The sequence below is a fragment of the Capra hircus genome, chromosome 6 (genome assembly GCF_001704415.2).
Source record: "Capra hircus breed San Clemente chromosome 6, ASM170441v1, whole genome shotgun sequence".
In the NCBI taxonomy this organism is placed as follows: Eukaryota; Metazoa; Chordata; class Mammalia; order Artiodactyla; family Bovidae; genus Capra; species Capra hircus.
Window position 1 is genome coordinate 70048365 of NC_030813.1, and position 119453 is coordinate 70167817.

At 38.0% G+C, this 119453-nt stretch overlaps 1 protein-coding gene across 1 annotated transcript; it reads right to left on the reverse strand.

Annotated features, from left to right (window-relative positions):
• Window positions 39618–97702, reverse strand: CHIC2 (cysteine rich hydrophobic domain 2). The gene is made up of 6 exons (XM_018049459.1): window positions 97191–97702; window positions 68098–68152; window positions 67797–67952; window positions 44962–45018; window positions 44736–44795; window positions 39618–41381 (listed from the first exon to the last, which is right to left on the reverse strand). The coding sequence occupies exons 1-6, from the start codon at window positions 97307–97309 to the stop codon at window positions 41331–41333; spliced, it is 498 nt and encodes a 165-aa protein (XP_017904948.1). The 5' UTR covers window positions 97310–97702; the 3' UTR covers window positions 39618–41330.

Consider the following 119453-nt stretch of genomic DNA (forward strand, 5'->3'; position numbering starts at 1 on the left):
CTTTTCCCTTGAGACCCCAAGAGTTTGAACCTCAGACCTTTCAATCCCTTGGCTGAAGCTATAAACCACAAATGTGCTTCATGATGAAAGGATGTGAGGGACTGTCTTTGGTCCTTGCCTCAGCAGATGGTTTGGGCTGTCTGCCCACGCTGGAGGGGAAAGAACAGGGGAGCAGCTCCCTCCACCACCTGGGAGTCATGAGGATTCATCAGCCTGGGCTTGCATCCTCAGCAGGCTTTCCGCAGCCCTCAGCCTGCCCCAGAGCGTGTGCCTCTCTCGCCTGCTTGCTGATGGCTCGCTCCCATAGCAAGTCTTCTAAGAAGATTGTCTGAGAAGTCTCCTTTGATTTGTTGCTATAACACAAAAAGCCCAGCTGCTCCCTGGGGAAACAGGGGAGCTAGCATGGCTCTAAAGTAACGGGTGAGACTAGGAGGGTGGCCACCCTTGGGACTGAACCCAGACCCAACAGGTATAGATTTCAGAGGATTTATCACAGCACAGATTGTCTTCTTTCTTTTTCTTTTAAAATTGTTTCTGCAAATATCTGCACTCTGTGTGTGTAGGGGCTTCGCAGGCGACTCAGACGATAAAGAATCTGCCTGCAGTGCAGGAGACCCAGGTTCGATCCCTGGGTCAGGAAGATCCCCTGGAGAAGGAAATGGCAATCCATTCCAGTATTTTTGCCTAGAGAATTCCATGGACAGAGGAGTCTGGTGGGTCACAATCCATGGGGTCGCAAAGAGTAGGACACAACTGAGCAACTAACACTTTCTTTTTCATTTTTTTGTTGTGTATGTGTGTGTGTTTGGGGGTTGGGGTTTTCTTTATTGTGGAAGAGAAAAGCTGAAGGAGAGTGCAGGAGGGTGAGTGGAGGTGATGGTGAAGCCAGGTGCTCAGCTGAGCAGGGAAGGGTAATTCCTGTCCTGGGGTATCTTACTCTTGACTAGCTTTGGTCCTTTTGGCCTTTTGGTCCAAAGGCCGGGGATGGGCTGGAAAGAAATTCAAAGAGGATTTCCAGCTTTATGAAAAAAGAGGAAAAGCAAAAATAGCATTCTGCATGAGTTTTGTGGCAGTTGTTACAGAGGCAGCCACATTCAGTGAAAGAGTGGCCTTGCCAAGCTCCTTCCTGGGGACTACACTAAGCATCAGCCGCCATAGCGCTGAACTGTGTCTGTGAGCAGCTGTGCTTCATTTCAGCTGATTTTGTGCATCTGCTACCAAGACATGTCCTCAGGTAATTGCTTCTTCACTTAAGGCCATTTCAGCTAAGAAAAGGTTTCATAGGAACCTCTACTTTCAGATAGGGAAAGCTGCATTTGATTTTTTTCACTCACTGCATTAGAAACACCTATCCAGGAGGAACTTGTTTTAGTTTATTAATATCACATGAAGGGCTTCCTTAGTGACTCAGCAGTAAAGTACCTGCCTGCCATGTAGGAGACCTGGGTTCGACCCCATGGTTGGGAAGACCCCCTGGAGAATGAAATGGTAACCCACTCTAGTATTCTTGCCTGGGAGATCACATGGCCAGAGATGCCTAGCAGGCCACAGTCAGCCCATGGGGTCACAGAGTCGGACACGACTTAGTGACCATACAACAACATCACATGAAAAATCTTCAAAAGTTAAACTTCACTTAATATAGATTTTAGAGATCACCATGGTTGTGTTCCCTGATCTGCCTGTAATGCAGAAGACCCCGGTTTGATTCCTGGGTCACGAAGATCCCCTGGAGAAGGGAACAGCTACCCACTCCAAATTCCACCTCTAGTCCATGGGGTCGCAAAGAGTCGGAAGCGACTGGGTGACTTTCACTTTCACTTTTTCATGGTTGTGTTATTGTCCTTGGTCTTTATCAAACATAATAAAATTATAGGAAGTCAAGGCACTTTATTCTAGGGCATTTTCTGTTGTGATGGAAGCATTCTGTAACTGTATTTTCCAGTACAGTAGCCACTAGCCACTTGTGACTACCAAACTCTTGAAATGGCACTGGTGCTACTGAGGAAATGAGTGTTCAATTTATTTAATTAGAATTATTTGGATGCTAAATTGGGGCATCCCCCGTGGCTTAGTGGTAAAGAATCCACCTGCAATGCAGGAGCTGCAGGAAATGCGGGTTCTATCCCTGGGTCAGGAAGATTTCCTGGAGGGGGACACGGCAACCCACTCCGGTATTCTTGCCTGGAGAATTCCATGGACAGAGGAGCCTTGCAGGCTACAGCCTATGGAGTCCCAAAGAGTCGGACACGACTGAAGCGACCTAGCACACACGCATGCTGATGCTAAATAATGTGGCCAGTAGCTGCTATATTGGACAGCACATTTCTAGAAAATTGAGGATGAATCATCATTTGCTCCTAGAGGAGTTATATATAGGAAAAACTTTGAAACCAGACTTTCTGGATTTGAACCCCAATTCCTTCCACTTACCAGCTGTGGGACTTTGCACACATCACTCAATCTCTCTGAGCCTATTTGCTCATCTGTATAATGAGGGTAGTAACAGTAATCTTTACTGTGTTGTTACAAGGATTCCATGAGTAAATACTTCTAAGAGGTGAATGCAAGAGGCAGGAGGAGAAAGGGATGACAGAGGATGAGATGGTTGGATGGCATCACTGACTCAATGAACATGAGTTTGAGCAAGCTCAGGGAGATGGTGAAGGACAGGGAAACCTGGTGTGTTGCAGTCCATTGGATTGCAAAGAGTCAGACACAACTGAGCAACTGGATAACAGTTGAACGAGTGCTAAAGCACATAGTAAGAGCTCAATCAATACTAGGTATACCATTCTTCCCTAAGAATACAAGTGGAAAGGGGAAAAGAAACTTGAGGAGGGGAGGAGACTAGAGTGCAGAACTTCTGAGTGAATAAAAGGGGGTGCTTATTCCCTCAGGAGAGACAGGTAGCTCAACAGTGCAAATAAACCACCTATGCTCAGCATGCTGAGACCTGCCCCCAGATAGAGGGGTGTCAGTAAAAAGTGTGGTCTGAAAAGTGAACTCCTTCAAGGGGTTATTAAATTCCTCTCTTTGCTCCTTCCCTGTGGAGGCCGCTCCAGCCCTCTGCCCAGCTTGAACCCCTCTTGGGGCTTGGCAAGACAAAGCCCTGCTCCATGCCTGCCCACAGCCCTGCGGCCTAGGCCTCTGAGCCCAGTGGGCTACATAGGCCTCCCAGGACTGCCAACAAACAGTGAGCACAGTGTTCCCAGCCCCCAGGGCAGCCTCTGTCCTGTGTCTGGGTTAAGGCTAATTCCAGTAAAGGGCAGGAAAGATGATGAATCTATGAAGTGGATTTCTCTTCCAAGGGGAAAACAGCCTGGATAATTGGAATAAAGTGCTCAGGCTGCTTAACAGTTTATGGATTCAATTGGACTGTTAGCCTTCCCGCCTACACATATACACTACACACAGAACACACACACACACACACACATAAAACCACGTGTCGAGAATTCTTGGAATGTGTTTCTCTGGTTATTGCCACCTCCTGAAGCAGCACTACAGGCGGAAAGATCAACTGATCTATGTCTCTCTAACTCCTTCACACGGACAGATGGTTGAATGAGCGACATAATTGAGTGAGTCCCTGAAAACATACTCTAAAACATGCATTCTCTGAACATTAACCTTCTACATTATGAATAGGATTTAAAACAGAGAATTAGCCTTGCGTCAGTGTGAATTATAAAGCCAAGAAATACCTCCTTGTTTTAGGAAAAGACACTATTACCAGCCTGGCCAAAAGGATGCTTGGGTTCAAGCTCCAACTCTGCCCTCTGACTTACAGACTCCACGTCCTTTTTCGTAAAGGACAGGAGAGATAACGGATGCCTCCAGGATGCCTCAAAACTCACACATCCTACACCACCGGGGGTCCCTGGGTGAGTCGTCAGGCACAGACCCTTACAGCCACAATTTTCCCAGCCAGGAGGCCAGTTTCTTGAGTGGCAGGATATCACTGCTCTTGCTGTTGCCTCCAGCTATGCCAGGGGCAGAATGGCAAAGTCCACAGCAGTTGTTAGGAAAGCCAACACTGTCTCTCCAGACAGGAGTTCCAGCTCCGATCACCTCGGTGGCTTTTGAGGAGGGATTTCCATTCATAAACTCCATTCAGAGGCTTTTTGGAAGCTTTCTATCCTGGTGCAATGAAGCAGGCTGCCTCTTTTTCCACTAAATGTCCAAAGGGAAATGACATTCACGAAGAATTTGGACAAACTTTTTTAGAAGAAAGTGTTAAAATTGCACCGATCCTTGTTACTTGAAGCATTTAAGAAGAAAACTGCAGGAAGTGGTAGATTCGGGACATAAAGGACATCATTTGCCTGCCTTATTATCTCATTTTTCAGTGGAGCTGACAGGACAGCTGCCTGTTATTACAGGGCACACCAGGAAGTGTTTAGCTGCCAAACAGAAAGGAAGGAGTGAGGGATTAGCAGTCCTGTTCATGCCACACAAATAGAATTCCTGCACCTGGTAGTCATGCAGTTAGGTTTATCATCTTCGTAGGCTATGTTACTTAAATCCCATTTACAAAGAAACAAAAACAACCCAAAAAGGCATCTTAATGTCATTGTAATTATGATCAGTGTTAGTAACCAATTTGCAGTTTTTAGCCTAGATTAAATTAATTGGTGGCAGTTTTCATTTAATTGCTCTAATCTTTTATTTGGTTTGAAGAGTGAATGTTGTAAATTCACTCTTCTGTGTTGCAAATCAAACGCATTCTTAAAAAATGAAAGATGGATAACAGTTTAATCCTCCGGAAGGCTGCTACCATTAATGATGTTGTGTAACAATAGCGATCTCTTTGCAAGGTGGCAAATCACCTAGAGAAGTGACATTGCAAATAGAGTCAATAATCTGCTTCTGTTTCACTTTCTAATGCCAGAGGTGGGGGTGGGGCAGGGGAGCCAGCTCTTTGAGCGGCCAGCACAGCAGAGGTCTTGAGCAAAGGGCCGGAGAGGTTGCTGATGGACACAGAGGCCCCACACGACCTGCTTGTTCCCACGAGAGTGAATTCAATTCCCTCATGACAAGCCCCAGGGAAGAATCTAGCAGGAAGAAAAAGTGAATCTCAGCTCCGTGAAAACCACCCTTTAGTATTCATGAATCTTTGAATTAATAAAAAAGCTAACCCCCCATGGAGGCTTGTTGCTTAAGATTAGGGTGGAAAATTGAGATGGTTAGGTTTTCATCTCTCTTTTGGCATTTCCTAGGGAAAGGCTACCGACTCCAGTACTCTGGCCTAGAGAATTCCATGGACTGTATAGTCCATGGGGTCGCAAGGAGTCGAGTCATAAATGACTGAGCGGCTTTCATTTTCACAGGGACTCTCTATGCCAGCCAATCCTTGATATAAAGAATGAGACCAAGCTTGACCCTGTAGGAACTCCTCACAGTCTGACAGCAGTCATCCTGCCGGGAAACCTCAGGAATGTTTAGGTTTTCAATGGAGTGCTAGCTCTCTAGCGGGGCAAGAGGCAGGGACATTCTGGGTGGAGGAAACCATGCAAAGGGCACACAAAGGAACTGAAGGGGGACCTGCTAGAAGTTGAATAGGATCAGTGCTTGGGGTGGCTACAGAGGAGTGGAGAGGGAGGTTAGAGAAGAGGACAGAGGGGCGTGGTCATGAAGAAGAGTAATATAGCATTAGTGATACAGTGTTTGTGAAATGTACTCCTACAGCATGAATTTTAAGGAAAAGAGGTTGAAGAGGGAAAAACTCTTAGGATATTCCAAGTAGGAGATGCTAAGGCTGCATATCAGAGTGCATGGGAGGAAGAAACCAGTCCCAGAGAGCTTTAAAGGTTTGGCAAGACACCTGTTAACAATTAATTAGACATAAGGAAGACAGGCTAGACTGTGTCCATGGGCTTATGGGTAAAGAATGTACCATGAATAAAGATGGGGGATTCAGTGGAAAAATGGATTAGGGAATGAATAAGGGAAAAGTTGATCAGTACTATTCAGGATCCTGAATGGTAGGATATCCATGTGGAGGTGTCTGGTCTAGAGATGTCTTCTGTAGAGAGTTTGAGCATTCAGGTACCATGACCTGGCTCAAAGGGAGCTCAGAAAATAGACTTGGTACTTACCGTTAGAGCTATTCTGTACTCACCTGAACAGAGACAGATACTGAATTCACTGGACTCAACATATAGTCAGTCAGGGACTCTGTGTGGTGAGACCAAATGTAGGCTGAACACCAGAGTAAAAGTACACCACTTGTCATGGGCTGGATGTTTGTGTCTCCTTAAACTTTATATGCTGAAGCCTAATTCCTATTGTAATGGTTGGAAATTTTGGGAGGTAACTAGGTCATGAATGTGGAGTGAGTGAGTCATGAGTATGGAGCCTTTATGAATTAGATGAGTGCCCTTATAAGAGACCTCAGACAGCTCTCTTGCCCCTTTGGCCATGTGAGGACACAGTGAGAAGACAGCGTCTATGAGCCAGGAAACGGGCTCTCACCAGACATCAAATCTGCCAATGTCTTTATCTTATATTTCCCAGCCTCCAGAGCTGAAAAATGTTTCTTGTTTGTTACCTAGTCTATGGTGTTCTTGTTAAAGCAGCCCAAATGGACTAAGACACCACTCTTAATGGATATAGAGGGACTTTCCTGGCTGTCCAATGATTAAGACTGTGCTTCCAATGCAGGGGATGTGGACTCTGATGCTGGGAGGGATTGGGGGCAGGAGGAGAAGGGGACGACAGAGGATGAGATGGCTGGATGGCATCACTGACTCGATGGACGCGAGTCTGAGTGAACTCCGGGAGATGGTGATGGACACGGAGGCCTGGTGTGCTGCGATTCATGGGGTCGCAAAGAGTCGGATACGACTGAGCAACTGAACTGAACTGAACTGAGGAGAGGATAGAGGTTGAGAGTGTTGAGACTATAAACAGAGACTTTTTTGTTTTTTTTTAAGATTGGGATAGGAAGGAAAGAAGCAACCCACAATGAGATGCCCATTAATGGGAGATTTTTTCTTTTTAATGGAGTAAACCAGAACCTACGTATGAGGTAGGTACAGGGTGGGAACCAGTCGAGAGAGGCTAGTCAGAGGGAATAGAGGGTGGTGAGTTAGAGATGCTCAAGTGAAGTTCTTGGCCTTGTACTCCGGGTACAAACTACTTTTCTCTATGTTCAAAGAAGCGGGGCTGGAGAGAGAGTAGCCAAAGCACTGGTTAATCACTCAAGCTGTGCTGCATTTGCTTCCGCTATCCTCTCTCTTGGTAGGGCTCCCCTTTGTCCCTCTGCCCCACTGACTCCAAAGCAGAATCCACATCTTTCAGGGCTCCCCTCCCAGGTCCCCCAGACACATACCAACTCCCTCTGTTCTGGTTTCCTTACCTGACCTTGACTTTTCATCTGTTCTCTTTTCATGGGCCAATGTGTTCTACCTTGTATTATTGAATTAGTATGTGTCCTCACTATTGGAGGTTTTGCTCTTTGAGGGGAGGGACTATATCTAATTTTTTAAAATATAAAATTATTTTCATTTTATCATTAATAAAATGTGTTGGAAAGATAAATATGCTATGATAAAAGTCAAACAAAAAATTGAATGATTTTTGCTAAACAAGGCAAATTATACAAATTTTTGAAGTATGTTTTCTTGATCAGTAAAGTGGGACTAATAATATTACCTACTTTTTAGTGTTGTTTCAATCATTTAACGAGTTAAGGTTCATACGGTGTTTACCACTAAGTAAGTGCTTTTCTTAGTAAGTGCTTATTCTTAGCCAACTACATAAACTCTGAGACCTAGTTTGGTTAAGTTCTATGATTCTTTCTCCACTACTGCAGGCAGACCTTTCCTATAAAATATGCACATATTTGATAATAAACTATAGCCATGAAGTTAAGAGTTAAACCTACACTTAAATTTTCAAATAGGGGAACTTCCCTGGTGATCCAGTGGTTAGGATTCTGTGCTTCCGCTATCAAGGGGTGGGTTTGATCCCTAGTTGGAGACATAAGATCCTACAGGCAACACAGCTCAGCCAAAAAAAGAAAAAGAAAATATATGTATGGGGGGAAAAGTCAGAACCCGAAGCAAACTGAGAAAACAACCCTTTCATATACTTCTCTGTAAATATTTCTACTGTAATTAGGGGCTATTCTAGTTCGTTCACTTGTTTACTATGCAGATACTTTTTGAACACCCAGGACGTGTGAACTGTTCCGAAAGAAGTCACAGGAAATACAGGATGAATAAAATGTAAGCTCTGCTCTGAGGTACTGTGGTGGAGGGGTAATAAATAAGTAAACACACATTATAGTGCTATGTGATATGAGGAGGTAACCAAGGAGAAGAGAACCTAGGGAAAGCTTCAGGAAGAAGGGGGCAAAGGGGCAACAACAACGATGATGAATTCTGCACCAAGCACATCAGCTTAGAAGCAAAAGCCTTCTGAGCTCACCTTTCACCGTATAGGATTAAAAGAACACATGCTGTGGCTCAGAAGCTAAAGAATGCCTACAATGCAGGAGACCTGGGTTCAATCCCTGGGTCAGGAAGATCCTCTGGAGAAGGGAATGGCAACCCATTCCAGCATTCTTGCCTGGAGGATCCCACGGACAGAGAAGCCTGGTGGGCTACGCTCCATGGGGTGGCAAAGAGTCGGACACGACTGAGCGTCTAACACTTTCACTTGCTGTTTTCAAGGGCTTCTTCCCTTCTTGGCTCCAATTCTTCCAGAGTGCGGAAAAGAATAGACCTCTCAACATCAAGCACCCAATGGGCCTTCAGCAGACCAGTTTCAAGGTGACTTCTGTTTACTAAGCCAGCTGTATTTATCAAGTCCTCAGGAGCAGAGCAATTTCTGTAGGAAGGGTGGAGGGCAAATCTTTTTTTCCGCTTCAAGTCTTCAGAGGAGCCAACAGAATCAAGGTCTCTAAGAAAGGTCTTTTGGGCAGTCCACGGAAGCCCAAGTCTTCCTTGAATTTGGATACCTAGCTGGCTCCCTGACATCACCATCAGCGGGGAGGCAGCCTTGTGCTCAAGGAAAATACACTCCTCAGGATGCCAAGCACCATTTTTTTGGGGGGGGGTGGGCTGCACCACACAGTACGTGGGATCTTAGTAACCCAACCAGGAATCAAACCCTCTTCCCCTGCAGTGAAAGTGCAGAGTCTTAACCACTGGGCTGCCAGGAAAGTCTCAAACATCACTTTTAAAACAGAAATTTCCAAACCATTTGCAATTTGTAATACAGATTTGAGTTCTGAGCTATTTGAGAAGGGAAAGTCAGCAAACTGTGATTCCAATCAGTGGCATGGGTCAGTGGACATTGTGGAAAAACTTCAGCTTTTGGTTCATTGGCAGGATTTTGTCTTCTGCTATCGTGGGTTTCTGGATGTGAGGTGGAAGGGACTGAGACCAGTGCTTTGTGGTGGCAGTCACTGCAAGAGAACCACAGGAGAGGCTGCTTGTGCAATCTGCTGGCAAGTTACCTACAGATGGTGTATGGGAATATTTTACTTGTGAGCCTGAAGGTTACAGCTTTGAGAGTCATAGTGCAGGAAGAGTGTCCCACACTTACCAAAAAACATGCCCTTGGCTTTAAAATGTCTAAACTTATCAGATACTGGTGACAATTTAACTTATTTATGTTAATATTAGTTTTTGGTACCCTTAATGGAAGTTTTAGAGCATACTGCAGACCATTTGCAGATTCCTTGTTTTCTTTTTTAATGGATATGAAATGTATTAAAGGAATAAAATTTAAATAATTCTAAAGCTGTTTTCCTTAAACCTAAAGTTCAATGTAGAAACCTTATTATTCTATTTATAAGCCAAGCAAATTTTAACCATCAGTTTCAAGAGGATTAAAGATCTGTCAACTAAAGCGGCAGGAATCAAATTCTCCTAAAGTCTCATTTAAATACTTAATTAATTAAATTCCATGAGAAATTTCAAGCTGCATTATATGTTTCATATAGTGGTGCTTTTTTAGCACTTCAAATACTTCTAAGCAAAATTTTCTCAAATACTTATATGACTCTAGAACAATATAACTAGAGTGATCTGCAGTTCTTTTAAACTAAAACGGTTCAGAACCTTAATCAAAAACTTTTTAAAGTCCTCTTTATATACATTTCACCTAAAAATTACAAGTTGCACTCTTTAATAGGACTGCAATTCTCTAACAGGTTAAATCCTCCCTTACAAATATTTGAAATACCAAACAACACACATCATCCTCAAGATTATGAAAATCTCTTCCTGAACTTACACAAAAATGCTAACTCTGTGGGTTTGATTTACTTCACTACCTATTTAACTCTAAATCTTAACCAGATTAAAAGCCCCATTAAGAAAACAATTACACCATCCCCAAACAAGCAGAGGTCACCACTCCAGTGGAATGAGTGTTCACACCGGCTGGAGGTTTGGGGCCAATGCATGAGATCTTATTGTGACAATGATGAACAATATAATGACCTGTTTTGAGGATGTTGGTCTCTCAGTTTCAAGGTACATCATTACCTAGTTTGTCTGCAATTCAGATCCTGCCCATTTGCTCACCATTTTTTGGCTAGAATAGTTTATTAATGCCTGATTCTTTTTTTTTCTGGCCATGCAGTTTGTGTTGTGCTGTGTGCACTTAGTAGTTCAGAACAAAAAAATGAAGTTCCTCAGTCGTGTCCAACTCTTTGCAACCCCACGGACAGTAGACCACCAGGCTCCTCTGTCCATGGGATTTCCCAGGCAAGAATACTGAAGTGGGTTGCCATTTCATCTTCCAGGGGATCTTCCTGACCCAGAGATTGAACCTACATCTCCTGCACTGGCAGGCAGGCAGATTCTTTACCACTAAGCCAGTGGAGAAGCTCCAATTCCCATTTATTATATGCTAATTACATGCCAATCACTACGACAATTTGTCTCACATAATATAATATTATGAAAAAGGTATCATTATTTATATTTTAAAGGAAGAGGGAATTGAGGTTCAGAAGTTAAGAATATGGCAGCTGGTCAGACAGTCTTTGAAGACATCCCACAGGCTGGTCTTCTGACCAACTTTTACTACAAGAATGTAGCAGAAGTGATTTCCAAGCTTGAACCTCAGGAAGTCTTTCAGCTTTTACTCTGGCCTTTTTGGAACACTGTGAACATGTGAACAAAATCAGGCTTGTCTCACTGGGGATGAGCAACTTCATGGAGAGAGAGGCCCAGTAATCTCAGTTGTTCCAGTCAAACAAGACACACGAAACCAATGAGACTGGGACCAGCCCCCTTCCAGCTCATCTGCCAACTGACTGCAGACATGGAAGTGAGCCCAGCCAGCACCACACGGGCCAGAGACGAGCCATCTCAGAGGAGCCCTGCCTAAATTGCCAGCACACAGATTCATTCATAAGTATATAGGTGCTGTTTTAAGCTACAAAAACATAGAGTGGTTTGCTATGCAACAACAGAGGACTAAGTCAGATTTGAATTCCAAGGATGTCCGATTTAAACCTCTTCTGAGCCCAAAGCCACAACCCTGCAAACCCTAACTTGATGCTCCATCACTGGTTTGGGGCCTACCTGTTCCTCTCCAAGTTCCAGCTCTAAGCCTCGTATAACACACAACACACAAGTCACTTCTGATTTTCCTCTGCCTCCTCCACCCACCCTTGAGCTGACTGCCTTACCTTCTTTCTCCTTGGTTCTAGTACCCCTTTCAGACTGCCCTTTCTGCTCTTCTTTGAGCTACCTTCTTGGTAATCTTTATGTGAGGTCCAAGCTCTGGCTCTCCTTTGACTCTCTAGGCCAGTGTTCAACTTTTAGTGAGTTTAAAAATCTTTGGAAGGTTTTGTTGAAAGGCAGATTCTGGTCCGGGTGGTCTAGGGTAGAACCTGAAAGGCGGCATTCCACATAAGCCCCCAGGGGGTGCTGATGTTCCTTGCCCAAGAATCACACTTTGAGTAGCAAGCTTTAGGCTAGTCTGTGAAGCAACTGTCCCCCGCTTCTCCATTCACATAAATAATGATCAGAGCTGATGTGGGTCATGGCTAGACTCTTCAGCCAAATAGGAAGCCTCAGCTGTGCACTTATCAATGACCTTTACTCCTGCACACAGAGAAATCTGAAGTCATGTACAGCTATAAACTCATCATGCTTAACCCAGTAGAAGTGAAAGTCGCTCAGTCATGTCTGACTCTCTGTGACTCCATAGACTGTAGCCTGCCAGGCTCCTCTGTCTATGGAATTCTCCAGGCAAGAATACTGGAGTGGGTTGCCATTCCCTTCTCCAGTGGATCTTCTGAACCCAGGGATCAAACCCGCGTCTCCTGCACTGCAGGCAAATTCTTTACCGTTTGAGCCACCAATGAAGCCCAGGAACAAGGTAAAAGAGAGTAAAGAATAAAAAATAAAAATTCCATTTTCAAGGCATTCATTCAGTACAAGTATTTACCAAGCACCTATGCCAAACACCGTATGACAGTAATTAGATAGGGAAACCCATCCTCTTTGGGGGACCTGGACTAACTAAACCAACCTAATTTTATAATGACATTTTCTTTCTCTAGTCATTAGAGTCTCTTTAATTAGTTGCAGCCTGTGGGCTTTAAATGTAATGCTGGCTGATGCAATTTTACTGTAATACAGCAATTTGAGTTTAGGTGCCAATGTTGTGTTTGAAATAAATGTATAAGTGTAGTTATCATTTATCTATCTGTATGGGTTGAAATGTTGTGTCTTTAAAAGTGTGTGGGCAGATCAACCCCTTTCTTAATAAGATCAGGGATGAACATAGGTGACTATGGAAATAAGGCCAGAGAGTTGTTTTGTTTGACCTGAGCTGCTTCAGTCTTTCTTTAGAAAGACCAGCCTCCCAGAAGAGGATGTCCTAGGGCTCCCTAGACAGACACCGCCACACGTTGTTTGGCAGAGGTACTTGGAAAATATTTGTTGTTGTATTATTCGTTGAATGCCTTGAAAATGAAATCTTTACCTTGTATCCCCTTTCCTTACCTATTGAGGCCTCCTAAGATGAATGCTGTCTTTCCCGTGACTAGATAAAGGACATCGTGTCCCTAGGGACCGGTCAGATATAAGGACAGCCCCGTCTTCCTCTGAGAGGGAGTGGTGAGGAACTGTAATTCTCCTCTCTCAACCTCCTTTCTTTTCCTTGAGGCCTCCAGAAGAGCTTAGTGGGATTAAATCTTGCTTTGGGTTACATGACGCTGGTTTTTAGTGCGAAGGCCTACTTCTGGAACTCTAAACTTAACCTTTAGTTAGCTTAAGACAGGTAAACCCTGAAGAAGCAAAGATGTGAGATGGACATGGTGAGAGATCAGAACAAGCACATGTACACTGAAGAGAGATGCTGTAATGGGGAACAGTCAGTGTCACCATGAAAGCACTCAGGAAGGACGTCCACCCCAGGCTTGGGAATAAGGGTGGGTGACAAACAGAAAAGACTGGCCTAAAGAGATGTCACCAAAGCTGGGTATTAAAGAAGGCAACAGTGAAGCTAAGCAAAAAGAAAGGGAAGGGTAGCAAAGCACCTGAAGGAGAAAAATGATTGTGTAAAAGCAGTTCAAACAAATCACTGAATCAAACTCAAATCCAAGTGTCAGTGCTATTGGGAATTTGGATAGAAACTCAGAGCACACTCTGGGCTGAAAATGGATTTGAGCAAGTCCCTGGGGCCTTTTTATTTTAAACTAGTTATATCTTATTTACAGAAAATATGATGGAAAATGCAACACATTCTATTTCTTAGTATTTGGAGTTTTGCTCCATTCTTTAGAATTGTGTTCACTTACAGAAAGTGAACTCCATATTGGAAAGCTTCCCTGGAGAATATGAGGTAATTGAACAAAGCTGCTGTACCTACAAAGAAAGGATTTGCTAAGATAATGAATAGAACCACCAAAGGCAGGCAATGTATTTAATACACTTCAAGGACACATTTTTTTTCCTCAGCATTTTATAAGCACACTATATGCAAATGATGCATTAAATTAAAAATCAGCCTCATTTAGTCATCAAAGCAAGTCAAGGCTTAACATCTACTGGGAAACAGTCATTATTAAAATAAACTTGAATTGAATTACATAATGCAGCATTTCATAAGTACTTTCATTAAAACTTTGTATGAATTCACCCTGACCTCCTAACTTACCTGACCTGTGAGGTTTCACCAAATTTGATAGATGTTCAAATGCCTGTGATTGATTTATATTGTTCTTAGCCTTGAAAATGCAAAAGAAAAGGTTCTAAACTCTTCTGATATTATCAGTTTAAGCAGGACTATAATAGTTTTTTGTTTGTTTTGCTGTGCTTTTGTTTTTCTTTCCCCCATACCACAAGGTATATGAGATCCTAGTTCCCCAACCAGGGATGGAACCCACGCACCCTACAGTGGAAGCACAGAGTCCTTGGGACTGCCAGGGAATCCCCAAGACTATAATAGTCACCCCAAGATTATAACAATCAAAATAAGCTCATTTATTAATATAAAATTTAGGCCAACCCTCTTTATTCAACTGTAAATAGTTTATGAGTAAAATTTTTAAAGCCCAGCAAAGGGTATCAATGGAACGTAAAATGTTGAGCTCAAAGCAGCTAAGAAATTTTTCAAAGTCCTCTTTTCATACAGAAATAACTAATATCTAGAGAGATAAAGTGATTGCCCATAATTCCTTAACTCTTAGTCTAAATGCCAGTACAGGTTCACCTTCTCTTGTCTGCAATTCTTAAACCTCAAAGGCTCTTAATTATTTATTTATTTTGGCTGTGCTGGGTCATTGTTGCACACAGCTTTCTCTAGTTGGGAAAAGTGGGAAGCTACTCTGTATTCGGTGCATGGGTTTCTCATTGTAGTGGCTTCTCTTGTTGTGGAGCATGGACTCTTAGAGCTTTATGGGTTCAGTAGTTGTGGCACACAGGCTTAGCTGCCCTGCGACATGTGGGATCTTCCTGAACCAGCAGGGATCCAAAGCATGTCCCCTGAATCAGCAGGCAGATTCTTAAGTACAGGAGCACCAGGGAAGTCCCCAAGACAAAAACTGTCTGCTTTTTAAGTTTAGTGCCAAAACTTATTGGATAGCAAAGTCTAGCCTAAGCCTACCTTTGGCTATGTATCCCACTTAATGTGGGATATTCATATATTCATATAATATTCATATATTTCACTGAAGAAATACAAGTGTACTTGATTATGGAAAGCTTTCCAAGACTTCATCCTACAATCTGAAGGACTGGATTATGAAACATATCTGGCCTCAAAGGTTCTGGACAGGTATTATGAACTCCAAACAATAGCTATTTATAATTGAGTATTTGATTTGTGCCGGATATTACCCTAAGATTTTAGATGCATTTTCAAAATCTTAATTGGACACATTCCATTCTGACCCTATGTGTTAGTCGCTCAGTCATGTCCGACTCTTTGTGGCCCCATGGACTGTAGCCCACCAGGCTCTTCTGTCCATGGGATTTTCCAGGCAAGAATCCTAGAGTGGGTTGCCATTTCCTTCTCCAGAGGATCTTCCTGACCCACAGATCGAACCCAGGTCTACCACATTGCAAGTAGATTCTTTACTATCTGAGCTACCAGGGTATCCACTGTACCACCACAGAAATCCCCATTCATTCATTTTTAGCACAGTCCTTACAAAGGAAGCATTTTCTGACCCTACCTCCTATTTTTTCCAGTTCATTCTTTCTAATAACCCTATTCCTCCAATCCCTCTAAATCATGGGGATTTCTAATCCCTTTGAAAGTCCTTCCTTCCTTTTACTTGGGGTCCTATCTACTCAGCATAAATTCTCTGGTCATTATCATGTTGTAATCACTCACTTCAGAACCCCTGAAATCTCTTACCCTCTTCTCACTTTGTCAAAGTTGCTTAGCAGAACTACCACCCTGGCAAAAGCCAGCTCTGTGTCTACCAGAACAGCTGAATATGCCTGCTGAAAGAATCAACTGTGCTGACTGGCCTCATTTCGAGCATGATTGTTAACCCATTAAGTGGGACCTCAGTGCTACCTGGCATTCATAATATGTTCCCCCAGTCCATTCACTCTCTGTTCTCCTGGAGGACAAGCTCATACTTTCCTCTCTCCCCTCTGTCTCAGCTGATTACTTTGCTTCCTTCTTCCCCAAGATGTTTGAGAATCAGAAAAAACCTCCACAGATTCCCACATCTACCCACCTACCAGCAGCTGCACCCAGGTTCTCTGCCTCTTTCCTTGTGCATCCACAGAGATGCAGTTACTGCTCCTTCTCCAAGCCACATTACCTTCTTTATTCTTTGCTTTCAAACATGCCTGGCATACTCCTGCTCTCTGGACTTTGTGCTGGCTTCCCGGTGCCTAGAACATTCTGCTTCTAGATACCCACATGGCTTACTCCCTCACCACTCTAATTTTTGCTCAACCATCACCCTCTCAAAGAGACCCACACTGTCTACCCTCCATAAAACTGCAAGCCACTCCCACCTTCCCATATCCCCCAACTCTGCCTTTGTAACTCTTACCCTGCACTACTATTCTCTTAGCACATACTTTAGTATGTTTATGGTTTTTGTTTGCCTCCCATTCCCATGCCCTTGCTAGACAATAAGCATCACAAAGTCAAAGATGTTTATTCTTGGGACTTCCCTGGAGGTTCAGTGGTTAAGACTCTTCCATTGCAGGGGGCATGGGTTTGATCCCTGGGGGCGGGGCGGGGGGGGGGGCGGGAATCTCAACATGCTGTGTGGCACAGCCAAAACATTTTTTTTTAATTGTTTGTTTATTCCAAACATATAGACTTACATCCACCACAAATAAACCACAGTCGACAGACTTTATTTTCTTGGGCTTCAAAATCACTGCAGACAGTGACTGCAGCCATGAAATTAAAAGACGCTTGCTCCTTGGAAGAAAAGCTATGACAAACCTAGAGAACGTATTAAAAAGCAGAGACATTACATTGCCAACAAAGGTCTCTATAGTCAAAGCTATGTTTTTTCCAGGAGTCATGTATGGATGTGAGAGTTGGACCATAAAGAAGGCTGAATGCTGAAGAATTGATGCTTTCCAACTGTGGTGATGGAAAAGACTCTTGAGAGTTCCTTGGACAGCAAGGAAGTCAATTCTAAAGGAAATCAACCCTGAATATTCATTAGAAGGGCTGATGCTGAAGCTGAAGCTCTAATACTTTGGCCACATGATGCAGAGAGCCAACTCATTGGAAAAGACCCTGATGTTGGGAAAGACTGAGAGCAGGAGAAGGGGATGACAGAGGATGAGATGGTTGGATGCCATCACCGACTCAACGGACATGAGTTTGAGCAAGCTCCAGGAGATGGTGAAGGACAGGGAAGCCTGGAGTGCTGCAGTCCATGGGGTTGCAAAGAGTTGGGCACGACTGAGCGACTGAACAACGCCACAGTATTGTACTATGTCCACTGGGATACATGACAGTTTTGTAGTTTTGATCTAAGATCAGATGCTACCCATTTACTTTCTTACTCCAGAAAGAAATAGGATGAAAGTCAGCCAATGGGACTGGTTTTCATTCATGTATCCACTCACTGATTCAATGTATATTTATTGAGCACCAACATTCTGAGACTATACTGAGTGAGGACTGTTTATTTGGATGCAGCCAGTAAGCCAAATTTCCTACTTGAACCCTAAGGAAAAAAAAATGCCCCCATCACTTTTGGAACTAAGCTCACAGAATAAAAGATGATCTTTTCCTTAATAGCACCAGAACTAAAGGCCCTCCCCTCAGCATAGGAAAAGACTCCTCCTGTCTTAGCCCCTGACCTGGGGCCTCTATTCCAAGGGAAGTGAAAGGCTAGTCTGCGGGGCCCAGGCTGAGTTATATGGCTGATGCCTTGCTTGTTCTGAATAGCCTGGGCTGGAATCTGGAAGGAATGTGTGTAGTGCTCAATATGAAGCTCAGTTTGGCTTCAGGGACCATTTTAATTAATTTAATTATCTCTAGAAGAAACACTCGAGCTGTTTAAGCCTCAACAATAGCTACTTGTTCTCGTTACTAATAGGCGCTGAATTGCATAGAGTTCTCTTGGTGAGCTGAGGACAATACACTACCAGATATTTAAGGCTGGCCCTGCCCTCTTGCTTCTTCTCCCCGTTCTCTTTTGCTCTCTCCTCACAATGTGCAGAGGCTTTCAGAGAAGAGGGATGCAGACCCTGCAACGAGTACAGGTCCGGAATCTACATAAATGCACTCCAGTGCTTCACTGCCTTCCCTGGCTCATCTTTGTCTTGCTTGTCAGTTGTGGATGAGTCATACTGCCTACTCCATAGGGTCCGTATTTCCAGGAAAACCAGTGCCATTCTTAGTGGCCCTTGTCGCTCCCCTAAAAGGAACAGGCGTCACCATTTTTCTATTACATTCTCCCCTGCCGCATTTTCTTGGACTGGTTCTTTGTTTGCAGGAACTCAAGGCCAATTTTTTTTTTTTTTTTTTTAAATAATGTATACCCTGCCTCATTGAAAAAAAAGTTTATCTGGCTCATTTGTTCTATTCCATTCTTTTAAAACTTGCAGTGCAAGGAAGTAAAGCAAATCAATAACCCCCCTACTTCATTCTCTAACAGCCAGCCATGCCCTACAAGCTTGTCACTAGAAAAGGATGTGGCAAGTTGGTGGGGGAGGTCCCTGTATCTTCCACATTCACTCTTCAGAGCTGTGTATTATCTTTCAACGTGCATCACTTCTTTGTAGAAAAGCCTTGATATTGTGGCCTTTTTTTCTTATTCCAATCAGAAGTGAGAATGTTTAAGGCCTTTCTGTGCCGTACTAATAAGCCCTCCTTCCTGAGCTTTGAGAGCTGATTCACCCTCAGCAGAGCCCTATACGGCCTCTGCTTTAGTGTCCCCCAGAACCCAGTGAACACTGGACACAGCACATTGCAGGAGCCTTAAAGGCAGTCACTACTGTAGACTGATTGACAACTGCAGTAATAAGTGCCACAGGGGCTGGATTTGCTAGAATAAAAGCAAAATTATGACCAGAGTATGCCAAATTAGTATCACATAATAGTAGGCAACCAGTGTTGGAAGAGACAGCTAAAACCCAGGCCACAGCCTAAACAGGTCCCATTCAGCTTTCTCTATCTTGAGCAAGCAGGACTTGGTCAGCAGTATTAACTTCACTATTCTTGAACTAAAGTGATAAGTAATATATTACTCAAGATTATTAAAAAAAAATTTTGTATACTCTTAATTTATGGGGAAATATCAGAAGCTGGATAAAAGTCTTATCTTCCACTGATACTTCAAGGAATAAAAATTTTGTTATTGTAATTAAAATTTCACAACTAATTGTTAGAATGTTTTTGTCTTTTTCCTTTTGAGATGACCCGTTCCCAACCTATTTGGCAAAAACTACCGCACTGTTTTGAATACATGGTAAAATTTAAAATCCTTTCAAAATCATTTGTTTGCAGACAACAGTCAAGTAGGTAGATCAAAAGCAAATGACCAATTTTTAAGGTGTCCCTAAAGTACCCTGGTACCATTTGTTTTGTACCCTAACAATACTGACTAGGAATGAAAACTGACCTTTTCCAGTCCTGTGGCCACTGCTGAGTTTTCCAAATTTGCTGACATATTGAGTGTAGTTTTCATTCCAATCCCAAAGAAGGGCAGTACCAAAAGAATGTTCAACGTTCCCGACAATTGCACTCATTTCACACGCTAGCAATGTATTGCTCAAAATCCTTCAGGCTAGGCTTCAGCAATACCTGAATCAAGAACTTCCAGATGTACAAGCTGGGTTTAGAAAAGGCAGAGGAAACAGATCAAATTGCCAACATCCATTGAATCAGAGAAAGCAAGGGAATTCCAGAAAAACATTTACTTCTGCTTCAGTAGATGTACGCTTAAGTCTTTGATGGTGTAGATCACAACAAACTGTGGAAAATTCTGAAAGAGACGGGAATACCAGACCACCTGACCTGCCTCCTGAGAAATCTGCATGCAGGTCAAGAAGCAACAGTTAGAACCGGACATGGAACAATGGATTGGTTCCAGATAGTGAAAGGAGTACATCAAGACTGTATATTGTCACCCTGCTTATTTAAATTCTCTGCAGAGTACATCATATGAAATGCCAGCCTGGATGAAGCACAACTGGAAATCAAGACTGTGAGAGAAATATCAACAATATAGATATCCAGATGCGAATAGGAACTAAAGAGCTTTTTGAGGGTGAAAGATGAAAGTGAAAAAGCTGGCTTAAAACTCATTCAAAAAACTAAGATCATGGCATCTGGTCCCATCACTTCATGGCAAAGAGGGGAAAAAATGGAAGCAGTGACAGATTTTATTTTCTTGGGCTTCAAAATCACTGCAGACGGTAACTGCAGCCATGAAATTAAAACATGCTTGCTCCTCAGAAGGCAAGCTATGACATAGACAGCATTTTAAAAAGCAAAGACATCACTTTGCAGACCAAGGTCTGTATAGTCAAAGCTATGGTTTTTCCAGCAGTCATGTATGGATATGAGAGTTGGACCATAAAGAAGGCTGAGTGCTGAAGAACTAATGCTTTCCAACTGTGGTGATGGAAAAGACTCTTGCGAGTTCCTTGGACAGCAAGATCAAATCAGTCAATTCTAAAGGAAATCAACCCTGACTATTCATTAGAATAGTCATTCATTGGAAGGGCTGATGCTGAAGCTGAAGCTCTAATACTTTGGCCACCTGATTCAAAGAGCTGACTCAATGGAAAAGACCCTGATGGTGGGAAAGACTGAGGGCAGGAGGAGATGGGGATGACAGAGGACTAGACGGTTAGATGGAATCACCAACTCAATGGACATGAGTTTGAGCAAACTCTGGGTAATGGTCAAAGACAGGAAAGCCTGGAGTGCTGCAGTCCATGGGGCTGCAGAGTCAGACACAACTGAGTGACTGAACAATATGGATAATTTACTGATGATCTTCTTCACTGATTTTTATTCAAAGATACTATGGTCCTTCTTTTCAGTGGTTGGTGTAGGTGAAAAAGAGTGACAAAGCTTCTCAAATTAAGAAATGAGGTAACGAAGCCATGAATACACAGAGCCATGGGAGAAACGAGGCATATTTTCCTACGGTCATTGTTGCGAGGCTGAAATTGGCTTTATATTAAAACAAACATGGTTATATATTTATTTATTCAACAAACATATTGAGTACTTTTGTGTCAGGCAATGCTCTTAACACTGGGCATATAGTGGTAAGAACCCAATTTATAGGGCTGATACCCTAATAAAAGGAATACCAAATGACAAAAATATGAATAAGATCAATGCAGACAGTGAAAAGCAGTCAAAATGATACATATAGTAGGACACTGACTGGGTGGAGATGGTAATTCAGATTGGGTGGCTGGGAAAGATTTCAACTGATGAAAGGATATTTGTGCTGAAACCTGAATGACAGTAGTTCGTCATTCCAGGCAGAGGCAACAATGAACCAGAGCCCAAAGGAGAACTACATTTTGTCTTTTCGAATAAGACCACTCAGCTGGATTGCAGTGGGTGAGACTGGCTGCTGAGTGGTAGCAATGTCAAAAGGTAAGGCAGGAGCCAGATTAGGAAGGAAACTAAATAGTTAAGAGTCCTCATAATAATTCAGATAAGAACTGACGTAAGATAATGAAAGCTGAGACACAAGTGAAAGCAAGGGATACAGAGAGAAATGTACTGAGGATGTATTTTTAAGGTAGAGTATGGGAAGTTGGGGAGATGAAGGAGAAAGGACAACTCCTGGGTTCTTGCCTTGAATATCTCTGTGAAAGGAGGTAACATACACTAAGGTTAAGAAGAATGAACAGTTTTCACAAGGGAGAAAACCCAGAAGTGTGAAATGCCCACTTGCTATTCAAAGAGAGAAATGTTAAGTTGGCATCTAGATATCTAAATTTATAGCTCAGTGGAAAGCCCAGAGCTGGTATTATAAATTTGCATGCATTAATAGATGGATTACATGAGACCGGGTAGAAAAAGAGAAGAGCTGAAATCAATTCCTAGACTTGGGCCCTGGAGCACTCCAACATTTAAGGATGACGAGTAGGAGCTGGAACCAATGGATGGAACAAGGAGCAAGAAACTGAGAAAACATGCTCTAAGCGAAGCCAAGAGGAGGTTTGTGAAGAGGATGCAGTGATCAATGGAGTAAATGTTTCAGAGTACTGACCTGCAAAGTGGAGGTGTTTGGTAATCTTGACAAAAGCAACTTTAGGGGAGTGGATAATCAAAACCTAGTTAGCATCAGTATAGGTAAGCTGAAATGTGAGGAAGCTTTTGAGAAGCCTTCTGTGAGGTCTGAGAAACATGGCAGGAGATATGAGGTCCAGGGAGGGTTTTGTTTATTAAAGTCATGTCTGACTCTTTGTGACCCTATGGACTGTAACCTACTAGGCTCCTCTGTCTATGGGATTCTCCAGGCAAGAATACTGGAGTGGGTTGCCATTTCTTCCTCCAGAGGATCTTCCTAACCCAGGGATTGAACCTGGGTCTCTTGCATTACAGGGAGATTCTCACTGCTAAGCCACTAAGGAAGCGTTATTTATTAAATAGAGAAGGCAAAGAGAATGTTAATATGCTAATGAAAAGATCCAGTAGTAAGTGAAGGCTGGTGTTGAACATTTGAAGTAGGAAGTGAAGATATGACAAATTTTGGAGAGTATATTTGTGAAGTATGTTCAGATCTTTGGGTAGTGGCTGTTTGACATTTGTGGTAATAAACTGAAAATGAAATTAGCACTGGTTATAGGTTTTTCTCCAGCCCCATTCAGTTCTCACATGCAAGCACAGAGTAGCAAGATAGCTGTGTTTAAAACAAGTTGAGACTCCAGCTGACTATTACAGAGGGACAGTAGCTGAAGGAGTTGATGTAATTACAAGGCAGCAATTGCTAATGATAGGCTTTGATAAATTCAATCCCCAGTGCAATACAAGATAAGTGTTTATTAAATGTTTGATGCATGACACAGGTCTGGAATCAAGATTTATCAGTTCCTAGAACAAGTTACTTATCTTTAGCTTAATTCAAAGTTTTCTTCGCAGAACAAAAATTAACCTTTATGTCCAGAATTTCCTTATAACTTTTATAATGCGCCTAACAGTACCTGGCATTGAGTAACCGCTCAGTGTATTTTAGTTTCAGTTCTGCTTCCCAAACAGAAGTTTTCTCTTCCTCCTTTAGTTATTCAACAACCATTTCTTCAACACTTACTGTGTGCCAGGCACTGCACTTAGTGCTAGCGATAAAACAAGACTAATAGGTATCATGGTATGTAACAGGACACAAATATTATACAAATAACTATACTTAGTAAATATTTAAGTTCAGTCTGAGAAACAATATAAAGGTTGACCAGTGCCAACTTATATAAAATGGAGACATTGGAATGGTTATATTTAAATTTTCAAACCTTTACGAAAATGTGCAAAGAATCTGTTGTTCGAGGTTTAACATTCTATCCTTTCTGCATATCAAAAATACTAGCTCAAAGTAAAAATCTCAAACATAAGAAAAATCTACTCACATAGAAAAGGAATACGATGCAGGCCAACAGAATAGGCCAAAAATGGACCAAACTATTTGAGAGGTGGCTTCAATATTATAATTATTTAGGGAATATTTTTTAAGCTTTAAATTTATAATAGGCATTATGCTAACTGATGATTAGGGAAAAGCGGCCTCTGGGAACTGACTTGTTACTATTATCTACGTCTTAGTGTTCTCTAGTGGAACATAAAATCTAGTCTCATAGAATATCAACATCAGATAAGGTCACTCTGACCATGATGAAGACAGACAAGCCTTTTTCATAATTTTGTATACGCATAATTTTTGTATATGCAAGTCACAGTGCAAAGCAAAAATACTAAGCATCCCCTTGCCCACTTAATACTAGGTGTCTGTGGCTTCTTTACCAGTTACAGTTTTAACTTCCCTTCCTTCTTCCCCCCTTCTAAACAAGATCCATTAAGATACCCAGTCATAAAATTATCCCACTTCCTGAGAGAATGCAATCCAGAGCAAACCCTTGCTTCCTTGGCCTCTTTCAAATCACTTAACATGAGCCTATATCTTAAAAGGCCTTTTCAGCACCCTCTGATTGAAACAGCTCTATGGAACCCCACCGTGTGTGCTCTACTTTCAACAGACAATAAACTCAATTCTGTTCAACTCCTCGTGTGTTCCTGGTAATCTTTGATTGGGTGGCATTGCCAACAGAATATATGTATTACATTATTTAATCCTCACAGCTATTTCTTAAAACAGGTGCTATTATAAACCTATTTTACAAATGAGAAAACAGGGACAAAACTGTTGATTAACATTTCCAAGGTCACACAGCCCAAAAGTGGCAGAGCTATAATTAGAGACCAGGTTTGACTCCAGAGATGCCTTTGTAATGTCCCAGATAATATTATATAATTATATATAGATAATAATTATCCAGAATTATTAGAAGGCTAGTCTTTCTGTTAAACAAACATCAAAACTGTTTTTCTACATCTCTGTTATTCCCTCTTACCTATCATTTGGTCTTACTGCTAAAACAGTGGGTTCTTAAAAATCCTCCAATAGTTTCAGGTTAAAATTTCAGCATGAAACACATGAACTTTCACCCTTTGCTGACCGTCTCTCTTGATGTTTCCCCATAATTCATTAATTTAAAAGATGATTACTATATACCAGATAATCTTTCCCTATTTTCCAGTCATGCAGAACCCATCTTTGAATGCAACATATTTATAACCCTCTCTGCCTTTGCACCTGTCCATTTTCAACCGATCCTTCAAAATCACCCTAACTATCTCCTCTGAGGACTTCATTGACCTTCTCACCCAACACAAAATTTACTGCTTCTTTGTAGCCCCACCATACCAACTAATTCCCTTGATTACTGGCACTTATACCACATTACGTTTATTCCTCCAGCCTCAACTCTTCAGTAGAGTGATGTGATTTCCTTTGATATCCTTTGCACTTGGCACAATGCCTGGGAACAGGCCAAGCTTAATACACATTCTCTAAATCCTTTCCTCACCAAACCAATTTAGAATATGGCTCTATTAAGAACAAGTCAAATGTCTCCAGTTTTGTTAGTAAAGTATTTTTAGCTCTTTTACCTGGTACTCAAAATTGACATTACTGATTTAGTAATCTGTGCATTGAGCTTTTCTGGTGGCTCAGATGGTAAAGAATCTGCCTGAAATGCAGGAGTCCTGGGTTCGATCCCCAGGTTGGAAAGATCCCCTGGAGAAGAAAATGGCAACCCACTACAGTATTCTTGCCTGGAAAATTCCATGGACAGAGGAGCCTGGAGGGCAACAGTCCATGGGATCACAAAGAGTTGGACATGACTGAGGATCTAACACTTACTTGCACTTTCATCTGTGCATTAGCCATGATGGTAGACAACTGGTGTTCAGACTATTTTCCTAAGATCTATTATGGAAAATATTAATGGGGCTATTTTTCTCACCCAGGAACAGCAGTGTTATCTCTTGGAAATAAACTTACTAATATACTTTTAAAGAAAGTTTTCATCTGCTGTTCCAGGCCACAGACTGTTAACACGATTTGAGGACATAGTTTAGTAACAAATCTCTTTCAAAACAATGGAAAATAAATACTAATAACAAAAATAAAACTAAATTCACAATAGAATGACTAATTTGTGAAAGCAAACTAAAGAGAATAGAAACTAGCCACTACTCGCTTTTTTACCTTCTTTTTTATCTTCTGAATTTTGAATTGATGCAAAGAAAAAAAACTGATAAAACTATTCTTTAAAGCTAAAGTTGTACCTATTAGAGGTAATGAAATAAAGTCATATAGACAGTGTAAAACAATTAAGAGGCAACTTATTTATCCACTCAAATGTGATGGATAATCCCATTAAGAAAAGTGTGTTAACAGTGTAGCTTTTAAAAGTAGATTTTAAAAGTTGAGCTGGATTCCTTTTTGTTTCAGGAAAAAAATATTACCATCATCTATTTTAAAATTATTAACAACAAAATGGGTCAAAAACATGCTTAAGTTAAGTAAAAGTCGCTCAGTCGTGTCTGACTCTTTGCAACCCCATGGACCAGTCTATGAAATTCTCCAGGGAAGAACATTGGAGTGGGTAGCCTTTCCCTTCTCCAGGGAATCTCCCAACCCAGGGATCAAATCCAGGTCTCCCGTATTGCAGGCAGATTCTTTACCAGCTGAACCACTACACCAGGGAAGCCTGAACATGCTTTAAGTGGCACTAAAATGACAATAAATTTAAAAATTTTAAATTTTTCCCTTTTGTTTTTTGAGATATCTTTGAAAAGCAATTCTGTAAGTAAATAGATTTGCTCTACGTTTGTTTGAAATATATTTGACATTCTCTTTATTTCTACAGGATTTGTTTTAAAAAAATTACATCTAGCAGTTTCAAAAAGTTCAATCTTAAACACTCTCTTGTTGAAGGAAGCAAAGTACCCTTTTTGTAAGAATAAATAAATAAAAATAAAAGTCTAATTTTGAAAGCTAAGCATTATTCCAAAGTAGGATCACCACCGACTTTCTATCTCTGGCCAATACTTAGAATTATTTAAAAACAAAAATCATTTTTCTTGTATTCTTTTTGTTTTAAGCTATGCAAACTTATCCCAAAAACATACTTTAACAAATTTTAACACACTATTTAAGAATCTAGGCTTCAACATTGCCAATTCCTGTACTTCATCTTCTTAATTAAAAACATTTTCCAGTTGATTTTGAATGGTTTAATAAATTTCATTTGTGATCTTGATATAAATTATTCCAAGAATGCAATTTTGATGAGTAAATCAGAGTAGTTCAATATGAGAAAAAAGGAGATAACCAAGAAATTGTTCATGTTTACCCTTTCATGGATGTATGGCATTTACGAATCACAGCACATTTGAAGCATAGTTATAAGGATTCCATACTGCTAGAAGACAGTGTAAAAAAGACAAATGTCAGAGTTCACTAAGCCTGCAATACCAATATTCTTGACTAATGGCTGCTTCCTTGAGAACTCCAAAACTAGGTATATTTCTGAGTGCTCCAAATATTTAAAAAGTGAAACACATTCATGAAAATATTAAACATTTTGTGATTTTAAAAGTACATTTTATAAAAAATATATCTAAAGCTGATTTTTCTTTAAGCTGCTAAGATTTTAAACTGCACATGAATAAGTTCTTAAATGAATGATTCTGGTTGAAGGGCTTTCAGTTACTAAAATTTTTTAGACATTGAAACTTTCTGCAGTTGAACAGTTAATACACTTTCAATTCAAGATACACTACGCTCAGAAAATATCTTCTTCAATCATGGCCTAGAGCCATAATGTCATTATTGATGCCAATAACTAAAAATAGGACCTTTCCTGTGGTTTCTTCAGGCACCTGCTTGTCAATTACCCTCAACTGGCAGCCTGCTGGACAGCCAGCTCCCTTGAGCAGAGTTCTTAGTTCCAACATTTCAACTCATTACAGAGTTAGTCACCATTTCCTCTATAACCCTTTCGAATACTTTGTAATTTCACGAAATTTCCCAAAGTACAACATATTTGAAAGAATAGCAAACTCAATTGAATTCTATCCTAGTCTAGTGAATTTCATCATCAAATATTGTATTTTCCTATTGTCATTCACTATCAAGACAGTTTATTGATTTCTCTCCATGTGGATGCAGAACTAGAATGGCAAGTCTGTGGAGAACTGGTGTACTACATAGCGGAGCAGTGATGCTCAGAGTACCCTTCATTATCCCTAAGCATTTACTACATAAGGGAACATTACATAGAGCTTATATGGATAGATCCATAAAGTATGATTCACTGAAATGAGTGTTACTAGTTACTACACATTACAATTAGCTTAAACTTTAAAATAAAAAGGGAAATTAATGGTAAGGGAACAGAATATAGTCAGCATTACATTATTCACCATTTGCTTAGAAAATGCAATGAGAACACACAAGCACACAAATGAGTATTTGTAGACCTGCCTTTGTAATTTAAAATGTTAATGAAATGTAAATTTTTTCTGTACAAAATTCATGAATGTTCATCTCTAAGCTGCATTGTGTCCAACCTTGTTGGAGTCCTTTTTATATTTTATTAGTACCCAAAGTCCCTCATTGTCCATTTCTCCTCCATCTCACCACCACCAAAGAAAATACTTTTGACAATCACAAATAGAATGGTGGCAGGAAAACATAAAATAATTTTAATTTCGAAAACAACACACCCCTTGCGTTTTCTTGTAACAAAATCAAGTTCTTAGGTTCCAACCTATTCATCATGAAGAGAATGTGTTTAATCTGATGTGAAGTTGGCTACCCAGCAAATCTAGTCAGGCTGTAGAATGTTTAACTCGGGGCCTGGTAGGCTGCCAGCCATTCTAAATGTTTTCACATGGACTAGCAATAAATAATTAAATGTTTAAGTCACAGTTTTCAGGCTGGACAGTAGATAGAGCTAGAATTTCACCACTTAGGGAGATAACAATTTGGGGTTGTTTTTCTTCAACAAATTGCCTTTAGGTGCTCTAGGTGACAGTCTTTCAGTTAGCCACAAAGAATAAATTTTGATAACATTTCTTGATTTCAAATGATAAATAGCTTTTAGGATTTTTTTCAAACTGCTAAATTTGCAAAAAGGAAGATTCTATTTATATTACAGCATTTACTGCAGGAAATCCCCCCCCCCCACACATAAGTCTTGTCACAAACAATCTGTGAGCATAGATAAATGACAAACTCCTTATGTCATTATAAGGTTAAAATGGGGAGGGACGATGTCATCATAACTGAGAAAAAATCTTTCAAAATAAACATGTTCTCCTTCCCTCTCCTCCCAATTCTAATGGGTGGGAGTGACAGGACAGCCAACTGAACTTGAAAAAACAAAAACAAAAAACTCCCCAGTTGATTCCAAGGTACATTGCCACTGGGGTTTCTTCCAGCTCTGAGATTCTTTTTTAAAATGGATGTGGGCTATATGGCTAAAGAGCAATACCAGTGCTGACAGAACTGGAAAAGAAGATAGTGCCCTCCTACACACACACTTTCTGCAAGGTTCTCCTGGTGCAGCCTAATTATTGACGGCTTTGATAGTATTTAAACACATACTATGTGTTCATAGAGCATCTAATTCATCTTTGCTCTAAGCAGTAGACAGAAGAAACATTGGTCAGGCAAGCTGGGCGGAATGATTGACTTGCTACCCTTGCATTCTTTTACAGAAATACCTTCCAGCAGGAATAGTATATTATAAACAGAAGACTATGAAGAACTGGTTTTTCAAAGTTCATAAACCTTAGAATATGTCTGATAAATTTGTCACATTTGGAAAATAACTTCATTAGTTTTTGTTACATGTTTGAGGTACAGAGTAAAACTATATTGCTTATGCTTTATGTATACAAATATAACACATTTGCCTATCTCTTCAGGTCAGTCTTTCTAAGCATAAGTTTAAAGTAATTTAACTCCATTTCCATAGATTAATCCCAATTTGGAGGAAAAAAGTTCTCAATACATAGTACAAAAGCACTGTGTTGTTTCACTACCTTTTACCTATAGTAAATTCTTTAAGATTATACCATGGAAGAATGGTATCACTAATACAGAAATCATTGAGAAATACAGCCAAAAATATCAGGCAGAATATATAAATTCATCCCTGTGTTTTTCAAGTTTAGTCTTTAAACTATAGTTAATTACTTTTAAAAGACTTTAAAAAAATTACAGGAAAAAGATGCCCCAGAAGAATAAGTAGACAAAGATCCTGGGACATAAGACAAAAATTCTTACTACATTTAGTGTGCAAACTGGAATTTTAACCATGAAACACAGTAGCTGACAAACATCTTCTGGGGAAAGAAACTACTGAGGAGACACCATTAATATAGGAAATAAGATTTCCTTTTCAGATGTTTACAGGAATTTTATATTTCCCACTTGTAGCAGAATGCCTCTTCAATTTATGCTTTTTGCCCAGATCATACATACAACATTAAAGGACTGATAATTTAGACTTTTATTCTGCTGAAGTAATCAGTAAATTATTTTGACAGAAACCATCATATTTCATCTCTAAATAACTCAAGCTTGTTCTTTTAATACTTAAGTTGCTTTCTTGGTGATCAGTTTATTTTCTCAGACTTATATAGCAATTTTTTTCATAGTTCCTAATATTATTATTCTTTGCATTTCTAATTTAAAATGTCTGAAAATTCTTCATGTTTTATCAGTGCAGAATTTGTGATTTGATTAAAAAACAAACACAACAAAACCATATGGGTTAACAACAGATTGTCTGAACAATATAAACCACTAAAAGGGTGTGACTGTGCCACAGAGGTATTCTTTGGAACCTTCAGACACCACGCTGTGAGTAAATCACTGATTCAAGACGTATCAAGTTGGATTCCCCTTCCATTCACAGCAGAACATTTGAGATTTTTTAATAAGAAGACCATCTCTGGAGTCCAGAATATGATACAAAGGAAGGAGCATATAACTAAACCCTTAATCTAGTTACCATCCTTCTCACCTGGAGACATACCAGCAGTACTTGAACATGCTAGTCCTCACAATCATCCACAAGGCACCCGTTAAGACAACTTAAACTCATAAGGCAGAGGATGTCTAGCCTCAGTCATACTCTAGGAAGGACTCAAAAAGAGATCCGAGGGTGAGAGAGAATCATCTCTTTGCCACTTCAGAAGAAGTGTCTCTCACTTTTTAAATGGCCCTGTATCAGTCGACAAGGTAATCTGCGGTATGCTAGCCTGGGCTCCAAAAAGTGGGTGGTCTTTGCAGAGGGAGGTGCTCACTCAGTCTACCTATGGCCTGAGCCAGTTCCTGCAGCTGGACCAAAGGCAGCCCACAGACTACACCCGGCACATTTCTTCATTTCTCACTTGAGTGCCCTTCTTTAGTTCCCTTTCAACTGCCCACTTTATATCGGCTTCATTACACCACCGCTCCATTTGTAATGTAAATTGGGAAACTCGGGGAAGTTTTTCTTTTGGCCTTGTCTATGGAAGAATACGGAGAGGTATTCAAAACGTATTAACACAAATCAATGGCACCAATAAAAGCAAAATCTCCTTAGCAACATAATCTTGATTGCAAAAGGAGAACTGAGAGCATTTAGCAGAACAGTGGCCCACATGGAATACGCATTTGTCTGGAAGAATCCAGCACAAAGCCTAAAAGAGAGATTTTGAAAAAATCCAAAATTAACTCACAGGGAACAGTTACTCTTTTTTTCAAAAGTATACAATTGGCTACATTAAATCTATCGTGTGCTTTTGCCTCAGCAACATTGTATCACACCACTTTGCAAACTGAAATTACAACACCCTGCATGCTTCACATGAGTTACAGGGTGTTTTTTGTTTGTTTTGTTTTTTGGACTTTTTTTCCCTTTTGTTGATTTCTTTAGCAAAGCAAACAAAAAAGTCTAAAGAAATATTCATCTCACACATGATGTAAAGAAAACTGAATGGCTATCTAACAATATCTAAGACTATAGGTACAAAAGGTTAGGCTATCTTTTGGGCTTTCTGTGATGGATTCTAAGATAGTAACTAATGCAAGCAGTAATGGCATTTTTGCTTAGGTCTCCATCTGTGAAAAGGGAAACTTCATTTACTTTTGAGAACATCTGCATTTTTCTTGTTAGCATGGAGGAAAAAATAAAAAACTAAAAATTCAGAAAATAAGAAATCAATTCTTTCAAAACTACAATACTGAGATGATTCAAGGAAACAAAAATAATCCACAAGTACAAAATTTCTCTCAGTTTTTAAATGCTTTCAATAGAATCAATTGTCATTTTGCATTTTAACTACAACAATCCAGGTGATAGAGTGTAAAAGCATCCCTACTGCTGAATGGAGAGATGTCCTAATGAACTGAGATATAATTACTTATAAATATCCTATTTTAGAATTGTGCATGTAAATACACACACATATACACTTTTTTCCATATATATGGAACTTTTTAAAGGTTTGCACTGGAACCTGGGTCAATCGGGTAAAATGAAAAAAATAGCTTATATGACAAAAAGTCACTTGATACAGTATAACAAACTTTACCTAAGTGCTAAATATGTATATTTACAGGAGAAGTGATTAGAATTATATGTTTCCCCAAAAAACTTTAATAGCTATATTGGCTTTTAAAACTTAAGGACAACTTAAGATCTTTGGAGGGAAAAAAAGGTAATATACAAGTTGTACTTTTGTTCCAACTATAAAGCAAGTTCAAGAACACAATAATATACAATTTTCTTTAATAAGTTTATTGCTCACAGTTCCTAAACTCATAATGTCTACTATTTTATTCTCAAAAATATGTGTGTGTGTATTCATTCACACAGTCATTTCAACAGACATGACTACCTTTGGTCAATTTCTTTTAAAGTGATTTGCTCTCTAAATTCCAGACTCCCTTTTCCAACTTCACCTAAATTGACTTAAATTTTTATTTAACACGTTATATAGTCTTTAGGGACCAAATGCTGTAAATTAGTCCATATTTCAGTTTTGAGCACAGAACCATGTTTTGAAGTCATGTGTACAACAGATTCACTTAAGAATAATAAAAATTCAACTAGGCAAAGTAAGCAAGTTAAAAAAAAAAAATGCCTAGCTCAAATCAGGTCTCCATTTGTTTACTAGAAAAAAATCATGTCAATGAAGATTTAATTTTACACAGCTAAATATTCTGCAGCCAAGACTGGAACAAAGACCAAGCCATCTTAAATACAGATATTTTTCACAATTATAAAAACCAACAAATTTTTATCTAACCAAAAGAAAAATCTCATCAACAAAAACAGATGATACTCATTTGATAATGGCTTTCTCAATAAAGAAAAATATATATCTTTAAAATTCAACTGCATATTTACCAATTTACCAATTATTTTCATTACTAGACTTAGCTGGGTATAATTAGAATAACCTGAAGGTATAATTCATAGGGACCTTGATCATGGGTCTGCATAACTGCTCACTCATGAAAAATTTCTAATGAATTAGTTTATTTGAAAACTATTCCATGCTCATCAAGGACATAGGAACAAATTCCTAAAATCCTTTATTTAGTACTTTTCAAACTGTTTGTCACACTTAAATTATAAAAGATAAACAGATGAATACTGTATTCAAGGTAGCCTCCAATCTTCTCAAAAAACGTTATATAGCAAAACTTTAGAACAGTATTTAAAAAAAAAAAAAAAACCTTTCCAGTGCCCTGTAATACATAAAGAATACATAAAAGGAAGTATAAAGCTGTGTGCAATTCCTGGCCATTGCATAACGTTCCCCTTTGTAAACCAAACTGTAGGATAACAATGAAGTTATTTCTCTCCAACAGTAGAATTCAGCACACACTTTTCCAATCATGTCTACCTTGTTTTCCAGCTCTAGTCTACAATGCTTAACTCTTCTGAAAGGTCAAAATGTCATTAGCTCTAATTAACGTAAAAAACAAATAGACACTTTAAAAGGGCTTTGATAACTTCAGTTACAACAAACTTCTGTTTTTGAAGACTTTATGGCAATGCAATAAGACTGGAGTAATTACCTAATTAAATAAGCTGCTATTAAAAGGGAAGAAAGAGGAGGTGGTCTTTTATTTAGTACAAAAGGTTTCTTGCCAAACTAGAATATACTTTTCTTCTAAAACGTTTAAAATCTAACCACTCTTACTAAATTAAGAACCAGTAGGAAAAAAAATAGTAAAGAAATATCTGTAGTTTAAGGGTACATTATGGTCCAGTACAGGAGAGTGGCCAAAACAGTGACCTGTTCCTCATCTTCTCTTGAAGGCTGGTTGACATTATGGTTCTTTCCTTTCCTTTTTTTTTTTTTTAAGGAATAGATACCCTATCTGCCAAAGTTGAGCATTAATTAGTACAGTTAATTCAATGAAATATTTATGAGATACAGAGCTAAGAAAGCAATATACAATGTATCTTTCATGAAGAGAAAAAAGTTGTCAGTTCTTAAATTCAGAGCACCATGTTTATGAAGTAGAATGTTAAAACACACCAAAACAAAGACATACTTTTGCTTAAATATCAGATATAACTATATTTTAAAAGGTCTTAAAGAAAGAAATTTTCCTCAGATACTATATTTAATGTTTACCTCATTTTTAAATAAGCAAACATTATTATAAGTATATATAGGGAGTACTCACTATAACTTCAATTTTAAAAGCAAAATTTGATAATAACTCAAGTTTCTGCTGATATCGTTAAGTTTAAAAAGCTACTCAATCATTACTATTAAACATCTAGCTACTTATATTCATATAGGACATAATAAACAGCAAAATAAATGATTAAAAAACATGAGGTAGTCATAGTATCCATCCATGAAAATGAAAAGCGAAGAGGCCAAGTAAACTTGATCTTGCAGAACATGAGAAATCAATTCAAAATCAGGTTTAGTAATCTGAACTTGTTTTCATTACTGTCTATTAAAGCTACAATCAATCTCTGTGGTTTTAATTTACCAAGGTGAGGTGGTGAGGGTTGGGGGAGGGGGGTATCGCTCCCTATGGCAGAATCAAGTACACAGATTTGTAACTAATAATGTAAACACTAGCTAAGCTTCTGCTGCTACTGCTGCTGCTAAGTCGCTTCAGTCGTGTCCGACTCTGTGCGACCCCAGAGACGGCAGCCTACCAGGCTCCTCCATCCCTGGGATTCTCCAGGCAAGAGTACTGGAGTGGGTTGCCAATTCCTTCTCCAATGCATGAAAATGAAAAGTGAAAGTGAAGTTGCTCAGTCATGTCCGACTCTTAGCAACCCCATGGACTGCAGCCTACCAGGGCCCTCCGTCCATGGGATTTTCCAGGCAAGAGTACTGGAGTGGGTTGCCAATTCCTTCTCCAATGCATGAAAATGAAAAGTGAAAGTGAAGTTGCTCAGTCATGTCTGACTCTTAGCAACCCCATGGACTGCAGCCTACCAGGGCCCTCCGTCCATGGGATTTTCCAGGCAAGAGTACTGGAGTGGGGTGCCGCTAAACTATCAAAAAGTCTATAAAAGTACAGAACAAGGTAACTCAAGATATCCTTCATATCTCAAAGATAAATCTCCTTCAAACCTCAACTTCTACAAAAGGTCTGATCCTAAAAACAACATACAGTTCACAATTATATCTATGGAAAATTAAGAATCTATTTATTTAAAAAGATAGTTTCAGTTTACTTAACACTAACTTTTTCAGAATTTTCCACAGTTTATTGTGATCCACACAAAGGCTCTGGCATAGTCAATAAAGCAGAAATTGATGTTTTTCTGGAACTTTCTTGCTTTTTCTATGATCCAACGGATGTTGGCAATTTCATCTCTGGTTCCTCTGCCTTTTCTAAAACCAGCTTGAACATCAGGAAGTTCACGGTTCACATATTGTTGAAGCCTGGCTTGCAGAATTTTGAGCATTACTTTACTAGCGTGTGAGATGAGTGCAATTGTGCGGTAGTTCAAGCATTCTTTAGCATTGCCTTTCTTTGGGATTGGAATGAAAACTGACCTTTTCTAGTCCTGTGGCCACTGCTGAGTTTTCCAAATTTGCTGGCATATTGAGTGCAGCACTTTCACAGCATCATCTTCCAGGATTTGAAATAGCTCAACTGGAATTCCATCACCTTCACTAGCTTTGTTCGTAATGATGCTTCCTAAGGGCCCCTTGAATTTGCATTCCAGGATGTCTGGCTCTAGGTGAGTGATCACACCATCGTGATTATCTGGGTTGTGAAGATCTTTTTTGTACAGTTCTTCTGTGTATTCTTGCCACCTCTTCTTAATATCTTCTCTTCTGGTAGGTCCATACCATTTCTGTCCTTTATTGTGCCCATTTTTGCACCAAATGTTCCCTTGGTATCTCTAATTTTCTTGAGATCTCTAGTCTTTCCCATTCTGTTGTTTTCTTTTATTTATTTGCATTAATCACTGAGGAAGGCTTTCTTATCTCTCCTTGCTATTCTTTGGAACTCTCCATTCAAATGAGTATATCTTTCCTTTTCTCCTTTGCCTTTAGCTTCTCTTCTTTCCTCAGCTATTGGTAAGGCCTCCTCAGGCAGCCATTTTGCTTTTTTGCATTTCTTTTTCTCGGGGATGGTCTTGATTCCTGTCTCCTGTACAGTGTCACGAACCTCCATCCATAGTTCATCAGGCACTTTGTCTATCACATCTAGTCCCTTAAATCTATTTCTCACTTCCACTATATAGTCATAAGGGATTTGATTTAGGTCATACCTAAATGGTCTAGTGGTTTTTTCCACTTTCTTCAATTTCAGTCTGAATTTGGCAATAAGGAATTCATGATCCGAGCCACAGTCAGCTCCTGGTCTTATTTTTGCTGACTGTATAGAGCTTCTCCATCTTTGGCTGCAAAGATTATAATCAATCTGATTTCGGTGTCAACCACCTGGTGATGTTCATGTTTAGTTTTCTCTTTTATTGTTGGAAGACTGTGGAAAATTCTGAAAGAGATAGGAATACCAGACCACCTGACCTGCCTCTTGAGAAACCTGTATGCAGGTCAGGAAGCAACAATTAGAACTGGACATGGAACAACAGACTGCTTCCAAATAGGAAAAGTACGTCAAGACCGTATATTGTCATCCTACTTATTTAACTTATATGCAGAGTATATCATGAGAAACGCTGGGTGGGAGCAAGCACAAGCTGGAATCAAGATTGCCAGGAAAAATATCAATAACCTCAGATATGCAGATGACACCACCCTTATGGCAGAAAGCGAAGAAGAACTAAAGAGCCTCTTGATGAAAGTGAAAGAGGAGAGTGAAAAAGTTGGCTTAAAGCTCAACATTCAGAAAACGAAGATCATGGCATCTGATCCCATCACTTCATGGCAACAGATGGGGAAACAGTGGCTGACTTTATTTTTCTGGGCTCCAAAATCACTGCAGATGTTGATTGCAGCCATGAAATTAAAAGATGCTTACTCCTTGGAAGGAAAGTTATGACCAACCTAGATAGCATATTAAAAAGCAGAGACATTACCTTGCCAACAAAGGTCCATCTAGTCAAGGCTATGGTTTTTCCAGTTGTTGGACTATAAAGAAAGCTGAGCATCGAAGAATTGATGCTTTTGAACTGTGGTGTTAGAGAAGACTCTTGAGAGTCCCTTGGACTGCAAGGAGATCCAACCAGTCCATCCTAAAGGAAATCCTGAATATTCATTGGAAGGACTGATGTTGAAGCTGAAACTCCAATACTTTGGCCACCTGATGCGAAGAGCTGACTCATCTGAAAAGACCCTGACGCTGAGAAAGATTGAGGGTAGGAGGAGAACGGGATGACAGAGGATGAGATGGTTGGATGGCATCACCAACTCGATGGACATGGGTTTGGGTAAACTCCAGGAGTTGGTCATGGACAGGGAGGCCTGGCGTGCTGCGATTCATGGGGTCGTGAAGAGTCGGACACAACTGAGTGACTGAACTGAACACCAATTATTACGGGATAACAAATAGTTTGGTTTGGGATTGGTCTGGAGCCTTTTCTTTCTACCCTATTACTAGACATAAATCAGCTTTCTTCAGAAACAATGGTTTGAGAAGCCTCACATGCAACCATTCTACTACTTCCTTCCTGGGAAAGTCCAGACTGATAGGGTGTTTTGAAAAGGAAAACCAATTGAAAATTGGTTAAGAAATTCCCTTTTAAAATTGCAAGTACCACTTTAGAAGAATTCAGAGTGTCAGCCATTTTCACTTAATGTCACTGACTCACTTTAATTGACTTTCTAAACACCTAGCTAACAGCACGAAAAAATTAACATTCTTACTGGGAGCTTTGAGTAAGGAAGATAGATAGAAAGGCAATTCTGAATTATCCACACCTGGGTGAAGATTCTGGATATCAGGAGGGCAGCAAAAGGACCCACAATACTTCAATGGGATAGGAGAAGCTTGAAAGAGAGTCCAGGACTAAATGCTAGAATTCAAAGACAGTTTTAAATACATTGTACTTAAGATTAAGTACTAGTGACCAAGAGTTGAGCCAAAGCAAATATTTACAGTGAAACATTAGGCAAGCAGCTAATGGTTATAATAGTAAAGCACTTACCATAAAAGTTGAAACAGTCTATATAAATAATATTAAATACAAGTATGGGGTCACAAAGAGTTGGACATGGCGGAACGACTAAACAACAACAATAACAAAAGTAGTGTAGTTTGAAATCATGCAGCTAGGGATGCAGTTACGGATTCAATTGTACATTACTACTTAATATCATTATTTTATAACCAAAGATTGATATGGAATGCTGTCAATATTTTATATAGTTGGTCTGTGTCTATGAACATAAAGAGGCAATCGGAAGCTCTCTGTGTGTAACACTGAAAATACAACTATGGAGAAACTTGTGGTTCTTCCTGATTTTAAATTATTCGATTAAAAAACTAGCTTCTCTAGTAAGGAAAAGAAATCACTATTTACTAGTTTCCAAGGTTGAACACTTCTTGATTTCAGGCCAAAATTACATGTTTATATTTTAAATGGATGAAACCTAGTCATTAAAGAGTCATAATAGAGCATCTGAGGACCATTTTATATAAGTCAGGCTGTGAGAGAAGGGCATATTTACCTTAAGAGCTAAATGTTACTTCAGTTTTACTACAGTCATTAGATTTTGGATGACCATATATTTTAATTCAGGTATACAAAAGTCATGTGCTAAAATATAATAGGGTTTGCAAAGTACAATGTTTGATAAAGGAATGTTTCTACAAAGGGATGCTGGACTAATTGTAAAATGCCAGTAATATATTGCCAGAATGAAGATCATAAGATATTCACTTAACCTATGTGAAATCTATACATTAGATTTTCTGCCGATAATACCTTTTCTTGGCCATTTTTATAATTACGTACTATGGTTCATGTCTCACAAACTAGAAAACAGAAACTAAAGATCATCATTTAAAACATTTCCTTTGGAAATAAAATTTCCTTTGGACTAATGTTCATATAACGCAGGCATCTCCGACATTCCTAACTTCCAGTAACATGGACACTTAAAATTCATGATTCAAGAAAGGGTAAATCAAAGGGCTTACACTGGGGGCTACTAATGAAAACCCAAACATGGAAATCTAACTGCTCAAAGTATAACTGGCTTATGGTAATCTCACATATTAAGTATTCACAGCTCTTTTCCATATATTCATTAGAAATATGACTGCCCATTTCCAGGGACTCTTTAGGCAACATATTTGTCAATAAAATTAGGAAAATATTTTAAAATCCTATACTTAACATTATCAAGTATGAAAACTATCCTGTTAAAAATATTAATATTCTTATGGGAATATAATGTTAAAATTACAATTTATAGAAGATTAATAGGAGAAAAGAATTATGCCTAAATGGGTACAGTTCTTCATAAGCTGATTAACATGATGCTCCACAAATTTACAAAATTTCAGATTTGGAAAACTGTGCTGCATAGTCTACACAGTTATATCTTGCTGTTCTTTTGGAATCCTCCTGAGGCAAAATCAGTGTTCTCCGTAAGATAATTTGTCACAGGGAAACCACAGAGGAATACTAGAGTTTCTGAATAGCATTATCTTTTAATTTGCACTACTTTAAGGTGATAGGACATATCCAAGACACAAGGTAAATAAAATGAGAAGTGTACGAATTCTCTGTACTTTGAGCTCTTCACAGGAAAAGTGTTTTATAAATTCAAGTTGATGTTTTGGGAAGCAAAGGAAACAAATAAATCTCAGGACGCACCCCTCTCCAAAAACCCTAATTTTTAAGATAGTTCCTAATATATGATAGGATATGTCATTAAATTATTCAAATTCACATAGAATTACAGTACTTTGGAGAAGTACAAAGAAACAGTTTTTAAAAATACAGGTATATAAATTAATGAAACTGGTATTTAAAAGATTTAATACAAGGAAAAGTATTATATAGTGGTACCAATTCTTAATACAAATTAAGCATAGTTTATATAATTTCAAAAGTTATTCACATTATTGCTCGATACCACAGCTATATGGAACATGTTGTATACACACACAAAATTTGTATAATTTCAAGGTTTATAAAAACAAAAATTTACACATAGGCCATTCAGAAATTTAGAAAGTTTTAAAATGCATGGAGATATGTACAACCAAAAGGAGCAGAAAAAAAAAAATGTATGCCTGTACATATTTTAAAGAAACAAAATGATCTGACTCAAACTTGTGTATCATACTCTTAATCAGAAAAGTATACATAACTGGACTGAAAGCAAACTAGTGGATTAAAACAGTACTAGATATGCCCTCCATTTCTTAGGAATAATCTGTTTTAAATACCAATGGGATATTAAACATCAGTTTAATTCTATAATGTTTGTTTTCTTTCTAAAACTTTTCAGAAACATACGCATTCTACAATTGCTGTTAGATTGAGAGACAGTTTCCTTAGAAATTTTTTAAAGGAGTATTTCTAGTATTCCTACACTTTTGTACATAAGATTTGATAAAACAATAAAAAATAACCCAAATAAGGCCATTAAATTAATACCTTGATCAAAAATATACAGATTGCAATGCTACTATGTTTTGTGATCCTGAGCTCTAGTAAACATTAGATGCATGCATACCATTCACTGATTTGTCTATTCTAATGAAAATAATTTAATCCTGCCTTACGACTTTTGTAGACGGAAATACTTTCAAAATATTTGACAGGTCTTTATAATGTTACAGATATTTCTGCTGTAAACATAGCATTAGGAATTGTATGAGAAGGAATATGTTATGGTTCAAAAAGCTATGAAAGAAAACACTATTTTAAAATAATGACAATAAATTTAAAAAGCAAGAGAAATAATACAGAGTGTGCTTGCTAGAATGATAGATAAGTAGAGCCTTACAAAGGTCTTTTTCTATATTAAGGAATTAATAAATAAAGGACTGTGTATACCTTGGTGGTAAAATAAAAAAGCTGGCCACTTTTTATGCTAAGTTCAAATGTATTTTTCTTTTGATAATACAAAAAAGTAATCCTTGAAAATCAGAATACATAACAGAAAAGAGCACAATAACTTAAGTATTAAACATCTGTATGAAATAACTGTTGCAAAGTTTGACAAAAATGCACACTTAGAACATGCGGTTATTTAAAAAAAAAAAAAAAAAACAGAAAAAAAACACCACACGATTCTGTAGAACCAATGTTATGTCACCACCAGGAGAGCACCAAGCAAGGCACCATTGGAAAGACAACATACTTGGAAAGTCTCTATAAATAAAGTAAATGCTAATCTGGTCGAAAAATCGGTGTCTTTGGTAAAAATTCTATGAGGATGACCTGTAGAAGGAGAAAACAAGTTTTAAAAGGATTTCTTTAAAATTTTATCTTAAAAAACTTCATTTATATTCCCATCACTTAAAACAATTTTTATAGTGCCTCTGACAAAGAGCAGAATGCATGCATTTACTGAGAGCTAACTACATACCAAATATTTCATACTATCTATTTAATCCTGACAATGAGGCAAGTATTATCATACTCACTTTACAGATGAGAAACCTGATGATTTGAGAAGTACAACACCATAGATTATGGAGTTAGTATATGAACAAAAGACTGTCTTAACTCCAAAGCCTTGCCCTTTCTACTCCCTTATGGTGGCTGCAGCTGACCCTAATATTCAGCTCCACAGGCTTCCTCCCTTTTATTTACAGCCCAGTTCCACGGGTCTTTAGGTTCTAGAGCTGTTCTCATTTTACTGTACCGGGACATGTGATCTCTAGACAAAGTGTTGGTTCTCTCTCTTAATTTTTTAAAAACATTCTTTTCTTTTTAAGTTAGCAGAATTAAAGGTTAGGCTAGCAAAATTAAAGTTTAAAATCTGTTCCAAAGGACTTTTTACTAGGAAACTAAATGGAAATCAATCAAAAAACAAAACACAGTTAACACAGAAAGACACAAGTTGACCAGAGCTAATTTTTATTCCAAACTTGGAACTGTCTTAAATTATAATCAATTTTCCCCCTTGTTTCAACTCTGTACGGAATGGATGCTAAACAAAAAATTATTCAATTTGAACACTTTCCAGTTTGAGGAACTCCTCAGTCTTTTTAGAAACTGTCTTGATATGACTTCTATGTTTGGGTACTTTTCTACATTTAGTCATCTGAGCCACAAATCTTCATTTTCACTCTTTAGTTCTCCTGATTTTTGACCTGCCTCAATGAAGAAGGTATTTCTATACGTGGCTCCAATATACTCCTCCCCTAGCTGACTCATCATTTGGTGCCCCTGTGCTACTCTCCTGACCTGTTATTTGCCTACAAAATGTTCACTAGCTTCCTACCCAGCTTCTTTATTTGAGCTAGAATCCTCTGTTTTTCAGTGTCCTCACCTATAAAATGAAAGGATTGGAGAGATGGCAAGATTTCTTTCTAGCTCTAAAATTTGATGACTAAATTATATTTTCCAGTCTATATTGCACAATGAATAGTAAAAGATATCTTTGACTATCTGAATTATTACTAGTTTTAAAAGAATATATCCTACAAACTTTTTCCCTTCAGAAGCCATACACAGAAGTTAACCATTTGTCTCATTTCTTCTGCCATATCTGAATAAAAGAAAATTTGGTATATTTCATAAATTTACTCCAATATTTAAAATATAGTCAAGGAGAAATATTTCCCTTTAGCTAACAGATGAAATTTCTGTAAATTAAAGAAAATTTGAAGTCATACAGATATACAGATTATTTCTATTTTAACTTTGCAAAACTATTTTTAGGGAGTTTTTAAAATTATGTTTTTCCTCCACTCAACTGTCATAAATACACACACATACACGCACACACACTCCAAGAAAACTGAAGAAAAATACATTTTAAAGTAATTTTTAAGTTTTAATAAAAACTACTCTTCTAGATATCTTCTATGATGGTAAGAAAATATAATGGCTTTAGTACAAAAGTGTTTATCTAAAAATTAATGACAATTTAACAGAGCAATAAGAGCACATATTTTACAGAGCATATAAGTTCAGAATGTTTTGGAAGGTTACATTATTTTAATTAATACGGCTGCTGCTGCTGCTAAGTCGCTTCAGTCATGTCCGACTCTGTGCGACCCCATAGACAGCAGCCCACCAGGCTCCCCTATCCCTGGGATTCTCTAGGCAAGAATACTGGAGTGGGTTGCCAATTAATACTACAACATCATAAATATAAACATTAAAGAGAATGAGCATATTTTATGAATGATCTTATAGTTCTATCTGGAAATAATAGTATTGGGAATACTTTCATGCTCTGCTTTCCAAAGTAAATTTAGAAGTGTGCTAAATAAATAAATAAAAGCTTCTATTTTATTAATAAGCTGAGTGTTTGGGTTTATAAATATAGCAAATATTTTTTCACAAAATCCTTTAAATCACTTACATATCCATTTCTTCTCACAAAATACATAAACTCTCTCACCAGTGAGTTTTCATCCATGATGAAAATACAAGCCTAGTATTTTCATAGGTCAATCTCAAAACAAGTTATTCGAATGTGCTTTTATTATTATACAAAAGTATCAAGTGCCTTTTTACCATCATAAATTAACATGTTTGATATAATAGATAATGATAAAATCTACATTATTTAGTTCACTGAATAGAGCTATTCTATGAAAAAAGAGACATTTTAAAGACATCTTTTATGTTCACAGCTAGAAATGGGATTTGATTGTGTGATAATGAAAGAAAGAGAAAATGCTACAGAGAAAAATGATTTTATGATAATTTCCAACTATTTCCAGTATCCAGGCACTGTTTTCATTAATCTTTTATACACACATACACACACACACACATGCTACCTATGATGGCTATTCTGTGTCAAAGAATAGACAAAATTTGTCAGAAATGATGTGCTAGATACTCAACCCCGTGCTCAGTTCTTCTTTTCATATATTAATCTTTTCATACTTAACACAAAACATCCAGGCTCAAGGGAGAATAAAAATTCACACTTTTTCTATAGTATTCTGAACTTTTCAAACTGAGAAAAAATTTTCAAGTAAAGCAAGTAGCTGGTAAATTAAATCCCACTCTAAGCTCTAAAACTGACTGTATACACATACCCATTAGATATCTTTTAAAGAATAAATACTGGGTGAGCAACATCTTATCTCCTGTTTACTTTTAAGATACTTTTTACAGAATAATATCCCAACAACACTTTGAAAGATTCTTTAAAGGCCACTGAGGTATGGGCAGTTAAAATCTATAAAGGCTAAAGGTTTCTTAAGCTCCAGTGGCTTGGCTGAAAGGTTTTCTTCCATACTTGGAAACCTGATTAGCATTATATAAAAAAGCCATATCTGACTTGCTGCGTAACCAAAGTTGTGGTTATTCTTTATACAGCATCTAAAATTTCACACTCCATCAACACATGTTCAGCCTATTTTATCTTGGCAATTAATTTATTATTTTTCAGAACACAGTGAAGCCTTGTTTTCAAGTCATTCATAACTTTATAAATCAGTCTTGCACATGAAACCATGCATCTGTGAACCGTAAAAAATCCTTGCACTCAGGAGATTAAGCTTCTGACACCTTTGCTGATTAATAATCATGGAAAGAATAAGATCAGAAGCAAAATAAATGATCATTTAATAGAGAAACTCACAAAACAGCCCTTTAACTTACATATTCCATCATGTTATTCGTTTCACATTTCCTTTTGCTCAGTCTCCAGTGCAAGCACAGCTAGACAAGTAGGAGAGTAAAAGAAGAAAAATGAGCTCTATTTTATTGCAGCACACAGACTAACCCATTTGTCCATCTTTCATATTTTTAGTTCAACAAAAGCATCTGTTTCCATACTGTGCAGTTCAGACCTCAACAGTACGAAGCTGCTCCCCGTGGTACTCACCTTGTGGTATAACCTATTGTTTTCCCATTCTAATAACTTCTCAATCGATCTTCGTGTCTAGAAGACAAATGAGAAAAAAGTTTACTCCTGACTGGTTTTAGAAAAACGTGGTTTTGCAGCTGTTTTTTGTGTGAAAAGGAAAGAGATATAAGACAGTGACTGAGTATAGAGTGGTCTATAACACTAGCAACATTCTAGCACTAAATAGTAGCCTGAACAGAAATAGGACTCTGTTTTGATAAAGATATGGTTTGGGGCATTGTATTTTTTAACTGTTTCATACTTACTAGTCTCTGATTTATTTAAGTCTAAAAAGCTAATGTTATCCACTAAAAAATACAAATTTAAATCCCCATTTCTTTCAAAAATATTTCTGTAATATTTAGTAGTAATAAGAATACCTTAATACATATTTTAAAACAAAGCTATCTATACATTAACAAAATGAAAAGGGTCTTTAGTCTAAATTTAAAAAGGAAATGATTAAAAGTTAATAGCAAAACTGCATTTAATCCAATCATTTTTGTTGGTTTTCAAATAAAATTGGTTTTATTTGAAAATCAAACTTTATTCAATACTACTGTTAAAGGTATCAACTAAGAAATTTATACTGAAGATCACTTGATTTTTGCAGTGTACACTATGCAGCATGAAATGTTTCTTGCTTGGGGAGGAATAAAGAGGAGGATAATTCATGGTGCCAGGTGTTAGGATGAGACTGACACAGCTGCAGGTGCAAACAGGACAGTGTTGCCACAAGAAGCAAATGCAACTTGCTGCAGCTGCAGCTTCCTTGCAAGGAAAGGAAAAAAGCATCCAGCTCCATTAATGTGGCACAACTAAATAAGTACTAATCATCAAATATGAAAATGTGACTATCAAGCAAGGATGAGTGAGGTGAAAAATTGTTATGACCAAGCTGATTTTGAATACTCTAATGTTACATAATAAAATGTTTAATATCTATTTAAGGTATCTACTGTAATCTAGTTACCATATTACCTTCTAGCATGTGGAACATGCTAAATACACACCACAGACACAGAGGTGCCAATTATAATTCATAACTACCACTTACTGCCTTACATTTTCCAAGCTTATGTCAAAAAAATCAGAAACTCAACCAACTCCCTGGGTAATAATATGCCAATGACTAATTTATTACATTACTTTTTTGAACAGTTTTTTTGGCAAGAATTTTAAAGGAAAAAAGTGCCCTTGTTAACAATGATCAGCAGACCTCACTTGTTTCTTTGTAAAGATAGCCTTTTAGAGGCAGCTCTCCTTTTAAATGAAAATAGGGCAGCAGTTATGGTCACACTTTTTGTTAATTTAGTTGCCAGTCAGCCCCAAATCAAAAGAAAATAAGGCTGCAGAGTGTAATTAACATTCAGTTCAGTCGTTTTGTCCCTTGTCTAGCCCCCAAGCTTTGTTAAAATTGCCATCTGAATGCTGAAGGCTGTAGGGAAATCGATTTGATTCTAATCGCACCATGAAAAGAACATGATCTAACTGCTTTCAGCCCTCCGTAAATCTGTACTAGGTCTTTAGCACAATGCAACTTCCAATTTAAAAAGCACTGAATGTCTCGTCAATGACTTTGTGAAGAAAAAAGAACAAGGAGCAGACATAAAAATTCCAATAGTTGTTTAAGCATTAAAGTTCATTTGCATCACAGCGAACCTGAAAAGGGCTGACCTCTCAAACCGCCTCTCAGGTCTATGAAGTTGTAGCCTTGACAAGCTCACATTGACAGAGCTCATTGACTCTGAAAGGCTACTCTATCAATGGTGAAAAATGGCAATAGGTTCTACTCTGAGCAGGCATCTGCCTGCCCACCCGCTGCTAAACCAATGGCAAAACCGATTCAAAACCTGAATCTACCTTGTAATCTTCCTTTCTAGGACCTTTTAATAATAGATTAAGATTACTATACAATTTGAGGTTTTACTTTTGCTGATGTTTAAAAAGGGGGCAGAAGGTATGAAAGAAGTAGGGTGAGGAGAACAAGCTTTCAAGTCTGTTGTTTCATATTAATATATAAAAATTAAAAGTTTAACATTACATTCTGCAAATACGCATTACACACAGAAAAAAAGTGTAGTTTCCGCAATCATTCATCACAAATTTAAACCCATACTATAACAAGAACAAACATTATGAATGGATCTCATGGTGTATATGATACATACACACAAACACACGTCAATTTAGAAACTTGAAATAATTTACTTTAAATAACTCAAATCAACTACCCATATATGAATAAAAGACAAGTATAAAGCATGAACCTTAAATTCCAAAATATTTATGTAGAAATGCCAAATTTATCCTTTGCTTCTAATTGGAAGTTTAACGACAGGATTTGATATAATAATTGTATCTTACAATATTTAAGAATTCTAAATCAAACAAACAGTGGTATGCCATATTCCAAATAAGCATCTAAACATAAAATATTTTTATACACTTGACAGTCTGGAGTAATAGCTGTGAATTTGCAGCATTTAATCTTGCTATTGATATAAGACTTCTTTCCTGCTTGACAGGTGGGAAAAAAAAGCACATGCACGTGCAGCTTAATTAATCACTGCACTTGACATCTCAGTGATTTACAGTGAGGAGCAGGTGAGAATATACAAAACCAGAAAGGAACTCTTGATCTGAGTGGAACATTTCTAGAACACTAAGGTGACAAGTATATAGACTGTAACAGTCATTAAAAAAAAAAGAAACTGTGCCACAAATTATTTGCTAGTAACAACAAAAGCTCAAATTAAATGGGGGGGGGGGAATGCTTTAACTACTGAGAATGTTTAATACTTTGCAATTATTTTCATTTAACAAAATCAAAATATATTTTCACGATTAAATACAACAACAATTTGGCAGATATTTTAAAAAATGACACCAGCATTTATAAAAATCTATTTAAAAGCCTTTAAACATGAAAAGAAAGTACCTTATTACTGCAGTACTCTAGAAATAAAAGTTAAGAGTTTATGTCCACAGGGTTGTCAGATAGCTATTTATAACAAAATATAAGATTAAACACGGCCAAACTCTATAATTATTACTGGACAAACAAACTTAACCATATAAAAACCTGTCCTTGATTTTTTAAAGTATTTCTATCGATCACCAAATCTACATAAATTAAAGGAAACTAATAGGCCTCAGAAAAAAGCAGTATGTATAGGGTCTATCAACAGGAAATACTTTTTAAAAAGTCATCTTTCAGTGTTCTAGGCCAGTGGATCTAAAAATAATCAGTTTTCTTAAAAGAATTTGGTGCTTGTGAAAAGCACCAGACTGATAGTCATGGGAACTAAAAATCTTCTATTTAACTGAAAGAACAGGGGAAAGGGCAGTGCAGGCTTCCAGTGCAAGCTTCCCTACAGTGGGCCTTAATCCTTTTCAGTGCTCACACCCTGGAGGCTAGAGGACAGGTTAGCAGTTCTTAACCAATGAATCCTCAGTTCTTCTGCAAAAGATGATCAACAAGAAATCTAATTTTATCGTGGATTTTTACCCTTAGTTAAAAGGACCAAGACCACCAATCCACACCATGTAATCAAAACAAGGTTTTTATGAAAATAACATCATGTCAACTAACTTGGTTGGAAAAAGGACCACTCTAAGCATTTGGACTCTGAACCCCCTCTCTCTTAACAGAGCTCACTTTACTTTTTTGTCACACATTTCCTCATTTCAACACTTTGCTAACTGTATTTTTCTCACTGGTGAACTAATTCTAATATAACCATTCTGCAATGTTAATGTAAAAAATAACAGAAATTAAAAAAACATAATTTCAATTATAAATGGACTTATTAAATAGACTTAACTTGAATAACAAGTAATAATAATAGAAGGATAGAAAATTTGGCTTCTATTTGGTTCCTTTTAAATTTTTGGTAGAATTGTGGAAGTAAGTCAACCAGGAAAATGCAAAAGAGGTAAACAGCCTGGATAATTTATAAAAACGCTAATTAAATAACAACCGAACAACAATTAATATTAGGTTGATAAATCCCTATCAATTTCCAAAGAAGCATCTAAAGTAAGCTTACAACAGAAAAATACATATGAAACACCCAGATACAGTAAGCTACTGCAACTGAAAATTAGGATTTTCTGAAAATTCAAATTTGATTTATTATGAGAAGAAACATTTTTTGTAATTTTTCTAAATATCATACTTACTAATGAATATGTTATTATTCCTCATAAATGAATTATGCACTATTAGATATAAATAAGTCTTGCAGGACAGCAAATCATTTAGAAAGTTTTCCCTGTATTACTTCTCTACTTTGTTACCACTGTTACCATTCTTATGTAACAGTATATTCATTACCAATGATTCACTGACTCACAGTCCTTTGACAAAATTTTTTTTCAAAGAAGTGGTTTTCTAGAACTTGCTGATAAAATCAATAGAAACCTCATGGATTTTTAAGTAGTTAAAACCAAAGGAAAAATGTTAAATGTGGAAGCTGTAACAAAATTTCTCTGAATTTTCCCCAAAGAAAGAGCATTCTTATCAGTCTTCAGAATATAAGATGCTAAAATATTTAACAAAATGTATGAGTAGCTCACTAATAACTATTTATAAAAGTTCAACTATTTAAACTTAAAATTAAAGCTTTTTGAATAGGATTTATTCATATCACAGAGCTCAGAGTGCAATTTCAAATGTTCAATTTCTTATTTAAAACAAATTTTAAACTCCTAAGTTTATAATGCATTAATTAAGCTTTAACTAGAATAATGCTTTGAATGTATTCATAATTTTTTAAAATTTTAAGTATTTTTCAAATAAGAACTATACTTATCTTTTGACATCTGTGCAAATTCAAATCATTAAAATAAATGAAATAAAAATGTTATTAGTTATAAATCATTAGAAAGCAAGCATGCAAAATTTTAAATGAATTATTTTAACTTGAGAAAATTACTTGATTTATCTGTCTTGGATTAATATAAATTTTATATTGCAATAACACACAGAAAATTAAATGGCATATCTCAGTATTATAATACATGAAAAATCTAGATCACCAAAAGACAAACTAGAATGTGATTAAATTCCTCAAAAAATTCCCTTCCTGTACTTAAATGCCCCTTTAAAAAATTTTATGTGAGGAGGAACTCCCTGGTGGTCCAGTAAGACTTCACCTTCCAATCCAAGTGTTGTGGGTTCAATCCCTGGCCAAGGAGCTAGTACCCCACATGCCTCTCAGCTAGAAAACCAAAACATAAACAATATTGCAAAAAGATTCAATAAAGACTTGAAATATAGTTCAAAAAAAATGTATGTGAATATTCAGACTTAAAGAAAGAACTATGGCTGGGGGAGGGGGAGTAAGGATGGAGGAAGGAATAGTTAGGGAGTTTAGGGTTGACATATACACACTGCTATATTAAAAATGGACCACCAACAAGGATCTACTGTATAGCACATGGAATTCTGTTTAATGTTATGTGGTAGCCTATACGGGAGGGGAGGGAGTTTTGGGGAGAACAGATACATGGTTTTATAAATAAATAAATAAATAAATAAATAAATAAATAAATAAATAAATAAATAAATATATATGGCTGAGTCCTTTTGCTGTTCACCTGAAACTATCATAACATTGTTAACTGGCTATACCCCAATACAAAATTAAAAGTTTTAAAAACCATAATAAATAAAAAGCATGGTATGTAAAGAGGAAAAAACTTTATGTGAATATTAACTTTAATGTAATCTAGATAAGCTAAATATCCACCAAAGTGTATTCAAAAAAAGTTTCATACTGTTTGTTAAAAATACTATTTTCAGATGAAGATAAGCTAAACAACTGTAAATATTTTGTATATCAAAAATTCCCTTTAACTTAGTACTGAGCAGTGACCTACAAATACTAATTTTAAGCACAATTTAATCAAGAATTTATGACTAGGCTAGTGGTTCTTGACTTCTTAAGGTTACCCTGACTACTTTGGGATTTGATGAAAAAGGCATTTATGTACCAATATACAAAAATTTTGCACACAGTTTTAAGGGGTTATCCACAAGTCTGTGATAACTTTTCTGAAAATACTGATAACATCTCAGAAAACTGAGTTTCAAATGACAGAAGAAAATTAGAAAAATTGTTCATAAGACAAATGAATTTCACTAAGCTAATATATATATAGCTTGTATATATAATATATATATATAATATGACTATATAATAGTCAAACATATTACTATCGGAGATTTTAAAAACCTGTATGACTTCACAAGGAAGAATTACTTCACAACAGGCGGGGGGAAAAATACTAATGATTGATTATAATGACAATTGGAGAAACAAAGGAATAAGGAATCATATCTGTTGATCCTCACTTTGGATCTGACCCCATGTTAACTGTTTTCCCTGTTATCTCAATCAATCTTCACAATAAACCTAGAAGGCAGCTTGTATAACTTTTATTTTACATATGAAAACTGTCTTAGTGGGGTTAAGAAACTTAAAGCCACACTAGGAAATGGTGGAACTGGGATTTGAAACAGGATTTCAATAATATGCTCTCTCCATTATTCAATGAAGCTACAAATTTGTAAAGAATTTGTAATTTGTTGGATAACACCTCAATGACATGTAAAGTATTTTAAACCACTAACTCAGCTATTGGCCTTGAACAGCCAACTTAATCTAAAACTAAAATTTTCTCCAGCTGAGGTCTAGGAAATACTCATTCTACTCTATTCTTAAGTCTCAATGAGATTTATCCAAAATGTATTTTGTTTTTGTTTTTAACTTGCTTTGTGCAACTAAACATGAATTGAGGTATATCACTATTTTATAGATTAAGTACAAAGATTTACAAAAGTTAATGGTTTGCCCAAGGTCACATACCAATAAGGGTAATGATAGGATTCAAACTCAGATTTCCAAACTGACCATGCTTTCTACCTGGGATCAGCAAGCATTAACTACTTTCACTTGCATCTAAATTAAGCGAAATCAATTTTAAATCCTTCCATTCAAGGCACTAACATAAAATGAATACAGTGTCCTTAAAATATGATTTAATTCCAAATATGAAGAAATTTCAAACAACATGTTAAAAAGCAAGATAATAATAATAATAATCACACTGTTCTTTCCCTCCCAATATGCAAAGAACAGCACAATTCTTCATGTAAAGTCAAGGTAACTAGAGACTTCTATTTCTGGGTAGGATGTGAACACTCAAGCCAACACTTCCACCACAAACTGAAATGGATACATTGAAGTAATAACAAAAACTAAAAAAACACACATTATTTTTAAAACATCAGAACATTCTGGGAAGCAACAAGGCCTGGATAAAATAAAATCCAGAGAAGGAAAGCACCCTGTCTAAATCATTTGATGATTATGTACCAACCATTTTCTTTCTTTGTTGATTAGAGAAATCAGCAGAAGACCAGGTTTGGCACAACCAGTGGCACTCTTACTAAGGAAAGAGGAAATCAAGAGAGCTTTGACAGATTGCACACCCTGGCTCAGTGGACTGGAAATTAGGTGTACCCTAAAATGCAAAGCCAGTTTTCCCAAGAGACATTACTGACTTCTGGGGTAGCATAGAAGGGTGGGGGACCAAGACAAACAGGCAGAAAAAGATTACTCATAGTCTCTCAGTACTTAGGAGACAAAATTCTGCTAGAGGGAGGAGGATCTGCCATAAACTCAAAATTGGTATGCTCCTCAAAATACTTGAACATGCATAAAATCTAAACTCAAAATATCCAAAGGATACATACAACTTTCTGAGGAAAGGAGGCAAAGACCTGCTAGGCCTCAATCAAAAGTCTAGAAGGGCCATAACCAAGAAACAGAAAACTAGGTATTGATGATAAATCACTTACCAGTCCAACCTAGCTCAGTCTCTGATTAGACCAAAGTGAATCATTTTTCCTCATCCTATCTGTCTGAATTGATGCTTTTGAACTGTGGTGTTGGAGAAGACTTTTGAGAGACCCTTGGAATGCAAGATCAAATCAGTCAATCCTAAAGGAAATCAGTCCTGAATATTCATTGGAAGGACTGATGCTGAAGCTGAAACTACAATACCTTGGCCACCTGATGTGAAGGACTGACTCATCAGAAAAGACCCTGATGCTAGGAAAGATTGAAGGTAGGAGGAGAAGGGGACGACAGAGCATGAGATAGTTGGATGGCATCAGTGACTCAATACAGATGAGTTTGAGCAAGTTCTGGGGGTTAGTGATGGACAGGGAAGCCTGGTGTGCTGCAGTACATGGGGTCGCAAAGAGTCAGCACGACTGAGTGACTGAACTGAATTGATCTGCTTGAAAGAGGATAGATGGGACCCTTGGTTTTGAAGATTTCTTCTGAAAGTTCTACTTCACTCTATTTATAATATCTAACATAAAATTAAAAACTTTAAGAGCCAGGAAAATATGACCAATAATCCAAAGAAAAAACCCACAGAAACAAATCCAGAGATAATCAAAGTACTGGTGTTAGTTGACAGGAATTTAAATTAACTGTGATTAGTATGTTCAATTATAGTGGGAAATGGACAAAATGGGTGAAAAAATGAAGAATTTCAAAAGAGGACTACACTATAAAAACATCAAATGTACCCTGTAGAACTGAAAAATCGTGTCTGAAATTAAGAACCCCTTGCGTAGGGTAAGAACAGACTGGACGCTGAGGAAGATGAACAAAGCTTTCTACAAATCACATCAATACTATGTCCTAAATATTCAGAAAGAACTGAATGTCGGTCAGCTCTCAGCAAAACACATTTTAAAGAAGTCTAACACTACTGAGCGACTTCCCTTTCACTTTTCTCTTTCATGCATCGGAGAAGGAAATGGCAACCCACTCCAGTGTTCTTTCTTCCCTGGAGAATCCCAGGGACCGGGGAGCCTGGTGGGCTGCCGTCTATGGGGTCACACAGAGTCGGACACGACTGAAGTGATTTAGCAGCAGCAGCAGCACATCTTTAAAGTCCCAGTACCATCTCTGTACATTTAAGATTCAAAGTTTGCTTTTTTGGCATTACCCTCCTTTATAATGAGAAATTAGTAACAGGTTTTTATTGTTTAGTCGCTGAATTGTGTCCGGCCCTTTTGCAACCCCATGAACTGTAGCCCATCTGGCTCTTCTTCCATGGGATTTCCCAGGCAAGAATACTGGAGTGGGTTGCCATTTCCTTCTTCTCCAGGGATCTTCCCAACCCAGGGATTGAACGCACATCTCCTGCACTGGCAGGCAGATTCTTTACCACTGAGCCATCAGGGAAGCCTTAACAAGTTTTTTTAGTTGTTGTTCAGTTGTGTCCAACTCTTTGTGACCCCATGGACTGCAGCATGCCAGGCTTCTCTGTCCTCTACTATCTCCCAGAGTTTGCTCCAATTCATGTCCCCTGAGTTGGTAATGCTATCTAACCATCTCATCTCTGTTGCCCCCTTCTCCTTCTACCTTCAATCTTTCCCAGCATCAGGGTCTCCCTCCAACTAAAAACAAATAATCAGTGCCATAGACACTAATGGTAGTAATTTAGTTTATGTAAGAATGTTTAGCTTATGTGAGAAGTTTCAAGCCTAAAATATTTTTTAAAATGAAACAGCAATAAATATATTCTTCTGGTCATAAAATTTTTACATGAGATCCCTTTCCCACAGCAACTGAAGTAAGATTTGAAAGAGGTTAAACCTATTTATTTATCATGATAATAAGGGAGGAATTAAAGCAAAAAACTGCAAACGGAAAATCTAGCATTAGAATCAGAAAACCCAACTCTACTACCTTCAGTGAGAGTTCCTGTCCCTCCTACAATGCATTAACTCACTACATGACATTCTCAATCTAAGAGCGAATATACAAGTTTTAAGAAAGGGTATAATACTAGAAACAATAAAAACTTTATCAGAAATAGTATGTACTTATTTATTAGGGAGCGAGAACCTGATAATTTTTCAAATATAGGGATACCGATTTTTTGTTTTTATAAAAGTAAAACAGAAGCAAAAGCAATGTATCAACTCTCATTTGTCCAACTGGAACTTAGTATAAAATCTGATTAAAATATACTGTTTTCTTGCATCTTTCTTTCTTTTATGGCCTCCTTCCATTACTGTGAGTTTGTATTTTCAAGAAATACAAATTTGTTTAACTATTAGGGAAAAAAATAACGGGAAAGTTAAATCTGCCAAAAAACTGAAGTATTGCAAAAGCTGATATTAAATGCTTGAACATTACTACCATTTATAAATAAACTGGATAAACTTAGGTAAATTATTATACAACACTCTATGGACCTGAATTTCCCATCATGTGAAATAATGATCTTTTAAGTTCCTTTAAAACCTCTAAAATAGCCCTGGCTTCTTGATTAAAACTGAACTATAATAAAGCATAAAAAAATAACTGATTTTGTATCCTTATCAAAGAGTGAAAAAAAAAAAGTATGAGATCTGGAGCTTTAAGCCTAGGGTTCTAACTATGGCCTAACTTTGTAGACAGTGGGATCTCAGTTTGATCTGAGCTTCAGTTTTCTCATCCTTATAATAAGAATAATATGAATGTCTACTCTTGGAATTTGGGGAAGACTGAATGACACAGTACAAGTAACTGATTAACTCAATCTCTGGTGTACAGTGAACATTCAATAATTAGTTATTAGATGTTACCACGATATTTACCATATAGGATTATTGTAAAGATTAAAACAGAACATATGGGTTTTGAATATATATGTGTATCAGAATATTGTATCAATGCTGTATACCTTAAACTTACATAGTGTTATGTGTCAATTGTGTGTGCATGTGTATGTGTGCTAAGCCGTTTCAACTGTGTCGACTCCTTGCAACCCTATGAATTGTAGCCCACCAGGCTCCTCTGTCTATGGGATTCTCCAGGCAAGAACACTAGAGTGAGTGGGTTGCCACACCCTCCTTCAGGGGATCTTCCCAACCCAGGGATCGAACCCATATCTCGTATGCCTCGTGTGTTGCAGGTGGATTCTTTACAGCTGAGCCACTGGGGAGATAAAGCTGGGGGGGGGGGAGGGGGAATGCATGGGGTAGATCTTATGTTAAATGTTCTCATCACACCTATACATACAAAGAAAGAGGGAGGAAAGGAGTGAATTACTAGAGGACGGTTAGGTTTACGGCATCGTTTATAATGATGGTATCACAGGTGCATACTTATTTTGAACATATGAATACCCTAATAATTATGTTGTATTTATAGAAATAAATTGGATAGCATTCTTTTTTTAAAAAAGTTAGCACTGATTTTCCTAAACCTTCAGTCCATAATAATGTCATAAGAATACACTTAGTTTACCATCTCTTATTTACCAGAAACTTCTCAAGATCCCCTCCTTCTCTAAAATTTTGTTATGATGCTTTTAAGTTTGTTTTGCTTTCGTTATCTGCAACATGTTAGAATCATCTTTCTAATTCTTCATCTAAATGTTCACTGCAATTATCATCTTATGATTCAGAGTAAGTGAATACAATTGCTCAAATCCCAAACACAGAATAAATTAGAGTTCTAAAAGTTCTAGGTAACTTTCAATATTGGTGTTATAACTGAGTAAGTAAACTCCAAGTTCCTCACACACACAAATATTTGCAGCTTTCTGGTTATGATTCTCCCAGGCTCACTTTCTCTTGAATTTTTTTAAATCCTACAAGGCTGCATTCTCACTTAAAACCCTCGACTCCTGACCTCTCCCATTTGGATTTTCTACTCCTACTATACCCCAACCAAAGTAACTCACTATTATTGAATAACTAAATTTGAAGTTGAGAGAAAAGACATTTAGAAGTAAATCTAAGCACATTACAACTCAAAGTAAAAGAAATAAAGTTTGATTAAAAAAAAAAAGACTTGTATCTCATCTAAGTTTCAAAACTAAATAGCAATTATCTAAAAACAAACAAAAAAAAACACGAAAAACCACCTCAGAGAAGCCAAAAAAGTAAAAGAAAACCTAGGACCAAAAAACTAAAGACAGAAAACAACAAAATTCTGTAAAGCAATTATCCTTCAATTAAAAAAATAAATGTTTTTAAAAATTTAAAAGTAAAGAAAACACTAAAATGTCAATCTTTAGATTGCAAATAAAAATCAATATTGAGAACTTCTTTACTTAAGAGCTTGAAAATAAGGATGTTTTTATTGACTTACACAGCTCAGTTTTCAAAGGATTATAGATTTTCAGGACTGGAGAGTACCTAGAGAGATCAGTCAGCCTTTCCTCTCCTGAGATTAAAAGAAAAATAAAGCAGGGGGTAAGGTGGTGAAACTTCAGGCTCAGAGAGGTTTTAAGTGACTCAAAGTCACTCAGCTTCAAACAGTGATTTACTATCTTTTGTACTTTATCACATTGCCCCTGCAGGAAAAAATATCTGTTATTTACTCTAGAAGACAAAACGCTTTCATTTTCTTAGGAATCTTGTTTTAAATAGTGAGGACTATGTCTTCTGAAATGTTATGATCTTACTACTCGAGAATTTCAAAAGCCAAAAGGTACATTCATTCAGTAAACATTTATTGAACACAAAATAGATGAGAGGCACTGTGAGAGGCACTGGAGATATAGTGGTTAGAAAGACAGACCCTAGGAAGATTAATAATAAAGTGATTTTAATAGCAACAGTCATTAACTAAGCAACTTGCTCTTATTTTTAAAACAATACTACAAGGAAGAGATTAACCTCATCTTAGAGACGTAAAAACTGAGGTTTAGAGAGTGTGAACTGATCAATGTTTAGAGTAAGTGCCACTTTCCAAACTAGTTCTTTCCAGCATCAAACTGCAGGTCCCAGCTACCACATGTTGCAGCCTACTTCCCTATTCCTAAAGAAATGATTCCCTGATATACGTCTAAATACAGAAGAGTATAAACAGAATGGAAATATACACTATGTACAATAAATTCACATTGAGAACACTTTTAGAAAGCCACGCAATTTTATTCCTTATAGGTAAGAGGTTAAAGCACTAAAAAAAAAAAACGTACAACTCACAAGATTAAGAAGTCGGTATATAAACATTCTAAAACTTAGAGTTCTTCAATTAGAAAGGACAATGGCTGAGCATACATATTAAAAAAGTCCACAAAATCACTAAAGTTGGGATATTATATATGTTCATCATATATATATATATGCAAAATCTCAAAATCCTAGTTACTTTAGGATGGAAACCAAAAAACACTAACAACGTACAGTAAAATTATGAAACTTTTTCCTCAATAAATGAGCCAGGCTAAAAGCAAAAAAGTCAAAAAGAGTTCACGTACTTAGACATCAATTTTCAAAACTATAATACTACAATTAAGGCACAATCAAGAAGCAAATTATAAACAAAAGTATTAACAAAAATAAGCTTTGCAAAGTAAATGTCATAAAATCTATTTAATGAAGCTGAAACATTGTACCTGCTTGTAAGCTCCTCAGACTCACACTAAGAACTACCAAAAGGCTGAGGTTTCCTTTTTATTGTCTTCCAAGCATTTATCAGTATTTGTAATTACCTCATTGCCTTTTTGTCTATTTTTTAAGTCCACAAGAGTAAACACATAACCTCTTAACATCATCTAAAGCAATACCAAGCCCACAGTGTGGCTTTAGAAATAATTAACTGAAATTAATGAAAAAGTAACTTCCAGAGAATGGCGTATTAACAGCTTAAAGTGCTTAGTCCCTCAGTTGTGTCTGACTCTTTGAGGACCCATGGACTGTAGTCCCCCAGGCTCCTCCATCCATGGGATTCTCCAGGCAAGAATACTGGAGAGGGTTGCCATTTCCTTCTCCAACAGCTTAAACTAATGTTGGCAGCTAAAATCAGCAATTTCATAAGACAGATATGTTCATACTCTAAGAATACCAATGTTATTCAGTAAGTCGTTTTAAACATTTTCTATTAAAATAAATATTACATAATAGAATGTAAAATTCAAATGAGTGTCTGAAATATAACACAAGACTTCAAAAATATTTTGTTATTGCAGGTGGCTACTTCATATTTCTAAGACATATATATACTGTCTTTTGTTATTAGAGCTACTTCATGAAAAACATACCAAGTACTTATAAACTTGAACTATTTCTGTGCTCACCTAGCCAGTTCTCCAAACAGACTACATGCTCTTTCAATATAGCATTGATATAAATCTTTCAATCCCAAGCACAGTACTTATTTGTCAAAAATGCTTTTAGGACATTTGGACTTTCATTTTCAGCAAAGATGCAGCAATAGCCACCAGATTTACCCTCTGGCCTGAGACTACCAAAACAAACAAACCAACAAAAACCCAAAAAGCAAGACTACTGATGTCAGAGAGCTTCCAGGCCACAGTAAATGGAAGGACAGCCTAGACAAAGCCTGGCAACTCTGAGTTAAGGAGACAGAGTTGAGAATTTGAGAAACCAAGGCAACTTGAAGCCACAGAACAGAGTACCAAAGAGGAAAGTATTTCAAAGAACTCCAAAGATTTGCATGCAGACAGTCCACACTGAATATTAAGGTGACTGCTGAGCAGTACATGCTGGTAAGGGAATAACCAAGGTAGAGCAAAGAACTACTAGAAAGGATAAGAGGTAAGAATGTCCAAAGATCCAGCACAAAGCCTCTTTCCATTAGCCAGACTAGAGAACATCACAATTCACAAGCTACTGAGTAGAATAACCAGAAAGATCTTGCCTTACCAGTGTTTAGCCCTAGATCAAATACTGCTATGGATACTCAGGAAGTTAAGCACCCTCCTAGGTATATACCCAAAAGAACTGGAAAAAAGTATCGAACAAATACATGTACAACCATGTCCATAATAGTAGCACTATTAGGCAGAAAAACCTGAATGTCCATCAATGGATGACTGGATAAACAACTTATGATGGTGTATACATGGGCTTCCTTCCCTGGTAGCTCAGCTGGTAAAGAATCTGCCTGCAATGCAGAGACTTGGGTTTGATCCCTGGGTTGAGAAAATACCCTGGAGGAGGGCATGGCAACCTACTCCAGTACTCTTGCCTGGAAAGTCCCATGGACAGAGGAGCCTGGAAGGCTGCAGTCCATGGGGTCGCTGAAAGTCGGACACGACTGAGTGACTTCACTTTCACTTTTCACTTTCATGCATTGGAGAAGGAAATGGCAACCCACTCCAATGTTCTTGTCTGGAGAATCCCAGGGACAGGGGAGCCTGGTGGGCTGCCGTCTGTGGGGTCGCAGAGTCAGACACAACTGAAGCGACTTAGCAGCAGCAGCAGCATACATGGGCTTCCTTCCCTGGTAGCTCAGCTGGTAAAGAATCTGCCTGCAATGCAGGAGACTTGGGTTCTAACCCTGGGTTGGGAAAATACCCTGGAGGAGGGCATGGCAACCCACTCCAGTATTCTTGCCTGGAGAATCCCCATGGACAGAGGAGCCTGGCAGGCTACAGTCCATGGGGTTGCAAAGAGTCAGACACAACTAAGTGACTAAGCACAGCATGGTGTACATGGTGTATATAAAGGAATATTATTCAATCATAAAAAAGAATGAAGACTTGAGACCTATTACAACACAGAGGAACCTTAAAAACATTACACCAAGTGGAAGAAGCCAGATACAAAGGGTCATATACTGTATAATTTCACTTATATGAAATAACCAGAATAAATAAATCCATAGAGACAGAACATATACTGTCTGTGGACAGTGAGGGTAGCCATACTACAAGGCATGTGAGATCTTAGTTCCCTGATCAGGAACTGAACCCATTTCCCTCCAGTGGAAGCATGAAGCCCTAACCACTGGATACCAGGGAATTACTATGTTAGCTGGAGGGAAAAGATAATGGGGAGAAAATGCTCAATGGGTGAAGGATTTTACTTTGGAGTGGTGAAAATATTTTGGAACTAGACAGAGGTGACAGTTGCACAACACTGTGAATGTATAAAACGCCACTGAATTATTCACTTTATTCTTTTTTGGGGAGGGGAGGGGGGAGCCACATTACAAGGCATGTGGGATCTTAGTTCCCTGATCAGGAATTGAACCCATTTCCCTGCAGTGGAAGCATGAAGCCCTAACCACTGGACACCAGGGAATTACTGGAAGTGCAAAGTCTCAACCATTAGACCGTTAGAACAGTCTCTTAAACTGTTTACTTTATAATGGTTAATTTTTGTTATGTGAATTTCACTTTGATAAACTATTATTTTAAACATTTAAGGCTGAAAATAGAAACCAAGAATTGACTGGGAGAAAAGAAAACAAATAGTAAAATGAAAGACTTAAATTTAGCCAAATTGATAATTACAATAAATGCATACGGTGCAAAATTTCTAATTAAAAGACAGAGAGTGTCAGACTGAATAAAAACTGAAAAAAAAAAAAAGCAAGACTTAACAGTGCCTATAAGAAACAAATTTTAAATAATGGCGCAATTAAGTTAAAAGTAAAAGAAGGAAAAAGATATGCCATGCTAACATTAATCAAAAAAAAGATGGAATGACAATACTAAAACTAGAAAAAGGTATATTTCAGAGAAAAAATAAAGAAGGTCAATGTCACAATGATAAAGAGGTCAATTCATGGAGTAGACACAGAAATCTGAAACTTATGTACCTAATTACAACGTCAAAATAAATTTTAAAAATGATAAGAATAAATAGACAAATCTACAGTTACATAATTACAGTCACAGAGTTTAATATCCTAGTCTTGATAACATAGTATTAGGCAGAAATTCAGTAAGACTATAGAAGATCTGACATTATTAACCAACTTAATCTAACTGAATTAAAACACACCACGCCACCCAAAGGAAGATGAAAACACATTATTTTCAAGTGCACAAGGATCATTTACCTAGAAAGTTCATATTCTGGGTAATAAAATAAATCTTAAAAAATTTAAAAGGATTCAAAATATACAAAGTATCTAACCACAATGAAATTAAAAACTGGCAACAGAAATATCTCTATAAAAGTCCCCCAAGTATCTGGAAGCCAAATAAAATACTTCTAAATAACACATTGGTTGTACAAAAAAAACAAAAGAGAAATATGAAAGTAAAAGAAATTGAATGAAAATTCAAACACAACATACCAAATTTGGGCAATACAGCTAAAGCAGTACTTAGGAAGAAAATTTTTAACATTAAATATCAAAAGGTCTCAAATCAATGACCTCTGATTCCAACTTTAAAAAAAACTAGCAAAACAGAGTAAGAAGAAGAAAAAATATTAGAGTGGGACCTATGAGATATTGAACATTAACTTGATATAAACAATAACATCAAAAGTTGATCTCTGAAATTAACAAAACTAATAAACCACTAGCCAGACTGGTCAGGAAAAAGAGAGAACAAGGAATAAATTAACAATTTTAGGAATTAAGCGGTTGTTTTATTACAGATTTTACAAGTAGTAAAAGAATAATGAATATTATGAACTGTAGACAAATCCCTTGAAAAATAGAAAGTATGAGGCTCAATGAAGATAAAGTAGGTAACCTGAAAAGTTCCATATATAATAAACAAACTGAATTTGTAGTTTAAATAATTCCAACAAAGAAAATTACAGGTCCAGAGGGCTTCACTGGTGAATTTTCCTAAAACTTAAGAAAGAAAGAATGCATATTCTGCACAAACTCTTTCAGAAAACTGAAAAGGAGAGAACACTTTACAACTCATTTTGTGAACTATCACTACCCTAATGCCAAAATCAGATATTATGAGAAAAGAAGACTACAGAAAAATATCCCTCATGAACAGAGGACTTCTAAACAAACTTGAAGTCTAAAACTTAAATCAGTTCCATTCAATCAATTTAGTTTATTTCTAAACTAAAAATAAAAAACTATATAACCACTCTAAAGAAGCAGAAAAGGTATCAGACAAAATCCAACATCTATTCCTGTTGTAAACTCTCCACAAAACAGTAAAATAAAACTTCCTCATATGACAAAGAACATCTACAAAACCCCATAATATGATATGGAATGATAAAAATGTGAATACATTCCCCCTAATATCAGGAGTAAGACAAGGACATCTATTCTCATTACTTTTTTTTTTTTTTGGCTCTGCTGGATCTTTGTTGCTTCACGGGGACTTTGCCTAGGTGCACCAAGTGGGGGCTACTCTTTGTTGTGGTGAGAGGGCTTCTCATTGCAGAGGATTCTCTTATTGAAAAGCACAGGCTCTAGGCATGGGGGCTTCAGTAGTTGCAGCATGTGAGCTCAGTAGCTGCAGCATGTAGGCTCTAGGGCATAGGCTCAGTAGTTGTGGCACACGAGCTTAGCTGCTCCATGGCATGTAGAATCTTCCCGGACCAGGGATCGAACCTGTGCCCCTGCACTGGCAGGCAGATTCCTATCCACTGTGCCACCAGGGAAGTCGCCGTTCTCATTACTTCAGTCAAAGATTTTCTGGAGATTCTAGTCAGTGCATTTAGAAATAAAGAAATTAAATCCAAACCAAGGAGAAGAAGTCGTGAAAATAAGAGCAAAAAAAAGAAATTAAAAACAGAAAAATAGAAAAAACATCAGGCCTGAAAGGAGTCCACTTACATCACTCCTATTCAACATTTTACTGGAAATTCTACCCAATGAAAAAAAGAGAAAAAGAAATAAAAGGCATACACATTAGAAAACAAGAAATAAAACAACATGGTTATCTATGTAGAAAATCCCATCAGTTCAGTTCAGTTCAGTTGCTCAGTCGTGTCCGACTCTTTGCGACCCCATGAATCACAGCACGCCAGGCCCCCCTGTCCATCACCAACTTCCGGAGTTCACTCAGACTCGCATCCATAGAGTCAGTGATGCCATCCAGCCATCTCATCCTCTGTCGTCCCCTTCTCCTCCTGCCTCCAATCCCTCCCAGCATCAGAGTCTTCTCCAATGAGTGAACTCTTCGCATGAGGTGGCCAAAGTACTGGAGTTTCAGCTTTAGCATCATTCTTTCCAAAGAAATCCCCGGGTTGATCTCCTTCAGAATGGACTGGTTGGATCTCCTTGTAGTCCAAGGGACTCTCAAGAGTCTTCTCCAACACCACAGTTCAAAAGCATCAATTCTTCGGTGCTCAGCCTTCTTCACAGTCCAACTCTCACATTCATACATGACTACTGGAAAAACCATAGCCTTGACTAGACGGACCTTAGTCTGCAAAGTAATGTCTCTGCTTTTGAATATGTTATCTAGGTTGGTCGTAACTTTTCTTCCAAGGAGTAAGCGTCTTTTAATTTCATGGCTGCAATCACCATCTGCAGTGATTTTGGAGCCCCCCAAAATAAAGTCTGACACTGTTTCCACTGTTTCCCCATCTATTTCCCATGAAGTGATGGGACCGGATGTCATGATCTTCGTTTTCTGAATGTTGAGCTTTAAGCCAACTTTTTCACTCTCCTCTTTTACTTTCATCAAGAATCCCATAGAATCTATAAAAAATATTCCTGAAATACAGTAAGGTCATAGGACACAATGCCAATATACAAAAATCAACTGCATTTTTAATGTACTGACAATGAACAGCTAGAAATCAAAATTTTTAAAATACCATTAATAGCATCAAAAACAAAGAAACATATGCACATAAACCTAATAAAATATGTGCATGATCTGCATTCTACACAAAAAATTAGAAAATACTGATAAAAAAGAAATCAAAGATCTAAATAAATGAAGACTAACAAGTCTTCAAAATCATAACACATTCATGGTTTTGAAGACTTGTTAAAGATGTCAAATTTCTCCAAATTGATTTATAATTTCAAACCAATCAAACTGTAACTTTTAAAAGATAAGACAAGCTGATTCTAAAATCTGTGTGGAAAATGAAAATAGAATAGCCAAAACAATCTTGAAACAGAAGAATGAAGTGTAGAAGACTTGTCCTACCTGATTTCAACATTTATTGTAAAGCTATAAGGCACTAAACTACACACACACACACACACATTGTTTATAATACTTTATAGTTTTATGGTAGTAGTACAGTACTATAGCGGGGCTTCCCTGGTAGCTCCACGGAAAAGGATCTGCCTGAGAGTACAGGAAACTCGGGTTCAATCCCTGGGTTGGGAAGATAGAGGGAAATAGAAATCCACTCCAGTATTGTTGCCTAGGAAATCCCATGGACAAAGGAGCCTGACGTGCTACAGTCCATGGGGGTGCAAGAGTCAGACATGACTTAGCAACTAAACAACAACTAGCACTATAGCAAATACATATACTATAAAGCTATAAATTATTACAAATGAGACCACATGGTATTAAAATCAAGATAGACACATAAAAATCAATAGAGTCCAGAAATAGATCCACATAAATATGGTTGACTGGCTTTTGACAATATACAATGGCAATTTACAGGAAAAGGATACTTTTTTCAACAAAACATCCTGGAAAACTTGAAGTCATATGTAAAAAATGAATTTTGACCTGTTATCTCACACCCATACAAATATGGATTCAAAATGGGTCATAAAATACAGAAAAGATCATAGGAGAAAAATGTGACCCTAATTTAGGCAAAGAATTCTTAGATATGATGACAAACACACAATTTTTAAAAATTTAATATACTGGACTTAATCAAAATAAAAAATTTTTGCTCTGCCAAAGACATAAGAGAATGAAAAAACAATTAAAGACTGGAAAAATATATTTGCAAGTTAAATATCTCACAAAGGATGTCCTTCAATTGGCAAATGGATAAACAAATTATATCCATACAAGAGAATGCTTCTCAGATTTCTACGTATCGGTTCTGTTCTATTGATTTCTATGGGTCCATCTTGAGTTTAATATCATGTGGTCTTATTTATATTTTATAGCTTACTTTGTCTTATTTTGTAAGATGAAAAGGGCAAATAAAATGATAAATAAAAGGTTAAAAATCCCAGCTTTAAATCTCACCCCCATCTGACAAAGCATCCCTTTTTTCAGGGCCTCTAACACCCTTCATATATGCAAGAAAGGTCACTCTCTCCAATTATGTAACAGCTTATACCCATGACAGGGAAACAGTTTTTTAACCAGTAATCATCATTTGTTTATGCCTACTGGACAGCAGAGTCCACATAAAATTAAATCATAAACATATATACAAGAAAGACTTCAGAGGTAATAATACAAAGTTGAATGAAATATACTTTCTGAAACTACAGACTGAAATAACCTAAAAAAGTCAATCTACCTTATGTCTCAAATAAGAAAGAATTCAATGAAAGCATCCAAAATATGATCTTGTTACTAAGAATGCATGGAAAAGGGTAGGAAGTTTCTTTTGTTTTCTAAATCCTACACTGTGCACACATTACAATATCTTGTTTATTCATTAAAAAAATAAAAAAAACTGTTTCAAAGGTTTCTATAGTAATAATAGTCTTTAATTCCTTGGGTTAAATAACAGCAACCAACCAAGCAAGGAAGTTACAGCCGTCACATAAGCATTGGAAATGCCCAAAGAGTAGGAGGGAATGAGGGGATCTACCTACAAGAGCTACAAATTCAACTGTGGATACAGGAAAAATCAGATTTTTTTCTTTTAATCTATGGTAGGAAGATGATCTGGTGAGTACTATATGGAGGGAAAAAAGAAATATTCTTGGAATATAAAAAATTAAATATTACAATAGCAATTCTATTACAAGGCAGTATCTGCTTCCTATCAATAAAATGCACTGGTTAAAAACCTTTTCCAGTAGAATATACATCTTATTTTTTAAGACAAAAAAGAACAAATAAAATTTGCTTTTCTATATTTCTTATGATTATTTGATAACAAAATGAAATGTAGCCACACAAAACTATTCGTTCACTTCCAATGTATTTCATCTTTATACATATAATTACCATAATTTTTTAAAGCTTTATAACAAAAAAATGTAACATTCAATCTGTACTAATTTGCCATACCTCTACCCACATCTTGGAAATTTTTTATTATAAGCAGTCAAAATTATTAGTCTTTAGATCATTTGTTCGCCTTCCCTGGTGGCTCAGTCAGTAAAGAATCCATCTGCACTTCAGGAGACCTGGGTTTGATTCCTAGGTCAGGAAGATTCCCTGGAGAAAGAATGGCTACCTGCTCCAGTATTCTTGCCTGGAAAATCCCACAGACAGAGGATCCTGGAGGGTTACAGCCCATGGGGTCGCAAGAGTCAGACACAACTTAGCAACTAAACCACTACCACCATCAGATCATTTTTTTCAGATTATAAGACTACTATTTCATCACAGGAAACTTGTAAAATAACAGCAACAAAAACTCTTTAAATAAAAAGAGAAAATCAAATTTTCCACAATTTTAATAAATAAAAACAAGCATTGCACCATTTTTCTCTGAGGTACTATCTTATAGATCAGTAACAATGCTATCAATATTTATTAGACTTACTTTGAACTATCAGCTAAAACCTTTACAAACACTATTTCATCCTTACAACAGTCCTATTTAGTAGGGAGGTAAATATTGCCATTTTACAGATATGTCAACTAGAGTTTAAAGAGGTTAGGAAACACATTCTAGGTGGTCACAGAGATAAGTGGCAGACCCTAATACAAATTTTCAATTACCATCATCAATGGATATATAGATAAGGCTGTACTCTATTCTAACGTAATGTCTTATATCATAAAAATTACATGTTATTTTTAGATAGCTATTGAATATAACAGTATATGATCAATCACTTCTCTACTGGATCAAATTATTTTTATTATTCAGAATAGTGACTCATTCAATACAAAAAATAAAAACTAGATAGTGCAAGATCTCGCTTGTCTACTTCTAAATTTAAATTAAAATATATAGTTCAACTTACTCTTTTACTGAGGCAAATAACTGGCCACATACTGCAACCTAAAGTGCAGCAGCAACAAAGGCAGCCACAAAGTAGCCAACGTACATTAACAGGAAGATTCTTCTTAAGACAACTGTTAACTCTGTTGATGCTGGCTTTAAATTCTTCAGGAGCTACCTAAAGAAAAATTTTAAGAAATAACAAACAATACTGAAATATTAATGTCAATAAACATGTCTCTCTAACATAAATTTTTTTCTAATTTGTTAGGAAAAGACTATTTTTGAGGTATATAAATAATGTCTAAATAATTGACACTCACTTTTCCAGTTAATGAAGAGGGGAATTCTGATTCAAATTTGTTGCTCAGTCCAAATCTATATTTAAAAAAAAAAAAAAGAAAAATATGTTATTATATGTCACTGTTACAAAAAATAAACCACTTAACTTAATAAAAGGTCAAGTAAATAAGAGCACAACTTTATAACTTTATACACAGAATAACAATAGAAGCTTAAGACATAATTAGCAATTTATGAAATACAAAAAACAATTCTGCAGCTGAATCAAAACTTTTATACAAGAGGTTAAGAATATATATAGACATCACTTTTCTTGGAGTTATCTTTGTGAGCCAAATATTAATGAAACGGAAAACAACACAACTGTCCAATTTTGTCAAAATTACCAAGATTCTTGCAATTAAGTAACAGAAAGCTAAAATTTCTGCTATTAATTACTCTTTAGGTCAACAGCATTTTGTTAATACTCAACAAAATAGTTACTTGTCTAAGAATGCAAATAACATTTTCTAAGACCAGCATATCTACTGCTATTATACCTAGAGAATGTTAAAAATATTTGGAACAACATGGCTACTTTAACTTTCAAATACTAAGACATTTGCTATACATATTTCCAAAGAAATGAAACCAAGGTAGTACATTTTAACATCTTTAAGCTTTTAAATGTTTGCACAGATCATGAAGATTGACTGGGCACTTGACTATTTCTTTGCATAAGTTAGCAGGAAAGAAAAAAACACACTCATAGACACATTGGTAACAGCAGATTGCACCGTGGAAATAAAATTGAGGTGTTTATATATGGTAATTTTTTACTGGATTCTGGAGCCAAATCTTTTTTCCAGTTTTACTGAGATTTACTTGGCATATAAAACTGTATTAGTTTAAGATATACAACCAAATGATTTGATACATGCCTACACTGTGAAATGATTACCACAGTTAAGCTCACTAGTTCATATCCATCACCTCACGTATTTTTTTTCTCGTGAAGAAAATGCTTAAAATACACTGTCTTAGCAGCCAGTCTTGAACACACAAGACTGCATCTTAAATAGCTGGCACTGGTAAGAGGGATCCCCTGGGATATTCTGTATGAAAGAGCTGGCCAAGGTTTCTGACTCAACCATCAGTGAAGCCACAGAGAGAAATTAAGTAGGTAGTCCGTCTTAAGGCTGTAAGGGGTGGTGGAGACTGGCCAGGTATTGTGTGAATGTATGAGTCAGATCCAGCTGACTACTGTCACACTAGAATGCAGGCCTAACGCTGACAGTCTGTATGACTTTCTTCTTCTAGGAGAAGCTAGAAAACCAGACCTCTATGCAAAATTTCCCACCTTTAAAATCGTGTGCAAATCAATCACAGCACTTCTGTGGGTCAGGCTATCATTTGCATCATGACCTAGACTTCTCCACAACATCTAGATGGTGGCATCAGAGACCATCCTGTCATCATCTTAAAGTACTTTCAAAAATTATTTAATAGTAGCATTGAAATAACATCAATATGTCTTTATAAACAATGGATACTATTTATGGGAAAAACTACAATACAATTACCTAGGTCCAAGACAAAGTTCTCTTCACACTAAACGTAAACCATTACTATTTAATGTAACTCTGGTATTGGTGATATTCTCTTTCCAAGACTCTGAGTTAAACCTATTTTTCAATATGGGGGCCTCAGAACAATGTGGTTCTACCTGAGATTGTCCCTATAGATAATTCACCTCCAATTGCAAAGGTCCCAGCACGAGGAAAAGGTATACAGTGCTTGCCGATAGTTCTGAGGTCTCTGGATAATGGACTTCCTTTTCATCTATTTCTCTTAGAGAAGATATAATTCAACAAATATTTACTGAGTATTGGCTTCTAAATTATACATTTCCATCTCTTGTGTCATCTCCTTTTGTCTGATGACTTTCTCCTTCAATCAATAGGTTTCATTTCAATCACGTTTATTATTGCAATTAACCATCTCCTTCCAACTGGTTTTGAAATTTTTTTAGAAAAGCAACAACCAGATACCTCCAAGTCTCCTAAAGATAAGTGTCTTCCCCTACCATCTTCAGCCATTAATATTTAATATATTTAAATATTTAAAACAGAATTTTATCAAATACCAATAGTTTGCTAGGTAATATGCTATGTTGGAGGGAGCAGTCCAGCATGAGTATAAACATCAATTTCCTTTCTTTCCCAAGACTGGATATCCCCTACAATAGGGCTGAGTGGCTGGGTGTTGATGCTTTATCCAGGGAGCACTACCAACTAATTGCCCTGCTGTTCCTGTAAGTCAAGGTTCCTTTTAAGTCAAGCTAGTAGTTATTCTTCTGAGTAACAACTAGCAGTTACAAGGACTTTCCTTAGGCACTCCCCTCTTCAGTCATACTTTTGATGTGTCTTAAGAACAGATAATAACCCTTCTTTCTTCATCTGGCCCCTAAAAGAATGACGTGTTCACAATAGATGGGACTGCTTAGCTCTGCCACCAGCCTTTAACTTGGTGCCAATGATTTTTCCTCACTTGTGGTTTCCCACCTTCTGAACAAGAATACCTATAAAGAGTGTCAAAAAGATACTGCTGTTGAAGAGCTTGGAGCCTTCCCAGCCCACAGGAGTGAATCCCAACAAAAATTTGCTTTCCTTTTAAAAGTCTTTAAAAGACATTTAGATTTGAATCAAGTACTTCGTGATTACAGGCAGATCGAGCCATGATGTCCAGGCACCCTTTCCATTTGCACTCTGCTATATTTAAACATCTGGTGTCAGGACGTCTTTGCTCTCTTAAACCCTTGAGGACTTCACTGAACTTAAGTTTATGCAATTTATATTTATCACTATTTTGGATTATACATTAGAACCGAAACCCCTAAAACATTCAAAATATTTTTTCATAAATGAGTCCACTGTATGCTAATGAAAATGTTTGTATGACATGTCTTTTTCAAAGCCAAAAACGTTAATTTAGTGATATCTTCACACATCTCTTTAATGTCCAACGATGGGAGACAGATGAATTTTTACCTCTCTTTCTGCATTCAGTCAGTAGTGACACGCTCTTTTGTGTGTGTGAGTGCTCAGTCGTGTCTGACTCTGCAACGCCATGGACAGCAGCCTGCCAGGCTGTTCTGTCCACAGAAATTTTCCAGGCAAAAATACTGAAGGGGGTTGCTATTTCCTACTGCAAGGGATCTTCCCAACTGAGAGATGGAACTCATGTCTCCTGCATTGGCAGATGGATTCTTTACCACTTGAGCCAGCAGGTAATCCCCCAAGCTCTTTTGGTTAATGTTTATTAAGAAAATTGAGTTTCACCAGATATGTAGTTGAAAAATTGTGTATACTCTTTGCTATTATAACAACACTTGATAAGTGGTAGCTTATTAAGAATTTTTTGCAAGGCGGAAAAAATTTTATCAATGAACTTTTAATACTTTGTTAAATTAAAATCCACTGTGTATCTTTTTTTTAACTAGCTTTCTTTTTTCTTTACCCACACCTGATTCTTTAAGTTCATGTATCTCTACCTTGGAAAACACTGGTAGATTGAGTGATACGGATTTCCAAATGTTGATACATGTCATTGTGTGATATCAGAATCATCACACTATTAACTACCAATCTCATCAAAAGTTTTGGGATGTTGTCAAGCTCACAGTGGCAGATATAAGTTTTCTAAAAATTCTAATTTTCATCTGAAAGCTGGAATTATTCACAACAAATGCGATCAGCTGTTCTACCTGAAGTGAGTCTTGCTTTACTTTAGAAAAGAGGCTGAATAACCAGCAGTATATAAATAAAAGAAAAGAAAATGGTTGCTTTAATTTAAGCTACCATTAACACCTTAAAAACTAACTTCAAAACATATTACTTTAATAGATGACTTTTTCCCTAGCTTTGAATGTTGCTGTTGGAGACAAGCAGTAGCTGTGGATTTTAACAAGTGTCCTTCGTAGCCATAAGCAATAAAAGTAAGAAGGAAAAATGCAGGGAAAAGTTGGAAAAGGTAAGTACAAGGAAAGAGAGAAGAAACAAAGAAGAAAGTGAAGACTGACAAAGTGTTACCAAAAACTGTCTTAATTACTATTCAATACTTACTACCTATCAGTTCACTAGATGTTTGAAAGAAAATGTAGACATATGCTACATCTAGGTGATGAGGAATTCCAGTTGAGTTATTTCAAATCCTTAAAAATGATATTGTTAAAGTGCTGCACTCAATATTCCAGCAAAATTGGAAAACTCAGCAGTAGCCACAGGACTGGAAAAGGTCAGTTTTCATTCCAATCCCAAAGAATGGCAATGCCAAAGAATGTTCAAACTACTGCACAATTGTACTCATCTCACATGCAAGCAACATAATGCTCAAAATTCTCCAAGCCAGGCTTCAACAGTACGTGAACCATGAACTTCCAGATGTTCAAGCTGGATTTAGAAAAGACAGAGGAATCATAAATCAAATTACCAATATCCACTGGATCATTGAAAAAGTAAGAGAGTTCCAGAAAAACATCTATTTCTGCTTTATTAACTATGCCAAAGCCTTTGACTGTGTGGATCACAACAAATGGTGGAAAATTCTTCAAGAGATGGGACTACCCAGACCACCTGACCTGCGTCCTGAGAAATATGTATGCAGGTCAGGAAGCAACAGTTAGAACTGGACATGGAACAATAGACTGGTTCAAAATTGGGAAAGGAGTACATCAAGGCTGTATATTGTCACCCTGCTTATTTAACTTATATGCAGAGTACATCATGCGAAATGCTGGGCTGGATGAAGCACAAGCTGGAATCAAGATTGCGGGGAGAAATATCAATAACCTCAGATATGCAGATGACACCACCCTTATGGCAGAAAGCGAAGAAGAACTAAAGAGCCTCTTGATGAAAGTGAAAGAGGAGAGTGAAAAAGTTGCCTTAAAATTCAACATTCAGAAAACTAAGATCATGGCATCCAGTTCCATCACTTCATGGCAAACAGATGGGGAAACAATGGAAACAGTGACAGACTTGATTTTGGGGGGCTCCAAAATCACTGCAGATGGTAACTGCAGCCATGAAATTAAGACACTTGCTCCTGGAAGAAAAGCTGTGACCAACCTAGACAGCATATTAAAAAGCAGAGACATTACTTTGTCAACAAAGGTCCATCTAGTCAAAGCTATGGGTTTTCCAGTAGTCATGTATGGATGTGAGAGTTGGAGTTTAAAGAAAGCTGAGCATTGAAGAATTGATGCTTTTGAACTGTGGTGTTGGAGAAGACTGCAAGGAGATCCAACCAGTCCATCCTAAAGGAGATCAGTCCTGAATATTCATTGGAAGGACTGATTCTGAAGCTGAAACTCCAATACTTTGGCTACCTGATACGAAGAACTGACTCACTGGAAAAGATCCTGTTGCTGGGAAAGATTGAAGGCAGGAGGAGAAGGGGACAACAGGGGATGAGATGGCTGGACAGCATCACTGACTCAATGGACGTGAGTTTGAGTAAGCTCTGGGAGTTGGTGATGGACAGGAAAACCTGGTGTTGCAGTCCATAAGGTCACAAAGAGTCGGACATGACTAAGCGACTGAATTGAGTTGAGCTACATCTACGTCTATTCCTATTACCTGAACATTTTGTCCTGAATCACTGTTAAAATAAGCACTGCTTTAGAAGTGATAAAAGATTTAAACTGTTTTCAAAGAATGGCAAAAAGATAAAACACATCAAACTTAGCCTGTATTACTCATATATATTACAAGTTTACAATCTACTAGATCTTGGAGAAAAAGAATTCATTCAAATCAAACTATTCAGCACCTTCTCTGTAACACTTCATGATCACAAAGTCCTACAAAGGAAGGCTTGCATAGCTTTTTAGAAATTTTTTAAGGAAGAAAGCATTTATGAGGCCGATTTTTAGCTTTTGCATGTGTGTGGGGGTGGGGGATGGGGTGGATTTTAGTTCTCTGACCAGTATTGAACCTGGGCCCGTGCCAGTGAAACAGCAGAGTTCTAACCACTGGACTGCCAGGAAATTCCTCCAATTCTTACTTTTATATAAATTGAGGTAATTTTGAAAGTTCTTAGAAATTCTTATAATATATCTGGTGAAGTTCTGCAAAGGGACTGAAACTTTACACCTAAGTCTAAATGGAATCTTGAAATAGGATTCTTTTACTCATACCCGACCTACTTTCATATCACTGTCGCCTCATTCCTAATCTACAGCCAAAACTCAGAGTAAGCGACTCTAATCTGCTACCCTGCACTCTCATCTTCATCCAATTCAGAACCTCTTTTCATGATAGATCCTACCCTTTTCAAACTTCTTTTAATATTTAACTTTGGAACCTCTAATTATTGATCTGCTACTTGGATACCTTAAATACGTATATTTTCTCCTATGAAATGACAATCTCTCCTTAGAAATTCTCAACTACAGCTCATTCTCTGGAGTCCATCTTCCAGACTCCATCTTCCATGTTCTCATAATACTTGACTATATTCTCTCTTGCATAGCCAATTATCATGTCTCATTATAATAATTTCATAAGCCTAATTCCCTACCTTGATAATCAGTGAGATGGTTATAGGTAGGCATGATATCTTAACTGCCTTTATATTCTAAATGTCTGGCCCAATGCCTGACAAATATTCAAAATATTTGCTAAATAAATAAATTTCCAAGCCAGAAAAGTGTTTTACATTTCACTAACTCCTCACTGCAAACTTCCACTCCACTGTTCTCTCTTCTGATGCACATGACTCTCACATTGTTCCAAGTCTCATCATTTTCAGTATTCCAGGTCACTCCCTCTGTGTTGAGGATCCCCAAGATCATCCTCCAGTTTGATGATTCACTAGGAAGACTCAAGGGACTCAACGTATTGTTGTACTCAGAGCTAGATTTACTACAGCAGAAGGGTACAAAGCAAAATCAGCAAAGGGAAGAAGGATATGGGGTGAAGTCTAGAGGAAACCAGAAACAACCCTGCAAGAATCTCTTCTCAATGAATAATACAGGATGTGCTTAGTTCCTCCACAAACTAGTTTTCACAACATATATATAATGTTGTCTACCAGGAAAGCTCATTAGAGAGTCAGTACCAAAGCTTTTACCAGGGACTAGTCACATAGGCCCCCTTGACTTAGTATGTACCAAAATTCCAGACACCCAGAAGGAAAGCAGACGTTCAGTATAAACCACGTTATTTGGACAAACAGTTTAGGCACAGTGAGCCATTCTTATCAATTCTGGGCATACTGGGAACACTTCCAAAGTACAAGTTCTCAGACACCAACCAAAACCAACACAGCAAACAAGGCTTTTTAAGGATAGCAGTCTCAAATCTGCTATGTTCTTTTCTGCATAACTTCACACTCTCTAAGGATACAGACATTTATGTCACAGTTTTTTCTTTCTACAACTCCTGTCTTTATCCCAAATAATTCAATATTCAGCACCAAAATCTAACTATTAACTGACATTATCTATTCTGAGGAAATTCACTTCTATTTAAATCAGCAACCAACATCAACACTTAGAATTATATCCTGAAATTCAGAACTGTAAATTTCTCCTCTTATCACCAAACCATCACTCATTTCATTTCTTCCACTTTTATTAAATTTGTTTCCTCGTGTCTGGTTGTAACCCACTCTTCCTTACTACTCCTCCTAGCTTTTCCATTCTAAATCTGCTCCCTATGATTCTACTTTCTCTTTACATGCCAGAACACAGTCAATCACTTAACCATACTCAAAAAGAACCCTTTATTTTCTGCACCTCTAGAGGGTCTTTTGTCAATCCAATGGAAATGTTTATATTCTTCCCTTCAATTTCCACTGACTGGAGCTACATTAGGGAAAAAAAAAACACCATAAATTACATCTAACTTCAGTTAGATTAATGCAGTAACAATCTTAAATCATTCATAATCAGCTTCCTTTTCCATACTTCACAACTGCTCCTCTGTATGCTCAGCCTTATGCTCACAACCCACTTTTTTTCTTTTTGCAGATAACCATAGTTCCTTAACTCCAACCAAAGAGAAAAAGACCAATGAAATAAAAAGCTGCTTTGCTTTCTCTCCCTTTCATGTTTAGATTTACCTCCCTGGGTAGTCTCTGCCTACAATGCGGGAGACCCGGGTTCAATCCCTGGGTTGGGAAGCTCTCCTGGAGAAGGAAATGGCAACCCACTCCAATATTTTTGCCTGGAAAATCCAATGGATGGTGGAACCTGGTAGGCTACAGTCCATGGGGTCACAAAGAGTCAGACATGACTAAGCAACGTCACTTCACTTCAGTAACTATATCATCTTTCTCAACGGAGGCAAGCTAATCATTTGCTACGATGCATCTCGTTCAGTCTCCTCTGCAATCTACTCATTTCTCCCTCTTTTGGGGCTCCTTACACAAAGCTTACAAAATTGCCTAAGTCTACTCAGCCTGAGAATCTAAACTCCTATTTTCCTCTCCCTCAACGTATGATGGCATCCATCTCTTTACCTTCATCACCCAGTGTCTTGAAAAAGTCTTCCACATTCATCTCTTTATCTCACCTCCTATTCATTACTCAAACCACTACAATCCAGGATGTAATCCAAATTTCTCTACTGATAAGATTGCTCTTAACAGAATAGTTGAAAACACTCTTTTCCTTGAGTCCTACTTACAGAGCATGTTTTCTCCTAGCGAACAACTTGATTACCAGAGTAGGGAATGTCTTATTTGGTATCAGTTCAGTTTAGTTGCTCAGTTCTGTCCAACTCTTTGCAACCCCATGAATTGCAGCATGCCAGGCCTCCCTGTCCATCACCAACTCCTGGAGTTCACTCAGACTCGCGTCCATCGAGTCAGTGATGCCAGCCAGCCATCTCATCCTCTGTCGTCTCCTTCTCCTCCTGCCTCCAATCCCTCCCAGCATCAGAGTCTTTTCCAATGAGTCAACTTTTTGCATGAGGTGGCCATAGTACTGGAGTTGCAGCTTTAGCATCATTCTTTCCAAAGAACACCCAGGACCGATCTCCTTTAGAATGGACAGTTGGATCTCCTTGCAGTCCAAGGCACTCTCAAGAGTCTTCTCCAACACCACAGTTCAAAAGCATCGATTCTTTGGTGCTCAGCTTTCTTCACAGTCCAACTTTCATATCCATACATGACCACTGGAAAAACCACAGCCTTGACTAGACAGACCTTTGTTGGCAAAGTAACGTCTCTGCTTTTGAATATGCTATCTAGGTTAGTCATAACTTTCCTGCCAAGGAGTAAGCGTCTTTTAATTTCACGGCTGCAATCACCATCTGCAGTGATTTTGGAGCCCCCCAAAAATAAAGTCTGACACTGTTTCCACTGTTTCCCCATCTATTTCCTATGAAGTGATGGGACCGGATGACATGATCTTCGTTTTCTGAATCTTGAGTTTTAAGCCAACTTTTTCACTCTCCTCTTTCACTTTCAAGAGGCTTTTTAGTTCCTCTTCACTTTCTGCCATAAGAGTGGTGTCATCTGCATATCTGAGGTTATTGATATTTCTCCCAGCAATCTTGATTCCAGCTTGTGCTTCTTCCAGTCCAGCGTTTCTCATGATGTACTCTGCATAGAAGTTAAATAAGCAGGGTGACAATATACAGCCTTGACGTACTCCTTTTCCTATTTGGAACCAGTCTGTTGTTCCATGTCCAGTTCTAACTGTTGCTTTCTGACCTGAATATAGGTTTCTCAAGAGGCAGGTCAGGTAGTCTGGTATTCCCATCTCTTTCAGAATTTTCCACAGTTTATTGTGATCCACACAGTCAAAGGCTCTGGCATAGTCAAGAAGGCAAGATGATTTTCTGGAACTCTCTTCCTTTTCCATGATCCAGCGGATGTTGGCAATTTGATCTCTGGTTCCTCTGCCTTTTCTAAAACCTGCTTGAACATCTGGAAGTTCATGGCTCACGTATTGCTGAAGCCTGGCTTGGAGAATTTGGAGCATTACTTTACTACCGTGTGAGATGAGTCCAATTGTGTGGTAGTTTGAGCATTCTTTGGCATTGCTTTTCTTTGGGATTGGAATGAAAACTGACCTTTTCTAGTCCTGTGGCCACTGCTGAGTTTTCCAAATTTGCTGGCATATTGAGTGCAGCACTTTCACAGCATCATCTTTCAGGATTTGAAATAGCTCACCTGGAATTCCATCACCTCCACTAGCTTTGTTTGTAGTGATGCTTTCTAAGGGCCACTTTACTTACAGCAAATACTTTCTTTGCTATGCCTTTTATTTCTGCCAAAGCTTTGCTTTTTAAATCTATTCTACACCAACCAAAGCAATATTGTCAGATAAAGTTTTAATGAAACCATCCTTTTTTATTAAATGGACAAGAAACGCCACATACTTCATGTTTGCTAACTACAGAATACCATCTTTAATGATTTTGATGTGACATAAGTTACTTAGTTTTGATACTACCTTAGCTCTAGTTCAGCAGGAGGGTTGGGGAGAGGGGCTGGTTTTTTCACTTTAAGTTTGGCAGGAGGTAAGGTTTGTTAGCAATGAAAGTGACATATGTTTCAATTTAAATTGACAGCATTAGAAATTACTCCTTTTATCCATTATGTTCCTTCAAGTTTGAGGTTTTTAAATATAATAATCTACTTTATTCTAAGTCAAGGTATAATTGGCCATGGACAGTAATAAAAAGGTCAAATTTCTTAAAATAATAATATGCTTGAAAGAAGAATAATGGATAGGAAGCTGAATTCAACCTAATAACCTAATATTTTATTAATCCAAAAAACTGGAAGCAGCACTTAATAATTTTAAGATATAATTCAAGATGGGTGGCATCTTAATTTAGTTAGCTACAGAAACTAACAGATGAGATAAAACTAAAAAACATTTTATGTTGGCAAGAAGGTCTTAAGATGGAAAATATCCATGTACTGAGAGTGAACTATAAATTATTACAGCCATTCCAGAAATTAATTTGGCATTAAAAATATTTATACTTTTGGTACAGTAAGTTTTCCTTTCAGGGATCTTGCCTAAAAAATAATCTGAAATGTGAATAAAATTATATGCACAATTAAGTTTCCTGAAAGTTTATTCACAATAGAGAAAAATAAACAAAATAAAATATGGAGAATATTAAGTAAACTACTACAGTATCTCAACATAATAGAATACTAGACAACTATTAAAAATGAAGTTGCAAACTAATAATATGGAAAGCACATATAATATACTGTTAAGCAAAAAATACAAAAACATACACATAGCATATGATCTAGAATGTAAAAGAGAAAACCTTACAAAATCATAAACCCTTCAAGCACACAATTTGATAGTACATGGAGAGAGGAGCCTGGACTACCACTTATGGGGTCACAAACAGTCAGATACAACTGAGTGCACATACACACAAAGGGTCTTAAAAAAATTCATTACAGTGGCACAGATATGTTAATGAATAACCAAGTATTATGCAGTGTTTTTCTGTTTTTTTGTTTTGTTTTAAATATTTATTTATTTGGCTGCCTTGGGTCTTAGTTGTGGCATGTGGGATCTAGTTTCCTGAGGAAAGACCAAATCTGGGCCACCTGCGTTAGGAGCTCAGCGTCTTAACCATTGGACCACCAGGGAAGTGTTATTTTGGTGAGGGAGATCTAAACACATTTTGTTTCATTTGTTGTTTCTTAAAATAGGATCTATTTTTCAGTAGATATATAAGCAAATATACTAAAAGTATTTTATAACATATAACAACATCAACATAATTTCTTATATTTGAATCTTTTATTTGGTATTAACTAGGTATGTTATCACAAGTAAAAAAGAAGTTTGGGGTTCACTAATCAGCTTTCCTGGATGCATTTCAACCTTTTCTGTAGTTCTAGTCCATATAATCTCATCCTTTTTAACTGTGATTTTTAATTCTGCTGTGTTCCTGTATCTCCTCATATTAATATCTCTTAGATGCACTGTTATTTTGAATTAAAATATGTTTTGAACTCAGTGAATTCTGCCTTTTAAATAAATGAAGTATAACAATCTGAGTTCAATTTTGTTTTGTGCTGTGTTTATTTTCCTTGTTTCTGAGTGCAGTGCTACTTTTAACAGTGAAAGTTTTAAAGCAGTAGAAAGACGACAATTGTATGAAATTAATTATGATACACTAATCTGAAAGATACTACACAGCTCAAAACCATTTACACTTGAAGAGTAACCTGTTGCTCTGCATGTCTTATTAGGATCCCCCTGAACTCTGGTGAATTAGATCACAAATGGGCATTTGCTTTAAGAATAACTAGCTCCTGGGCTGTGGGATGGCCAGGGCTACCCAACCTGGACAACATTAACTAATTCAATTTGATCCTCTTTCTTGATGTATCTGAGAAAGAAACAACAGATGGTAACAAGAAGCTGAAAAGCCAAGATATAGTAAAGTTATGAGTAAGTACAGGTTAAAACAAATTTAAAAAAAGGAATAGGCTGAAGCCAACAGTAAGCAGAAACTGTTAAGATAAAAGGAAAAAAAGGTCTGCCAGTTCGTGGCAACAGCAGAAGCTAGAACTGAAAGGTAAGTCGCTGTGACAGACCACTAGACCAACGGACACAAGCTGCTGAGAAAAATGACACAATAACTTCATCACCAGAGCTGCACTCAATTATCCAAAACAATAATATTCCAGTCTCCTTGAAGTCTGGCTATGCAATCGCAAAGTTTCCTGTCTTCTTAAGTCTCCATGCAGTCTTACAAAAAATCTGCACTACGAAAGGACCCCTGAGTGTTTCTGTTCTTGGAAATCTAATAGAGCCTAATACTTCAGACTATGTAAGAACCTGTAATAACATTGGCAAATGTTCCCAGTATAGTAAATGAAGAATGCGGAATACAAAGTACTTTATAAGTATGGTCTCAATTTTTTAACAAAAATATGTACATAAACATAAAAACAGAAAAAGTTTATCAAAATAGTGATTAATCTTAGGCAATAATATTATGGGTGGTATTTCACTTTCACAATTTCATGTTCTCCAGAACTTCAATAATTACTCATATGTACTTTAAACCAAATATTTTATTAGGGACAAATATATCGAAATATTAAATGACCTTTTCCTCTTGGTGATAACAGATGACTTACTTTCTGCTTCACTGGGAAATACTACTTTTCAATTTCTAATAATCTTTATGCTTTTATTAGAATTAGAAAAAGTATTAAACCTGAAAAAAAGTAGATAAAGGAGTTTTTTATTTTTAACCTTGCCTAAGGAAATATACACACAATTGACATGTTTAGATTTCAAGATAATTCTACTAGTTTAAAGTGTATTTCAGAGCATACTTCAAGGATTTTAAAAGTATGTATAAATATATGCTATATAAATTATAAAGAATTTGGAAATTAAATAGAAAAAAAAAATCCTAATTCCACAACAATAGAATCTCTAAATCTGAGAGCTAAAAGAGACCACGACCATCATTTGGTCCAAATATTTAATTTTACAAATGAACAAACTGATGCATAGAATGCAAATAATTTGGGTATCATAACTAATCAACATGTAAGATCTAGCCTACAGCCTTATTCTCCTGAACCCAAGCCTGGGTAATTTCTACTACTGGACAATGCCTCTAATAACTTTCTCTGTAAGCAAAGAAAACATTTATCTCTTTGAACTAGAAACTCTAAATTGAGAAAACATTTGAGAACTGGAGGGAAAAAACTTTTTCCATCAAACAGAAATTATAAAGTTAAAAACAAGACGTGGGACTTCCCTGGTGGTCCAGTGGCTAAGACTCTACGCTCCCAATGTAGGGGGCCTGAGGTTCAATATCTGGTCAGGGAACTAGATCCCACATGTAGCAACTAAGAGTTTGCATGCTGCAACTATAAGATTCCACATGCTGCAATTAAACATCCCACAAGCTACAACACCCAGCATAGCCAAATAAATTTTAAAATGCTGATAAACTACAAGAATGTATTAAAAAATAACACACAATAAATGTTAACATTCTCATATGGATCTAGGGGGAAAAATCTGGTTTTGAGCTTTTCACATTTGTATCTAAAATCCCCACATATGTAGGATTTTCCTGTAAGTATTTCTGTTGATGAATTATATAGAGAACACTTGAGTTTGCTGCTCTGGTTCAAAAAAAGCAATTAAGCAAACAAGACTCTGGAGCCAGATTGCCTGGACTGAAATCTTGACACTGCCTTTTCTAGATGTGTCACTCTGAGCAAGTTAGTTACTTTTTCTGAGCCTCAGTTTCCCTATTTATATACCAAGGATAATAATAACCTCTAAGTCATTAAATGAATTCACATACATAAACCACCAACAATGCATTTCATAAACTCCATATGTTTAACTGCTTTTATTTTTATAAAACAATGCAAATATATACTATGTTTTTATTACGGTTATCACTTCTAATAAAGTTGACAATATTATCATTAATGTCCACTATAGATAATGATGGAGGGCTTCCCTGGTGGCTCAGAAAGTAAAGCGTCTGCCTGCAATGTGGGAGATCTGGGTTTGATCCCTGGGTCGGGAAGTTCCCCTGGAGTAGGAAATAGCAACCCGCTCCAGTATTCTCCCCTGAAAAATTCCATTGATGGAGGAGGCTGGTAGGCTACAGTCCATGGGGTTGCAAAGAGTCAGACACGACTGAAAGACTTCACTTTCACTTTTTATAGATAATGATAAACTAGAGAAAGTCCAGATCACAATGACTTCACAAACACCCTCTTCAAACAGCTTAGCAAATAAAACAGCCAATGATAAAACTAATGTTAACTGTCAAAGCTATTCCAACTTCCTGCCAGCCTCTTCAAGGTCAGGGGTAATGTGGAGGAAACAGGGTACACAGAGAGGTGCTGGGTTCAGGAAGCCCACCAGGCTTCTCTGTCCAAGGAATTCTCCAGGCACAAATACTGGAGTGGGTAGCCATTCTCTTCTCTAGGCGTCTTCCCAACCCAGGGATTGAACCCTGGTCTGCCACACTGCAGGCAGATTCTTTACCTTCTGAGCCACCAGAGAAGCCCCTCAGGAAAGCCAGGAAAAATTAAACAGTTGGAGCTAATATGGGCAAGCATGAGGCCAGGAATCCATGCAGGTAACACAAAGGTTGAAAGGCACAAAGAAGTTACTGTGGTGAAAATAGAAAGAGCAACACAATGGAGAAACAGAATGCCTGAATTCTAACCCTGGTTCAGATGTCAACTAGATATGCTATCTCAAGAAAGCAAATTTTCTGGGTTTATTTGCCTCACGTAAAACAACCTGTTCTCAGGGTCGCTTATGCCCAAAGGTCAAATGCAATTACAAAGTTTTTAAGGGAAAAAAATAGCAAAGTTTTCTGGATTCACATTTTATAGGTAGAACAACTACTACAAAAAAATGGAAGAAAGTTTTAAAACTTTATTTCTGTCAACAAAGTTTGAGAGTTTTCCTCTTTGCTAAAGTTTGTACTCTTTACCAAGTGTGGCTTATCTCACATTCTGACAGAGGAAGCACTATGAAAAAAGAGAAGTACAGAGTAAGGGGAGGTAGATGAGTTTAAATTTTAAGTAGAAAGGAGAATAGGACTCATTAAGATAATTGTGAAAGATTTGAAGAAGGTGAAGGAGCTAGCCATTTGGATATCTGGGGCAGAAGGATATTTCAGAAAGTGGAACCAAACAGTGCAAAGCCAGAATTGTGCCTAGAATAATTCAGTGAATAAAAAGGAGGCGTATGACTAGGCTAGGGTAAACAAGTGAAGAACGGCAGAAGTCACAGAAATAATAATGGGCCACATCAGGTAGGGTCTTACAGGCCATTAAAAGGAACTTTAATTCTGAAGATGGGGAGTTCTGACAGAAAAGAGACATGATCTGATTTGTGTTTTAAAAGAATCACTGTGGCAGATGTACCAAAAAGACTGTAAAGGTTGAGAAGCAAAGGTGGGAGCAGGGTGAAGAAAAGTATGAAATATAAGGCAGAAGAGAGACAAGGACAACTCACACCAGCAGTACAGAGATGGCAAAAAGCGGTCAGATTTTGGATATTTCTTTAAGACAGAGTCAAGAGATTTACTTCTTGATAGATTAGATGCAGTGAAAGAAAAATAGGGACATCAAGGATGTGTCAAAAGACTTTTCTTACTCTAAGCAAACAGGATACCAGGTCTGCCATCAACTGAGAAGGGGAAGGCTGCACTTAAGAGCTGATTTCGGGAGAAGAATACAAACTCAGTTTTGGATATTCTGGACTCTGAGACACTCAACCCATACAAATCTATAGACTCGAAAGAATTTTATTTTCCTGTCAATATGATAACACATATGAACATTAGTTCTGTTCAGTTCAGTGGCTCAGTCGTACCTGATTCTTTGAGATCCCCATGGACTGCAGCACGCCAGACTTCCCTGTTCATTGCCAGCCCCCGGAGCTTACTCAAACTCATGTTGGGATTGAGTCAGTCATGCCATCCAACCATCTCATCCTCTGTTGTCCCCTTCTTCTCCCAACTTCAATCTTCCCCAGCATCAGGGTCTTTCCCAATGAGTCCGTTCTTTGCATCAGGTGGCCAAAGTATTGGAGTTTCAGCTTCAGCATCAGTCCTTCCAATGAATATTCAGGACTGATCTCCTTTAGGATGGACTGGTTGGATCTCCTTGCAGTCCAAGGGACTCTCAAGAGTCTTCTCTAACACCATAGTTCAAAAGCATCAATTCTTCGATGCTCAGCTTTCTTTAAAGTCCAACTCTCACATCCATACATGACTACTGGAAAACCCATAGCTTTGACTAGATGGACCTTTGTTGGCAAAGTAATGTCTCTGCTTTTTAATATGCTGTCTAGGTTGGTCACAGCTTTTCTTCCAAGAAGCATCTTTTAATTTCATGGCTGCAGTTACCACCTGCAGTGATTTTGGAGCCCCGAAAGATAAAGTCTGTCACTGTTTCCATTGTTTCCTCATCTATTTGCCATGAAGTGATGGGACCGGATGCCATGGTCTTAATTTTCTGAATGTTGAGCTTTAAGCCAACTTTTTCACTCTCCTTTTTCACTTTCATCAAGAGGCTCTTTAGTTCTTCTTTGCTTTCTGCCATAAGGGTGGTGTCATCTGAATATCTGAGGTTATTGGTATTTCTCCTGGCAATCTCGATTCCAGCTTGTGCTTCATCCAGTCCAGCATTTCTCATGATGTCTTCTGCATATAAGTTAAATAAGCAGGGTGACAATATACAGCCTTGACATACTCCTTTCCCAATTTTGAACCAGTCTGTTGTTCCATGTCCAGTTCTAACTGTTGCTTCTTGACCTGCATACAGACTTCTCAGGAGGCAGGTCAGGTGGTCTGGGTAGTCCCATCTCTTTCAGAATTTTCCACTGTTTGTTGTGATCCACACAGTCAAAGGCTTTGGCATAGTCAATAAAGCAAAAGTAGATGGTTTTCTGGAATTCTCTAGCTTTTTTAATGATCCAACAAATGTTGGCAGTTTGATCTCTGGTTCCTCTGCCTTTTCTAAATCCAGCTTGAATATGTGGAAGTTCATGGTTCATGTACTGTTGAAGCCTGGCTTGGAGAATTTTGAGCATTACTTTTCTAGCGTGAGATATAAACCAGAAATTTCCAATTCAATCTGAACACATAGGTTATACAAATGGCAAGTGAAGAAAGCTCTTATTTTCTAATGCTGAACTCTGAGCTCAATGGAGTCAACTTTTTAGCTATTTTGGGAGATGAAGTCATAATCAAAGAAGAAATTAATAGATTTTAATACATAAAAATCATGCTTTAAATTCATCTGGCTGCCTTAATACACATCTAAATATCAATGTGGCTCATGGAAGGATAGAACTGAAAGTGTACCCAGAGGATACAGAACCCCTAGAGTTGGAGACATAAATGTATGAGTCTCAGAATATAACTCTAAAAATTTTAACTGTGTGACAAAATTCTATACATTTGAGTTCAACCAGCTCTGTGAAAGTATAATCTCATTTATAAACTAGTAAAATCAAAAATTTACTTAAATCAGGTACTATAATCACTCATCACTATACAGTTTCATAATATTCTAGTATTAGAATTTTACTAATTTTCAACTATTAAGATTATATTTTCAGCAATTACATATGTTGTTAAGCAGCAAAAGTTTTATAAATATATAGTAATTAAACTTCATGGTTATTACTTCTGATAATTAGGGATTCAACTAATCTAACTCAACTACTTTACATTATCTGTATCAGACTAAGGAAAAAAGATTTTATATATCTAATCTGTATACAGTCTAGAATATGCTTCATATGTATATAACATTATGAGCAACACAGTGATGATAAACTATGTCCATTTAAGAAGCAATATACAGTTGAACTGGTTTAGAGTAGAGACTGCCAAAATATCAACTTCAAGTAACATTTACAATTTTTTAAACAAATTTTAATTTATTAATTGGAATATAATTGCTTTACAATGTTGTATTAGTTTCTGCTATATAATAATGTGAATCAGCTATATGCATACATATATTCCCTCCCTCATGAGCTTCCCTCCCACCTCCAACATAATTGGATAGTTTAGAAAGGGCAGAGAAAGAAGGCTGGATACATAGGAACTCCTTCACTGGACTAATCAAGGACTCCACTGTAATTACAATGCATGACGAAAGAAAATAAAACCAGTTACTCTTGCAGGAAGCAGACAGACAGACAGACAGATGAGGCAGACAGAGATACAGACACACAGATTCACTTCTTATCAATCAAAAAACAAAAGTAAGTTAAAATAGTCCAACCAACTCAACGCTAAGTAAACTTCACTTACTAGATGTAGAATGGAAAAGAGCGTCCGGAAGAAAATCATTTCTCCAGATCTTTGAGGAAATTTCAGTCCTTATGTAGACAATTCCGCTTTAAGAGTAAAAATGTAAAAAAGCAGTCTTTTCCTCAAATCTAATGAACAGATCACTGTCAAACACCACACATCTCGTAGCTAAAGGGTACAAAGGTCCTCACTTCAAAATCTACGATCTTGTGGGAAAGCCAGGATCTTGTGGAGTAGCCACTGTTCTCTTGTCATACTTAGCTGCCCTGTGGCAGCAGAACAGGAAATGCAAGTATGTCATCATGACAGTCTCAAGTCAATAGTAAGGGCAGCCACCGATCTCTGACCTCACCGCTCACAAAGCCAAAACAAAGACCAAAAGAAAACAAAAAATAACACAACTGGGAAATGAGATGGCAAAAGTGACCGAGGCAATGTTCTGCCATACCTCATACAAAAGTTGCTAAATTTGATGGCTTACAGCCAGAATTGTAATATCTCCTTTATCTAAAGTCTATCACCCTACACCAGGCCACTATCATCTCATCTTTACTGTTCCAACAGCTCCTAACTACTCTCCCCAGTTTCACTCTAATCTCTCTATAATCCTTTTTGTCCCTACTGAGCTTGCCAATCTCATTTCAAAGAACTATCTCCTTTGTTTCCTGTGTTCTAGCCACAATACAGTAGTAGCATCCTTTCAGTTCCTCAGGCAAGCCAAACTTATTTTGCTGTTCTCCAGACCTGCGGGGCTCTTCACAGGACTCTTTTACCCTTCCTAAATGTTACCTTCTCAGAGGGGTTCTCTATATCACATTATTTTCTGCCACGGATGCTAATGTCTCCTTCACAGTAACTTTCTCAGACATAATTTACCTGTTAGCTGTAGGCTCCAGAAGGGCAAAGGAACTATGTATGTTTCATCCATAACTGTAAACTCAGAGCCTCAAATAATACTGAGCATAAAATTTTATAAATACTTGTTAAATTATTTATCAGGAAACCTGAACAAGACAGTTGATAATGAAGGATTCACTGAAAAATATTCTGAGGAGATAATCTCAAAACCCAAGTATTAAAAATCAAGCATCTAAATCCAGCACTCAGAACCAACTTCTCTTACTTTATACATTGGTCTTATAAGGTTGGTTGTATCATTTCTAACCTAAAGCTGATCAATTAGAAAGAAAAAAAAACATAAACAGAAAGCAAAAGCTCTCATATGCAAAATTCAAAAGAAAGTGCCATTTAGAAAAGATCCTCAAACTTTAAAATACCTCAGTGGCCTCTAAGAACATCACTATGTACCAATCTGTCAAGATTTTCTTTTGATTAAGTTTCCTCTACTCAATCAGATAATTCTGACAGGATCTTAAAGCAGGAGAGCATATTTCCGACTGATTTTCAACACAATGATAAAGATTAACCAAAAAATACACATGAAGGGATAAATATAAAAATATATGGCAATAATTTGCCAAATGTCTATTATGGGTTCAGGTAATCAGATAAATTATTTCTGACTGTCACACCAAATCCCTGAGATAGATATCCCTTTTGCAGATGAGAAAACTAAAGTTAAGAAAGGTTAATGGCTACAGTTCGGAAGTCTCTGAGAACTGAAATCAATCTGCTTGACATCAGAGACCACTCTTTCCACAGAACCATCTCTTGCTTTCCAAACGTGTCTAAGAATCACCCAAGCTCCTATCAAAAATAAAAATTCCTAGACTCTTCCCTTAAAGATTCTGACTGAGGATGTCTGAAATGTAAATTTTTAAAAATGTCCTTAGTGATTCTGATAATCGGGCAAGTAATTCTAATAATCAGGCAAGTTTAAGAAATACTGTACTGAGATTAAGCAAGACTGCATGAACATGGAAACATTGGCATAACATCTGATTTTACAAATGGATTCTGAAACAAATTATGAAAAGTCACCAACAAATCTTATACAGAACACATCAGAGTAAGGATACTTAAAAGCATCTGTTGCTGTTATATTTTAAAGCTTAATTTCATTGAGAATAGTATCTTAAGTAGCTTTATAGTAGATTAAAAAGGTAAGCCATAGATAAAAAGACTTAAAAGATTCCATTCTGAACCTTCCTGGTGGTGCAACGGATAAGAAACCACCTGCCAATGCAGGGGTCATCGGTTCAATCCCTAACCTGGGAAGATTCCATATGCCATGGAGCAACTAAGTCCGTGCACCACAACGACTGAGCTCTAGAGACCATGCTCTGCAACAAAGTATAGCCCCTGCTCAGCACAACTAGAGAAAGCCAGCCCAGAACAAGAAAGACCCAGCACAAAAAATTTAAAAAATAAAAATTATTAAAAAAAGAAAAAAAGATTCCCTTCTGAGTACACAGTTGATCTAATATCTTAGGCGTTTAACCTGTTAGGAATATAAACTCAAGCTGGGATTCAAGAGCAGCTCTCAAAAATATTATTCTTTAGAATAATAACAGCTTTTGATTACTATCATAAATAATCTCTTATCATTTACTTTCCACCATTTAGTTCCTATATTCCACTTAGCTAAACACATAACATTTTAAGTACTAAATAATTTCACATCTGTTGGCAGGCAGAAATCCCACACTGAACTGTTTGGACGGAATATCACGTGAATTTCAAATTACAGCAAAATTTTGATCAAGACCACCCCCAAGAAAAAGAAATGCGAAAAGGCAAAATGGTTGTCTGAGGAGGCCTTACAAATAGCTGAGAAAAGAAGCAAAACTACAGGCAAAGGGGAAAAAGAAAGATATACCCATTTGAATGCACAGTTTCAAAGAATAGCAAGGAGAGATAAGAAAGCCTTCCTCAGCGATCAATGCAAAAAAAGAGGAAAACAATAGAACGGGAAAGACTAGAGATCTCTTTAAGAAAATTAGAGATACCAAGGAAACATTTCATGCAAAGATGGGCACAATAAAGGACAGAAACGGTATGGACTTAACAGAAGCAGAAGATATTGAGAAGAGGTCACAAGAATACACAGAAGATCTATACAAAAAAGACCATTTCATGACCCAGATAACCACGATGGTGTGATCACTCACCTAGAGCCAGGCATCCTAGAATGCAAAGTCAAATGGGCCTTAGGAAGCATCACTACAAACAAAGTTAGTGGAGGTAATGGAATTCCAGTTGATCTAATTCAAATCCTGAAAGATGATGCTGTGAAAGTGCTGCTCTCAATATGCCAGCAAAATTGGAAAACTCAGCAGTGGCCACAGAACTGGAAAAGGTTAGTTTTCATTTCAATCCCAAAGAAAGGCAATGTCAAAGAATGTTCAAACTACCACACAGTTGCACTCATCTCACACACTAGCAAAATAATGTTCAAAATTCTCCAAGCCAGGCTTCAACAGCACGTGAACCGTGAACTTCCAGATATTCAAGCTGGTTTTAGAAAAGGCAGAGAAACCAAAGATTAAATTGCCAACATTCATTGGATCATTGAAAAAGTGAGAGAGTTCCAAAAAATACCCACTTCTGCTTTATTGACTATGCCAAAGCCTTTGACTGTGTGGATCACAACAAACGGTGGAAAATTCTGAAAGAGATGGGACTACCAGACCACCTGACCTGCCTCCTGAGAAATCTGTATGCAGGTCAAGAAGCAACAGTTAGAATTAGACATGGAACAACAGACTGGTTCCAAGTTGGGAAAGGCATACATCAAGGCTGTATATTGTCACCCTGCTTATTTAACTTATATGCAGAGTTCAGTTCAGTCGCTCAGTCGTGTCCGACTCTTTGCGACCCCATGAATTGCAGCACTCCAGGCCTCCCTGTCCATCACCAATTCCTGGAGTTCACTCAAACTCACCTCCATCGAGTCGGTGATGCCATCCAGCCATCTCATCCTCTGTCGTCCCCTTCTCCTCCTGCCCACAATCCCTCCCAGCATCAGAGTCTTTTCCAATGAGTCAACTCTTCACATGAGGTGGCCAAAGTGTTGGAGTTTCAGCTTCAACATCAGTCCTTCTAATGAACACCCAGGACTGATTTCCTTCAGAATGGACTGGTTGGATCTCCTTGCAGTCCAAGGGACTCTCAAGAGTCTTCTCCAACACCACAGTTCAAAAGCATAAATTCTTCAGCACTCAGCTTTCTTCACAGTCCAACTCTCACATCCATACATGACCACTGGAAAAACCACAGCCTGCAGAGTACATTATGAGAAATGGTGGACTGGATGCAGCACAGGCTGGAATCAAGATTGCCAGGAGAAATACCAATAACCTCAGATATTCAGATGACACCACCCTTATGGCAGAAAGCAAAGAAGAACTAAAGAGCCTCTTGATGAAAGTGAAAGAGGAGAGTGAAAAAGTTGGCTTACAGCTCAACATTCAGAAAATTAAGACCATGGCATCCGGTCCCATCACTTCATGGCAAATAGATGGGGAAACAATGGAAACAGTGACAGACTTTATCTTTCGGGGCTTCAAAATCACTGCAGATGGTGACTGCAGCAATGAAATTAAAAGACGCTTGCTCCTTAGAAGAAAAGCTGTGACAGCCTAGACAGCATACTAAAAAGCAGAGACATTACTTTGCCAACAAAGGTCCATCTAGTCAAAGCTATGGGTTTTCCAATAGTCATGTATGGATATGAGAGTTGGACTATAAACAAAGCTGAGCATCGAAGAATTGATGCTTTTGAACTATGGTGTTAGAGAAGACTCTTGAGAGTCCCCTGGACTGCAAGGAGATCCAACCAGTCCATCCTAAAGGAAATCAGTCCTGAATATTCATTGAAAGGACTGATGCTGAAGCTGAAACTCCAATACTTTGGCCACCTGATGCAAAGAACTGACTCATTGGAAAAGACCCTGATGCCAGGAAAAACTGAAGGCAGGAGAAGAAGGGGACAACAGAGGATGAGATGGTTGGATGGTATCACAGACTCGATAGACATGAGTTTGAGTAAGCTCTGGCAGTTAGTGATGGACAGGGAAGCCTGGTATGCTGCAGTCCATTGGGTCGCAAAGAGTTGGACACGAATGAGTGACTGAACTCATCATGTGAATTTCAAATTACAGTAAAATTTTGAAATAAGCTTACTACCATATTTCTTATTTCTTCAAGAAAGTTTACTCACTGAGAAGTTTTAGCACTTGGTCCAGTTAAGATATTGATCACTCTTTTCTTTATAGTGTCAGAAATATGCTCAATGCTATGTTCTAAATCAAAGTAATTTCCTCTCAAATTATAAGGAGCAAGAAAAATCTCTGAGAAAATAATATCTACTTTAAACAGATAATTTTTTCACAATCACCAAACTTGCTCTTTAGAAAAAGACAAACCAGGGAATTTCCTGGAGGTCCTGTGGTTAAGACTCTGTGCTTTCACTGCCAGGGTTCAATTTTTGGCCAGGGAACTAAGATCCTGAAAGTGCGGCCAAAAATAAAAAAAGTAAAGTAAAAAATGATAATCCATTTATCTTATGAATGTGATTATAAGAGTTCTATTGTAAAATAGTTTGCCTTTCATTCACAGGTACAAAAAAGAAGAAGAAAACACTTATTCTTTTGACAAGTTTGACAAGATACAAAGATGTATGCAATTACCTCATTTATTTAGAGAACATTTCAGAACCCATCATATTCCAGACAGGGCTTCCCTGATAGCTCAGGTGGTAAAGAATCTACCTGCAATGCAGGAGACCCCAGTTCAATTCCTGGGTCAGGAAGATCCACTGGAGAAGGGATAGGCTACCCACTCCAGTATTCTTGGGCTTCCCCTGTGGCTTAGCTGGTAAAGAATCTGTCTGTAATGCGGGAGATCTGGGTTCGATCCCTGGGTTGGGAAGATCCCCAGGAGAAGGGAAAGGCTACCCACTCCAGTATTCTGGCCTGGAGAAGTCCATGGACTGTACTGGGTGGCAAAGAGTCAGACACGACTGGGTGACTGTCACTTCACTTCACTATTCCAGACACCATATTAAATAGTGGAGAAATAAAAACCAATAAGCATAATTCCTGCCTTCAAAAAACTATCCAGCTTTGTGGAGAAATATCAAGAAGAATCTTAAAAGTCTCCAAACAAAAAATTTAATCTTAAAAAAATGGAATAATTACGCTGAGTGGAGATAAGGAGGTGAGAGTTACAAAAGTTTACAAAATTATTTAACTGAAGTGAATCTGTTATTTAAGCAAATCTCCTGTTGCTTACCACAGCGTGCAGTAGCAATCTTGGTCCAGGACATTTCAAGACAGAATTTTTTTTAACTCTATTATCTGAAAGGTCAATATATACTGAGGTGTTCTGTGATGTCTCCTATGCAAAGGTCCTACTGTATTCCAAAGTGTTTCCATATTTTTTCAACTCACATTTCTCAATCTTTCAATTTTCCACAGCTTACATGAGATGAATGATAAAGAGAGTGCTGTCTCACAGCCATCAATAAAAACTGGTAAAAGATGAGGAATTTTTATGGACATTGTAGAAAGATTATACCTCAGAGGAAAGCACCCGAAGACACAGTAATTTAGTGAATAGAAGAGAATAACATTAGAAACAAATCTACAAATAAGCTAGTTCTATGACAAGGCTTATGTTAGAAATCAAAAATTATACATTTCCTAGGGAGGCTCCAAGTTTGAGTTTTATATGGGAGGGCATGAAACGAGATAGGAACTGATAATGTCAGTTATGATGACAGATTAGACAGGAAATACTGGCCTAAAACCTAGTTATAAATTCTAATTTTTATATTAAGCACTGCTATCATCACTGTGAAAAATCTAACTCTTCAACAAATGATAGTTACAAAAATTTATTCTAAGGGGAAGAGAATGTTATAATTTTAAAAAATATTAACCAATTTTGCCAATTAACACCTAATACATTAATCACCTTTCCTTCATCTTCATTACATAATAAACTGAGAAGTACACACACACACAGAAAAATCTTTTAACTGAAGTGTGAGCAAGTCTTTTAAATTATATGTACATAAAAATTATGCAATAACAGGAACTTATCATTTCCCTCTCTTCCTTCAAACACCACTTTATCTCAAAATACTACTTTGTATAAGATTTCTTCCTATTGGAGCTGCCACCTTGTTCCATATTGCTACATGCAAATCTAAAAATAAAGGAAATTATTACATTCATCTAGAAAAATATCAAGAAAGAATACTGATCTTATGGAAGTACACAGTTTAAGCCTGACTTGTGGTCAATATGAAAATACTAGAAACTACATTAAAGCAAACTTCACTTAAGCAAATTATACATTTTAAATACTTGTATGCCCCAAATCTGATTATGCCACAAAACTAACCAAGCCCTGCCTGTGTAGTAGAAAATGAAAGATGACTTACTTTCTCACATCACTATAATGACATGCTGCATTGTCATATGAGAATACAGTGACTTCTAAATAACAGCAATATTATAATATGATGTATTATAGAGGGGAAAAGAGTGGAAATAATCAATCATAAAGGTCTACTCAAAAGTGAAATCTGTGAAAAACACACATGAATGGATCTATATAGTTTCGGATTAATGTGGATTACAGATGATTCTATACATTACACTATATTGACTTCCAAACTGGTAAGGGAAAACAGTTGAGTAGCTCCTTAGTTTAAACAAAGGAGGAGCAGATAGGGCAGCTGTAGTGATAAGCTTAACCAGTAGTCTTTTAACTGTTTTAATAGCTCTTCCCATTTATATTTGCAGGCAAGAAAAACTGAACGTGCTCAACAGTTATAGCAATCCACAAACACCAATTTCAAAAACCATTATAGGTATTAACTGGCTCCTACTGGCATAGTACGCCTGTGAATGATCCAAAAAGTTTTGTACTACTATTAACCGTACTTATCTATGTCACCACAAAACAGGATTAGGCCTTCAATGCAGAAGATTCTTATTAATTCTCCTTGAAATATTTCACACCATTTACCCTCATACAAATCGCCCAGAAATGGAAAAATAAGACTAAAGTGAATCACTATTAAGTTTGAGAATGGCAGTTTGGATTTCTTAGTACTGTGCTTTATACCTATGTTTCTCAAAGAGGAACACTATATGTGTGTATGATAATTAATAAAGGTTATATTTATTGAGCACAGTACCACACAATGTAATGAACTCTTTCCATGTACTGTCTCAATTAATCCTTAATTTTAACAATTAGGGACTACAACTAGCCCCATCTTAAATAAAGAGTCACAGATAAATAATTTACCCAAGAAGTGGCAAAGGGTAGATGTGAACCCAGAGCCTAGAACCAGAGTAACAGGAAAGAAAGTGAAGTTGTCGAGAGAGCACAGAAAAATTAACTTCTATGTAGAAAGCCATACTGTTTATTGGGGGCATTTAGTTTCTCTTAATACTCTGGATAGCGGTTTTTAATCCTGGGTACCTACGTGAGTCACTTGTGGAACTTTTTAAACAAACTAGGTCAACTCAGATACCTGGCTTCCACTGAGGCAAGGACAAAAACTCCCCAAGTGATTCTAATGGGCAATTAAGATTGGGAACCACTAATAATTCTCTCCCACTCTGTTAACCTCTGTAAGTAGCCAACTAAAATCAAATTTACTAATCACCTATTCGGTTCTGAGCTCTCTGACTTTTCCATCATGCCCAACAATGTACTTAGCTTTTCTTTTACTCAAACAGAGGAAACATTATAACTATAGCTGCACCTTTTAAAATAAAATTTTGCCAGCTTTTCTTTGATATGAGGAATTTAAGGGGAAGGGTGGGCAGATACCATGATAAAGTTTGAAAACCAATCTTTAAGCACTCCTTAAGTTTAAAAGAATGTATTAGGTTCAAATAGTCAAACAAAAAAATGGCAGGCTCTGACATGTAAACATTTCTGTGATATATGTTAAAAAGATTTAATATCCCATAGTATTTAGCTATATGTCTTAACTATGCTAGTGATGACACTTAAAATACTAAGTAACTGTTAGTACGGTGATATTTTATTGTCTTCTCATGGCACTGTGACAGATAATGCAGTGTTTTTATATTAAGTCACCAGAATATAAACTAACAGGTGCTAAAGAAATCAAAGCATTACATAAGCACACCCAAACAACAATATGGCTGGTCATACCATGTTTTGAGAAGTGCAAGGATTTTACTGACAGTCTTATATGAGAAGTCCTACTATTTCACTAAAAGTTATTCACTGCACATCCCACTCACCCTAAGCCAAAAATAAAATATGAAGTGTGTTCCAGGCAATTTCAAACTTACTGGCCCTTTGTATTTTACTAAAAAGTTAAAGTGGAGAGATGTCTAACAAGCATGAAGTTTGACCTAGGATTTGAACAGAGATCTAAAATGAAAAGTCATAAATTCTTCAACTTGTACAAAACTCTGAACTTCTCAGACAAACATTACAAAACTTCCTGCTTCCGGACAGCTCATTATTTGGTTCTAGTCTTCACATTCCTTTATTAGTCATGACCTTTCAGAAAGTGCTCCTTCCTTATTGTTTGAATAATATCAGACTTTTAAAATGTTGCCAACTGAACTTACAGGAACCCTTATCAAATGAAGAAGCCATCCCAGAGTTCGTGCCCCAAGGAAGAACTTAAAATTACAGAGAACCCTGAGTAACCTGAGCAGTTTGTGCCCATCACGTAGCTTTTTCTTTAATTATGTGTAAACATACATCATTCTGCATCTTAAATACATATGTTCATCCATACATTTTTTTATCATATACAATTACAGGAACTTGCATTAGTTCCGCACAAACTGACTCTGCAGGAAGCTGGGAAGACTTGTGGGTATGAGTGAAACAGACACGACGACAGGGAACCACTCATCACCGATCGTCGCTAGGGTTTCACCCGGCCCAGATCCGGCCTCTGAGCCATATGTCACTAGGCTCAAAGGCACAAACGAGGAAAGACAACCACAGGGTAAATGGACGAGAAAACTGGGGGAGGCACCTGAGAAATACGTGTATTTCCACCTCGAAGCTGAAGGGGTGGCCAGAAGGGCAGACCCCAAAGAATAACCTTCCTCCTGGGATCCGTCAGAGCGCCCAGGCCCGTGGGGCCTGCTAACAGGAGTGGGGAGGAGCGGGGGCGGGGGGCGTAGGGCAGCGTTTGTCCCCACTCTGGAGACAGAAACAAATAAAAATAGAGCAAGTTCTCACTTCCTGGTCGCCTACTCTTCCCGAAGGCCTCAGACCACCCGACGGACACCGGGGAGAGAAGGCCCCTGCGGAGCAAGGGGCCCACCCCAGCCCTGCACCTCCCGTCCTCGCCCTAGCCCTCCACCGGGCCTTACACGGTGACGTGACCGGAGCCGCGGACCACCACCGGGTCCGGCGAGTACTTGAGCAGCTGCTCTTCCAGGGCCCGCTCCTCGTCCTCCTCCTCCTCATAGATCTCGTCGAAATCCGCCATCCTGAGACTCCGAGACCCCCGGACCGAAGGGGCCTGTCCAGAGGCTGAGGCCGAGATACGGGCTGGCGAGGCGGCGAAGGCTGAGGGGAGTCGCTGCCGCGGGCTCCGAGGCCGCGGAGTTCGTTCTGTGCTCTCTCGGCTTCAGCTACAGAGATGGGGTCCTGGCCGTCGGCGCCGCCGCCGCCATTACCGTCAGCAATAACAACAACACAATGTCAACATCCGCCCAAGGGCCGACACCTCCACCAGCACTGCCGCGACCGCCGCAGCAGCAACTCAGGCAACCACAGCAACAGCCAGAGCCTCCCGCAGCGGGAGCACCCGGCTACGACATCGCGAGACTTCCCGGGAGTGCCGGCGGGCGGGTGAGTGGGCGCGTGGGCGCGAGAGCGCGCGGGCAGGCGGGCGGGAGCGCGCACGTGAGGCCTCGCGCGCTTCCCCAGGTCGCCTTCCTCGTCCTCCACCCGCCGTCTACTCCTGGAGCGCGCTCCCGCTGGCGCGGCCCCGCCCTCCAGGAGAAGAGTCGCTGACCCTTAAGGAGAATGTCTCTGGAAACTGGTGGTTTTGACCTCGACCCAAAGAACAGAGCTCTGAGTGTCCAGTGGGGCACTTGGTTCCCCACAGTAATCTCTAACCAAAACAACTAACAATAAAAGCCCTAGTTTGGAATAGAGAATTTATTGTGCATGTGGTTGCCGGTTTATCCAATAATCGAATCTCACTTTTCGTCAGTTTTTTTAGAGTTTGTGATGAGAACCAGAGTCTGTAGTTTTCCAGTTTGAGGAACCCAACAGACACAGCTCAAATATGTTTGCCCACTGTAATACAGGATTTTTCAAAATATGTCCAAGTTCAAACATCTTGTCCCATCGTCCCCTTAAATACAGATGAGGCCAGTGGTGCTATTTTTTTTTTTCTTATGAGAAAACTCATTGCAGTCAGGCCATGACACAAAATTAACAAACTTGATTCCAGATTAGAAGATGCAGTTGCCTCCCTAACTTCTTCACAAGCCATAAACTCATTTCTCCTTTAAGAATTTAGGGAATCCCTTTCCCTTCCTTCCAGCTCTTCCCAGGAAAGGAACATTGAAGGGAGGAGAGCGGAGGCAGAATTTAGTGGATTCCTCTCACCTGCCTAGATCATTACTAAAGGCCCAAGGTTCACTCTGGGTATTTGGTTGTATTCATAGTCAAGAACCTGCCCAGGCAAACAAATAGTTCAGGGGCAGGAGTGGGCTCCTGAAAGAGTCCAGGATAAGGAATATATACTGACAGCAGGACCTGGTGCTGGTCAGAATATTCTCCCAAGTACAGTGTTCACTTCCTACCAGTTTAGATGATTCGTTGTTGAGAGTGCAAAGGCGAGCAATCAGGGCAAGTGAGAAATGCCAAAGAACCTCCTACTAGTAATGGCTGGAAAAACCAAACATAGTTAGCCAAGAAAAGAGTAAAGAAAAACATAGTAGATCGATTCAAACTTGCTATGTGTCTCTCCTGAGGACATTTATTCGTTCAAGACATAGGTACTGAGCACCAACCATGTGGCAGGCACCGTGGGGGGTGTGTGTGTGTGTATGATGAGGTATAGTTTCTGCCTTCTAGTAGCTTATTTATCACTAAGGCAAGCAATCATAACCCTGCTGAGTGCTCCCAGAGGAGTATAGAGAGGGTGGTAATAGAGTACACAGGAGGGAGCTTGGTTTGGTGATTGACTTCCCTGATGGTTCAGACGTTAAAAGCATCTGCCTATAATGCAGGGGACCCAGGTTCGATCCCTGGGTCGGGACGATCCTCTGGAGAAGTAAATGGCATCCCACTCCAGTACTCTTGCCTGGAAAATCCCATGGACGGAGGAGCCTGGTAGGCTTCAGTCTATAGAGTCACAAAGAGTCGGACATGACTGAGCGACTTCACTGACTGCATGACTTTGAATTCAGCTCTATCACTTACAATGTGACTCTGGACCAGTCATTTAACTTCTTCGCTCCTCGTGTGTAAAATGAGGATAATAATAGTACTACCCCACTGGGCTGCTCTGCAGATTAAACAAGTCACTACATGTGAAATGCTTAGAAGAAAACCTCGCACATAGTAAATATTGGGTGGCAAGAGGGTATCTCTATGGTCCCATCCAACTAGTTAACTGCCTGAGGATCAGCTCAGATTTTTTGCATTATGTAATGCATTACTGTTTATGAAGCACATATATCATTTAACATTCCCCCAAAACTGTGTGAGGTAACCAAGGTTGTAACTTACTCCTTAGCTTCAGAGATGCTACATGACTGCCTTATAGCCAAATAACTATTTAAGAGTCAAACTCAGGGCTACAATTCAGTGCACTGAGTAGGCCAAGCTTCTGAATTTCCTTCTTGGCAGGAACTAGAAGGCCAAGTGGCTGCACTCAGTTAAAGGAATGATGGCAAATGGGAGAGTGAGCAAAGGGAACCTGAGGAAGAAGGGTCAGTATGTTCCACACATGGCCCACACCCTGTGTACTGTGACTGAGAATTCACCTTTCTGTAAAAATAGTGGGCAAGATAAGGAGCTGATGCTCCAAAATATCTCAATCATCACATAGCTGACAACTTCCCAAGGGCTGCTGCTGCTGTTGCTAAGTCACTTCAGTTGTGTCTGACTGTGCAATCCCAGAGATGGCAGCCCACCAGGCAAGATTCTCCAGGCAAGAACACTGGAGTGGGTTGCCATTTCCTTCTCCAATGCATGAAAGTGAAAAGTGAAAGTGAAGCCACTCAGTTGTGTCCAACTCTTAGCGACCCCGTGGACAGCAGCCTACCAGGCACCTCTGTCCATGGGATTTTCCAGGCAAGAGTACTAGAGTGGGTTGCCATTGCCTCCTCCATTCCCAAGGGTAGGGGAAGTCATATACAGCACTTTTGCAGAGCTCCAGCTTCAAAGAGGGGCTCAATAAATGTTATCTGAATTGAGATACATGTTACTGGTGCTATTTCCAGAGCATCATGAGTTCATTAGGCTTCCTAGGACTGTGAGAACCTCATCCTTATCTTAACAGTGGTTCTGTGTGGGAGAAATGTTCTTTATTCTAAGATCTATGCAGCAGAGAGACCTTTGTAACTCCCACTACCTCAGTGTAAGGTGGGGCTACCTTATTTTTGCTCATCCTATTTTGCGCTTCTTTGTCCTATTCTGAAAAACCTGTCAGAGACAGCAAAAGGATATAGGGCCTGGGAACAATGCCAAGAGGATGAGGGAAGATGAGTCAAACATTTCCCTGATGATGTTGACATCATAATCCCAAATTCCACCTCCAGCCCTCCAGGGTCCAACTTCCTATCACGTGCCTTCCCCAGTCTCTTCCTGGGGACAAATCTCCCTTCTCAGTGTATTTTCCCTCACTGTTTATGTGCTCTCCTCTCTCTGAAGTATGGACTCCTTTCCATTTGAGTTCCTCTTTCCATCCCTGCTTCACACACTTTCACACTTACCTTCACACCAAATGGTTCAAAGCCAAACAGGATAATGCCTTGGAGGCCTCATGAGGCAACAAATCTGCAGTTGCTTTGAAGGCAAATATTCCTAGATTTGAAAACTTCCAAATTTTCGCATTACCTAGTTGAGTGGTCTTGGGTGGTTTCACATTTCTTTCTTTTTATAAAAATTTATTTAGTTTTGGTTGTGCTGGTCTTCATTGCTGCACGCGGGTTTTCTCTAGTTACGGAGAGCGGGGGCTACTCTTCATTGTGGTGCAGGGGCTTCTCACTGAAGTGGCTTTTCTTGTTGTGGAGCACAGGCCCTAGATGCATGGGCTTCAGTAGTTGCAACATGCCGGCTCAGTACTTGCACCTCTTAGACTCTGGAGTGTGGGCTTAGTTGCTCTGCAACATGTGGAATCCTCCCAGACCAGGGATTGAACCTGGGTCCCCTGCATTGGCAGGCAGATTCTTATCCACTGCACCACCAGGGAAATCCTCACAATATCCGGACTTTTCATAGAACTATTGGGAAGAGGGGGACCTCTTTTTCTATGATCTACTAGGAACCATGTCGTTCTTATGGTAGAAATAGTCTAAGAATGATGCCAGCGCTCAGGAAAGCAGAACCGAGGGATGACACAACATGACTTTTCCTAATGACAATGTCCTGAGTCCCCTGAGTTCAGCTACACTTAAAATTTCCCAGGTTTGTAGGAGAGGATAATGGATTTAGTTTGTGAAATAAGAGACACCCAGTGGAGATGTCCAGTAGAACATAGATGGATAGACAGAGATATTAGATAGATGGATAGATGTATATGTAGATAAATGAAGAGACAGATAAAACAGAGAGAGGAAAGGGGAAAGAATGAGTTGAGGGAGAGGCTCAAAAGATAAATCTTGGCAGAAAATAAATACATGGGATCCATCAACTCATAGATGGTAAAGTTAGCCATAGTAGTAACCTTGATGGCTCAGAAGCCAAGAGGTGAGGCGGCTGGGAGAGAGTGAAGATAAGAGGATGTAGGAAGAAGGAATTTCAGTGAGCAGAAATGGGGAGAGGAGGCAGAACTGACAAAGGAAATTGAGAGAGCCTAACCAAAGTGGTAAAAGGCAACTCGGAGAGACTGTGGTGTTTCAAGTAAAGAGAAAAGTCAAAGAAGAAAGCAGCAACTTTTGTGTGAGACATTGCAGAAATAAGGTAAGCTAGCAACCAATGTCAACTGTATGAAAGAGAACAGAAAATCCTGAGAAAGGACTCAATTTCTGTAAGCAGCATTTTGACAGACAGAGCCAACACAAAACGCGTTGGTTACATATAACTGTTTAAAAAAAAAAAACAGTAATAAAGGGAAGCATAACTCTTCACTCCTTAAGTGTGGTCCATACACAGTAACTTCCTTCCAAAGGAAAGGGGGGGAAGACTAACTCTATGGTGGTGACACTGACAGTTCAGTTCAGTTCAGTTCAGTTCAGTCGCTCAGTCGTGTCCGACTCTTTGTGACCCCATGAATCGCAGCACGCCAGGCCTCCCTGTCCATTACCAACTCCCGTTGACTCTCCAATGAGGCAACTCTTCGCATGAGGTGGCCAAAGTACTGGAGTTTCAGCTTTAGCATCATTCCTTTCAAAAAAATCCCCGGGTTGATCTCCTTTAGAATGGACTGGTTGGATCTCCTTGTAGTCCAAGGCACTCTCAAGAGTCTTCTCCAACACCACAGTTCAAAAGCATCAATTCTTCGGCACTCAGCCTTCTTCACAGTCCAACTCTCACATCCATACATGACCACTGGAAAAACCATAGCCTTGACTAGACGGACCTTAGTCTGCAAAGTAATGTCTCTGCTTTTGAATATGCTATCTAGGTTGCTCATAACTGTTCTTCCGAGGAGTAAGCGTCTTTTAATTTCATGGCTGCAGTCTCCATCTGCAGGGACACTGACAAACACTGTTTAAACCAGCTACTCAAGGTCAACATCATGTTGACCATAAATCACTTTGACAGTATGTGCCTTTTTATGATATGATGAAAATAGCACTGAACCTTTCCAATCTTTCTTCCCCAAATCCATAACCCCATTCTAATCAAAGAAAAACACTAGACAAATTCCAATAGTGAGGCATCCTACGAAATACCCGAACAGTACTCCTGAGACTGCCAAGGTCATCAAAAACAAGGAAAGTTTGAGAAACTGTCACAGCCAAGGGGAGTCTATGGAGACATGACAAATAAATGTAATATGGCATCCTGGATGGGGTTCTGGGACAGGAAAAGGAAATTAGGTAAAAACTAGGAAGATCTGAATAAACTATAAACTTTAGTTAATTATAATGTATCAATGTTGCTTCATAATTTGTAGCAAACATACTGTAAGATGTTAATACTAAAGAAAAACTGCATGCAGGAGTATAGGGAACATTTTGTATTATATTCTCAATTTCCCTTATAGTGTAAAAGAGCTCTTAAAAAATAAAGCCTAATTTTTAAAAGTTAGTAGTACAGCAAATACTGAAATCAAAGGATCAGAGAAACTTTTTAGTGCCAGAAGCAAAGATGAAGCTTAAAGCTTGAGTAATAGACTCATAGAATACACTATGGGGCTAGGAGGGGAAGGGATGGAGGAATTACTGGACCAGAAATATGTCCCAGCTGCTAAAGGTAACAGTTTTAACATACTGTGGATAGGAGACTTGACCCTGTGAAGATCAAAGCAGGATGACGACATCCAACCAGGAAAGGCTGCAGGAGAGAGAGACCAGAAAAACTCTGTCCATGGGACAAGGAAGCAATGCAGATTTTTCTACTGGAATTCTGGGTTGAGGAAATAAAGATCTTTGGTGAAAAATCAAAGCCTCAGGCTGCACTGCGCTTTACTGCTATGTCTCAATTTACACCACACTTGTATTATAGGAATGGCCAACCTAAGAAATTAGCTAAAGGAGGAATCATACCTAGCATATGAACTCCGAAAAAGGCAAATGGAGTGGGATCTAGAATATAGTGTCTGCTGCTGCTGCTGAGTCACTTCAGTCGTGTCCAACTCTGTTCAACCCCAGAGACGGCAGCCCACTAGGCTTCCCTGTCCCTGGGATTATCCAAGCAAAAACACTGGAGTGGGTTGCCATTTCCTTCTCCAATGCAGGAAAGTGAAAAGTGAAAGTGAAGTCGCTCAGTTGTGCCCAACCCCTAGCGACACCATGGACTGCAGCCTACCAGGCTCCTCTGTCCATGGGATTTGCCAGGCAAGAGTACTGGAGTGGGTTGCCATTGCCTTCTCCGAGAATATAGTGCCCAGATCCTGATAATTACACAGAAGATATTAGCTATTTTTCTTCTTATTACTCTGTCCCTATTACTATATAACGAGAGTGATAGGAAAAATTATATCAATCATAACATTTGATTTTGTATGTTCTTGAGCCTAATTTATTTAGATATTTGGATAGGATAGATGTTGTATTAGGGAACATGGCCTTAAGACAAAAAATATTTGGTGTCAGCCATGAGTACTCAGGTAAGAAGAATTTTAGGGACTTCCCTGGTGGTCCAGTGGCTAAGACTCGTTCGTATCTCTCAAAGCTGGGGCCCAGGCTTCAATCTCTGCTCAGGGAAAACTAGATCTTGCATGTCTAAACTAAACATGCTGCAACTAAAGATCCCACAGGTCAAGACAAAGATTAAAGATCCCGCAACTAAGATCCTGCACAGTCAAATAAATAAATATTTTAAAACAAAAACTTTTTTAAAAAAGAAGAATTTTTCATTGCATCAGGAGAATTTTAGATTATCTGGAGAAATTCAAATTCCTTGGTTCTCCAGGAAACCAAACAAAATGTCTTCACTCAAAGACATAATTCCAAAAAAGAAATTAATTCTTTCAACCTACATTGATCATTGTAAAAAAAAATTTTTTAACATAAAATTGGCACATTGTGTCCCAATTCCTGAAGTTTGTGGTGCTCAGAGTATAACTAATGAAAAATAGTGCTGCACTCCAGCACCTAGGGAAAGGTCATGTGTAATAAAAGCATGTGAAAGGCCTTTGGGGAGGAACAGTTATCTTTTTTTGCTTCTACAGTCATCTGAATAACTGTGGTGACTGAGGAAGGGAGAAAGAAGGTGATATAAACTAGACTAGGGGCTTCCTAAGGGCAGAATCTACTCTATTTGGGAAAAGAAACAGATGCTTATATAGCATACATAGTATCCCAGACACTGTTCTAAGCACTTTGCGTGTATCAACCCATTTAGCCTCACAAACATCCCATTAACACAGGTACCATTTTCATTCCTATTTTACACATATATATGCAGACTAAAGCAAAAGGAAATTAAAGTATCTTGGCCCAAAGTCATACAGCTAGGAAATGGTAGAACTAGGATTTGAGCTTAAACAACATGTTTTCTCACCCCATCTTACCAGTAAGCTCTCCCATCTTAAACACCAGCAGAGAAATATTCAGATCACTTTCATTTTCCCAATACCTACAATAGTGTGTAGTACACAGTGAGTGCTCTATAAATATTAGGGACTACATGAAGAACTCATTCTCATTTTTTCTTTGATCATTTCACACTGTATATACATATTTAGCTCAATGTCTGGCCTCCAAATATTTTTATAACAAATCTATAAAATCCATATGGATTCTCCTAGATTCAGTTCAGTCGCTCAGTCATGTCTGACTCTTTGTGATTCCATGGACTGCAGTACGCCAGGCCTCCCTGTCCATCACCAATTCCTGGAGATTACTCAAACTCATGTCCATTGAGTCAGTGATGCCATCCAACCATCTCATCCTCTGTTGTCCCCTTCTCCTCCTGCCCTCAATCTTTCCCAGCATCAGGGTCTTTTCAAATGAGTCAGCTCTTCGGATCAGGTGGCCAAAGCATTGGAGTTTCAGCTTCAACATCAGTCCTTCCAATGAATATTCAGGACTGATCTCCTTTAGGATGGACTGATTGGATCTCCTTGCAGTCCAAGGGACTCTGAAGAGTCTTCTCCAACAACACAATTCAAAAGCATCAATTCTTCGGTGCTCAGCTTTCTTTATAGTCCAACTCTCACATCAATACATGACTACTGGAAAAACCATAGCCTTAACTAGATGGACCTTTTCTGGCAAAGTAATGTCTCTGCTTTTTAATATGCTGTCTAGGTTGGTCATAGCTTTTCTTCCAAGGAGTAAGCGTCTTTTTAATTTCATGGCTGCAGTCACCATCTGCAGTGATTTTGGAGCCCCAAAAATAAAGTCTGACACTGTTTCCACTGTTTCTCCATCTATTTGCCATGAAGTAATTAATGGGGCTGGATGTAGTGATTTTTGTTTTGAATGTTGAGCTTTAAGCCAACTTTAAGCCAATCTCCTAGATTACACTAGAATAATTATCTATAGCTGCTCACCTGATTTAAACCAATGCTATAAATATGACATGTAAGTTGTACTGGGTTTTCCTTATTGCCATCTTTTAAATCCACAAAGGTCTAGAGTCTATTCCTAAAATCATAGGCTCATAAAACCAGAATGAAGTCCAGAAGTCATCTTGTGCACACTAACCTCCAAAACCATGCTTCAGCCTAAATCATGTGGTGTGTCGTGCTCTACTGAACATCTTTGATAGTTATATTAAATATCTGTAATGTACTGCACACATGCAAAAATGCTTTATTATATTTTCCACAGTTCTTAAAGACTGGATTCTTTATGGTCTGGGACTATGTCTTGGCTTTATTTTTTTATTCCAAGCCCTTTGTTATTGCCTGGAATTCAAGAGTCATTCACTATATCGTCCTCTATTAATTCTCTTTGCAATCTCTGGAGAGATAGAAATCAAGTTAGTTTTTCTTCTATGTAACAGTCCTTCAAGTAAGTGAAAAATATCTTTTTTCTTTAAGCTAAACATGCCCATTTACTTAATTTTTCCTCCAAGAAGGTAGTTTCAAGTTTTCTGACTTTTTTCAAAGGCTATATCTGACTCTTATCAGCTTTGTTCGGTAAACAGCCATTTTGTTATTTGGGGTTCAGACCAGACATAGTGTGATTTGACCAGTGTGGTAGTCAAAGTCCAAGATAATCCCAAATGAGCCTCATCCTCTGGTATTCACACCTTTCTGTAGACCCCTCCCTCACTAGGTTATAGAAGACATGGCAATATACAATTCATTGTCTTAAATCACTCATTCTGGGGGAAGCCAGTTGCCATGTCAGGAGGACACTCAAACAACCCTACAGGGAGGCTCACGAAGAGAGGAACTGAGGCCTCCTGCCACTCCTGTGAGTGAGCCGTCCTAAAAACAACCCTTCTCAAGCCCTCAGATGACTGCAGCCCCAGCTAACATGCTGACTGCAACATTATGAGAGATCCTATGCCAGACCACCAATCCCTAGTCCATGGAAACTGTCAAAATAACAAATGTCTACTATTGTCTTAAGCATCTGCCTCCAATGCAGGAGACCCGGGTTCGATCCCTGGGTCGGGAAGATCCCCTGGAGAAGGAAATGGCAATCCACTCCAGTACTCTTGCCTGGAGAATCCCATGGATGGAGAAGTCCATGGGGTCGCAAAGAGTCGGACACGACTGAGCAACTTCACCTTAACCTTAACTATTGTATTAAGCCACTGAGTTTTTGGGTAATCTGTTATGCTGCGATACATGATTATTACAGCCAAGTCAGAAGATAAGGGGACTATTTCTTTCTTGACCTTCGTAGCAACAGTAAAAAGACAAAGAAAAACAGATTCAATGGACTGACGAAACTATTAATTTGTAGTTTTGGGGAAATTTGTGTATGTGTGTCCATGTGTAAACATTTGCTTGGTATCTTTTGTAGTTAGGTTGTTTTGTTTTTCGCTTCTGTACATTGCCATAGTGCCATACTTATGTGTGTGCTAAGTTGCTTCAGTTGTGTCTGACTCTTTGCAACCCTATGGACAGTAGCCCGCCAGGTTCCTCTGTCCTTGGGATTCTCCAGGCAAGAATACTGGAGTGGGCTGCCATGCCCCACTCCAGGGGATCTTCCCGACCAAGGATTGAACCCACATCTCCTTCATCTCCTGCATTGGCAGGCAGGTTCTTTACCACGAGTGCCACCTGGGAAACCCCCCTAGATAGACACTCAATACATAACTTTTGCAATATTGGGTTTCACCTTCAAGGTTGAGGGACATAACCAATCTTTGCTCTTGAATTGGGTGTGGTGAAATCTATTTTCTACCTTTTGGGAACGCTCACTGGGAACCAATGGCCTTCCTACTCACTAATGTCGAGATGTTTCTCCGCTTCTTTGAACATGATACAGGGAAGAGTTGGGACTTAATGGTTCTAATCATACTGGACTTCTCACATGATTGAGTTTAGAGAACACCCAACTTCACATGGGAACTTAGGAGAGAACTTGCTTCTGGCCTCTCTCTTGCCACTGCTCACTGAACCCCCAACACATACAAGATAGTCTTGCGATGCTGTGCTTTTAATCACATCTGCTGTTTTCTTATTATATTTTCCTCATTATTTTCTTTTTTAATACCTGCTTTTTATATTCATACTTTTGAAATTTCTTTCTTTTCTATTTTCATTGCCTACTATGATTCAGCCTCTTCGTAAAACCTGAGTTACTTTTATGTAGGACTAAAATTGTAAAGAACAAATTCTCTCAAGTAAATGAACTTCAGGGCTTCAATACCCAACACATTATGTTGCTCTTAGTGATGCTAAGCACCTAAGAAGATGCATGAATAATTTTAGGTTTGGGGAAATCATCTAGTAACTCTGCACTTGATGTACTTAAAGACCACCAAAGTGTCCTTTGAAGATGTAACTCGCTGTGAGATAATCTGGAGGCTCTGAAAATTAAAGGTACCCATTACCATCGGGAAAACTTAGATCTGGAAGAACACGATAGTTCTAAGTGAACTTTTCCAGGAATCTTTCTATTATCTTTTGTGTTGCAGTTAATTGCACTGTTCAGAAGACATTTGGATATGAACATATAGAAGAATGCAATGTTCTTCTTCAGAAAAATAAGAGAAAATGAGGCAAAGAAAAAAGACAATTTATAAGTAGAATAAATATTTATACCAATGTTTACATAGTGCTTATCATGTCATAAACATTTTCACTTAGAATGTCTCATCTGACCATCACAACACTCCAGTGAAGTAAAAACAGAGGGATGTTATTTCCATTCTATACATTTCAGAGGAAGCTGAAGTTAAATGAGAGACTCAAGTTCAGCTGGCTCCTAAAAGGCTGAGATACAATGAAGACCTAAGACTCTTTTTGATTCTGAGGGTAAGTTTCCACCACAAGGAACGAAAAAAATAGAAACTTAGAGAGAAAACGAGGCTATTTTTATGCAACATAATGAGGAACTGCTGAGTGGTTATTAAAAAAAAAAAAAATTCTTTACCTCCCCAAACACTTAGCAATCCCAGGATGATACTTAAGAAACAGGAAACTGAGGTTGACTCAATACTTGTTACCCTTATCTATGTAGCAGAGCTAATTATAATGCTTATTGCACAGAGCTGTTGGGAGGGTTAAATGAGATAATACCGGTAAAGAATGATAAGTACTCAATAAGTGCTAGTTGTTATGACTAATGATGATGATGCCATTTTAATCAGTGTGGAGAGAATGCTAGAATAAAGAGTAATAGACATGTATTTGCATGCTGCATTATAATCAACCTACTCTAAATTATCTTCCTTCAATACCCTTATCTAGAGAATGAAGACAATACTCCTTCCTAGCTGCTCCTGCAGAAATAATTCACCATGTTGGATCATGTTCTGAGCATCTGCAAAGCCCTACAGAAATATAAGAAGATACCACAACCATTTTTCTCATCCTGTCTTTCTCCCTCCTCGACATTCTGAGCAAAGCCACACTGTGGGACTGTGAAGGGGTTTTTGAGTAGTCATCCCTTCAGACCTACACAGTTGCCTGGCAACTTAAAATTCAATGGCTGAACTGGAAAGAACAGTCAACTTGACTTAATTGTTTTCTGAGATTTAACCCAACAGCTTACATTATCTATAAGAGGCTCACTGAGGTGGTAATGTATGTATCATCTAAGGAATGGACAAACTGCTTTGCTGTGGATTAGCATAGTGATTAGCATGTGAGCAGTTTGTTTAAGGAGATGCTTCCTCCAAAAGTCCTTGCTGGGCTGTTGTAGCTCCCACTCACCTTAGAAGTGATTTCACGTTGGCTCAGAGTCCCGCTCCACCCCCCCTCTGTCAGATTACTGTAACTTCATTCCCAGAGCAGCCCTCCTGCCACCCACCACCATGAGGATCTGTTTAAGGGCATGTCACACAAGCAGGTGATCATTCTTGTTAGTATCATAAAGCAGCTGATCATTCATGATGAAAGCATGACTGTTGACCAAATCAGGTCCATTCAGACCCAGCTACACTCCATAGCACCAGCATGTGGTTCTATCCTGTCATGCCTGATTTGAGATGTTTTACGAATGATGCAACTTGGCAAATGAGTCCAAAATCAAAAGAGCTTTAAATGATAATCTCAGATCAACTATGAGTGATACCAATCAAACCCTGAATATAATGTCTCCAACATGTTAATTGTATAATTCAGTTCAGTTCAGTCGCTCAGTCGTGTCCGACTCTTTGTGACCCCATGAATAGCAGCACGCCAGGCCTCCCTGTCCATCACCAACTCCCGGAGTTCACTCAGACTTACGTCCATCGAGTCGGTGATGTCATCCAGCCATCTCATCCTCTGTCATCCCCTTCTCCTCCTGCCCCAATCCCTCCCAGCATCAGAGTCTTTTCCAATGAGTCAACTCTTCGCATGAAATGGCCAAAGTACTGGAGTTTCAGTGTTAGCATCATTCCTTCCAAAGAACACCCAGGACCGATCTCCTTTAGAATGGACTGGTTGGATCTGCTTGCAGTCCAAGGGACTCTCAAGAGTCTTCTCCAACATCACAGTTCAAAAGCATCAATTCTTCGGCGCTCAGCCTTCTTCACAGTCCAACTCTCACATCCATACATGACTACTGGAAAAACCATAGCCTTGACTAGACGGATCTTTGTTGACAAAATAATGTCTCTGCTTTTGAATATGCTATCTAGTTTGGTCATAATTTTCCTTCCAAGGAGTAAGCATCTTTTGATTTCATGGCTGCAATCACCATCTGCAGTGATTTTGGAGCCCCCAAAAATAAAGTCTGACACTGTTTCCACTGTTTCCCCGTCTATTTCCCATGAAGTGATGGGACCAGATGCCATGATCTTAGTTTTCTGAATGTTGAGCTTTAAGCCAACTTTTTCACTCTCTTCTTTCACTTTCATCAAGAGGTTTTTTAGTTCCTCTTCACTTTCTGCCATAAGGGTGGTGTCATCTGAATATCTGAGGTTACTGGTATTTCTCCTGGCAATCTTGATTCCAGCTTGTGCTTCTTCCAGCCCAGCGTTTCTCATGATGTATTCTACATGTAAGTATATAACTAGTGCCCACTAATAGAGACTTTTTTCAGGTTACTGAAATGAGTTTACAAACTTTGGGTAGCTCAGGATCTACCATCACATACGCATCAAATGTCATTTTGATAAATGCCACTGCCAGAGTCAGATATTGCTTTCTGTTTTGATTCCTAAAATGATCAAAAACAACATTTTGATGGTTATGTTGAGAAGAGCTGTTCAATTTAATTTAATTGCGTCAGATTAGGTTTATAATATTAAGGAACAGTCCTATGATCCTTAATCCCCTTTTTGTTTCTGTATCATAATTAAAGTAACATGGAAACAACTTTACTAATATAATTTGAATTATATTTATCTATATTGAGCCTTCTTTTCATTTTTCTGTCTACTCAAGAGATCTTATGATTTATTAACTATTATCTTTATATTTTTCCTACGTGACATTAAAATTATACAACCTTGGAAATTTTACTGCATACTTTCTCTTTTAGGTTAGGGTTAAAACTTCCCTTTGCAGAAAATTGATTTTTATCTTTACCTTTAGTTTCTTCCAGCTTTTCTATATTTTCTTTCCCCTGAGATATATTATTTCTTTCATCATAATTATAGTATCCTCTGTTTTTTTTTTCTTTTTTTTTTCTTAGCTAATATTTCAAAGGTGGTGCAGTGGTAAAAAAAAAAAATCTGCCTGCCAATGCAGGAGATACAGGAGACATGGGCTTGATCTCTGGGTTGGGAAGATCCCGTGGAGTAGGAAATGGCAACCCACTCCAGGATTCTTGCTTGGAAAATCCCATGGACAGAGGTGCCTGGAAGGCTGCAGTCCACAGGGCCTCAAAGAGTCAGACATGGTTGAGTGACTGAGCATGCATTCATGCAATATTTCAAAGATGTTTTAATCACTCACTGAAAAATTGTGTTAAAAGTTTAAACTACATGCCATTTTCTTAAGACTAGCTTTTAAGAACACCTCTTTGCACTTACATTACAGAACAGTGGATATAACGATATTTCTTGAAACTTGGAAAGATCTTGATCAAAGGGACGCATATTTTCTCCTATCTAGGACATTGGGTAATAGCCACCAATTGTCAAAATCAGCATTTCCCAATGTGAATTCACTTGGAGAATATCTAGTCCTGTGAAATGCTTCTAGAGAAAACAAAAAGGGAAGGTAAGTGTTTTTTCTTTTTCTTTTTCTTCCTTTCTTCCTGTCATTGTTGTTTGGTGTCAATTGTTATGCTTTAAGTTGTAATTAACGAAACTGAATTCAAACTGTCTCAGTAAGTAGACATTTGTTGACTTCACTGATGATTAAAGTCTAGAGGTGGGACAGACACGGTACAATTTGATCAGACCTCCATCCAGCTCCATTTCTGAACTCTGTTTATATCTGTGTATTAGGTTTTTCCTCTTCTCTGCAAAATGACTGCAGCAGATCCAGCCTTCATACTTACAAATCACACTCTCCAGAGCATGTGAGAGACTAAGTGTTCTTAAACTCCCCCTACCCACAGAAGTTCTGAGATTTGCTCTTATTGGACCCTCTCAGGTTATAAGCTATTTACCAAGCCAGTCATTATGGAAGGGATAATATATGCTGATCAGCTTAATCCAGATTACAACTTCTTCTTTGGAGCCGTAGATAGTGTCAGCTTCCCTAGAATTCCAAGGCTGAAATCAAACACTATAAATGCTATAGAAATAATTAATCAATGTTCACTATAAATAAATTTGGGAAATACTGACATATATCTACTTCTTAATTCAAGTACAATCTTAAAAATGGAGAAGACTCAAAACCGTAGAATAAGCATTAAGAAAAGATGAGCCCCATGAGATTTATCAGCATATCCCTAAAACTTAATATAAGGAACTATTAGAAAATAAGCCCAATTAAGAGAAACTTTACCTCTTTTCTTTGCCCTAGTGCCATGAAAACTTCTTGACATATAATAAGCACTCAATAAATATTTGTGGAATTAATGAAGAAACTAATTTCTAAAAAAGGTTCCTCTATCCAAACATTAGCAAGCTTTGTTCTCCAAGGGAAAGAGTATCCATAGGTCTCTAAGTAAGCCTCTTTGAAAGAAATGGGTATACGATAAAACAATTTTTCCAGTTCTCCATTGGTCTAGCTTCACATTTGCTGGGATATACCCTCGGCAAATCCTTACTTCTCTGTTTATCTTTACCAAAAACACTCAATCCACACAGGAAAATTGAGCATCTGTGTGTTCCTGTAACTAAAAATAGCCCATTTAATTACAGCATTCAGCACACAGCCCTATACTAGGAGGAATGGAAAGAGATCAAGAAAATACAGAAACTATTTCTGTTCTTTAAAAAATGAACACAAAAAATATGGTGTTTTGGTAAGATTATAAATGGCAGAGTCTCAAAGACATGGGTTTGAATCCAGGTTCTGATCTTTACTAATCATGTGATCGCAGGCAAACTAACGTCTCTAAGCTTCCATTTTCTCATCTGTAGAATGAGGAAGGTATCTTCTCACTCAATCAAATGTAATAACACAGCAAAATGCTTAGTCTGGCATGTGTGTGTGGCACAGATGCGTGTGTGCTAAGTCGCTTCAGTTGTGTTTGACTCTTTGTGACCCTATGGATTGTAGCCTGACATGCTCCTCTGTCCATGGGATTCTCCAGGCAAGAATACTGGAGTGGGTTGGCATGCCTGTCTCCATTAGTCTGGCATAGTAGACCCTTAATTAATGATAGTTACTATTGTTATTATACTCATCATTTAAGAAACTTCAAATTGACTTTAGTTGAATAGTCCATTTAACTCAACCATCTCTCTAGGTGATGCTAAGGCTAGTCTATAAGATACTGCTCTTGAAAGATTAGCATTTGTGTAAATAGAACCTGAGAAATTACACCCCAGTATATACTATGTAGAGATAAAACTTATAGCTACTATTTATGTAAACACTGAGGAATTTTAGATGACCTGAGTTTTCACTATTAGGAAGAAAAAGGTAGAAGAAAAGGATAGAGGCACTTTAAGTGGGGGAAAGATGTCAGCAGGAAGCCCTAAACACAGAACTCTATGTGCTGTGGACCACAAACAGGCCTGACTGCTTAAAACAGAGAAGTTGGTCCAGAATGTACTAGGATGGGGGCAGTTAGATAGGTAATGAGGTGATGCATGGAAAATAAATAAAAAGTTATAACTGATAATAAAGGTATATGCAAAGGTGCATGATTTTGTGCATTGATTTACCATTTCTCCCTGCTGTTTTCATCTACCTGGGAACTCAAAGATGAGCAACCTTCTTTCTGGAGGTGGCTATGACAGACCATTTTGCAAGCACTTGAAGTCCTTAAGGAAATACAAACATCTTGTGACCTGGAACAGTCATGAGGGATTCTGACTCACACTGGGAATCTGGGTGATGCTGCTGCTCAGGACCAGATCATAAACATCTGACTGCCCTACTTGATGGGTCCTTGGCAGGCTAAGTTGTCAACAGGCCTTGTAGAGAAAAAGTCGTATCAATCAGAAAACGTCTAAGGTCTACATGGGAAAGGAAGTCTTTTGGAAAGAAAACAAGGCAAGGTATCTGAATACTATCTTAGGATTTCTTTACTTTGCTCTGTTTCTATTAGATGGGTTAGGATGAGAAGAGTGCTCGGGCCAACCTTCTAAGGCACCTGGTTGGCTAAAAGAGACTCTTTTGAAAACTAATCTCATATTTCTACCAAGCTGCCTTACAACTTTGATTTGATTTTCAAATCTATTGTATTCCAGTTCCATTGTCAAGACAGAGTGACCAAGAGATTATATAGTGCCTGAGGACAAAGAAATGAGACTCTGGAACAGAATCAGCTCTCAACAAATATGTTAAATACTATGTACCATTTATTCTGATGGGCACTATACCAAAATAACAAGCTTGAGGCCTTTCCCAACCACCATACTAACCATCACCTCAGTAATTTCATCTTATCTTAATGCTGCAACTATTATACAAATACAGTTTGAATACTGTAGATTAATGCCATTTTTATTCCAACCCCAATTTCTCTTAACTTCAGACCCATATTTACAACACTACTATATGTAAAAAATTTCTTCTTGGTGGTTCAGACAACACTTACAACTCAAAATCTTTAAACCAAATAGTTTTTATTCTTCCTCTTCCACCCACTCTATCTACAAGCCCATCTGAAGCAAACAAAAAAACCAGCTTATCTTCCAGCTATAACCAATGCGTTAATATTTAACATCATCACCATCAATGCAGACACCTGAGATAGAAATATAAATTTCCCACTGCCTCTTCTCTTTCTGCACCTACATTCCAACCAATTGGTAATCAAGGACTGTTTGTGGTCCCTTCCACATGGCTCTTGAATTTAACCTTTCTTTTCCTTTCCTACCACCATGGATTAATGTGACCTTCATCATCTCAGGACTGGACTTTAAGACTTTAATTGCCTCTGGTTTCTCTCTCTTCCAATCCATCCTTTTCAATGATTATAATATAATCATTGCAATTTTCTGCTCAGCACCTTCAGTGACTGTCCATTTAATACAGAGATATCTCCTAGTACTTCACTTGCCACTTAGACCCTTTGCTTTCTGCCTCTCAGCAGCCCTTGCTGTTTCACCCCGCTGTGTGCAGTCATTCCACTGCCACATGATGGAACATCCATCTTCTAGGCCTGTGCCCACCAGCAGACCTTTGACCTAGAAGTCTCTTCTCTCACAGCTGTGGTGGTGGTGGCATTGTTTTGAAGCTGAGCATATCCTACAAACAGTTCAAGTCCCAATCCCAGAGTCTCTGATGCCAGCTAGAAGAAAGAATGGCTCTGTTCTCCATGTTGCCATACTGTGGCATCCCATTAGAATTCATCGAAGGCTGTGGTTAGATTCTGGCCATCTTTGCAACCCTAGTACCTAGCACATATAGGCACTCAGGAAATAATGGTGAATTAAACTGATTTGAATTTCAATAGCAACTGCAGCTCTATTTCCAGAAGTTCCTCTAGCAATATGGCCTAGACCTTATATTTAAAATTGGCCGTTATTCTGATATGCTTTCTTTAGGGTTTACAACTAAATATCCAAGAATCCTATCTGGGTAAGAATCATTCTCTGGCCAATATAAATGGTATTGTGATCATTATTAGGTACGCTGTTGGAAATTCCATTAATTTGCCTGATCTCAGAAAAAAGAACAGGTAAAAAAACCCCTTTAGAGCAGCAATGATACAGTTAATTTTGGCTGCCATTGTTTCTTTCTGAACTATGCCTTCTGCATTCATAATTAACATCTCTGTTGCTTTAGAGCACCTGGAACTAAAAAATAGTGTATAACTGAGACAAGTATTAAATTCTAAATGGAGATGGCATGGAGATAATCTGTGAATAACCAAACATTGAATTAATATTTCAATAAACAATTAAATTGTTCTTTTCTTTTTCTTGTCTCAAAATGTTTAAATTTTTCCCATTCACATAAAAAAGTAACAATTTATGCCAGTCGGGGAATAACAAAGAAGCAACTGTCATTTATTTCATTAAATGTGAACATCTTTGAGGAAAAAGTATTATCTCTAAAAATTTGTTCAGAATTGTTAATTTTATATTTACATCTATTTTCTGAATCATATTACTTTTTTTAACTCCTTTTGTAGTTCAATATGATAATTTGTTGCTTTAAAAACAATTATTGATTAATGGCTATTGAGATATCAATGCTCTCGAAAGGAGATGTCAATTTTTACTAGTATCTGTGGAAGACAATAGCGCTGTGTATGCCCAGAGAATGAGGGATATTATCTTGCTAAATCAGTTTGTAGTCAATGAGCTCATCAGCTAAATCTGATGGACTGACAGAGAGCCCAAACATGAGGAAAGAACTGTAATACACTGACTAAGACAGCATGTTGGTTTGCCCAGAGCAGTTAGACAAGGGAGGGCATCCCGCCAAGTCCAGAGATTCGGGGCAGACTCCAAATAAGCTTGAGCTAACAGGACAATATCTCTTGTTTTCAACTGTGCAAATTATAAACACAAGAGGATGTGGCCATTGTGTTATGTTCCCCCAAGCACCACTCATTTAGCTGAAAGGCAGACAGTGGAGGGAGGACCCCAGCCTTCATCCTGCGGCAGCATTTAGAAGGATCTACTGTGAATCTAGTAACGTTAGTTTTCCTCATTGAGCCAAGTGTCTCTCACCCAAAAAGACACTCTGATTTAGATTTTAGTCCTGGATCTGATTTGGGCAAGTCTTTTAACCTCTGAATACCTCATTGTGGAAATAACAACTGGGGGGAAATAGTCCTATCTACTTATATTAATTGTGCAGCTCCAGTGACATAACATATTTAAGATACGTTTAAAACATATTCTTTGTAAACTCCAAAATGTTATGTAGATGTAAGATATGAGTTGTGTTTAGGCATCTGCCTAGAACACTCGCATTCTTTCAATCCTGTATCTAGTATTTTTGAGCACCACCTACTGTGCCAGGCTCTGTTCTCAGTGACCCCAACAGATCCTAACAGATAAACATTCTCCAGGAGCTTTCATTTTTGCAGGGAGAGTCTGCCATAAGCATACAAACACAGTACATTATACAGCATGTTGGAAAATGATAAGTGCTATGGGAGAACAAAATAGTGCATAATAAGGGGGTTGGAAATACAGAGGGCATAGTAGAGGCTTTGGTATTTTTAAAATAGTGAAAAAATAACATTTGAGAAAAGACCAGAAGATGAAGAAGTGAGCTTGTGGGGAAGAATTCTCAGTAGAGGAGAAGGCCAGTGCAAGAGAGGGCCAGCCAAGCAAGGAAGGCAGAGCAGGCAGGTAGGCCAATAGAAGAAGAGGCGGACAGAGAGAGACACACAGTCAGATCATGGAGGGCCTTTTTGGCCACTGTAATATCTTCAGTATATCTTTTGCTCTGACCTGATTTGACTCCTATTTTTAGAGGCTCCTCTGGGTGCTGGGTTGAGAACAGACTGTAGAGACAAGCATAGGAGGAAAAAGCCTAGTCAGGAGACTAGAATGTAAGGTAGACCAGTGTGGCAGTGGTGGGAATGTTGAGAGGGGTCAGGTTCTGGATATTTTTAAACATAGAGCCATCAGGACTTCCCAGTGGATTAAATGTACAAAAAGAGAGGAGTCAGGAAGACTACAAAATTTGGGTCTGACTGACCAGAAGGCAGAGCTGCCAGCAATAGAGATGTGCCCATATGGAAGGGAGCTGAAACTCCTCCCTGTCTTTTTCCTCCTAGTTGCAGGAATTCTTCCTGCTAATGTAAAACTCTGCCTAGAGGAACAAGATTGAAATGATCTATTTGGTGATTGATGGATGGACTGACAATTCACACTAGTTCATTTCCCTGGACCTCAGTTTCTCTAGTTGTAATATGAAATGAGCCAGCAGGATAATGGCAAAATTCCATTTCAGCTGCTAAATTCAAGAACGTAGATGGTACCACCAGTTCTCACACTTTTCAAGATTTATTTTTGATGTATTTTTTTTCTCAAAAAAAAAAGTCTCAGTAAGGAAATTCAATCTTTGAACATGCCCTTTATGGTTTAAAAGAAAATTATTTGGGGATCCTAATTAGAACATCAAAAAATGAATGTTAATAAGACAGATTTCTTAAAAAAAAAAAAAAAAAGTATGTCCTGCATTTGTTTATACAGTATCTTGTTCCAGGGAGTTACCTAGCTAATCAGGAAACATTTCCTATGTCATATTTCATCAGAAATCTTGTTCACAAGTTAAATTCTGTGTCACTGTTAAAATACTCCCTTTCACTTTAATGGTACATGAGCGAACTTGAAAAGCTTCTAAGGTTGCCTGAAAGAACATTTGGCTCCTGTAGATTCTTGCTTTCTTCCCCCATTGCTTTATCGTCTCTTCTCGACAAGAGCACTATTGGTGTCATTAGCTCTGGAGCATAAGAAGTCACTAGAGAGACTTCCATGGTGGTTCAGTGGCTAAGACTCCACACTCCCTATGCAGGGGGCCTGGGTTTGATCCCTGGTCAAGGAACTGGATCCCACATGCCATAACTAAGAGTTTCCATGCTGCAACTATTGATAAGATCCCACATGCTGCAATGAAGACCCAGTGCAGCCAAATAAATAAAGAAGTCACTAGAGAAGACTGAAGACCAGGCATCTGATACAGCCTGATTCTGGAGAGGAATCCAGGATAATCATACATAGATTAATTTAAATCC

What these genes read in the sequence shown, in the direction of transcription:
- CHIC2 (XM_018049459.1), bottom strand. Translation starts at nt 97,309, where the DNA reads ATGGCGGATTTCGACGAGATCTATGAGGAGGAGGAGGACGAGGAGCGG. An exon ending in CCTCTTCATTAACTGGAAAA is followed by an intron (nt 67,953 to 68,097) that starts GTGAGTGTCAAT and finishes ATTTTTCTTTAG; the next exon opens with GTAGCTCCTGAAGAATTTAA. An exon ending in ACAATAGGTTATACCACAAG is followed by an intron (nt 44,796 to 44,961) that starts GTGAGTACCACG and finishes CTACTTGTCTAG; the next exon opens with CTGTGCTTGCACTGGAGACT.